The sequence below is a fragment of the Peromyscus maniculatus genome, chromosome X (assembly GCF_049852395.1).
Source record: "Peromyscus maniculatus bairdii isolate BWxNUB_F1_BW_parent chromosome X, HU_Pman_BW_mat_3.1, whole genome shotgun sequence".
NCBI lineage: Eukaryota > Metazoa > Chordata > Mammalia > Rodentia > Cricetidae > Peromyscus > Peromyscus maniculatus.
Genome location: NC_134875.1, coordinates 44,577,578 through 44,721,756, shown reverse-complemented (window position 1 = coordinate 44,721,756; position 144,179 = coordinate 44,577,578). Strand labels below are relative to the sequence as shown.

The 144,179-nt window shown below is 38.3% G+C and overlaps 1 protein-coding gene across 5 annotated transcripts; it reads right to left on the bottom strand.

Moving 5' to 3' along the window:
• Positions 1 to 77,928: 77,928 nt before the first annotated feature.
• Il13ra2 (interleukin 13 receptor subunit alpha 2) lies at positions 77,929 to 134,098 on the bottom strand. Of its 5 annotated transcripts, none has more exons than XM_076561507.1 (13): positions 133,965 to 134,098; positions 104,401 to 104,478; positions 102,663 to 102,776; positions 92,668 to 92,782; positions 91,154 to 91,305; positions 90,034 to 90,187; positions 89,395 to 89,515; positions 85,593 to 85,777; positions 84,170 to 84,315; positions 82,698 to 82,842; positions 79,045 to 79,160; positions 78,876 to 78,899; positions 77,929 to 78,075 (listed from the first exon to the last, which is right to left on the bottom strand). In XM_076561507.1, exons 4-13 carry the CDS (start codon positions 92,747 to 92,749, stop codon positions 78,019 to 78,021), a joined length of 1,182 nt encoding a protein of 393 aa, XP_076417622.1. In that variant the 5' UTR covers positions 92,750 to 92,782; positions 102,663 to 102,776; positions 104,401 to 104,478; positions 133,965 to 134,098; the 3' UTR covers positions 77,929 to 78,018. The 5 variants fall into 5 exon arrangements, with proteins under 5 accessions (XP_076417622.1, XP_076417625.1, XP_076417626.1 ...); XM_076561510.1 differs by having other exon boundaries at positions 78,876 to 78,896; XM_076561511.1 differs by lacking the exon at positions 78,876 to 78,899.
• Between the last annotated feature and the right edge of the window lie 10,081 nt (positions 134,099 to 144,179).

Sequence of the window (144,179 nt, the reverse complement as noted above, 5' to 3'; positions counted from 1 at the left end):
TCTTCTTGCCATAGTAGTGTATAATTATATATGACTATATACTGTATAAATTTTGCATATGATTGCATATATAGTTATCCTCAGTACTTCATTTTTCAATCCTAATACATTATTAGAGATCATGCTTTTTACATCAAAAGCTCATAAGGCCATCAAGTCCCTACTGCCTTTCTGTTCAGCCTCAGACTCTTCCACAGTGTTAACACAGTGATGTTTCTGTATTATTAATCAACTGATTCTAGTGCTGAAGCATTTTGAAGGCTTCCATTTTCATGATTCAGATTCATGAGTTCAGCCTTCATTTATATGCTTATTAACCCAAAATTATGAACCAAAATATTTGCACTGTATGGCAGGCCTGTAACCTTCCTACTATTGGGCATGTTCAGCTAGAAGAACTTCAAGATACTTTTATAAATCTTTAGAAGTAATCCCTGATTGTCCATCCAGCACACTGAACAATTTCACCATTTCAGACTGCATGCTTACATTTGCAAATGCTGTCAGTCTGGAAGAAGTTCCCAATCTATGGCTGTCTCCTCCTCATTCAGTTCCATTTTTATTATTTCTCACAGCAAACAGGATTAAATGATAACTTATTTAATACATAGTCAATATTCTGTGCCCACTGTTTCAAATTAGCTTGCTTCATTTTTAAAACAACACTGAAAGACAGATACTGTTTTTTATCATTATTGTTCAGGTAGAGAAATTAAGACTAAGTGAGGCTAAGTATTTTTGATATCATAGCAAGTAAAACCAGGGAGAAGAATCCAAAAGTAGCAAAGCAGACAGCAGGACTCCAAAGGAAGAGGACTTAATCTCAATACTACGCAGTTTCCCCTTTACAAAAGCTGTTTCATACACTGGATGCAGTTTCATGGGCCTGTTCTGTAGTCTGGCTACCCAGGATGGGAAGGCTGAAGGCGAACTTGCATTTATGGTGTGGATAGCAGTGCCACAGAAAAAGCTCAAACCACTAAAATTCACACACACACACACACACACACACACACACACACACAATGTATTTCCTGTAACTTCAGTTGTACTTATTGCCAGATAATTTCTGAACAGTTTGAAAGAAAACATGATATTTATCTTTATCCTCAATAAATAAACAATTCCTACAACAGAGTAAGCATTTCATAAATATACATTTAGTGTGTGAACATGGGGTTGGATCAATTTGTTTCTGAACAATCCTGCTATCCAGCATATAATTATTTAGAGGTATGAAAAATTACAGCAGCACTTAAGAGAACAATTTGATTATAGTTTTTGATTCTTGCCAATTACATAACAAATTATTACAAGTATCATTGATTATGTATTTTGCAATGTTGTGATCGCTATGGTGCATCCTTACCCAGAGAATAAAATGGTTACGTAGAAACAGATAAAGATTGGATTACTAATAAAATTTCCTCCAAAATATTAGCAAAATACAAGTCAGAGAACTGCCATACAACTGTGCTTGGTGAGTTGTATGGTAGTGAGCCAGGGGTTAAAAGGTATACATTGCTGACACCCAGTGGAAAGCAGATATAAAGCAAGTCATTCCAAACCTCAGAGAACTGTACTACTTTCTTTAATTTCATTTGGGTTCTTCCTATACTTTCTAATTATATGTTTTATATAGAATTAGATGCTCATCTAAAGAATTTTTGAGAGTTTAGAAATTTCTAAGAAAATATTACTCACTAAGCTTTCATCAAGCAGGAGCAGGGTTTGACTTCAAACATTGGAGGTGGTGGGGGGAGGCTAACAAACTTTTAGTGCAATTTTAAGCATAACTGAAGTCATAATAATAGTGCTTTTGAAGTAATATCACACGTACTGCAAGGTCATTTGTCTCCCATGTGAAAAGTTATATCCATGTAATTATTGAAAGAATGAAAGAGGCAAAAACGGGGGGGGGAGTGATTTTACTATGGAACCCAGTGTTTTGTGTTTTTGTAGTGCATTAATTTTCACAGGCACTTCAAATGCCTTAGGAAATTTGAATGCAGAGCAAGTTCTTGCATTCTCTTAATTCTTTTTTATTGCTAAGATTAGATTCCAAGAGTGTAAGACAGAATCAATATTCTTTTGCCTTAATTGTCTAACTACTAAAAGCACAGTAAGTCATAAAAACTCCTACAGTGATAACTGGAGGTCACCGGCACCATCACCATGAATTTCTTGTCAAAGATTTGAGCAAAATCTTTGCTCTGTTTAATGTCAAAGTGGCAGCTGCTCTGGGAAATTTGTCAACTGAAAGCCAAAACCATGCTACAGGACAGCTGGAGGAGACATGTATTTGTGATGGTAGTGAGCCAGCAGAAACAAGAAATGTGGCTTTGATGTTTCAGCTGCAAGTGAATGGCAGAGTGATCATAGCATGGTGATTCTTTAAATGCTCAATTTTCACAAGGCAGTAAAAATTAAAAAAAAAAAAAAACAACCAGTGTTCTTGAATAGGTGTGGCACAGTTCTTCCAAGTGCAAATTGTTCCTGAATCTTACGAATCATTGTGATTTTTCAATGAAAATGTACGATTCAAGTAATTCATTGAGAGAGTCAACATTTTATTAGGAAATAGGATTCTTTTGGCTCACTGTAGCCTATGAAGGTATTCTGAGAACACTTAAGGTAGGCTAGGTGAAGCTATAATGCTTGGTAAGTTGAGTGTACTAACATGAAATGTTTATTTTGGGGTTTATCAAGTATGCCCTCTATCCCTTTTTGTAAACAGAGGAGCACTTTTATGGGAAAACTCCAGAATCAAACAATAAACCATTACACCATGCCCTTTCATTCTGTTTTGGTTTTCTACTTTGTCGTTCCTCACTGGTTTCTAATATGTGTCCCTCCTGCCTCTACTTCTCCAGTGCTGGGATTACAGGTGTGTGCCACTGTCTCATGTTGTTCCTGAAAAGAGGAGATTTTAATTCAAAAATGAGGAAATATAATAATCTGTATGTAAAGTGAATTCCTTTATAAGAAATGACAATGACAATCATCCCATCTTATTTTTTCCCACTTTACACAGCCTGGGGGAAAATGCAATCAAGTAGCAGTAACTAGAGACCTTTCCTCTAGAACATATTGCCCACTATCACTATGTGGGAAATGTGGCTTCTATTTGAGAGACTCTTTAATTCACCAACTGTGTATTTCAAAGAATAGGAACAGAATTCTATGGAAATTGGAATATATTTATGTAGAATATTCTCTATTAATTACATGGGATATGTAATTTAACAGCACTTATTTGCCAAAAACCAGAAATTCATTAATTTGTACAACTGTATGAAATAAAAACTAATGTTAAGACCCCTATTATGTTTGGAAAAAACTGAGATACACAGGAGTCAGGCAAATTCTTTTTTTCTTTTTTTTTATTATTATTTTATTTTATTTTACAATACTATTCATTTCTACATAACAGCGACAGAATCCCTTGTTCTCCCCCTTCCTGCCCCCCTCCCCTTCCCCCCAGTCCACCCCCCATTCCCAACTCCTCCAGAGCAAGGCCACCCCCGAGGACTGAGATCAACCTGATAGACTCAGTCCAGGCAGGTCCAGTCCCCTCCTCCCAGATTGAGCCAAGCGTCTCTGCATAAGTCCCAGGTTTCAAACAGCTAACTCATGCAATGAGCCCAGGACCTGGTACTACTGCCTAGATGCCTCCCAAACAGATCAAGCCAATCAACTATCTCACCTATTCAGAGGGCCTGATCCAGATGGGGGCCCCTTAGCCTTTGGTTCATAGTTCATGTGTTTCCATTCGTTTGGCTATTTGTCCCTGTGCTTTATCCAACCTTGGTTTCAACAATTCTCGCTCATATAAACCCTCCTCTTTCTCGCTAATTGGACTCCCAGTGCTCCACCCGGGGCCTAGCCATGGATGTCTGCATCCAGATTCCTCAGTGCTTGGATGGGGTTTCTGGCACGACTATTAGGGTGTTTGGCCATCCCATCACCAGAGTAGGTCAGTCCCGGCTGTCTCTCGGCCATTTCCAGCAGTCTTTTGTGGGGGTATCTTTGTGGATTTCTGTGGGCCTCTTTAGCTCTTTGTTTCTTCCTTTTCTCATGTGGTCTTCATTTACCATGGTCTCCTATTCCTTGTTCTCCTTCTCTTTTCTTGATCCAGCTGGGATCTCCCACTCTCTTTCCCTCAACCCTCGACCTTCATTGCTCCCACTCATGTCCAGGTTGTTCATGCAGATCTCATCCATTTCTCCATCATTGGGCGATCCTTGTGTCTTTCTTGGGGTCCTGTTTTCCAGGTTGCCTCACTGGTGATGTGAGTAGCAGTCCAGTCATCCTTGTTCCACATCTAGAATCCTCCTGTGAGTGAGTACATACCATATTTGTCTTTCTGAGTCTGGGTTACCTCACTCAGGATGATTTTTTCTAGATCCATCCATTTGCCTGCAAACCTCATGATGTCATTGTTTTTCTCTGCTGAGTAGTATTCCATTGTGTATATGTGCCACAATTTATTTATCCATTCTTCAGTTGAAGGGCATCTAGGTTGTTTCCAGGTTTTGGCTATTACAAACAATGCTGATATAAACATAGCTGAGTAAGTGCTCTTGTGGTATGATTGAACATTTCTTGGGTATATGCCCAAGAGTGGTATAACTGGATCTTGGGGGAGATTGATTCCCAATTTTCTAAGAAAGCGTTCAGGCAAATTCTTTAAGTTACATATTCAGCAAGGAGTCATGAAAATATCTGAATATAAGAGATATGAGCTCATAGCTCACAAAGTTAAGGAAAATGCTATGACCTTGGTTTTAAGTAGTTCTTTTTTCGTGCATTCACAGATAAAAGGTACAAAAAAAAGAAGAAAAAGTTAAGCAGCTTTGGGCAGGTACTGTTAATCCATGTTGGTTACATTGGGATTCTGTCATCATCAAAGAGTATATACCGCATGTTTATAGCATAGGGCACTGTTCAATCCCCAGGGCCACCAGTAAAACCTATGGGACTTGTTTCTCAATGCATGATCACTTGTCTGACATGTGGGATATTTTTGGCCTAGGCTACAGTGTAGCAAAGCAAACAACACATACATCTGATAACTTACAGGCTTTTTCAAGGGATTCAGGAATAGAATATCCCATTGCCTTGCTTCTCATTAGTATGATATGATGACACCTTGTACTAACATATCATAGGACAGGGGAAGAGAGAGAGGGAGAAAGACAGAAGAGAAAGAGAGTGGGGAGGGAGGGAGGGAGAAAGGAAGGAAGGAAGGAAGGAAGGAAGGAAGGAAGGAAGGAAGGAAGGAGGAAGAAGAGAAAGAAGGAAGAGAAAGAAAGGAAGAAAGAGAGAAAGAAAGAGAGAAAGAAAGAAAGAAAGAAAGAAAGAGAGAGAGAGAGAGAGAGAGAGAGAGAGAGAGAGAGAAAGAAAGAAAGAAAGAAAGAAAGAAAGAAAGAAAGAAAGAAAGAAAGAAAGAAAGAGAAAGAAAAAAGGGAGAGAGGGAGGGAAGGAGGAAGAAAGAAGAATTGATTTTACAATTTTGTACCATATCTCAGCTTTGTTCTAATGAAAATGACAAGGATACTTGTATTTAGCAATTTCCTGGTGTTTGCGGGTATCCAGGGCTATAGAGCACTGACCCTCTTGGTAGCACCAGAATTTTGCCTGTCACTCACAACTCTTCGCTTTTCTATATCCTCTGAACTCCTACTAAACTTTGTTTCTAACATAATCTCCCCTGCCACAACAGAAAGTGGGAAATTTAAAGGCAAGATGGAATGAACCATGTAAAACCTTGCAAGCCGGGCGGTGGTGGTGCACGCCTTTAATCCCAGCACTCGGGAGGCAGAGCCAGGATCTCTGTGAGTTCAAGGCCAGCCTGGGCTACCAAGTGAGTTCCAGGAAAGGCGCAAAGCTACACAGAGAAACCCTGTCTCAAAAAATAAAAATAATAATAATAATAAAAAAAAACTTGCTAAGGTACATGAATATTGTTTTCTAAAGGAACCATTATGTCTGGGGCCATAGCTCAGTAGTAAAGGACTTAACATGTGCAAGACCATGGGTTCAATCCCCACAAGCACAGAAGCAAAATAAGCACATTGAAATTTTGAGTATAAATTACTTTTACCAAAAAAAGAAGGAATTTTTCAAAATCAAGTTCTAAAATGTGCTGAATCAGTTTCTCTAGGAACAGAGTTTGTTTGTTTGTTTGTTTATTTAGATACTGGGTCTTGTTATATTAGCCACACTGGCCTGAAACTCTCTATGAATCTGCCTGCCACAGCCTCTTGAAAAAATAGAAATATAAGTAATAAAGTGAAATAAAAATAAATAATTTTATTTATCTGATTTTACAATATCTGCATGGCTTCTGAAAAAAAGCCTCCACAGAACACAATTAGGGATCCACTACACTCCAAGATTTGGTGGATGTACTCCATCAATAAATTGCAAACTTGGTCATAATTCAACTTTAATGACTCTGCCCTGGTTTATAACAAAACAATGATGATAATTTAATAATAACAAGGGCTTGCAAGCACTACGCACTATGAATAAGGTACCACAAAGTAATTTACACTCATATTTACAACAAGCCAGTGAAATTCATACTATATTTATTATGTTCATGCCATTGAGATGCAGAGATGTTAACTCATTTTATTATGTTAGCAAAATTTGGAAGGGGCAGACTTAGAATTTAAATCCAAACTTAGTTTAGTGAAAAAATTCTTCATTTCTATTAGCATACTAGCTATTAATTAGAGATTCATGAAGACTTTTGGCAATCCGGGCTTTTGCCTTTCTTAGCATGGATTTCCCAAGCAAAAGGAGGCAGATCATTTCTGCCCGGAAGTTTCATAGACTGACTGAATGAGATGAAATAAGGATGAGGTAAAGTTAAATATTCATCACCAGCTATCCAGGTAACCATGGTTAAGGAAGAGGAGGACTAAAACATCTCTTATAGTTCACAATGGGAAAGAGGATACCCTATAGTAGACCCATTCGGTTGAATTTGAACTCCTTTTAAATCTTTAAAGGAGAATTTACTTTCTCTCATTTCTCAGTCTATTTTGTGTTATGCTGCATAATACCATAGGCAGGGTAATTGGCTATCAACAGATATTTATTGACTAAGTATTATAGGCTCAGAAGTCATCTGGCATCTGGCAACAGCCTTTTTAAGGTGCCGTCATATGATAGAAGGTGAGTAAAGAAGAGGAGGCTGAGACTACCACTTTATGTGGAACCAATCCCACATGTAAGTGTGGAGTCCTTGTTTCCTAACCAACTATTAAGGTTTCTAATTTTTCACACTGTTACACAGTGTTTAAAATTCACCATGAATTTTTGAGAACACAAAATTGAAACCTAAGTACCCTTCAAAGAATGTTACTCTCCCCTAAATAGCACCTATGAGGTATTTTAAGTTTTTATACTGTAGTGTAGTAGACCAGGGCAGAAGTCTGGTAGCAGAATGTTGGATTCTTAATTATGTAATCACCATGTAACCATGATTTAGTCTTAGTGTGCCTTGATTTTCTTTTCTTTTTTTCTTTTTTCTTTTCTTTTTTTTTTTTTTTTTGGTTTTTCAAGACAGGGTTTCTCTGTGTAGCTTTGGAGCCTTTCCTGGATCTTGCTCTGTAGACCAGGCTGGCCTCGAACTCACAAAGATCCGCCTGCTTCTGCCTCCCGAGTGCTGGGATTAAAGGTGTGTGCCACCACCGCCCGGCTCGGTTTTCTTATTTTTTTTTTAAATATACATAACAATAGTTGGTCTGGGGGAATTGCTCAGAGGGTGTGAGGACCTGAGTTTGAATCTTCGGAGCCTGCATAAAAGCCAAATGCAGGAAAATGTGTCTGTAATCCCAGTGGTGCTGTGCTGAGATAAGGGGTGGAGACAGGGGAATATAGCCGAGCATGTAGCAGAGAACATCAAAGAAATAGTCATCAAACAAGATGAAAGGCTTAGGCCAACAGCTGAAGTTGTCCTTTCATATCCACATGTGTCCTGTGGCTCCCACATGCCCATATTCACACATGAACATATCTGGGGACAGGAGAAGAAGAAAGAAAATGAAATAAAAAGAAATAACAGTTACTTCTTTTAATAACAAGCATTCTATAAAGTAATAAAAATAAAATTATTAGAAAAGTTCCGCCAGGCGATGGTGGCACACACCTTTAATCCAAGCACTCGGGAGGCAGAGGGAGGCAGAGGCAGGCGGATCTCTGTGAGTTCGAGGCCAGCCTGGGCTACCAAGTGAGTTCCAGGAAAGGCACAAAGCTACACAGAGAAACCCTGTCTCAAAAAACCAAAAAAACAAAAAAAAAAAAAAAAAGAAAAGAAAAGTTCCTAGCAAACAGTAAATGCTATATATGAAACACTACCAATCTTTTGTATCTTTTTAATATCTATGTCTGTATTACTTATATTTTGGAAGAAAGTTTCACAGTAAAGGGCAATAAATTTATAGCTAGTTCCTTGTAGTCACCATATAAAATGATTTAATTAAAACCATTAGTGAAATAATTCTAACATTTTTCCCTAGTGAAGTCATTGTGAATCGGTGCACTATAATTGATATTAGTTTCAGGTATAGTGTTATTATATTTTCATCCAGTCTCAATTTACATGACCTTAAATGGTACTTTGTGTCATTTATACATTTGTTATATCTTTATTTCTTAAAAATAAAATAGACCCAGCACTCGGGAGGCAGAGCCAGGTGGATCTCTGTGAGTTCGAGGCCAGCCTGGACTACCAAGTGAGTCCCAGGAAAGGCGCAAAGCTACACAGAGAAACCCTGTCTCGAAAAACCAAAAAATAAAATAAAATAAAATAAAATAAAATAAAATAAAATAAAATAGAGAACAGCATTTAACATATAATTTCTACTCATTTTAGGACTTTTAATTTTTGTAATAAATTTTCTAGTCACATGCATAAATATATGTAGCACATTTGAATATACATTATACTATCTGCATATTAAAAATCCACAAAGCCTTCAAAGTGAAGAAACAAATAACTGTTCAACTGTACTACAATAAGATTTTGTTCCCTTTTTTGGGGTGTTGGGTTTCGAGACTGTGTTTCTCTGTGTAGCCTTGGCTGTCCTGGAACTCGCTCTGTACACCAAGCTGGATTCAAATTCACAGAGATCAGCTTACCTCTTCCTCCTGTGTACTGGGATTAAAAGCATGCACCACCACACCCAACATACAATAGAATTTTCAGCAGGAGGAACAATAAGGATAAGTTTTTTTTTTTCCATGTGGAGGATACACTTAAATTTCTCTTCCTTGGAGTTCTATCTTTCAAAATATTTGAAAATTTTTTTTTCACAAAAGTGGTGTAAAAGTGGTATAACAAGTCCACCACCCCACATTATCAAAATGAGCCTATCCACAAGAAAGCTGAAATCATCAAGGGGGCAGCCAAGAAAAAAATTTAGAATGAATAGCTTAAGCAAATTATATTTTAGGTTTTCAGGGGAAGCACTTGTATTTAACAGGAGCATATTCCTTGGGGTTATTTTCTGACATGTTTAAAGATCAAGAATTAATAGTCTAATACAAAACACTATCACTTAATAAATAGTATGACCAGACCTCAAACAGGCCACTGAAATTTTCCAGTATTTGAGCTTCTTATACTTAAAAGTTTAAAAATAAAAGTACATTTTTCACAAGGTTGTGGTAAACATTAAATAATTTAGTTACTTTGTACATATCAATCATATATGAAATGCTCAAAAAAGCATAGCTACAGTTCTCCTTAACAGAAATAGTAAGATCATAAGGACCATAATCAGGGAATCATGTTAGTAGAAAAGAGATGTAGATGAAAAGTCCAGACTCAACATAGTATCAAAACAAAGGAACACAGGTTGTCAGAGTTAGACATACATACCCTAATTTCATACATAGAATACATACCCTAATTTCAGATATGCTATTACTGAAGATGTGATTGAAACTGAACTTTTAGATTTTTCCTTAGAGCCTGTAAACTAAAACACAAAGATATTGTTAAGAACTACAAATTTATTTTGCTATCAAGCAGCCTGAACACTTACTTACAATCCAGTTTTGGCTACACATTCTTTCTGGAAGTTTTCCCAACTCAGAGGACAATATTTTCCCACCTGGAGATTATTAAAACTTCGCATGACTCTGAGCAAACTGCCACTCCTCTTTACTGCATTTCTCTGCCAAAGTGCAAGGCCCTGTTAGGTGACATCCCTTTCAAAGTAGTGGCACAATTCAGTTTGACCTGATTTTAAGGATAAATGATTTGGTGGATGAAAAACAAAAGAGCACATGATGTGATCTGCCTTGGAACCAGGATATCTTGCATATCCCTAAGGATAGTTGTTATTCTGCTAATGTAGAACATACAATTTGCTATCTGATGCTCTTGTGACTGAAAGTGGAAATCCCCAAACAAAATACCAAGAAGGAAATAAAGTATGGAACATGTATAGAGAATGGCAGTTGATTCAATTTGAAGCAAATGTCTTTGCTGGGCATGGTATGGAATAAATAGGGAGATTGGCCAATCTCTAAATGTGGAAGGCTTTTAATGGAAGATCAAGAAATATGGCACTCACTAAGCATTTTAAGTAGATAATGTTATTTAATGCATCTTTAGGAACTTGAACCTGGTACTGTGCTTTGGAGGGGAAGGATGCAGAGGACAAAACCTATGCCCCCATTGCAATTTATGCATACACTCTACCACTGAAACAAATCCATAGCCACAAAATAATCTTGCTTGGTATACAAGAATGGAAAAGAGAACATTTGGAGAAAGTCTAGGTCAAAACCTGCTAAAATATTTCAGGAGAAGAAAGCCAATATTTCATTGATAATAGAGACATAAAGAGATAATCTGAGAAGAACTCAAGAGGTCTTACAATTTATCAGGTGTTGGGCTCAAGAAAGAGGAAAGAATTAAAGTTAGTACTACTCAACAGAGAAAAACAGTGACATGAGGTTTGCAGGCAAATGGATGGAACTAGAAAATATCATCCTGAGTGAGGTAACCCAGACTCAGAAAGACAAACTTGGTATGTACTCACTCATAAGTGGATACTAGATGTAAAGCAAAGGATAACCAGACTGCAATTCACTGCTCCAGGGAGGCTAGCTGGTAAAATGGACCCTAGGAAAGACACAGGGATCACCCAGCGACAGAGAAATGGATGAGATCTACATGAGCAAACTGAGGGTGAGGGGGGGGGGGAATGGAGGGCAAGGGTTGGGGAAAGAGAGCTTAAAGGAGTGGGAGGTCCCAGCTGGACCAGGAACAAGGAAAGAGACACCATGATAAATGAAGACACCATGGGAATAAGAAGCAGAGTGCTAGAGAGGTCCCCAGGAATCAACAAAGATGACTCCACTATAGACTACTGGCAATGGTCGATAGAGTGCTTGAGCTGACCTCTGGTGATCAGATGGCTGAACACCCTAACTGTCATGATAGAGCCTTCATCTAGTGACTGATGGAAGCAGATGCAGAGGTCTATGGCCAAGCCCCAGGCAGAGCTCCAGGAATCCAATCGGCAAAGAGAGGAGGGATTATATGAGCAAGAGATATCGAGACCATGATTGCAAAAAGTACAGAGACAACTAGCCAAACTAGTGGAAACGCATGAACTATGGACCAATAGCTGAGGAGCCCCCATGGAACTGGACTAGGCCCTCTGGATAAGTGAGAAAGTTGTTTAGCTTAAACTGTTTAGGGGGCCCCCAGGCAGTGAGACCAGGACCTGTCCTTAGGGCATGAGCTGGCTTTTTGGAACCTAGTGCCTGTGCTGAGACACTTTGTTCGGCCTTGGTGCAGGGAGGAGGGGACTGGACCTACTTCAACAGAATCTACCAGGCTGGGCTGACTCCCCAGGGGAGACCTTGCCTTGGAGGAGATGGGAATGGGGGTGGATTGGGGGGAAGGCTGGGGGGTGTGAGGAGGGAGAACAGGTAAATTCATGGCTGATATGTAACACAAATAGAAAATCTCTTAATATAAATAAATAAATAAATAAATAAATAATAAATAAATAAATAAATAAATAAATAAATAAATAAATAAATAAATAAATAAAATATGTAGGCCTGAGTATGTATGCTGGGACCACATCAAGAGAAACTGAAATCTAAAGATAGAACTAAAGTGTGGCAGAAAAAAAGACTTGTTTTAAGGTATAGATAGTCATGTTTGTACCTATTACTGTTTGAATCCCGAAATGACCTCTCTCTTAGGCTCTTATTTTGAATGTTCAGTCTCTAGTTTTTTGTTCTACTTTCAAGGCTGTGAAGCTTTTTGAGGGTGGATGCTGGTTGCCAAACTTAGAACATAGGAGGCCAGATATTGAAGATTGAAGTCAATTCATAAAAAAGCAATACATTTCCTACTGGGACACTAAAGAAGAGACCTTCATGGAAGGACCCCAACCCTCAAAGTTTCCAAAACAAACTCACTGCAAAATTTTTCATCTAAAAGGATAGTGCTGGAAAATATAGAGCAACAAATAAAATATCACCACATTTCCCCTTTTCTTGTCTAATAAAAATAAAAAAATGTTGTAACTAATATAAGAAAAACTATATACAATAAGTACACTAACTATATACAATATATACAAGCAATAAATACATCAACAATGTCTAGTCCATTTGCATTTTACAAATTCAGAGAAAATATTCCATTATCTATTCTATTTTGGTGAGCCCAAAATGTACCTAATTCACTTTCTATCTTAACTTGTATTACCAACAGAAAACTATCTTATGATGTCTTTCAAACTTATACATTTTACACCTCTTAGTGAGTTTCTTTTCTGAAATTCTTAAAAAGAAAACTATAACTGTCTAATCTTCATCTCTCTCAGAAATCCGAGAAGGAAATAATATTACCCAGTAAAACAGGAAGTGCAAACAAGTGACTTCCAAAAACTGTAAGTTGACAGAAACAGACAGCAGCCTGGGCAGTCACCTGAGGTTTCTCCGCAATGTTGGGACATCATCTTCAGCCTATAGGCTTAGTGTATCTGACAGACTCATTTGTGAAGCAGGATGTACACAAGGTCTACAGCTTGACCCCACATTTGATGGGAGTACTCCATATACCAGATAAACCTGAATTCTGCCAGTGTCCAGGATTTTAAATTCTGGAAATTGCTGGTGTTTTTGGAACTCAGCTGCCTATACTTTTTGGTTTGTGGATGACTTCATTTCCTTTATTAAATGCCTGTCTACCATTGAGAGGGTAGACTCCATCAGCCTAGTTACTCTTTCAAGAATAACTGTTTCAATTACTGTTCCACTGCACACGAGAAGCCAAGGTTCCATTGCCTGTTCACCCTTTGAAGAAAGGGATACTGTACCTTTTCCAGATTGCAAAACCACTTCAGCAATGGTGCCATATTGTCCTGGCCTCAGAGGACACCTATTGCCAAAGATGCAACCACACTTGTCTTGGCAAGGATCAGTAGTCCTTTGTTTATGTCCTGTTTATCCATTTTGGATAGCATACTGTCAGCAGTAGATTCGAGGGCACTTTGTTGCCCAGTGGCTAACTTTTGCCACAGTGAAAGTTAACTCCATATAGAGTTTCTTCAAAGCCTATATCTTCTCTGAAGTAGATTGGTACTGCCAGGAGCAAACATTTCTCATAGTCATAAAAACAGGAAATAATCTAAGTTTAAAACATTTTAAATGCCATATTCTATAGATCTCTGAAGGGTTTGAAGATTACCTGTCTATCTAAAATATATCTGCTCAGTCTTGAAAACATACCTAATATGGCTACAAGTTCTATTATAATGTCTAACTACTAACTTTCATTTCTTTATATCCTAATAGTTGGTAACAATAACATTCAAGGATCAGAAAATTGCATTACATTGTTAAATGAATGTTATAAGTATAATTACAAATATACATGTAGCATTTTCAAACAATATCAATTTCAATATATATAATTTGTATATAATATAAAACAATCCAATCCAATGTAAAGTATTTAAAACTAGTAATTGTCTTTTTCTTTTTCTTTAAACAAGAACCTTAAATCTAATCTCCCTTGCTTAGCCCTTTTCCTAACCCTTGACAACAACTTGTAACCAACCCCTCTAAACAATGAAAATTATCCCAGACCCAAAACCCATTAAAAGACAAAAAAAAAAACACCTGCCCCACACCACCTTTTGTGGGCATAGTGTTCTTAAAATTGCTTCCTGCTGTTTGTGGATGAAGGCATCTTTAGAGGATCCTGAAAAGAAAATGTTTGGGTCCATTGTCAAGTTCTGGGAGAGGAAGCTATATCATTTGTTGTCCAGACTCTACATAATGCCAAAGTGCAGGGCTTATCTCAAGTCCTTGTTTGAGTAGTCTGTGAGGCTGGATCATCTCAGCTAGCCATCTTGAAATTGTTCTGAGTAGCTTTGTAGTTCAAAGTTGATCTTTGTGTGATGTTTGTCAGCTTAGTGGTATTATTATTGAACACATGAAATCGTCATTGTGGGGCCCCATCATTTTTCTGGAAATTCCAAATTCACTGTTAGGCCTGGTCAGCTAAATGAAGCCCTTTTTCTAGATTTAGTTAGTACTGTATATGACCATTAATATCATAACAAAAGTTATATATATATATATATATACATACATATATATATGTATATGTATATATATATATTACAAATTTTGATATAAAATTCATACCTTAAGAAAAGTTTAAAGAATCAAAATAGAGCCAAAGAATTGAGATTAGTGGCAATAGAACAATACCTTAATTTTTTGGTTTTCTTATGTCCCATATCAGAAGATGGCTCTTTCTTCTGACGTGATACAGAGATTTTACATTTTCCTTTTAACAACATGCTTGGGTTTAGAGAAGGAGAGAGCCATTCTCCAATTCCAAAGCCAGCTTTAAATCTAATTGAACTGGGAGTACAAAAATACAATTTGTGTTAAGTGTCTGTAGAGAAGATCAGAAATAGACATTTAGGAAGACTTTTGAAATTTTATATGTGATATACTAATAGGCCAATTTGCTCTTTTTCTTGGGACATTTTTTCTAGATGATTTGTACTTTTTCTTCAGATGTCTCATTTGTCCAGTGTTCTTCAGATTTACCTTAGCCTTCATTCTCTTGAAAGACAAAAACAAAAACCTTTCCCCAAAGCCTAAGTTTGGGGAGGTTCCCTTTTAGCAAGTTATATCTGATTAAATGAAAAGCATTTGTGAGTGGTATAAATTAGTGTTAAATAGGATGATCATGCTGGTTGATGAACTAACACCTCTTCCAACTAAGAGGTCTCTCTTGTTCAAATTAAACCTTTATCAATTTTGATGGTACCCACAGCTTATCTTCTCCTGTAGAAACAAAAGCAAAACCTCATCTCCAATGTAACATATATCCTGGTTTCCATTCTGAGGTTAGCACATCCTTAAAGTATATAGGCTGATTTAATTCTGTAGTTTTTTTCTATTATCCAATGTCTCTCTGCAGCTGTTGTTCCTTTCTCATTAGCATTGGGAAAATTCAGAGTTAATAGAACATTATGTGATCTATTTCTGGGGAGTTTTGTTACCCCTTTCTGTTTATTTAGCATATCCTTCAGTTTGGTTTGATCTTTTTATGACTGCTTGGCCTGTAGGATTATGTGGTATACATGTAATATGCTTTATATTGTAATGAGCAAAAAATTTTTCATTTTACCAGAGACATATACGGGAGCATTGTCAGTTTTAACTTGTACAGGTATACGCATGATGGCCATAAATTCTTGGAAAATTCATGATTACAAAACGAGCTTTTTTCAGAACTCAGAGCTGTTGCCCATTGAAATCCTGAATAACTATCAATGGTATGGTGTACATATTTCAGTTTTGCAATTTCTGCAAAGTGAAACACATCCATCTGCCAGATTTCATTCCTCTGAGTACCCTTTGGGTTACATCCTGCTGGTAATGGAGTCTGATTGTAAAAAGAACAAGTAGGACATTTACTTACAATTTCCTTGGCATGTTGCCAGGTTATGGAAAAACCCTTTTTTAAACCTTTACTACTGACATGATGTTATTTTTTTTATGAAATTCTGAGGACTCCATCACATATCCTATCAATAATTTATCAATCTCATCATTACCTTGTGCTAGAGTGCCTGGTAGACACATATGGGATTGGATGTGAGTTATATATAAGGGATGCTTCCTATTCCTGATTATAGCTTGTAACTGAATAAATAGTGAAGTTAATTCTGACTCATCAGGGATAAATTCTGCCGTCTCAATATATAAGACCACTCTTTCAGCTTACTGAGGTCAGTAACTATGTTGAGAGGTTCCAAAAAAATCCATTAATACCAACAGAATAACATACAATTCCTATTTTTGAACCAAATTATAAGGACTTTGAACCACTTTACTTAAATTTCCAAATTTGTAACCTGCCTTTCCTTGTGTGTTTGCATCTGTATAAAATGTACAGGCTGCAGGTATGGGTATTTCACATACAATGTGAGACAGAATCCAATCAGCTCTCTTTATAAGTTAAATTCTATCACTTTTTGGATATATACTGTTAATCTCTCCCAAAAAATTACTGCAAACTCTTTGCCAAGGTTCACTTTCCACCCATAATTTGTCAATGTCCTCCTTAGTTAAAGGTATGACAATTTCTGCTGGTTCTATTCCTGCTAATTGACAAAGTCTCAATTTTCCTTTTAAAATCAAGTCAGAGATCTTTTCCACATAAGTTTTCAATTTTTTACTCTGTTTATTTGGTAGAAATATCCAATCCAATATCATTTCTTCCCTCTGCATTAAAATTCCTGTAGGAGAATTCTTAGAGGGTAAAATAACCAAAATGCAATCAAGCTTTGGAATCTCACAATCCACATGTCCTTCTTGTACTTACTTTTCCACCAAGGCCAATTCTCTCTCAGCTTCAGCTGATAATTCTTTTGGCCTATTTAAGTCCTTGTCACCTTCTAAGGTTTTGAACAAATTACTCAGTTCATCATTTTTCTCCCCAACAACAGTTCATAGATGGGAAATGTCTCCGAATAGTCTTTGAAAGTCATTAAGAGTCCATAATCAATTTCTCCTCATTTGCACCTTTTGGCATCTAACTTTTTGTAGACCTATTTTATGTCCTAAATAATTAATAGAATCTCCTCTTTGTATCTTGTCAGCAGCAATTTGTAATCTCCAACAAATAATTTTTTCTTTACTTCCGGGAATCTGTCAGGAAGAGGGGGACTGACCTTCCCCACTTCCAACAGTGGCTAACTCAGGCACCTATTAGTTTTCCGAAAAGGTGTCATATGCCATATGCCATATGCCACATGCCGAATATTGTTTTAAACACTGCTTGAATATTTGTGTATTTACTTTCAATCTAACAGAAGTAGGGACTGCATCAACATCCTCAGTGATAAGAACTGAGGTAAATATTACATTTGGAATTTAACAGAGATTATAAAATTATTATAATCTGAGGTAATTATTTCTTAAGCAGTTCATTTTTCTTTTGAGGGGAGGGAGTCTCTTTTGTTTGGTTTACAACAGTGCCATTAACTAGAATTATATTCAAACCCAGTCCCAAGATCTTGAAGTTTAGCTTGAAGAACAATGGCTAGCTAGCAATCAGCATACTAAAAGGCACTCTTGAACTAGCATTCACTAAGCTGAATATGTCCACTTAGTTCTAATCCCATTCTCTGAGCAGCAGTAGTAGGTGGAGGGTGAGGTCCACAGAAATTTTCTACATGCTCACACAAAGTTCCTGTGGTCAGTGTGCATTCCTACGTTACTCCCATACTCTATTCTCCAATTATCTTGCAATGCTACACAATTCACCCTTCAGTGTCATCTCTACAACCTAGGAGGAACAGGCAGCATGCGCATGCGCACAGACACAAGCTAAAACTCATTCTGCATGCATGCCCTGGAAGCAAGGTTTAACTTCACATGACCTTTCACAACCCTGTTCACAGTGGCTCCCTCAGATCCTCATCTTTTGGGCCACACCCACCATTTGTGCACCAAAGCAAATACCCCCTACCTCAGCAAGAGGTCATAAAGCCCAGAGCAGTCAGTTAGGGAGGGAAAAGCTATAGAGCCCATCTGGAGAGGAGCGTGTGGATGTCAACCATGAGGAATGTGGAGTGTGGAGCATGTGCAGAAGGACACATTGACGTCACCCATTCCTTGACACAGTAGTAGAGACTGACCGAACAATAGGCCTCGAGTGTGGGCATTCCTGGGGCCCCACTTCTCTCTGTGGCTTCGGCCCACTACTAGTCATGGCCCATAAGCTCTATTGGCGATATATATATATATATATACGTTGTAAGGAATGATAATGGTGAGGAGATAGCTGAGGTCTCCACTTTAGAGGCTGCCTTGGCGATGGTGGGTGGCAACCCTAGTGGAGGTGACATGGGCTCGTAATGGAACTAAATAACGAGGCCTGCCAGGTCCCTGAGAGCCAAAACGACTCTGAGGAGAGCAGTAGGGACCCGAACTCCTCTTCCTTGAAGCCTCACCAGGAGGAGCCAAGGCCTTCAGCCGCACCTGTGACTCGAATTCCAAGGTGCAGCGAATCACATTCCAGTTCACACTGTGGCAGGTGGAGGAAATGGAAAAATTGTTCAAAGAAACCCAGTACCCAGATGCGCTGGCCAGGTATGTGTCTGGCACCAGGAGCTATCCCCAACCTCCCTGTTGTCTCAGGTTGAGATGTCCTTTTGTTCTTCCAGGCCATGGTTTCCTATCATCCCTCCCTAAGCCACTGCTGTCTTCTCCCTGTGTGGTGGGTACAGGAGGGTGCCTTGTGTAGGGGTCAAGGTCAGTATTAGCCTGTAGTATTGATCTGAAACAAGTGTACATAGTTAACACCTCTTGTTTCAAGTCATATTTTAATTTCTGTACAATATAGAGACATGAGTGTAGTGTGCCAAAATATTCACTAGTGTTAAAGTTCACCAGTGTTAAGGATTTACACTTTGTTGGGTGACCTCCTCACCAGTAGTCTCGTCATCTTTTCAGGGACTGTGTACATATCCATCAACTCCTTTCGGTTTCCATTTCCCTTCCCCTGGTGTTGGTTTTTAAAGTTTTAAATACCAAGGTGGGGCTCCCAAATTTCCATATAGGGCCTGAGAAAGTTGAGGGGGGATTATATGGTTCCTTTAAGAGTTTCTGCCTGCAGGTTAGCCACTGGGCAAAGAAACTGTTCTTGCCTTTGACTGCTGACAATATACTATGCAGACTGGACATGCAGGACACCCAGGAAAAAGACTGTTGAACTTCGCCAAAAACAAATTAGGACAGTCATTCAAATTTCCTGCTTCACTGAAAAGTTTGCCAGATATTTTTGGCCTGTAAGCTGAAGATGGATGCTCCAACATTGCAGAGGAACTTTGGGTGACTGTCCAGGCAGCCAAATGTCTCTGTTGTTAGATAATATTACATCCTTCTGGGTCTTTGATGAAGTTCAAGACTTGATAGTTATAGTTGTAGTTTTCCTTAGTTATGACAGAAAGTAAGTTAGGTATAAAACTTTGGATTCACTAAGATAGGATAGATAATGCATTATTTTCTCTGAATATGCTAACTACAAATGGACATAATACTGTAAAATTAATTCTTACTTGACAACTGTTTTTATTATATGTAGTTTACTATGTTAAAGTTAAAACCTTTTTATTTAGACTAAAAAGGGGAAATGTAGAATTTTATTTTAAGGTGTGTTACTTTTGCTTATGTTACATTTGTTTAACTCTGTGAAGCTGTGTTGCTTTGGCTGTATAAAACACATGATGGTCTAATAATGACCAATAGCAAGGCAGGAGAAAAGACAGGCAGGTTTGGCAGGGAGAGAGGATAAATAGGAGAAATCTGAGAGGAGAAGAAAGAAGCCAGAGAAGGAGGAAGACTCCAGGGGCCAGCCAGCCACCCAGCTACACAGCAAGCCATGGAGTAAGAGTAAGATTTACAGAAGTAAGAGAACAGAAAAAGCCCAGAAGCAAAAGACAGATGGGATAATTTAAAGTTAAGAAAAGCTGGCAAGAAACAAGCCAAGCTAAGACCAGGCATTTATAAGTAAGAATAAGCCTCCATGTGTGACTTACTTGGGAGCTGGGTCACAGCCCCCCACCCACCCAAAAGAACGAAAATAAAATCAAACAACAGATTGCTTCATAAAATTGATTCACCCAGAGCGTTTTTTCCCCATGTTGTTAACTGTGAATAAGGTGTCTGGGTCTACCTCAACCCAGTGGCAGAGTTGTAGGCTCCATACTCTTTAGGTACTCACCTCATGGATACTAAACAACATGCTAACAGAGGATTTGTGACAAACATTTGGCTTTGATTGTTCTCTGGTGCCAAGACAATGACAACAGACCGGGAATATACTCCTGGCAAACTTAGGTCCACACTTAATACTGAAATAGCAGAAGTGATGACTTTCACTTCCAAATAGTTTATCAACAGTAAAAAAAAATTTCTAGGTCCAGTAAGCTGGTTCAGTAGGAAGAGGCACTTGCATACAGATGTGATGACTTGAGTTAAGTCCCTGGATCACAAAGGTACAAGGAGAGAACTGACACCCAAGAAATGTTCTATGATTTCTCTATTGAACCATGGCCCATATACACCTGCACTCACACACATACATGCATATGCAAACACACGCAGACTCCTTCAAACAACAAAAACTAAAGTAAAATTTAAAATTAAAGGTTTTTTCCTAAGTCATATAAGAAACACAATGCAAAAGTCAACAAATGTAGCAAAAATGATGGATAAAAACACACAGAAACAGACAGAGTCTATTATAAGAGCAACAGAAATTGAAACGCTAATAAAGCTAGAAAGCAAGGGAATAAAAGTCACAATGCAGGAATAAGGAGATACCTCACTTGGTAAAATAAAGTACATGCAATGCAAGTCTGAGGACCTGTTTTCAATCACCAGCCCACATATACATAAGTTGGACATAGCAGTATGTGCCTGTAATAAATTTAAATTAAATCAAATTAAACTGTATTCTGCCCTTACAGAGCCAGATAGATAGAAGTAGGAGGATCTCTAGGGTTGGCTGCCTGGGGCATCTAGCTAGATCAGCAAGTTTTAAATTGAGGAACAGAGCCTGTCTTTCAAAATAAGGTGGAAAGGAAATTAGGAAGAAACTCAGCACTGCCCTTTGGTCTCCACATACACTGGAACACATACAAATGTGCATCTGAATACACATGTGTACACACACTCAAACCCACAATGCAATATCACTTAATGCCAGTGAGGACTGCTATTATTACAAAGACAAATAGTGTGGATGCATAGAAAAGGGAACTGTTTGCACATGGCTGAGGAATGTGAATTTGATAGTAATTGTAAAAAACAGTATTGATGTTCCTAAAAATATAAAAACACCACATGATGCAACAAAATACTACTAGGTATGTATCCAAAGGAAATGAAATTAGCCTATGAATATGTGTTCATACTCTCTGGTTACTGTAGCACTATTCAAAATAGTCAAGAATATTGAAACAACTTATGTGTCCAATACATTAGTAGATAAGGAAAATAAGACAAATATACAAAATAGGCCTATTCAACCATAATGAAAAATGAAATCATCCTATTTGCAATAATACAGGCAGAACTGGAGATCTTTAGGTAAAATGAATTAAGTCTGACACAGAAAGACAAATGCTGTGTAATATCACTCATAGGTCAAATGTAAAATAGTTGACCTCATAGAAGCTTAGATAGACTAGTGGTTACAAGGGGGTGGGGAGAGGAGACATAGAAGTTTTGGTGTGTGTTTGCGCAGTACAGCCACTATAAATGGTAATAATGTACCACACATTTAGAAAACATCTAGATAAAAGGACTTTGAATGTATCTACGACAAATGAAAGATCAATGTTTGAGGCCATAGATATAATTATTTTGATTTGAACATCACACTGAACACTGACTTGAGTTTGGTGCCTAGAATTCGTAAGGTAAAAGAGGAATTATTACAGAGTACTTCAGGAATGTACTTTTTATGTGTGATACTCCCAAAAGTATATTTGGCTGGGTATGTGGCAGACATCAATAGTCCCAGTACTTCAGCTGCAGAGAAAGAAGATGATTTCAAGTTCAAGGTCAGCCTGGTCTAGATAGTGAGTTCCAGGCCAATCAGTGCTACAAAATGAGACTTTGCCTCAAAAAGTCAGACTACAAATTAATTTCATTTAAATTTATAAAATAATAAGACCAACACTGCCCAGCTAGATGAGGGTGTTTTAGTGGCTCTTTTGCACTGTGTTTGTAAAGAAAATTCTCACTTCAAAGCATGTATATTTATTAACAGATAGTTGCCATTCTATGCAGGTGAGATCCACAGCAAGCTATTGGTTACTCAAAGTCCAAAGGAGGAAAGCGCTACATGCACATAAGACCATTTGAAGTTTATGGTCACAGACATAGTAAATGTAACGTGCTGTAGAACCAAGCTTTATGGTATCAAGAGGATGAGGTGACTCCTGGTTCCTGTAATGGAAATGACTGACCTGCTTTGATTCTGTGGGCAGGAAGGAAACAAAACTGCACTCATGCAGGTTCAGCAGGATCTGTGCTTGGTTCTTTTGTCCATGGAAATTTAACTCATGACAGAAGAAAATGAGGAGGGGGATGCACAATCAGGCTAGTAAAGGCTTTTCTGGTTCTATCAGAAGTCAAAACATCAAATATTAGATCATAATTTTAGGCTTTTGTACTACAACCGGACACAAGATTTAGCTTTGAAAAAATATACATTTACCTGCAGAAATCAAACGATGAAGTTTGAAAATACATATCATTTGCAGTGACATCGAAAATAAGACATTTGGGCAAGCAAGATGGCTCAGCAAGTAATGGTGCTTGCTCCTAAGCTCAGTGACCTGAATTCAATTCCAGGAACCATCATGATAGAAGGAGAAACTGTCTTTCTTAAAGTCATCCTCTCACCTCCACAAGTATGTCACAGCACACGCACACACACTCACACACATCCCAAATTTTTAAAATATAAAAATGTCAGCAAGCACTTACTAATAAGCATAATGAACAATATGCAAAATCTTACACATAAAACTATAAAATATTATGAAAGACAGACCAAGACTGAGCATAGTAGTGCATCCTTATATTTGCAGCATTAAAAAATGAAAAAGACAGGAAGAAGGTGTTTTGGAGGTCAGGAAGGCATGCACAGCATGTTCAAGTCTAGGGTAAATGATGAATATTTTTTCTCAAAAAATCCAAAATTAATTATTATTGGAGTGTTACTCTGTTAATGAATAAAGTTTTACTATGTTTCACTTGTTTCCCCCAAAGTAATCCCAATAAAAGTCCTAGTAAATATTTTTGTGGAATTGGCAAACGAGTACTCAAGAAGAAACAGAACAAAGCTGGACTTCATACAATCAGATATCCAAACTCATAAAACTATAGTTATTAAGACAGTGTGCAGCTGAGTGGTGGTAGCACATGCCTTTAATCCCAGCTCTCAGGAGGCAGAGGCAGGTGGATCTCTATGAGTTTGAGGCCAGCCTGGGCTACAGAGTGAGTTCCAGGATAGGCTCCAAAGCAGCACAGAGAAACCCTGTCTTAAAAAAACAAAACAAAACAAAACAGTGTGCTATTGTTAAGAATGCCAAAATACCCCAATGTAATTGAATGGAATCCAAAGCAAATACTCATTCTAATTTCTTAATTGTAACAATGATTACAATGAAGAGAAATAGAGCTTTGCCCAAACCCATACACACAGAGAGAAACAGAGAAACATGAAAATCAAGGGGGAAACAAGTGGCTTTACCAAGTCAATTCTAGTTGTACTCTAGGTCTAAATATAAAAGCATAAAAATATATAGAGGAAGTACATTAAATAAATCTACATGACCTGGAATAAGAAAAGATATTCTGTTAATCATTTTTTTCATCATATTACAAATAAAAAATACTTGAGAAAATCAACTTAAAGGATGATTATTTCAGCCCAAGATTTAAAGTTTACTACCATAGTTATTTCATTTCATTATGTCTGGTCCTGAGGTGAGGCAAAAGTTCACAGTAAAGAACATGTAGTGAATGAAAGTTTCTAACTGCATAGTAACCAGAAAGCAGAGAAAAAGGGGAACAGGAGAGCCCTCAATCATGTCTGTAAAGCCAGGAGTCCCAATCTACCAAGATTTCCATCATCTTCCAATAGTACATTAAGTTGTGATTTCATCAATAGACTAACCCATTGATGAGGTCAGCACTTCATGACTTCCCAGTGACTTCAGCTCTGAATACTACTACAGTGGTGTTTTAGTTACTGTTTCTATTGCTATGAAGAGACACCATGACCAAGACCACTCTTATAAAAGAAAGCATTCAGTTAGGGGCTTCTACAGTTTTAGTCCATGATCATCATATAGAGAAACAGACAGAAATGGTGCTGCAGCATGCCTGAGAGCTTTCCATCCTGATCTGAAGGTAAGTAAAGAAAGAGACACTGGGCTCAGCATACACTTTTGAAACCTCAAAGCCCACCCCCATGGGCGCACCTCCTCCAACAAGAATGCATCTACTCCAACAAGGCCACATCTCCTAATCCTTCTCAAATATCAAAATTATAAAGATATCAGAAAGGGAAAAGCTGAAAAGACTAATAATACTAAATGCAAGCATCCATGCTGAGTAACTAGAACTCTTACAATGTGCTGATGGAAATGTTAAACGTTATAAATCTTTTTGAAAAAATTATTTGTATTTACACAAAGTTAAATATACATCTACCATGTGACTCTAAAATCTGCTCCAAGGTATTTACTTGAAAAACAAAAACATGTTTGCATTAAAATATTTGCATATGAATGTTTATTGCTGTTCTATTTTTACAGCCAAATGCACAATCAACTCAAAAGGCCTCTAGGCAATGCACAAATGAACAACTAATTGTGTGTCTGCTATATTTTCAAACTGAAATATTTCCCAGTTTAAAAACTTGCTTCCCAGCTTGGCACCATTAATAGTAGAAACTTTAGAAGGTGGAGTTTAGGCATGATGTTTGCTGGTTGGAGTCGGGGCATACTGTCAAAGGGCATTATGGGATTCAGTTTCTTAATTCTCTTTTTCTTTATTTTATGCCCAACCATTAGGTGGATGGATTCTTTTCTCTCATGTGTTATTGTCATGAGGTACTACCACAAGTCGATATCAAGGTGCCAGTCATGGATGGAAACCTCAAAATAGTGAACCCACATCAACCTTTATAAGTAGAACGTCTCCAGGATTTTCTTACAACAAAGAAAACTGACTAACAGCATGCGAGCAATGGAAGACTAATTAAAAGCAAAAAAGAAAATTGCTTATACATGTGACAATGTAGATGAATCTCTAAATCAGTAAGAAAGCTTATAGTGACCAGATCTAAAAGACTGTGTGGCCAAACAGTGAATTATAACAACTTTTGGAAAAGGAAGAAATAAAAGGATTGGTATATAGATTCATGAATGCCATTGATTAGCGAGGGTATAAGAATTTGAGTGCAACCATTCATAAGGAAACCTTTGAAATTATGAAAATAAATGTATCCTGATTGTGATGGCATTTATATGACTGGAAAAAATTGGAAGGGAGGGTTTTAAGACTGTGGATCCAAGGCTGCTGGCCAAAGACTCAAGGTCACCTTCCTGCCTCAGTCTCCCAAGTGCCAAGATTACAAGAATGCACTAATTTGCCTAGCAATGGGTGGAAGTATTTTAAGCCTTAACTAAATGTACTTTGTTTGCAAAGGGATGAGGGATAAATTTTATGAAGCTGATTTTTAAAGACAAATGACAAAGCATTAAGGAAGATTAAAATCACTAATGAAAATTAATTATTAAATGCTCTATAATTAACAGTAGAATGTTCAATGCAAGAGAATGAAATATATTTCAATAATAAAAATATAATCATGACTGACAAAGACACTGTTAAGTACAAAAGGTGCACACCTGCCCCACAGCTGCTCAGAAGACTAACACCCAGGAGTTCAAAACTAGCTTCTGAAATATTGTAAAACTCAGCCCTTTAAATAGACATAATTAAGGAACTAAAAAGGTCAAAGACACATCATAGAAAAAAATTATTATAAAACATAACTAGATGGGAAGGAACAGCATGAAAAAAAATATTTTCTCTTTAAAGGAAACTGTCAAACATAAGAATCAGCATTTTCAGAACTTTTGCAAAATAAGACTTGCAGCCATCCAGGAAAGATTTTTCAAGTTGGTTCTTGTGAAAAGTATTTTCCCTTACAGTGTTCCTATCCTTTTCTTTCTAGTTCAGATATCCTTGAAGATTAATAGCTAGCTGTCATGTGGGAAAGCAGCAGCCTGGCAAGCATTGGAAAGACAGCATAGAATGTAAACTACTTCAAAGCCCCATTCCCAGAGAAATGCCATGGCTTTACATGACAGCTAGTTCTCCAGAACACTCAATTGAAAACTTTATTTTTTGGACGAGATTCAGGGCTTGCTCAAAGCTAAAAAAGACTTTTCCCCCAAGGAAGTCTAATGAAAGCATCCAGGGGTAGTTTGAATTTTAGCCTGTCTGAGGAGGTTGAGAAATGTTGGCAAGAACGTTAAGCTGAAAAACCAAAAACTTAAAAAGGACAATCTGAGGAATTATATATATATATATATATATATATATATATATATATATATATATATATATATATATATATTCTTCGGAGTTGAGAAAGCCACTAGCAAGACTCAAGCAGTGGTGCCTGTTGTCTGCCTGAGTATTTCAGTTTCCCACAAAATGCATACAGAGATTCTCAGTAATAACTGGCAGAATAATTGGTTTCAGAAACTTAAGAAAATTTCTTCATTTTGTCAGTTTATAGCTCAGTGAGAGGAGACATCAGAAATTACACACAGCAAAGAATACATACTCTACATCAATAATCAACAACAACATTAAAAATAAAAAACAAGCAAATGTTAGAGCAGGGCAACCATCTAACTTCTGGTGCTGACACATTAATTAATATTATTTAAAATGTCCAGTCTGGGACTGATAATATGTGAGATATTCAAAGAAACAACAACAAAAGATGCATAGCACATACACAAGATAAAAGAAACTATGGAAACTATTCCTAGAAAAGCTCAATGTTAGGCATACTGGATAAAAAATTTACAATAACCTATGTTTGGGAGGCATCTAGGCAGTGGTACCAACCAGGTCCTGGGCTCGTTGCATGAGTTGGCTGTTTGACACCTGGGACTTATGCAGGGACGCTTGGCTCAATCTGGGAGGAGGGGACTGGACCTGCCTGGACTGAGTCTATCAGGTTGATCTCAGTCCTCAGGGGAGACCTTGATCTGGAGGAAGTGGGAATGGGGGGTGGGATGGGGGGAAAGGGAGGGGGCAGGAAGGGAGAGAACAAGGGAATCTGTGGCTGTTATGTAGAACTGAATAGTTTTGTAAAATAAAATAAAAAAAGAAAAAAATTTAAAAAATAAAAAAAAATTACAATAACCATTTCAAATACGGTCAAAGAACTCAAGGATATTGTGGTCCAAAAATTAGATATAAATTATCTTAAGGAAATTAAGAAAAAGAGATCTTAAATGCCGGACAGCGGTGGCACATGTCTTTCATCCCAGCACTCAGGAGGCAGAGGCAGGCAGAACTCTGTGAGTTCAAGGCCAGCCTGGTATACACAGCAAGATCCAGGACAGGCACCAAAACTACACTGAGAAACACTGTCTCGAATAAACCAGAAAAAAAGAAGAGAGAGAGAGAGAGAGAGAGAGAGAGAGAGAGAGAGAGAGAGAGAGAGAGATCTTAAAGAAATTAAGCAATAGGAAAATTCAATTCTCCAGATGAAAAAACTACAAAAGTTAGCACAACAGCAGATGTAAGCTACCAAAGAGTAAACAAAAATGTAAGATAACACAGGAAGACACACGTTTCTGATTTCAAAACTTGCTCCAAACCAACACAAATTAACACAATGTGGTACTAGTACAGCCTTTTATTCCATAGGATACGGTTGTCAAAACAGAAAAAAAAATCTAACATTAAGATCTGCTAATTTTCCACAAAAATTCAAGATAATTCAATGGTGGAAAGAATAGTCTTATCAACAAATGGTGCTGTGAAAATTGTTTCAACAAGGAAAAGAAGAAAATTCTACCTTCATACACAAAAAACTAAGTCAAAATCAGTTAATGACCTCACACCAGAGCAAGCAAATAAGTCTCTTAAAAAAAGTATTAAATTCAAACTCTGTGATCATAAATTTGACACTAAATTCTCAAGTAATACATGATTAATGATGAATTTAATGATTAATGATTTTATCAGCATTGAAGATGTTTCTGCTCCAGAAGACACTATTGAGGAAGTGAAATGAAAACCCATAGAGAAAGAAAGTTTTTATCAATACTATGTATTTTGTTTGAACATCAATTTTCAGTGCCCGTGGGTATATAATTAGAAACATGTAAACAAGGCTTACAGCTTTATAACAAAATGAAATTTCTCTTAATTTAAAAATGGGCAAAGAACTCAATTAGACATTTTACAAAGAAAATATAGAATATTCTAACAAGAACATGAGGAAATGTGCAACATTATTAAACATTGGAAAATGCAAATTAAAACACAAATAATTCCATACTCACTAAGGCCATCTCCATTTACAAGGCAACATACAGCAATTACTAATAATGATTTGATACAGTTAAATCTTTGGGGAGATTTTATATATGAGTACTATGTTTATATCATTTATATTTATCACATATATATTTATATATATATATATTTATATTTATATATATACTCACTAAGGCCATCTCCATTTAAAAGGCAACATACAGCAATTACTAATAATGATTTGATACAGTTAAAACTTTAGGGAGATTTTATATATGAGTACTATGTTTATATCATTTATATTTCTCATATATATATATTTATATATAATATATATATTTATCATGTATACTATGTTTATATCATTTGTTGTGATGCAAATATTATACAATTGTATTGTAATGGTTGAATATTGAGGACATATACTAAAAGCTATTGAAAGATCCACTTTAAATTAGTAATCTTTATCTGTGATATTTCAATAAATTTTTTGAGATTTTTATATTATGTTCCTGAGTATTTGCCTAAATGTATGTCTGTACATCGTGTACATACAGTACTCATCAAATCATGATCCATGGCACTGGAGTTAAAATTTATTAGTATAATTTCAATGTTTAAAATTATTTAAAAATTGTTTTAAAATAAAGTAACTTAAAAAATACTAAAATAAATCATCTTATCCAGTAATGTTGATGACTGAGTTGTTAATTGCACTACATACAAAGTTACACCTTACCAAACCAATTAAATATTATACAGAAAGCCTGAAATTTGAAACACTATTTTAAGTTCTTCATATAAAGTGAACACTGGACTTAGATTACTTTTCATATCTAATGTTCCATTAACCAAGGAAAGATTATTAAAATACTATTTGATATTTTCAGAGACCAGAAGAGAGCAAATGACTAATTTATGTCTGACCTTAAAACAAGACAGTTGACTAAGACACTTTGTAGACAAGTGTCATGAATGCACACAGATAAAGTAGTAAATAGCAGGTGTGACAGAGACCTCAGTACCTAAGAGCACAAGCTGCTATTCCAGAGGACCAGACTTTGATTCCCAGCACCCACATGGAGGTTCACAGTCATCAGTATCTCCAGTCTCAGGGATATAACAACCTCTTTTGTCCTCCAAGAACACAAGACACCCATTTAGTGCACAGATACACATGCAGACAAAATGCCTCTTCACATAGTACAAACAAATACATAAAATTTGTAAAAGAAAAAAAACAAAAACCAAAAACAGAAACTACTGACACATAAATGCAAAAATACATTACTAGAGTCAGATTTATCTTAGCAAAACAAAGCTGGCTTAATATGAGAAAACCCATAAATATAATTTATCCTTTTGATACATTAAAGACAAAATACCCATCATAATCATTTCATCAGATATATCTTATTTAAAATCTTACTGAGGAAAGAGGATGCTCAGGAGACTTCAACCCTGCATAAAAAAAAAAAAAAAAACTACAGCAACCAAGGAATGCTGAAATCAGGAGAAATAGTCTTCCCCAGGGAAGAGCATGCCATTTATCTCTCTTATACCAAATGACCAGCCCTGAAAACATACACACTAGTAACTTCATACAGACTGAAAAGGTTGTATTTAGAAATATATATGTATAAACATGTATGTATATAGATATGCATGTAAACAAGGCTATGAACTTGAGAGAGAGAAAGGAGGGGTATATGGGGATTTGGAAGAAGGATGAGAAGGAGAAATGATGTAATTATATACCAATATCCCCAAAAAATTAAGAAATAATTTTTAAAATTTTAACAAATGAGGAAATTTTATTATTATTATTATTATTATTATTATTATTATTATTATTAAGAAATGTTCTATTAATTTTACATACCAACCACAGATCCCCCCTTCTCCCTTGTAGCTGAAAGTTTTCCTGTTCAGAGCCAAGTAAACACACAGAGGCTTATATTAATTAAAACTGCTCAGCCATTAGCTCAGGCTTACTACCCACTAGCTCTTACATTTAAACTCAGTCCATTTCTGTTAATCTATATGTTGCAATGTGTTCTGTGGCTTTACCTGTGTGCCATTACATGCTGCTCCCTGGACAACAGGCTGGTGATTTCTGACTCAGCCTTCCTCTTCCCAGAAATCTCCTTGTCTGCTTATCCCACACATACTTCTTGCCTGGCTACTGGCCAATCAGAGTTTTATTAAACCAGTGTACAAAAGCATTATCCTACAGCATTGCCCCTTTTCTGACTAAACAAAAAGGAAGGTTTTAACTTTAACACAGTAAAATTATATATAATAGAACAGTTATCAAGCAAGAATTACAGTAATAATATCTAGTCTATTTGTATTTGGCAAAATTAAAGAAAATATTCTATCTATCCAATATTTATGAGTCTAAAATCATTTACCAAAAACAAGGAAAATTATAACTATCTAGTCTTCCACTATATCAAAGACCCCAGAAGAATATAATATTACCTAAGTAAACAGAAAGAACATTGTAAACAACTTCTAAAAATCAAGACTGACCAAGACAGCTGGCAGAATGGACAGTCATTAAAAGTTTCTCTGCAATGTTGGGGAATCCATCTTTATCCCACAGGCCTAAAGTCTCTCAGTAAATTCTCTTGGTGTCCTGTAGAATGTCTGGCAGTTTCTTCTACAAAACAGGAACCTGAAGGTCCATCTCTCCTTGCAAAGTTCAGTGGTCACCTTCCTATGTGTACTGCATGTCTAGTTGATACAACATTTTGTCAAGCAGTCCAGGCAATAAAAGTTTCTTGCCCAAATGGCTATTTTTACCAAGAAGAAGATAAACTCCATAAACTTCAATGCCCATCTAACAAAATAGGCTTCAAACCAAAATCAATCAAAAGAGATCAAGAAGGGCATTACATATTCACCACAGGGAAAACCACCAAGATGAAGTCTCAATTCTGAACATTTGTGCTCCAAACACAAGGGCACCCACATATGTAAAAGAAACATTACTAAAGCTTAAATAACACATCAAACCCCATACATCAGTAGTGGGAGACTTCAACAACTACTCTCACCACTGGACTGATATGCCAGACTGAAACTTAACAGAGAAATAAGGAATCTAACAGATCTTATGACTTAAATGTACTAAATAGATATCTACAGAACATTCCAAACTAACAAATGAGAATATAACTTCTCAGCACCCCATGGAACCTTCTCTAAAACTGACCACAAGCTGGGTCACAAAGCAAATCTCAACAGATACAAAAAAGTTGGAATAACGTCCTGTATTCTATTGGACCACCATGGCTTAAAGTTAGATTTCAACAACAAAAAATACAGAAAGCTTACAATCTCATGGAAACTGAATGATACCCAAATGAATCACCAATGGGTCAAGGAAGAAATAAAGAAAAAATTTAAATACTTCCTATAATTCAATGAAAATTAATGTACAACACACCCAAAGTTATGGGACACTATGAAAGCAATTCAAAGAGGAACGTTCATGGCACTAAATGCCCACATAAAGAAGTTGGAGAAATCTCACACTAGTGACTTAACAGCACACTTAAAAGCTCTATAACAAAAAGAAGCAAAGTCACCCAGGAGGAATAGACACTAGGAAGTAATCAAATTGAGAGTTGAAATCAATAAAATAGAAACAAAGAAAAGGATACAAAGAATTAATGAAAACCAAAGAGTTGGTTCTTTGAGAAAATCAACAAGTTAGATAAGTCCTTATCAAGACTAACCAAAGGACAGAAAGAGAAACCTGCATTGGACCAAACTAGGCCCTCTGATTGTGGGTGACAGTTGTGTGGCTTGAACTGCTTATAAGGCCCCTAGCAGTAGGACCAGAATATATTCCTGGTACATGAACAGGCTATTTGGAGCCCATTCCTTGTGGTGGGACACCTTGCTTGGCCTTGATGCAGGGGGGAAAGGCTTGGGCCTGCCTAAGCTTGGTATGCCAGATAATGTTGACTCCCCAAGGGAGGCTTTACCCTCTCAGAGGAGTACATTGAGTGTGGGGTGGAGGAAATGTGGGGAGGGAGAAGTGGAGGGATAGAGAACTCAGGGTGGTATATAAAATGAAAAAAAATTAAAATTAAATAAAAAATACCATTCTGAATATTTTAAACTTAAAATGTTTCCTTTAAAATCAGGAAGAAAACAGTGATACAATTGTTGTTGCTTTCATTCAAACATACAGTGAAGAAGTCATAGAAATAAAACGAAAATAGAAGTCACAAGGACAAAAGGAAAAAGAAAGAAAAAATGATACTGCTAGTACTCACAATAACATACAGTTTGCTAGTTTGCTGTTGAGAAAGAACTATACTTTTTTTCCAGAGTGCAGCAATTTAGCAGTAACCTCACAATTGGGGGGAATCATTAAACTAAGTCTCAGTAAGAAAATGTGAGTGTAAGTGGTACCTGTCATTTTAGTCACAGTCGTTAAATGGACGTGCTTGCACACTCATTTCGATGGAAGCCAAGCCCCAGGCCATGCTTGGACTATAAGAAGAAAAGTTCCCCGTGTCCTCAGCTCAGCAGGTCACAGGCTAGTCCCTCACAATATGTATATTGCACTTTCCATTTAATGACAAACTACTATTGAAACTTGACACTCAGATTTATTTGGTATTTCTATCAGAAAACAACTCTAAATTTAAATATTCATAAACTATATAATTACCAATAAAGGAAATGCAAAGTATAGGCCAGAGAAATGCCTCATGTCTCAGTGGATAAGAGCATTTTTACTCTTGCAGTAGACCAAGCTTCAATTCCCATAACGTACCTAGAGGCTGACAACATTCTTTAACTCCAGTTCCAGAAGATCTGATACCTCTTCTGATCTCCATGGGCATTACATTCATGTAGTGTGAACACACATGCAGGCAAACACATACCTTATGAGCAAACCATGCAGTTCTTTGGCATGTGTCCAAAGTTCTTGACATCCTACTTCAGATACTTGCTCAGTCTTGTTCATTGTCACTCTGTTCACATAGACTAGGAAAGGGAAATAACCTAGATAGCTTTCAGCTAATGAATGGGTAATGAGAATGCAGTACATATACACTGTGGGATACTATTCATCTGTAAAGGAAATGATATCTAGAGGCAAAGAGATGGAACTAGAAAATAATATATTAAGTGAACTAACCCAGACACAGAAAGTCAAATGGCACATTTGTTCTCATTATTCTGTGACTCCTACCTCCAAGATTTCAGGTGTGACTATGAAACCTGGAGTAAATGCAGAAACTATGAAAGTCAAGTGGTAGCTTAGAGGGGAGGGGGCGAGGGAAGGATCCATGGAGTGAGGAATAACAATATACAAATGATTCGAGGGGAAATAGTGAAAACAGGGGAGGTTTTCATTGAAATGGAAGAGGGTGGTCAATACAAATGGGGATAGAGGGGAATTGATGGAAATAACAGTAAGGATGCTTGAAAAAAGCCATAGTGATTGTGCTGGCTACTTTTCTGTCAACTTTACACAAAGTAGCCTCATCTGAGTGGAGGGACCCTCAACTGAGAAAATGCCTCCATAAGATTGGGCTGTAGGCAAGCCTGTAGGGCATTTTCTTAGTTAGTGATTGCTGGGTATGGCCCAGGAAACTGTGGGTGGTGCAATCCCTGGGCTGGTGGTCCTGGGTTCTTTAAGAAAGCATCCTGAGTAAGCCATGGGGAGCAATCGAGCAAGTAGTATTCCTTCATGGCCTTTCCATCAGCTCCTGCCTCCAGATTCCTGTTCTGACTTCCTTTGATGATGAACAGTGATATGGAAGTGTAAGCCAAATAAACACTTTCCTCCTCAACTTGTTTTGGGGTCGTGGTGCTTCATCACAACAACAGAAACCCTAACTAAGACAATGATTATTTACCTAAAATTACTTGTGTGTGTGTGTGTGTGTGTCTGTCTGTCTGTATGTCTGTGTGTGTCTGTGTCTGTGTGTGTTTACATCTGTACTTTAAATAAAAATTTCCCCAGCTGAGCTGTCAATGTTTATGCAAAAATCCATAGACTGTCTAGCAAAATCCTCAGTACCAGGATTGAAACACTCCCTTTTGAGTTGTTGGTAAGGGAAGTTTGAGAGTCCCAAAACTAATGGGATATTGACATTGCCCTTGGCTGTCTCACAGAAGTTGGAGGTAAGTGTCTGTCTTGCTGAAAATACCATGTATTTCAGACACAGGACTGGAAGGATCCAAGCTGGATATGACCTGAAAGTCTGCGTCCTGAGGACCAGTTTTTATAGTACTCAGTGCTGTACAAGCAGCCAAGGGAAGGAAACAACAAATACGCCTACCCAGCTGTGACACCAAAGTACCACAATGAAGAGCTTCGCAAAATACTGCTAAGCATGTATTGTGGAATAATTGTTTTGTACACTGTGAAGATGTGTCTTTGCCAAGGTGCCTACTGATTGCTTTAATAAAGATCTGAATGGCCAATTGCTAGGCAGAAAGAGGTTAGACAGGACTTCTGGGCAGAAAGAGAGGAAGAGAGATGCATCTAGGCATGTGACAGACACCAGGGGACATGGAGAGGAAACAGGAGGTGCAAGATGGAAGAGAGGTAAAAAGCCATGAGGCAAAACACAGATTGAAATAAATGGGTTAATTTAAGTTATAAGAGCTAGTGGGACAAGCCTAAGATATAGGCTGAGCTTTTCATAATTAATAATATGGCTCCATGTCATTTTTTCATTGTGAGCTGAAGGCTCAAAGGAAAAAAATCTGCCTACAAGTATGCATCATCAGCTCTTACATCTTGGCCATAATCAATTGAGGATGGTGGCACATGGGTTTAATCCCAGCATGCATAAGGCAAAGGCAGGGGGATCTCTGTGAGTTTAAGGCCAGCCTGGTCTACACAATGGTTTTCAGTCTAGCTAGGTCTAGGCTGTAAAACCCTGACTCAAAAAAAGGAGATAATGAAATTGGGCAGTAATTAAAGCTGTGATTTTTAAGGTATCTAATGTTATAAATTGTGTATTGTGGCTCAGTGCTATGCTGGGATGGATCAAGAAGTGAGTGGGATGTCCTAATTGTCTCCTCACTTGTTCACTGACTCACTTACAAGGTGAGGGGAGCTCTGCAGGCCTTGCTATCTTCTGCCACGTTTCTTTTTTATTTTAATTTTATATTTACAATTTTTTACATTTAATTTTACACACCAACCTCTGCTCCCCCTCCCTCCCCTTCTCCTGCTTCCCCGCTATGTCCCCATCCCATTACCTGGCAATGGGACCAGGACTTATTCCAGGTATATGAACTGGCTTTATTTTTTGAGTTTTAAATATATTTTACATACCAACCACAGATCCCCCTCTCATACCTTCTCTATCTTCCTCCAACCTTCCCACCCCAATCCTCCCCCCACCTCCTCCAAAAGGGTTAGTACTTCCATGGGGGGACTGCAAAGTCTGGTATATTCGGTTGAGGCAGGACCAAGCCCCTCCTCTATGCATCAAGGCTGAGCAAGGTGTCCCACCATAGGTAGTGGGCTCCAGAAAGCCAGCTCATGAGCCAGGGATAGATCCTGATACCACTGCCAGGGGCGCCTCAAAGAGACCAAGCTACACAACTTTCTCCGGCATGCAGAGGATAGTACAGTCTCATGCAGGCTCCGAAGCTGTTGGTCTAAAGTTCATGAGTTTCCACAAATTTAGTTCAGTTGTCTCTGTAGATTTCCCCATCATGATCTTGACCCCCACACACACCTTGCTCAATTAATTCCTATTCCTTGTCTTTGACTAGCTCCTGAAGCTCAGCCTGGTGCTTGGTTGTGGATCTCTGCACCTGCTTCCACCAGTTACTGGATGAAGGCTCGATGATGACAGGGTATTCACCTATCTGATTACAAGGGTAGACCAGATCAGGCACTCTCTCCACTACTGCTAGTAGTCTAATCTAGGGTCATCCTTGAGGATTCCTGGGTATTTCCCTAGCACCAGGTTTCTCCCTGGCCCCATAATGTCTCCTATCAAGATATAGCTTTCATTGCTTTCCCATTCCATCCATCCAAAAGCTTGACCATGTTCTCATCCCCCATCCCCTTCCCCCGATTGGCCCCCTCAACCCCAGTTTACTCATATAGATATCCTCTGTTTCCCCTTCCCAAGGTGATCCATTAGTTCCTCTTAGTGTCCTCTTTGTTTGCTAGCTCATGAACTGCCTTTTTAGAGCCCATTCTCTATGGTGCAATGCCCTATTCTGCCTCATTTCTATAACACTTGTGAAGAGGGAGATTCTCTAAGTCTACAGAACTTAGATCATGGAAATTAACAGAGAAATCTGTCATTTTATCACAAGCACGAGCAGGTCCCTCTTTGATAAAGAACAGGCCTAAAACAAATCTCCAGGTTGTTGTATAGTCTAATTTTTTATAGCTACCAGAAGGGTTTCTGAGAAATTTCAAGTTAAAATGCATCTTGCATCTCAGGTTACCCCTCCTGTCAGTCTTATCTAAAATGTTGTTCGGAGAGAGCAGTTAGGAGCCTCACTTCATAGAAGAGACACACTAAGTTCAATGACCAGAGAAGAAGGTTTTGTTCTAAGGTGTCCTTTAGAGATTTTTTTAAGTGCTTCTTAAAATAAGAATTATTCTCAAAGTAAATATTGCAAGACAGCTAAGTTCTACTTCCTTAAGACAGCATGTTGTGATATCACCAAAAGTTGCAAAGCAGAAGAAAAGCAAGCAGCAACTCAAACTCAACTCAAAATGCTAACAATGCAACCTGGAATGATCTCTAACTAAAAATTATACTCCTGAGACCAGCACACCATGGAAGACTATTGAATGTGAGTTAAGTACAGAAAGCTGCTCTCCAGAACTGCTACATTAAAAAATTAATTGAACATTATTTTTGGAAGGGAGGAAATGTATGAAGATGGATTGAACGATTCTACACATAGGAAAAATATTCTAATTAAGAGAGTTTAAAAGCTACTGTAGATGTTTATTTGATACTAGCAACGTGGTCAGTTATAAAATATTTCTCTTCATTACAAAATAGTAAGGATTTAAACAATCCAAAGGGAAAAATCTAGAAGCTTTTAAAATCAGTTTTTTGAACCGAGCCCTAATTCTCCTAAAAAGGGTCTCCAAAATCTGGAGTAGAATTATCATACTCCATAATGAAATGCTTGAGTTCTTCAACATGTTGCTCACCTATTTCATGCAAACTCTGCTTCATTGCAAACTGTATAGATTTTTCTAACGAATGATCCTTTTCAACCAGCCTTTCCACCACCATCCTAAAAGTTTCACAGACTTGTCTGTAAACCTTCTTAATCTCTGTAATTTTTGATGCAATCGCTTCTGGTAGAATGCTAGGCTGGCTGTCTTCACACAATTCTGGGCCAGCTGTTGTGTTTGACTCGGGTTCTTCTGTCTGGTTGATACATAATGGTTCCTTGGATCCCGTCTCAAACTCGGAAATTTCAGCCAAATTATTTACTTCTGACTGCTTGGGATTTTCATTAGCCCTCTTGCATGCGGCATCAGCCTGTTCCTTCTCAGTCAGCCGGCTGGGGCTTTTTAACACCTTGGATGAAGAACTTGAGGGCACAGTATCTCTTGATGTTTTCAAAACCTGGATGGCTCTCTCTTTACATCTACATCGAGACTGATGGAAGGAGCGCATCCTGCTTCTACTGCTGAGACTGGATCCAAATCTGCTGTGTAGGGAGTCCTTCCCGCCCACACGTGATTCTCTCAAAAAAGGAGCGCCACGTTTATGGGGAGAGCGTTGTCTTGAATAATGGGAAGAATAGAAACGTTTTCTTCTAAAGCCATTTCTCATGGCCCTGTATTCATTCTGTTGGCTTGTGGAATACTCATCTCTTGACCATCGGTAGCCATAATGGCCTCTTTTGTAGGGTGGGGCTCTTCTTGGATCCTGAGTAAAACAGCGGCCCTTGTCCCATTCTTGGTAATCAACATGACAGTAGTATCTACTGTAGCCTGCTTCGTTGGGTCTGGCTAGCCGAGATGATCTCTTGTCTCCCAGAGGCGGTCTCTTTGGCACAACATTGATTAATCTTTGGTTGCCATCACTGGGATGGTTCCAAGGAGGCGCTTGTTTTCCTGGAAGTCGATTGTAGTGATACCATCCCTGTGCTTGTTTTCCTGGAAGTTGCTTGTAGTCACACCATCCCTCAGACCACATTTCATCTGTTTTGGAAGCCACTGGACTTCTGCGAACAGAAATGCCTACTTCCCTTCTTGTTCCCTTTCAATTACCAACCACACTCATGGCTCAGCTCAAGAATCTGTTATTGTCTAAAAATTCGTCATCAGAACTCTCCAACGCGTATGTTCCACCGATGCTGCTGAAACCGCACCAACAGCTCTCTAATTAGACTTAGGCCTACTCAACAGCACGGAAATCATGCCCGGTCCTTGAAAGCTAGGAAATTAGCTGGGGCTAGTGAGGGCATGTGTCATACAGGAGAATACAGTACCACCACTTGACTAAATCAGTACAATTCCTAAGTGAATTCCACTTACTACAAAAAAGTGTAGCTCTCACCCCTCACCAAAAAAAGCTTCTCTTTGCAACAGAGAGAGACCATTGCAGAAAATCACAACCACTCAAAATCAGAGAACAAGTGATTGTGGGGTGTCTAGCCCCAGTATACACACACACACACACACACACACACACACACACACACACACGCACAACTCCTGTGCCTAAGGCTCAGGGAGCATCATTAAGAGGAGGAGGAACGATTATAGGAACCAGAAATGAAAGGGAAGCTTCACCCATGATATTTCAACAATATGACTGCCTAAACAAGACCTGAATAAGGACAATACCAATCAATATGCTAACTCGAAAGGGGGAAATCTCATAGGGTTCCACCTCTAAACAAAGAACTACAGACTGCTAAAGAATTAGTCTTCCCCAGGGATCACCCTTTTAACAGGTTACCAGTATCAAGTGGTCAGCTCTGAAATCATATACATATACAAGCAACATGAAATAGACTGGGCACATTGTATTTATATATGTGTGTGTGTGTGTGTGTGTGTGTGTGTGTGTGTGTGTGTGTGTAATGATTAAGGAAAAGAGATCACAAATTTGAGAGGCATCCAGGAGAGGATATGGAAGGGAAGGAAAGGGAAAAGGAAAGGATATGATTGCGTTTTCATTTCTAAAAATTTAAAAATTAAATAAGATATAAATAAATATTTAAAACATATAATGCAAAGAATACAAGCTTATAAAATATTTAACATATTTAACCAATGTAAAATGAATTTTTAAAATTAATTTATATAATAGCAAAAATCAAAATCTAATAAATTTCACTAGTGAAAAAATTAAAGTACCTTAAAATAAAATTAATAATGTGGGACAGCATTTTTATAGGCCATTATAAAGTTTTATGGGAAGATAATCAACAAGATACACATAAATGGAGACAAATATCTATGGAGAGAATTCTTGTATCAATTTATCATTTTAACAAATCTCATATTCAGATTTAATGATTCTAATAAAAATCCCAACAGAGACTTTTAAAAAATTTGACAAGTTGAATCTGAACTTCACAGGTTACAGTGAAGATTCAAGAATAGGTAAGAAATGCCTGAAGAATGAGAAAGAGGAAAAGGGAAACGGCAGGGAAAAGATAAATATGAAAACTTGCTCTTTCAGATCTTAGGACTGAAAAATGCATAGACATGGAAGCTGTGTGGCTTTACTATAAAACAAAAACAATGATCAATGGAACAGAATTGAGGTACCCGTCATGTATTCATATACTTCAGAGTACAGATACCAGATATGACCCGAAATATCATAACATTATGGCCTATTATTTTCATTGACCCCATTGTTGAAGATACCCATACTTGAGTCATAGAACATGGCAGAATCAAGTAGGTAATGACCTAAATATTTCATCCCTGCTGGCTACTTTTCATGTGCTGGAAGATGCTATGCAGTCTACCAAAGGAGAACAGTAATCATCAGTCATAATAATCTATGAAACCTTTGAACTACAACAATGATCAGCATAAAACATGGCCATTGGTGTATTAGCAGCTCAAATAGTATTGGTGTAACCAACAAATTTTTGATTGGATTTGAGTTCCTCTCCACAAGAGGAAACCCATACTAGCACCATTATCAGACCAAGAACATACAGCTAGCAGTCATAGGCCCTAGGGGAGAACTTACTACTGTTATGTTATACTGTAAATGCACATAGTATTAAACTGACTTATCATTACAGCCGTAGCTCAATGTATCTCTTATTCCTCATCTAAGGAGCTTTGAAATGGAGTAAACGGTGGTTAACATAGTGGCCCACAACTGGCCAAGGTGCAGAGAATAAGAGACAGAAGAATGCTCAGCCTTAAAGGGAACCTAGGTACCTCACCCTCCCCTCACAGGCTTCAGAGATCATTGAAGAAGAGGACAAAGAAAGAGTATAATAATCTGAGGTGGTGGAGGAATACAAGGAACTTCTGGATACAGTAGGGCAGTAGCACATATGAACTCACACAAACTGCAACACCATGAAACAGGAAACAAACCTGTGCAAGCCCAAGGCAGACCAAATCCCAGCATGGAAGTGGGAGCTGGGCACACAATCCCCCTCTATGCCTAGGAGCTATTGACAAGTGTTATCTGCTGGGAAAGGAAGGGCAATTTCCTTTTAAGAGTGTAGGTCTGGGAAGTTGACATCTCTCGAGTTGAAGAATACACACCCAAGGATATCTGGCACTACACTTTGGTCTTAAAGAAACGTTTTGTTGTTGTTGTTTTAAGAAGACACAAAATTAAGTGGGTAGGAATGTGGGGGAATGAGTTGAGAAATAGTTGACAGGGATAAATATGATCAAAAAACGTAGTATGAAAATTCAAAAAACTAATAAAAACAATTAAAGAAAAATCAATAAGTCACTTTCCCCAGTGTTGTTAGATTGTTTTTTTCAACGAGACCTGTAGGTAATTACAGTTCAGAATGAATGGACTGCATCACTACAGGCTTTTCTTAGACCTCCAGTCCCCCCACCCTGAACCCCAGGCAAGCCAGTCTGATTCTTCTTCTCATGTGAAGTATTCTGTTATCCCACTCTTGACATTTACTAGGCCTCCTCAGCTGTCACCACTAAACCCAGCACTTCTGGTGATAAGGTGCTTGGTGTTTCAGAAGAAAGCCTGCTCTGTTTGTTTTTCTGTGCCTAATCTTTTTAATCTAGAAGAAGAAACATAAGCCCTCAGGCAATCAGAGTTCATGTGCATTGTCAAAATTTCCATATTCCTGTAGGTGATTTCCCAGAGTATTTTCTCCAGAAAGCTTTTCAACATGACCTCCTAGATTGCATAACTAATTACAAACACAGAAACAACTAGTCAAAGCTAGTCACTCTCCTCCAAATGCTGCATTCCAAAACTATAGAGTCACTTGGAAAGACACAAAGAGTTCAATTGTGAAAATCATATACCACAGCTTTATAGGGTGTGTCAGTAACATAATCATCAATGAATCAGTGACAAATGCTCAGGGCTGCTTTAGAAAAGTGTCAAAACAATGCATAGGGACAGAATGTCACCAATTTCATGAAAATATGTTAGAATTGGAAAGTGATCTCACAGTTAACTTAGTTCAGCTACATTAAAGAGGACAAATAGGGTCCAGGGTAGAGCTCAGTGCCAGAGCATGTGCTCAGCATAAAAAAAGGCTCTGGGTTTAATCCTCGGAACCCAAACTACCAGCCAAACAAACAAAAGACCAGTTCCACAGGAAAATTTAACCAGAGGGATGTCAAGAATAATACAAGTTAAAGAAAAACATACTAAATTCCCTGCTTGAGGACTGTTCATGCCATTTAAATGTTACAGGATGAGTGTAAGAAGCCCATGGAATACTACTTGAGCTAAGGCATCCCAAGTACATCAAGCCATGGTCCATACTTTTGTAGTAACGTGTGGCCAATATTAGTGTACATCAAACACACTTCAAGAAACATGAAACTGGTTGAATATTTGCATGTATCAATTAGTAGGAAAGAGTAATGATCATGGGTGAAAGGCTCCATAGTAGCAGAGTAGGACTTTGGCAGTTCAAATACCACAGCAGTTTGTGAAGTGTGGAGCCTTCTCTTCTGCACTTGGTTTCTCTGAATCCCTGGGGAGAAATGCCATTACAAACAACCACAAAACTGTTTCCTAGAATTCTTCTTCACTCCTTCTTTAACGAAAATTTACCTTCCTAGAGCAGTGATTGCAAACAGACAAGGGTGATGGTAAGGAACATCTTTGGGAAGGGATGCTGATGGGAATTCAAGGGTGAGCAGGCGATGTTGTGGAAACACATTATATGTTACAGTACAATTGGAAAGGCAAAGGTTTTAAATTGCCAAGAGAAAATGACACTGCTCACCTAAAGGGCATATTGACTTTAAAAGGTTGGACACACCACTAATGACAAAAACATGCACAAAGAGAAAATAACTTAGCCTTGCATAAGGCTGTCTGAAGGAAATTACATTTTATTCTACAAAGAACAGATGATAGCCAGCCAAGGCAAAGCAAGAATAGTTGAAAAACGCTCCAGGAAAAGGTAGTAGTGAAATTTAAGGACTGTAGCATGAGAGGCTATATCATGATTGATGAACTACAGCTTGTTCTGTGTGATAGAAAGATGGGAGAAGATAAAGACAGATAGGAGGGGAGAAAGTGAGATTGAACAGACATGAAGAGACCGAGAAAAGGGAGTGGAGTAAAAGCATATGAAAACAACACAGTGAAACCCTACAGAGGGTCCACATCAATTTTAGTCTATACAACAAAATTGAACATTACTGTAATAGCAATAATGACACACTAAAAGATTTAAACCAGGAATTTACAGAATAAGATATCACTGCAGAGCCGAGTGGTGGTGGCACACCTTTAATCCCAGCACTAGGAGGCAGAGGCAGGCGGATCTCTGTGAGTTCGAGGCCAGCCTGGGCTACCAAGTGAGTTCCAGGAAAGGCGCAAAGCTACACAGAGAAACCCTGTCTCAAAAAAAAAAAAAAAAAAAAAAAGATATCACTGCAGAAAAAATACTCAGTGGGGGAAATCCACACTTCTTTGCAGGGAGAAGTCATTGTGCTTAAAGTTTTCTAATAATTTCTGCTATCTTAACCATTGTGATCTATTCTGATTGCTGACTGATTAACCTACAGTGTCTAAAGAGAGCTGCTGACAATCTAAATCACATAGGAATTAAGACACAAGAGTCAGTTCCCCCAAATGGAACAGTGATTCACGAGAGTCACATAAACTCCTGATGTCAGTTGAGTGCATAACAGGTCACAAAGAATCTTCAACTTGTTATTTCTGTAAGAAAATCATGTTCTTGTTGATACTTTATTTTTAAAACATCTTGAAGTTTGTAGTTCGCCAATTAGGGTGGGGTTTCTTTATTCAACTTTATTCAATTTGTCGTAATTCATCACTGTTCTGGAATTAGTTATTTACCAAAAAATTGAAGAATTTCACCTCTTACTGTAAGGCATATGTGAAAGAAACTCATCATTACAACTTTTTAGAAGATCTGTACACAACTACAATGTAACAACTCTAGTGACTCTCATGGGAAATCCACCAGGATATTATTTACTACATAAGGAATTATGTCAGTGAAGGCACCCTATAATATTAGAGTCCCATTCCAGGTAATTTCCCTGGGACCTACATTAATTCAACACCCTAGAGTGATCTTTTTGGTGCCACAAATTATCACACAGTCTGTATAGAAATATAGCAATTAATTATAATGGGGAAATGCAAATAGTTCCATATCCTCTATGTGGTAGACACAGTATGCATTATCTCACAAATGTACAAAATTCTTTACAAAATTCTATTAGCATACTAGAAATTTCCTCTAGGCTATCTAGCTCCCATAATGTTAGAAGGTGGTATGCGGGCTGCTGGAGGAGAAAAGGCATTATGAACTACAATACCAAAATGCTAGATGAGATGTGCCCACTTGTACTACAGTAACATCAAAGTTATGGGGGCAAACAACTATTCTCTGACAGAGTTTCAGGTCTGCTTTACAAGAGGGAATTCACACATAGTACTGTAAAACCAGGCAAAAATACATTTGAAGAAGTCTTATGTCCAAATAGGAACTTACAACTATTTCTGTAGCTAAATTGACATGGCACTAACCTGCTTTCTAAATACCTAAGTTCATATTCATACATTAATGCTGACCTCAGCCTTCGTCAAGAAGCTTCTGTTTGCATTGGAAACAGTTAAACCATAGACTCAAAGCTCATACAACAAATAATTGAATTCTTAGCTCTAAACAGAACATTCATATCACTTCTCTAAGACTCAGGAAACACCCCAAATGAGAGAATGGAAACAATGTGAGAGATGTAAAATGGGGAGAAAAGCTGAAAGATACAGTTTTCTGGGCATGATATAGGCATTGCAATCATGAACTCATAGCAGTTAAGACTGTTTGTACTAGTTGTATACCAGACTAGAGCTGCCAGTAGTAAATCATGGATATGGAAGGAGCTCACACCGCACTAACATGTCCTACTCACCTTTGGGCTACTGATAGGTTCTGGGGTAGGGGTAATCATTATCTTCAGTTGTACACCTACTGGTGAGGTCACTGAGCTCCAAGGGGTAATACCAAATCCATGGTCACACAGACAGGCTGATGAAACTCAGTGGATCATGAAAAAAAAGATATGAATGTGGAAAAGGGACTTCAGGTGAGGGTTAAGTGGGAAAGATGGGGCAGGAGTGCTCAAAGAAGTCAAGGGCTGAGAGTAATCAGAACACATTATCTACAAATACAAAATTTCAAAGAATAAGTTTAATATGTTATTTTAAATGGGAGGGAAAGGGAAGCGTACAATGAGAGAGGGAATATGGGAAGGTATAGTTAAAATGAAGGGACTATTTGAAGGTCGTATGGAACTCTGATACAGTAGAGACTTCTACAGATAGATACGTATATAAAGGGGATCAAAATAAACCCCCCAAAACAATGGGGGAGACAGAGCCTCAACTGAGTAATTCTCATTACCAAAATGAAGCCTCCAGTTCTGGAAAGGGTTACATCTAATTGAATTGTTGGCCAAAGGGGCTCTATGGCAACACTCACACAACCTAGGCTACTGCCAAGGCTATTGATTGCTCTCTACAAACTGATGGTGAGGCTCTATTGTGAAGACAACACCCATATAACTCACAGGGTTATAACATGGAGAAATTGAACTGGGGCCTCTCTAGAGCCTTCACCACTACTGACTAGTGCTCATGGTAGTGGCAGGTACTCTGCACACTAGAGGAAAACCCTAACCCAGCTACAAAACCTTTCATACACAATGATGACCTGGCTGCAAGATGTGCTAATGCAATAGTGGCATAAAACCTGTAAGAGTAACCAACCAATTACTGATTAGATTTAAGGCCCCACTCCATGAGATGGAACCTATCCCCAACACTGTTCAGAACACCAACATCCTGAGACCAGAAAGGACAGGAACCTATCAGAAGACCAAATACTACTGTTCTGCTAAAGGAATGTAGCAAAAAATAACTCCCAAAAACATTCTCTTATACCCATAGATCATTGTCTTGATCAGCCATCATCAGAGAAGCTTCCTCCTACAGCAAATGAAAATAAATACAGAAACTCACAGCTGTACAATGTGCAGAAAGTGAGAGACCATGGGACATTCAATCCTAAATGCGATGTGTCTCTCAAATCACTCCCCTCGGGGCTCAGGGAATCCTGTGCAAAAGGAGTTGGAAAGACTTTAGGAACCAGAGGGAAAGGGAGGACACTACCATTGCCTAGGGATGGGCCTCCAACAGGGCAGGGCTCAAAGGGAATCCAGAGTCAGTGCCTACTACATACTAAGACTTTATCTGAGGGGGTTAGGGAAAAAGACACTCACATACACTCTTGATGGTTTCCTTCAGACCTTTTCTTTATTCTTCTTTTGCAGTCTCTATTCTTTATTTACCTGATGATTTCCTACTCTCTTTCTGAGGTTTTCCTTGTAATGCATTTTAACTCTACCTTTATTCTTTCCCTTACAGCTTATATACCCCAGCAAAATCTTCCAGACAGTATAAAACTTACAGTGGGGTTACATTCTGTTAATGTGACAATCCACAGAGGTCTATTATTAATTTATTAAAGGTGCAATGGGGATACAGACTCACTAATACAGAACTAGGAAGACACAACGGCTGATCCTGCTGGTCCAGCTGCTGATGTCCTGTCCTTCTGACCCGAGGGGGATGGGGACCAACTGCAAGCTGCTCTATGCCACTTGACCTGGTCCTTAACACTAAGAGAAGAATGACTCCTCTCTCTCAGCTCTTAAGGGGTCACTTGCACAGACAAAGCAATGCTCTAGGGCTTGTACCCCAAAGCCATTGGCTGAAAAGAACAAATTCCCACAGCATTCTGTTTTTCAAGTGAATAATTACAATGAATACAAGTAAATAAGAGCATTTTTCTATACCCTTTACATGATTAAACTTTTTACACATTACAGGTGAAAAACAAATTATCCCAAAAAGCCATTTACATTCATATCCAAGCAACTTGTTATAGATTAACAGTGTGTAAGAAAACAAGATATCCTTTTACTGTCAGGCTGTGTTTGCAGTTACAAGGAAGGACCAATCATTTTATTACTTATCTTGATAGGCAATCTTATGAGGAATCTTAAAGGAATCACAAATCTAAATTTTTATATATGAAAAAGAATTAGTCAGCTCTACTTTAAAACTTTATGGTACATACCCACCCATCAATAGATTTTTTTTTGTATTGTTTTTTGTTTTTTGGGTTTTTTTTGGGGGGGGTGGTTTTTTGAGACAGGGATCCTCTGTGTAGCTTTGTGCCTTTCCTGGAACTCACTCTGTAGCCCAGGCTGGCCTTGAACTCACAGAGATCCGCCTGCCTCTGCCTCCTGAGTGCTGGGATTAAAGGCATGTGCCACCACCACCTGGCAAAGTAACTTTTTTAAAAAAGATTTATTATGTATACAGTATTCTGCCTGCATATGTCCCTGCAGGCCAGAAGAGGGCACCAGATCTCATTACAAGTGGCTGTGAGCCACCATGTGGTTGCTGGGAATTGAACTCAGGACCTCTAGAAGAGAAGGCAGTGCTCTTAACCACTGAGCCATCTCTCCAGCTTATCAATAGATTTTTATGTCAGGAGATTGAAGGCAGAAATGAGTATAAGGAATTCATCACCACCTTTGGTCATCATCCAATCCTAGCAAGAAAGGCACATCAGCTAATGATAATTGGGTTGCTTTGTTCTTGTTCTCATTCATCTATGTGCTTTTCTAAAATTTCAGACTGTCTTCTTGGGTTTTACACCTCAAAGCTATTTGACAAAAACATCTTAGTCTAACTAAGTTATTTTCAAAATTTTATTTCAGCTATGCTGGACTCCAAAACCTGTGAACACCTGGCTCCTGGGACTCAATTGTTTTCCTTTATCATTAACCTGATTCACAGTCTATACTGCTACTCAGTAGAAACTCAGGTGTTCTAGCTGTGTGACACTTGCTTGTTTTATTTTTTTATTAATCAAAACTTTGTATAAACTATCATTATTATTATCAGTTAGACAGTACAGCTTAAGAAAAAATTATCTTCATAATAATCCACAGGTAAAAATGCTCATTAGGATGGGATGTATCCATGAGATAAACACACTACATTACAGGCAGTGGGGGTCTCCCCACACCCATTCACATCATACCAGATACCAGAGAAAGATGGCAGCAGCCAACATGTAAAGGCACAGAAGAAGCAAAAGACATTCAGGATTCTGTGGTGTCTGGGCCTTGCCTGTCCAATATTCACCCATCAGGGATTTGCCTCCTGGTGGCCTGACATCCTGAACTTCAATTGCCATCTGCTGCTCCTTGGACATGGCTAATGGCAGGACAAGAAGGAAACAAGGCTACTAAACTCAAAAGGACTGAATCACATATGAATTCACAGATACTGAGGCAACATGCACCTGGCCTGGACCAGTTTGTGCCTGATGGGGTCCCAATGCAGAGAGGGGACATGGACACAAGCTCTTGTCCTGTCCCTAAGTCAGCAGTTATCTTCAATTGATAAAGCTTGGAAATGAAAAATTATTATTCTTTAACAGAGTCTCACTGGGGATACAAAACAATCTTTAAGGCAGGCCCATGCCCAGCAGTAGATGGTCAACACAAAACAAACTGAGTAACATTTTAGAAGGTTCTTTGTCCCATTATCAGGGCATTTTTTAAGATCATAGCTCATATGTGCATATATTATGGTTTCTTGTTTTGGGTTTTTATGGGATTCCTGTGTGTGAGAACATGTATGTCTCTGCATCTTTATGTGTTTCTTGTGCTTTTACTTTGGTTCTTTTTCTTTTGTTTGTTCATTTTCTCCTATTCTGGGCTTTTTTTAACTTATTTTATTTTGTTATTATTTCCAGATGTCTCTTTTTTCTAAGGAGAGACAGAAAGGGTAAGAGGAAACATCAAAATATATTGTATGAAAAAAAAAACATTTTCAAATAAAGAAGAAAAAAACAATCCATAAGTCTAATACTGATAATTTCTCAGCTTGTTAGAGAAGACTTAGTCTTTTACACATTAGGTAAATTGTTTATAGTCACACAGCTGTCACACTCACTGACTTTGTGATTGATGTGAACAATCTATTTACACAAGCCCTATGCCATTTGATTTCCAAACCTACTTACCAAAAGGCAACATTGAATGTGGTTTCCAGATGAGAAAAATGAAGCTCAAAAAATTTCCTCAGGATCCCAATAGTTAGGTAACTAGAAAGAAGCAGAAGTGGTCTGGGCATATCTCTGTCACCACAATGCTTTTCTGGCAGACATAAAGACCTGGGTTCAATCTCCAGTATCACATAAAAACAACCTTCATGGTACAAGCTTGAAATTGCAGCCTTTGGGAGGAAGATATAAGACTACCAGAAATTCCCAAGGACACAAATGAAAGAGAAGCATTCTAAAGCTCACAGCTCAAATATAAAGTTTCCACCCAATGGAAAGCCAAAAACGAACCCTGCAGCTTAACATGCTTGCAGAGCTGAGAAATACACCATCAGTCTCCTGGCCACTTTTGTGTACAAAAAATCTCAGACATAAGCAGTCTAAGGAGTTCAAAACTGTTCTCTAATGTTCTGTCCCTCTGTCCTCTGAGATGAAGTTGCTTTTCTCTATCTGCCCTGTTCCCTGGGGAAAGCAGCATTTTGCAGTCCCTCTGTTCTCTGAGAAAGACGCTTTCTGTTCTCTAGCAACAACCTAGATTTATCTATTTCTTCAAAAAGGGACTAAAAATAAATGGATTGTAAAACTTTCTAATCAGTAACTTGTCTTTAGATTTATAGAGACCATAACATTTCATGACCTACAGCTAACAGGAGCTCATACATCAGCAAAGCAAGATACCTACCATCTGTAGTTATCATGGAATTTATGACTACCCTGGTGCCTGTCTATGTGATATACCTTCCTACAACTCCCTATATAATTCTTGTGGCTACAAACCCAAACCAAGATTGTCTCTGTTGGTAATAACCACCATATTCTTTAGTTGGCTGGCTTTCCAAGTAAATCTTTCTCTTTGCCCCAAATCTTCCTTGAGTTGTTGACATTTTGAAGTAGCCTAGCTGATCACATAATCTATGTAGAACATCAACACATTGGAAGGGGGTTGGTGGTAAAGTTCTCTGTATAAGAACTTGGGATTGTGACAAGAACACTCCTCCCTGCTGGATGGCTTTCATAATGCCAGAAAGTACCATGCTGAGAGGAAATTTCCTGCTCAGGCTCAAGTTTTCATAGGAGCCCACATCTTCATCATATTTCCTGTCTAAGTTAGGGCTTCTACTGTGATCAAACACCACAACCAAAAGCAATTTGGGGAAGAAAGGTTTATTTCACTTTTTGCTTATAAGGCCCCACTGCATGAAAACAGGGCAGGAATGTAGAGGCAGGATCTGAAGCAGAAGCCATGGAAGATGGCTATGTCCTGGTTTACCCTTCATGGCTTGCTCAGTCTGCTTATACCATCTAGGAACACTTCCCAGGGATGGAACTGCCCATGGTGGGTAATGACCTTCCACATGAAACACTAATCAAGAAAATACCCACAGACTAGCCTACAGACCAATCTTATGAAGGCATTTTCTCAGTTGAGTGGCCCTCTTCCCAGATATGTCTAATGTTGTTTCAAGTTGACAAAAACCAACAGGCACACTCCCCAGGGCAAGGCTTAAGCACATTGTTGAAAGACTGTAAGTTGCAGATGGTGGGGAGGTGTTCTGGGAAACAAATGTCTTCAGGACACGATGTGGCTATTGCACCCATGAACTCATAGCAGCTGTGGTTATCTGAACAAGACCTTCACATGATGAAGGCAACCAAAATTCCAACATAATCCGGGGATGTGCTTTCCAGTCCCCCCTCCCCCTTACTGAGGAGCTACTGGTAGTTTATGGCTGTTTTAGGAGGAAGACTCAGTCTTGTTTGAGGGTGTTCAGCTGGTAGGTTTCCCATGTTCCAATGGAAGGTCTCACACTTATATACATATATCAGCATTAACTGGACTTAGTGGATTAACAACAAAGAAAAGGCATGAGGCTGGGAAGAGGCATACTAGGGGTATATAGGGGTATACATATACATGTATGTATTTCTTAAAAATTAAGAAAAGTAGTAACTTTTTTAAAAGAACCTGTATTGTATCCTTAACATGGCGGTAGATGCATACAGACACTGGCAAAAAAAAATATTCTTAGAAAATCAGAACTCATATCAGGTATTTCAACAGAGTCAAATGCAAAAAATTACTTTGGCCATCAATGGAAAAGCAAAATGAGAACAATAAACTACCACAGAGCTGGGCCTCAGACCTCCAAGAGGGACACGCTACCCAAAATATTTCTGGTGCAAGTAAGGAGCACAGCAAGGCTGGCACTGGAGGACTAAAGGCAGGTGAAAGCCACAGACAATTGTGTTGCTGGAGGGCTTCTCTCCAGGTTCCCCAAGCCCTGCAGCCCCACAATCCACTTATAAAATATTCACTCAGACACTTATAATACTTATAAACTGTATGGCCGTGGCAGGCTTCTTGTTAACTGTTCTTTTATCTTAAATTAACTCATTTCTATAAATCTATACCTTGCCACGTGGCTGGTGGCTTACCGGCGTCTTCACATGCTGCTTGTCCTGGCGGTGGCTGCAATCTCTCTCTTCAGCCTTCCGCTTCCCAGAATTCTCCTCTCTCCTTGTCCCACCTACTTCCTGCCTGGCAACCTACTTCCTGCCTGGTCACTGGCCATCAGTGTTTTATTTATATATAGAGCAATATCCACAGCACAATTGTACCAGGCTTTTTCTTTTAGGCACCAACCAGCTCCCAACTCAATCAAGACACTTGATTAATTTTGAATGCTCAGCATAGCTTAGGCAGGTTTCTGGCTAGCCCTTTAACATAAATTAACCTGTTTCTCTTTATCTACCTTTTGCCTCAGGACTTAGAACTTTTCTTCTGTATATCTTATTTTCACTGCTTCTTTGTGTCTGGCTGGTATCTGCCTGACTTCTTACCCCAGGCGTGTCCCTTATCCTCTCCTCCTTATTTTCTCATTCTTCCTTCACATGAGCTTAGAGTTCTCCTCCTCCTATTTATTCTCTCTGCCTGCCAGCCCTTCCTATCCTTTCTCCGGCCTAGCTATTGGCCATTCAGCTCTTTATTAGACCAATCAGGTGCCTAGGCAGGAAAGGTGAAACAGATGTAACTCAACTTTACATAATTAAATACAAATCCTTACGTCATTATACAAATGCAGCATAAACAAAAGTAGCACACCTTTACACAGTTATCTTTTCTTTTTCGATTTTTGAGACAGGGTTTCTCTGTGTAGCTTTGTGCCTTTCCTGGAACTCACTTTGGAGACCAGGCTGGCCTTGAACTCACAGAGATCTGCCTGCCTCTGCCTCCCAAGTGCTGGGATTAAAGGTGTGCGCCACCACCGCCAACACACCTTTACACAGTTAAAGCAAAATTCTACAGCATGTTTGCCTAGTGAAAATAATACTCCACAACACTCAAGTGCCATTGATTCATTAATGTTGAAAGGAGCAGCAGACAAAAGGGAAAGGAATAAGCCCCTTGCCACCTATCACTAGTTCCATTTTGGGGGCACTACCTACTAGAGAGCAAAAATGATAAGTGCTTTATATCTCTTAGGCCCACCATCACAAAAGATTGGACATGTAGCTCACATAGCTTAACAAATGACCTACATTTTATTTAAGGAGAATGGCGAGAGCTAGGTAAAAGTTATATTTATTCTTTATTTAGACTTCTAGCAGGAACCCAGGGAGGAAGCACGAAAGGTAGACTGAAGGAGCTGGAAAGATAGCTCAGCAGTTAAGTACACTGGCTTGTCTTCCAGAGGACCCAGGTTCAATTTCCTACACCCATATGGCAGCTCACAAGCAACGATCTGTAATTCCAGTCCTAGGAAATCCAATGACCTTTTCTGGCCTCCAGGGGTACTAGGTATGTATGTCAAACACAGACATGTAGGCAGAGCAAAGACCCATATTCAGACAATAAATAAAAAATATTTAAAGATGGCTGTAGAGATCCTGCCCCGGACTTCCCTTCTGGACAAGAGGTGAGTGCCTAGGCTCAGCCTAGACCCCATCCCTGGGCACCAGCCACTCCGGGGAAGACCTGCCCAACTTGGCCCCAGGTTCTGACCACCACAGGTTCCATTCTAGCCCTACCAAGAAGGCTCCCCTTCTCCAAGACCCCTGGCAGCCCCTGCAATCTCCACACCCTGCCCCCAAGCACATCCGCCAGAGACCCCAGCCACTTCCTGAGACTTAGAGACCAGCCCCCAGCTCCCATCCTGCACCGGACTTCTCTTCTGCACAAGAGCTCCCATCCTGCCCCGGACTTCCCATCTGGACAAGAGAGAGAGACTTCCTGAATCTGTCAGCTCTGTCTGGACCAAGTGCGCTGATAAGACCAAGAACAAACCACAAGGAGATGGGCAGACGTCAAGGTAGAAGTACATACTACAAAATGAAGAGCAATACAGCATCATCAGAAACCAGTCCTCCTCCAACATCTAGACATGAACATCAAAAATTGGAAAAAGCAGAAGAAAACAGCCTTACGAATAACATCATGAAGAAGGTAGAGACTTGTATAGAGGAAAAGACAAAAAAAAATGGGAAGAACGCTATAAAAAACTAGAGGAAAGGGCAAATAAACTAGAAGAAAACAATAAAGCCCTGGAAGAAAACAATAAAGCCCTGAAATAAAATCATGAAAAAAGAATGAAACAGAAGAAGGAAACAGTCAAAGACCTGAAAAGGAAATAGAAAAAAATGAAGAAGACACAGAGGGAATGCTGGAAATAGGAAACCTGAGTAAACGATCAGGAAGTTCAGATGCAAGTATAACCAACAGAATGCAAGAGATGGAAGAGGGGATCTCTGGTGTTAAAGATACGGTAGAAGAAATAGATTCATCAGTCAAAGAAAACACTAAAGCCAAAAAAGCCATGAACCAAAATGTCCAAGAAATTTGGGACACCATGAAAAGAACAAACCTTCGAATAATAGGGATAGAAGAAGGAGAAGAATACCAACTCAAAGGCACAGGAAATATATTCAACAAGATCATAGAAGAAAACTTTCCCAACTTAAAGAAGGAAATGCCTATGAAGATACAAGAAGACTATAAAACACCAGACTAGACCTCCCCAAAAAGTCCCCTCACTACATAATAATTAAACAACTAAACATACAGAATAAAGAAAGAATATTAAGAGCAGCTAAGGAAAAAGGCCAAGTGACTTATAGAGGCAAACCCAACAGAATAACAACCAATTTCTGAATGGAGAATTTGAAAGCCAGAAGGACCTGGACAGATGTAATGCAGACACTAAGAGACCATGGATGCCAACCTAGACTAATATACCCAGCAAAACTTTCAATCATCATGGAGTGAACAAAACATTCCAAGACAAAGCCAGATTGAAACAATACTTATCCACAAACCCAGCCCTATAGAAAGCACTAGAAGGAAAATTCCACCCTAAGGAAGTCAGAGACATCCTTGAAAACACAGGCAATAGATAAAGCCACAGCAGTAAACCCCAAATAAGAGAAGTACACACACACTACCACCAAAAAAATAACAGGGATGAACAATCACTGGTCATTAATATCCCTTAATATCAATGGACTTAATTCACCTATAAAAAGACATAGGCTTGCAGAATGGATATGAAAGAAGGACCCATCTTTCTGCTGCATACAAGAGACACACCTCAAATTCAAAGATAAACACTACCTAAGAATAAAAGGCTGGGAAAAGACTTTCCAATCAAACGGTCTTAAGAAACAAGCAGGTCTAGCCATCCTGATATCCAGCAAAATAGACTTCAAACTAAAATCAATCAAAAGAGATCAAGAAGGGCATTACATACTCATCACAGGAAAGATCCACCAAGATGAAGTTTCAATTCTGAACATTTATGCCCCAAACACAAGGGCACCCACATATGTAGAAGAAACATTACTAAAGCTTAAACCACATATAAAACCCCACACATTAATAGTGGGAGACTGCAACACCCCACTTTCACCACTGGACAGATCTCCCAAATCGAAACTTAACAGAGAAATAAAGGACTTAACTGATGTCATGAATCAAATGGACTTAATCGATTATCTACAGAACATTCCATCCTAACAAAAAAGAATATATCTTCTTCTCAGCACCCCATGGAACCTTCTCTAAAATCGACCACATACTTGGACACAAAGAAAATCTCAACAGATACAAAACAATTGGAATAACCTCCTGTGTTCTATCAGACCACCATAGTTTAAAGTTATATTTCAACAACAACAAAAACTACAGAAAACCTACAATCTCATGGAAACTGAATAATGCTCAACTGAATCACCAATGGGTTAAGGAAGAAAAAAAGAAAGAAATTAAAGACTCCCTAGAGATCAACAAAAATGAAGACACCACATACCCACACATATGGGACACTATGAAAGCAGTGCTAAGAGGGAAATTCTTAGCACTAAATGCCCACATAAAGAAGTTGGAGAAATCTCACACTAGTGACTTAACAGCACACCTGAAAGCTCTAGAACAAGAAGAAGCAAAGTCTCCCAGGAAGAATAGACACCAGGAAATTATCAAAGTAAGAGCTGAAATCAATAAAATAGAAACAAAGAGAACTGTACAAAAAAAATTAATGAAACTAAGAGTTGGTTCTATGAGAAAATCAACAAGATAGACAAGCCCTTATCCAAATTAACCAAAAGACAGAGAGAGAGCATCCAAATTAACAAAATCGGAAATAAAAAGGGGGACATAACAACAGACATTGAGGAAATCCAGAGAATCATCAGGTCATACTTCAAAAACCTCTACTCCAAAAAACTGGAAACTCTAAAAAGAAATGGATAATTTTCTGGATAGGTACCACATACCTAAGTTAAATCAAGACCAGGTAAACTATTTAAATAGTCCAATAACCCCTAAGGAAATAGAAACAGTCATTAAAAGTCTCCCAAGCAAAAAAAGCCCAGATCCAGATGGTTTCAGTGCAGAATTCTACCCGATATTCAAAGAAGAGTTAATACCAATACTCTCTAAATTGTTCCACACAATAGAAACAGAAGGAACATTACCAAACTCCTTCTATGAGGCTACAATTACCCTGATTCCTAAACCAAACAAGGATAAAACAAAGAAAGAAAGCTACAGACCAGTCTCCCTCATGAACATGGATGCAAAAATACTCAATAAAATACTGGCAAACAGAGTCCAAGAACACATCAAAACAATTATCCACCATGATCACCTTCATCCCAGGGATGCAAGGGTGGTTCAATATATGAAAGTCCATCAATGTAATACACCATATAAACAAACTCAAAGAGAAAAAGCACATGATCATCTCACTAGATACAGAAAAGGCATTTGACAAAATCCAACACCCCTTCATGATAAAGTCTTGGAGCGATCAGGATTACAGGGAACATACCTAAACATAATAAAGGCAATTTACAGCAAGCCAGCAGACAACATCAAATTAAATGGAGAGAAACTCAAAGCAATTCCACTAAAATCAGAAATGAAACAAGGCTGTCATCTCTCCCCATATTTATTCACTATAGTACTTGAAGTTCTAGCCAGAGCAATAAGACAAAATAAGGAGATTAGGGGATACAAATTTGAAAGGAAGAAGTCAAGCTTTCCCTATTTGCAGATGACATGATTGTATACTTGAGTGACCCCAAAGATTCAACAAAGGAACTGATACCACTTATCAACACCTTCAGCAACATAGCAGGATACAAGATCAACACACACACACACAAAAATCAGTAGCCCTCCTATATACAACTGACAAACAGGCTGAGAAGGAAATCAGAGATACATCATCCTTTACAATAGCCACAAATGATATAAAATACCTTGGGGTAACACTAACCAAGCAAGAGAAGGACCTATATGACAAGAATTTTAAGTTCCTGAAAAACGATATTGAAGAAGATGTCAGAACTTCACATGGAAAAACAAAAAACCCAGGATAGCCAAAAGAATCCTGTACAATAAAACAACCTCTGGAGGCATCATGATAGCTGACTTCAAGCTCTGCTATAGAGCTACAGTAATAAAAATAGTTTGGTACTGGCATAAAAACTGACATGTGGACCAATGGAATCGAATTGAAGACCCTGACATTAATCTGCACACCTAAGAACATATAATTTTTGACAAAGAAGCCAAAAGTGTACAATGGAAAAAAAAGAAAGCATCTTCAACAAATGGTGCTGGCATAACTGGATATCAACTTGTAGAAGGCTACAAATTGATCCATATCTATCACCGTGCACAAAACTTAAGTCCAAGTGGATCAAAGACCTCAACATAAATCCAGCTACTCTGAACCTGCTAGAAGAGAAAGTAGGAAGTAGTCTTGAACGCTTTGGCATAGGAGATCGCTTTCTAAATATAACACCAGTAGCTCAGACACTGAGAGAAACAATCAATCATTGGGACCTCTTGAAACTGAGAAGCTTTTGTAGAGCAAAGGATATGGTCAACAAGGCAAAGCGACAGCCTACAGAATGGGAAAAGGTCTTCACCAACCCCACATCTGACAGAGGAATGATATCCAGAATATATAAGGAACTCAAGAAAATAGACATCAAAATGCCCAACAGTCCAATTAAGAAATGGGCTATAGAACTAAACAGAGAATTCTCAACAAAGGAAACTCAAATGGCTGAAAGACATTTAAAGAATTGCTCAACATCCCTAATTATCAGGGAAATGCAAATCAAAACAACTCTGAGATACCACCGTACGCCTGTCAGAATGGCTAATGTCAAACACACTGAAGACACTTTATGCTGGAAAGGATGTCAAGCTAGGGGAACTCTCCTCCACTGCTGGTGGGAATGCAAGCTTGTACAACCACTTTAGAAATCAATATGGTGCTTTCTTAGAAAATTGGGAATCAATCTCCCCCAAGATCCAGCAATACCACTCTTGGGCATATACCCAAGGAATGCTCAATCATACCACAAGGGCACTTGCTCAGCTATGTTCATATCAGCATTGTTTGTAATAGCCAGAACCTGGAAACAACCTAGATGCCCTTCAACTGAAGAATGGATAAATAAATTGTGGCACATATACACAATGGAATACTACTCAGCAGGGAAAAACAATGACATCATGAGGTTTTCAGGCAAATGGATGGATCTAGAAAAAATCATCCTGAGTGAGGTAACCCAGACTCAGAAAGACAAACATGGTATGTACTCACTCATAGGAGGATACTACATATGGAACAAGATGACTGGACTGCTACTCACATCACCAGGGAGGCTACCTGGAAAACAGGACCCCAAGAAAGACACGGGGATCACCCAATGATGGAGAAATGGATAAGATCTATATGAACAGCCTGGACATGAGTGGGGGTAATGAAGGGTGAGTGTCTAGGGAAAGAGAGCTTGGGGAGCAGTAGATCCCAGCTGCATCAAGAACAGAGAGGGAGAATAAGGAATAGGAGATCATGGTAAATGAAGACCACATGAGAATAGGAAGAAGCAAAGTGCTAGAGAGGCCCACAGAAATCCACAAAGATACCCCCACAATAGACGGCTGGCAATGGTTGAGAGACAGCCCAAACTTACCTACTCTGGTGATGGGATGGCCAAACACCCTAATTGTCATGCTAGAAACCCCATCCAATGACTGAGGGATCTGGATGCAGAGATCCATGCCTAGGCCCCAGGTAGAGCTCTGGGAGTCCAATTAGCGAGAAAGAGGAGGGTTTATATGAATGAGAATTGTTGAGACCAAGGCTGGATAAAGCACAGGGACAAATAGCCAAACGAATGGAAACACATGAACTATGAACCAAAGGCTCAGGGGCCCCCAACTGGATCAGGCCCTCTGAATAGTTGAGACAGTTAATTGGCTTGATCTGTTTGGGAGGCATCTAGGCAGTTGGACCAGGTCCTGTACTCAGTGCATGAGTTAGCTGTTTGAAACCTAGGGCTTATGCAGGGACACTTGGCTCAGCCTGGGAGGAGGGGACTGGACCTGCCTAGACTGAGTCTACCATGTTTATGTCAATCCTCTGTGGAGTCTTTGATCTGGAGGAGGTAGGAATGGGGTGTGTGCTGGGGGGAAGGGGAAGGGGGCAGGAGGGGGGAGAACAAGGGAATCCGTGGCTGATATGTAGAACTAAATTATATTGTAAAATTAAATTAAATTAAATTAAAAAAGATGGCTGTATAGTGATGGCATGCATAATCTTAAAATCGATTATTTTATCTTCGATTTCTTCTTGTTATTCAATCCCAAATATCATCTGGCTCTAGGAAATTTTCCACAAGAAATGAACCTTAACTGAGCATGATGATTTCCAAAACTACACTTCAAAAATTTTTATCATGGAGACCAGTGTAGATTCACTTAGATTCTCTGGAATGTAAAGAAGCCAAACAGGAAGGAAAGTCAGTATCCTTGCATTTGTCTAGAAAATTTTAAAGGTGGGGTAACACTGAGAGGAGCGCTTAGGAGGGACATGGGGATGCCTTAATTCAGAAATCCCAGCCAAATGTAGGGATAGGTGGACTCAGAGAGCAACATAGAAAATATGGGCATTGACAATGGCACTTAATTTGTCATCACTACCCTCATGGGAATAAAATTGTAAAAGGCCAATGATCAACACCTTTGAGGTTATTAATCTTACCTCTCATAGCCAGCCATTTGCTGATGGTTTATGTTTGTCATGAGACCTTGTCATACGTATTAAATTATCAAAAGTAAATGTAAAAATGTATTTTCTTTTCTCATTGCCTTTTTTGAACCCCGATTTTTACAATCAGATAAAATGAGAGTTAAGGGACAGGGTCCTGTCCTGTCAAAGGTTTTAAGTTGTTAGTAAAAGCTAGATCTGTCACTTCTTTTCTCTCCACAACCATGCACATGACAAGAAGTCATCGGATCTTGGTCCCTGAATTACTTCTGGTCAATGACTTTCCATTCTCCACTTTCCTATTAGATAAGCATTTGGAACAAGGCCTCAGATGGTTGTGTTTATGCCATCTCTCAGACCATGTCCAATCCATGGATGTACATCCTTTTCACACCACTCTGAGCAGCAGTACACAGAGTGGGTTTGAACTATTGAAGGGAGTGATTAGACATCGGAAAGGGTGGATTAAGGAGTCTGTGGGACATCTGAGTGGAGACATACGTCTGAGACTGAAGTCAGAGCTCTACGCTGATGTCATAGCGATGGGAAATTATCACTAATCTGGAGAGAATTAGTGAAATTACACAAGAGGAGGATAAATGGAAGGGAGGGGAGGAGAAGAAGAGGAGGATGTGTTCAGAACACAGAACTGGGATCCATATATGTGCTAACAGCTGAGGCCAGGGGAAAAGGACTTGTTAGGGAAATTATCAGAGGACAAATTATCTATTTGTTTATCCACAATACTTTAAATAGTTGACAGGATAGTCTTGGAGGAAACAGGAAGATCAATTCCATACAAACGATGTTTTGTGTTGGCTCCGCTGTTCCGCTGTTGATGGAAGCTAGGTTCTTGTACATATTAGGCAAGTGCTCTACCACTGAGGTTCTTTTATACTGGCTGTCATCTTCTTTCTTAGTGTTTTTTGTCCTTGAGGACTCTGAATAAAGAAGGTATTCCTCAATGACAATCAGTTGGTATCACAGATGTTTGGTTAAGCTGATAGTAAGCAAAGATTAGCCCCCATGTTTCAAAGACATGGTGATGTTGTTTCAGAGGTAGTGTTACTTTGTTTTTTAGGTGAAAGCCTTTTGATGTCTCTAAAATACTGTATTGGAGATAAATGTAACTATAGTCTAAAAAACTGCTTCTTAAGTCAATTAAAATTGAAAACTGCTGGATGCTATATGAGAGTCAAAACACAGTATAACAAAGGCTATGCCAAATCCTCTGTCAAAAAGTTAAGATTTGAATTACATGAACATAGAATTATTAAATTTTTAAATTTTAAGTTAAATTATTTGATATCAGATTCCTCTTTCCTAGAACAGTACCATATAGAGGAACAGAGTTACACAGAACCCATGTTTGTCTATTAATCCAGACTCTTTCCTAATACTGTCAACAAAATCCAGTGTGATTTAGAATCACTTGAGAGATTGGAGAAACACACCTCTCAGTATATCTGTGAAGGTACTTGCACATAGGACTGTCTAAGGTAGGGAGGAGACTGGGAGAAAATATTTAGAAACACTGTAACTGAAAAAAAGTCATCCTGTGTAGAATAATAAGCAGTAACACCCAACCGTAAGAAAACCATCTCCCAACTAGCTGGGTGGTAGTGGCACATGCATTTAATCACAGCAATTGTGAGGCAGAGGCAGGTGGATCTCTGTAGATCAAGGCCAGCCTGGTCTACAGAATGAGTTTCAGGACAGGCTCCAAAGCTACACAGAGAAACTCTGTCTCAAAAAACCAAAAAAGAAAGAGAAAGAGAGAAAGAGAGAGAGAGAGAGAGAGAGAGAGAGAGAGAGAGAGAGAGAGAGAGAGAGAGAAGGAAAGGAAAGGAAAGGAAAGGAAAGGAAAGGAAAGGAAAGGAAAGGAAAGGAAAGGAAAGGAAAGGAAAGGAAAGGAAAGGAAAGGAAAGGAAAGGAAAGGAAAGGAAAGGAAAGGAAAGGAAAGGAAAGGAAAGGAAAGGAAAACCAACAAATTGAAAAAGACACCCAACATCCATCTCTGGCCTCCACACACACATACAGGTACACACTCAACACTCTGGCACACACATATATATGAATACACACACACACACACACACACACACACAAATAAATGTGCATATGACATACTGACAACTGCAATGAGGTAATTGTATCATCCATCATGTGACAGTAGATGCAAAAAGGCAGCTCTCCTTTGGATAAAACATTGTCATTGCTCACTTATGGAGCTGCCACAGTGTTGTGTGAAACTGATAGATGGAGACATAGGATCCTGGCCACAGCCTGACTGTTTTGATGACTTCGTGATTAACATGAGTAATCTTATACATTTTCTAGGTGTGTTAAGAGAAACAATTATAGATATATTTATACACATTCTGTGAAAAGCATAGAACAACCCAGCAACAGCACCATCACTGTTACACAGGATTCTTTTCACCAGAATCAACACAACCCGAGGTTCTTTATAGGACTTTAAATCTCTAGGCACGAAATAATCGCCTTCTGGTCTGGCAAGATTATAAAGCAGGTAATAGCACCTGCTGCCAAGCCTCATGACCTGAGTTCAATCCCTGGGACCCATATGGCAGAAGAACCAACTCCCACAGACTGCCTCTGATGCAGAGTAGTACAAAACGAAGGAATAGGAGTTCAGAGTTGAGGTCAAATACTTTGATTGATTAGAATTCAGACTGATTGTTCCAACATTGAAACCTTATTTTTTGTTTTGTTTTGGGTTTGGGTTTTTATAGGTGGTTTTTTGTTTTGTTTTGTTTTGTTTTGTTTTGTTTTACCTAGAAAAGACAGGAAGTAGTTTGGAACACAGTAACCAGAAAGCTTCTGAAAGCTGGTATTTGTCTTCTTTTGAGTCTAAAAACTTTTGCTAGTATGAGTTTATGATACTCCTCTTTGCTGGATAACAATGTCAGGTAATTTGATATTTAGCCAATAATCAATACTTATTAATGTACTTGTGTCTATTCAATTATTCTTCTCAGAAAACAGGATGAGTTAAATCAGTTAATCTCTGTTTAATGAGATCTTTCTTGATGAAAATATTAAGGGTGGATATTTCAGAGTGAGACTTCTAACAAGGTCAATCTTATGGTGATGCAGTCTAAAACCAACAGTTCCCTTATGGATTAAAAAAGAACAGTGGTCTTGGTAGAGAATCAGATGACCTGGATAAACCTTCAAATGCAAAACATAAAAATACTAAAAAATAACTTGTCTCCACAGATACCTGCTTACTGACAAAACAATTAATAGAATATTTAGGCTAAGCAATGAATGACGGTAAAATCTCTGAGAATTTCAATTGACTTGCTTCCAAGAGAATTGGATGCGACTGAGCTAACTCTCTCAGAATCATGGGGAAATTCAAGGGCTTAAAAGCCCAACAGAAGATCCCACATAGACTAGGACAGGAAATTTTCCCGCAGCATAAGGCAAACTAAGAATTAAACCCTCATGGGCAATCCAACCCCAAGAGAAAAGCCTGGTGAACTATAATTAAATTCGCTAGTATCAACTTTGTTAGTGAGTACAAAGATAAATCCTCAGAGAATTCATACCCACAACCAGCTACATGGGTAAGTCTAATTCACACTAACTGAATTGTGCCACAAAACCTCAAACCAAGAATTTAATTCATATGGATTCCAGACTCACAGAAGAAAACTAAAATCTTTTAGAGGAATGTCCTTTTTCTCAGGCCTCAAAAACATTCCACTGAAATTTTTCTGAGAAATTATCATGTTATCTATACAAAAATTCTTACTTAATTTAGGAAACAAGACTGAAAAAGACAACAGAAAATTTAGGCTAGTGGATAGTTATACATTAGAATTATTAGATATGAAACATAAAATGTAGTTAAATATAGCTTAATGAAAACCAAATGTTTAAATGTATGAGTAAAGACCATGCAAATAGGGAAAAGTATACACTTCCTGGAAAATTAAGATGATTTAAATAACCTCAACATTTTAAAGATAGTAGAATACATAGTGAGTACTTATGATATTTTGTTGAATGGATTATTAAAAAATGTATTACCCTAAGCACAAAAATCTTGAAAATGATAAGAGAATGTTGTGAAAACTTGAGAATCAGATATTGGGTCGAAACTTATAGATCAAAGAAGCACAGGAGGAGTGACCAGCTGACCTTCCCTTTCTTACCGGAGACCCAGCCAGCACACCTTCTATCCACAGGTCCCAGGTCAAAGAGAGCTCTTGATTTCCAAGTCCCTCCCTCCTCCTTCCTGTCCAACTTCCCTATCTGTATTCCTGGCTTCTCTGTGGCTAATTCCAGTCAGTTAGCTCCTGGTTCCACCCCCTCATTCAACATTAACATTATTACTATAGTCTGAGTGTCACAGTGTGATCAAATATCCTGCAACAAGAGAAAAAATGTAGATAGCCTATCTCTGGCTCCAGAGAACATGCATAGACAAAAGGACACATCCAGTGAAGACTTCCTAAGTTTAATAAATATCAGAGAGTAGCTGAAATTATGAAATAGTGAAGAGAGAATTTCTAAAGAGAAGGAAAGCTTAAAGCAGATGTCAGTATTCCCAAAGAGAGTGAGCAAGAGAGAGGGAGAGAGGGAGAGAGTTGTTTCAAATGGCTGATTCACTGAGTAGAAGAGTTATGTGAGAATTTGAATGTTGTCTCTCTAAAGGCTAAACACTAAGAAAAATTAACTACTTCTGCTTTCTGTTTACTCTGTATATCTCCTGTCTTATTAACAAAATGTCAACTAGAATGGAAATGCTTCTTCTCGAATATTATTAAGGACAAGCCCCTATTAATCTTCTTCCAAGGGGCCCAGAGGATAAGCTATGAATGGTGAGAATTATTTTTGGGCAAAGAATCTAAGTACACAGAGCTCTTTTGTCCGTCTACTTTATTCCTCTGGGATAAAATTCTGTGTACACAGCTTCAGGTCTGCTCTCATGCCTAGTTCCTTTCTTGACTGATTTCTCTCTACATTTACCTGCTGTCCTCTAAGCTCTATCTTAATTCTCTCATCTTAGTTCTGCCCCATCTAGGTTCTCATCCATGTAGTTCTTCCCCATTTCAGTTCCTCTTCCATCTCCTTTCTCATCTTGTTCCTCCTCATCTTGTTCCTCCCCCATCTGCTTCTTCCTCATCTTCCATCTCGTTCCTCTATTACTCTCTTCTAGCCCTTCAATCTAGTTCTTCCCCATCTCAGTTCATTCCTCTCCAGTTTTTACCCATCTAGTTCTTCCATTCTCTTTTCTCTTTTCCTTCTAGTCCTTCTCTGAAAATAAAACTTCCTTTTATCCCTTTGACCCATATCTCTTGAAGCTATCTCTGCTCCCACAGTTTCTGGCAAGTATGCTTGGTCACTAGGCAACTTGGCTAGGCAAATTTCATCATAGTTACAGGTACCTGTAAGTTGAAATCATTTAGTACTAAGTTAATTGTTAAGGGTGGATGTAAAACTAGAGATAAGATTTTGGAAAGGAGAAGGTTAAGCTTAATTAGCATATCTGCCAGGCCTTCTCAAACAGATAGTCTAGACACATAAGTCTGTTCTTAGAGAGTACAGAGGTATCTCTGATACGATACTTTTGTCCGTCCCCGGATGGTCCTGGCCAGATGCTGCTTATGACAATAATTACACAAAGACCTGAAATAAGGGATCTTAGCTGTGTTACTGCTCAGAAGATTATCTAAATATTCCTTTAGTAGATGGGAAATTGTGCCCAAAGAATGATGGAAAAGCTACAATAGCACACAAGAAATTCATAGTAGGAAACAGCTAATAATCAAAAGCCAATATCAATCACAAAGACTCCTTGAGCCTCAGCTTGACCTCTGGAAGGCCCTTGGCTTCTTTCAGGTACTAGCTTGTCATAATCAGCTGAAATCCCACTTCGTGTATTTTTGTGGCTTGCAGCAGCTCTTCCAACTTTCCAGTCTCTTCAATGTAGAAAGGCAAGAAATAGACAAGAAAGAGGAGAAAGATGCTGTGTACTATAAGGCAGTTAAGCACAGACCCTGACACAAAAAGCTGGTACTCTATAGGTCTCCACTCTGAGTCCAGAGAATTCTGCTGGCTTAGAGCTCTGTCCTGGTCTCTGTACCCTATATATTCACACAGACAAGTGTTCTAGGAAGAGCTACTCTAAAGAATTTAAAAGGAACCAATGCATATGTACACATGCTGCAAGTGGAAACAAAGGAAAGGGGAAATAAATAGCATGATGGATCAGACCTACTCAAAGAAACAAATTGCACTGCAATAGAGTCAAATAAAAACCGAACACATTGCTAATAATTTTTAAAAGTTAATGAGGAAAATGCATTTCCTTAAATCAAACACACACACACACACACACACACACACACACACACACATGCACACAAACACTCAGAACAAAATTAAATTGCTCAAGAAAGAAATGTTAAAACAACAGAAATTTTTGAAGTGACTTCAAAGACCTCAGGAAAAAATGAAAAGGGGAAAAACAGAAACTTCTAAATATATTAATGAAGATAGCATAAAGGAGAATAGACATTACAAAGATCATGAGAGGTAGATTCGATTATAGAAGGGGAGAAGGAGAAAAGGAGAGATTGGTTGGAAAAAAGCAATATAAAAGTGAAAGAAGAATATAAAAGAGCTAGAAACTTAATTTTGTAAGATACAAATAGGAGATCTAATACATATTGATTTTCCAGAAAAAGGGACAAGGACAAAATGAAACAAAAATTACTCAAATCTGTGGTAGACAATTTCCTGAGTTTCAACATATTTGATTATTTAAACCGAATATCAAATTGAATCAAAGGATATATGATTTATTTGACGTTTTGAAACATTTGATAAAAAACACATGGCACACTATGAAAATGATATTAAATAATAACTTTAATAATAATAAATAATAAAAATAAAATAAAATAATTAAAATAAATAATAAAAATATAATAAAAATAAAAATAAAATAAAATAAAAATAAAATAATAAATATAATATAAATATAAATAAATATATAAATTAAATATAAATATATAAATTATATATAAATATAATATAAATATAAATAAAAAATAAAAATAAAAATAAATAAAATAATAAAAAATAATAAAATAAAATAAAAAATAATAAAAAAATAAATAATAATAAATAATAAAAAATTTAATAATAAAAAATAAAAGGACATATATTGAAACCGACCAAAATCATACATGTAGAAGGAGATCATGTTGACTTCAAATCTTCGTCTAGAAGCACTAATCATTAAAAAACAAGGCAATCTTTAAAAGACAATATGTTGCAAATGTTGCTTAAGTAGAAAGTCAAATATTTTTAGATATACAGGAATCCAAAGAATATCCTTTTTCCCCATAAATATATGTATATATTTCCCAGTTATTGAAAATGGATCTTTTTCTCACATAATATATCCTGATTAAAGTTTCTCCTACCTCTAATCCTGTGGAGATATTTTATTTTTGCTGAAAAGTGGTGTTTTGTTTTGTTTTGTATGCTAACAAATAAAGTTTGCCTGGAGATCAGAGGAAATAGCAAGCCGGTTTAAGCAAACACAAAAGGCAAGCAGTGGTAGCACACGCCCTTAATCTGATCACTTGACAGGCAAGGTCTTTGTGTGTTCAAGATCATACTAGGGAACAGAGCCGAGCATGGTGACACATGCCTTTAATCCCAATACCAACCATAGAGACCCTGGAGGTCTGGACAGATAGTAACAAGGAAGTAAGGTAGCTGGGCTAAGAGTCAATGAGAAGGCATAACAGCAAGGCAATAAAAGCCTGGATAAACAGGAAGTCGTGGCATTTTGGAAGCTACACAGCTGGTGAGATAAGGTGGTTGGTGGCTCTCACTATTTCACTGATCTCTAAGGCTGTCACCCCTGTATTTTTCTCTGTGTTCTTTATTTAATAACACCACTTAGAAATTCATCTACATAATCCTCCCAGTTTCTTTCCACCTCTTTCTTACCCGATCTACCCCCTTTTTATCTCTCATTAGAAAACAAACAGACCTCTAAGAGATAATAAGACAAAATAAAACAACTAACACATCAGAAGAGGACTAACAAACAAAGGGGAAAGCATCCCCCCAAAGAACAAGAAACAGATAGACACACAGAAACCCACTAGAGCAGAAGCTTATTTGACCCATGGACTTGGAGGACAGGAGGCTGGACCTCGCCATCCGGTGCTGCTGTAGGGCTGCTGTGCTGCTCTGTAACATCCTGGGATACATCATGAGGACAGAAGGGCCAGGTGAGGGCCAAGAGCAGGAAGGGAGGAGCGAGGGAAGACTTCCCCTATCTCAGCAGTTCCACATGTCAGCGTCATCACAGTAGCAATCACTGTGAACTCAAGCTCCTAAGGGACCTTCAGTTTCAGATACTTGTGGAAATAATGATGATAAAATACAGCATAAATGTTAGAAAAAGTGGCGATCTAAAATTAATGTCTTCTCAAAAGAAAGCCATAAATTTGAAACCAAGTATAACTACATACTTTCTAAGAATTAGTTTTTGTTTGTTTGTTTGTTTGTTTTGAGAAAGAACTAAAGTTGGATGGATAGGGAAGGGTAGAGGATTTGGAAGGACTTGTGGGATAGGGAAATCATGATTAAAATATAAATTTAAATATTGTCTTAAATAATAAAATGTATAACAAGAAAATGAAATGCCTGTGCAGAGCCTGGAGATCAGTGACAAAATTGTTCCCTGGTGTCGTAGCTTGTTTCTCTACTGCTGTGACAAAGCACAGACCAAAACAATTCTGGGAAATGGTTTATTTGGCTTACAGGTTACAGTCCACTGTGGAGGGAAGTCAAGGCAGGAATTTGAAGACAGAAATCTGGAGGCAGAAGCTGAAGCAGAGATCATGAATGAATGTTGCTTGCTGGCTTCTTCTCTGCCTTACTATGCTACCTTTCTTATATAGACTATGGCCACCTACCTAGGCAAGGGACCACTCACATTGGGCTAGACCTTTCCTCTATCAACCAGCAGTCAAGAAAATGTCCCACACACCTGCCCAAAGACTATCTAACAAAGGCAGTTCTTAAGCAAATGTTCCTTCTTTCCAACTTGACAAACAAAACCAAAAATTAGACAGTATATCTTGCATATACAAGAGTCTGGTCTTGAATTCCAGTACTAGGAAACAAAAATGAAAAGAAATGGTCATCTTTTTTTAAAAAATTGTATCAGTTGCTTGTTAAGACACAGAGCAATAGGGACACACATCCATTTCTAATAGAAATGTAAAATAAGAATGCCACTTTAGAAATGGTGTGACAAATGGTGTTACCATGCCAAACATTGACATACCATTCTCCTAAGTATTGACCCCACACATACACACCTACAAGAATGGAGGTATGCCAAAGGAAGAAAAAAATAGTCACTATCAAAGTGCAGCACTATTGTGGCTACTCTTCTCTTGATTACTTGCCAGCAAATATACATTTTAATAGTGTCCTTGTATTTGTCTTCTCATTCTTGCTTCAGAATAAAGTTAGTCCCCTGAGGAAGCATTATAGAACTCTCTGTTCTAATAGCCTAACTCTCACCATTGGCAGGCATTGTTTATTACAGCTCTATGGATGGAGGCAGAAGTCTATTATTCTCTCACCTGTACCTTTTAGTGGCAGGACAAAGTCATCACTAGACTCCCTGGCTCTTCTTTACCTCTCAGTGTGAAGTCTTTTCCTTATAAACCAGCTTAGGTAAGGTTTAGGAGGACCATCATTCTTGACTAGTTATGTGTGGGGTAAGGTTTCCATCCTACCTATGTAGACAAAGAAGTCTCAGATGTCACTTCCTACAATACAGCATCTGCCATATAGAGTGAGTGAGGATGAGAAATATTTATCACCATGCCTCAAAGGAGAGAAACCTTAGTCCTCTACTGGCAGCTGGGATAAAGTAAAGCCCAGTGTTATAGGCTGCACTCACCCACTAAGAGATTCCATTTTTCTGTAGTAAAACTGGATAGAGAAGGCTCAAATAGGGGCTGTAGAGATGGCTTAGTGGTTAAGAGCACTGAATGCTCTTCCAGAGGACCCGGGTTCAATTCCCAACACCCATATGGCAGTTCACGACTGTCTGTAACTCCAGTTCCAGGGCACCCCACACCCTCACACAGACATACATATACTAATGAACATAAAGTAAAAATAAATAAATTCTTTTTTTAAAAAGGCTCAAATTCTACAAACTCTCAGTGTTCTACGATAGTTAGATTTTTATAAGTAAACATGTGTCAGCTTCATGTAAGCTTTTATCAAAGTTACCATAGGATTTAAGTTTTTTTAAATATTATATAAGAGACTTTCTAGTCTTGTTACATATCAGCCACGGGTTCCCCTGTCCTCCCTCCTCCAACCCCCCAGGCTTTCTCCCCAATCCACTCCCCATTCCCACCTCCTCCAAGGCAAGGTCTCCCCTGGGGAGTCAACAGAGCCTGGTAGATTCAGTTGAGGCAGGTCCAGTCTCCTTCTCCCTGCACCAAGGCTGAACAAAGTGTCTCAGTGTAGCTTGATTTTTCCGCCTCGCCCACAGTCAGGACAAACCTCTGTCACCCGCCAGTCCCACAGCCGCTCAGACCCAACCAAGTAAACACAGACACTTATATTGCTTTCAAACCGTATGGCCGTGGCAGGCTTCCTGTTAACTGTCCTTATCTTGCTAACTGTGCTTTTATCTTAAATTGATCCATTTCCATACATCTGTACCTTGCCATGTGGCTGGTGGCTTACTAGCATCTTCACATGCTGCTGGTCATGGCAGCGGCTGCAGTGTCTCTGGTCATGGCGGCGGCTGCTGCAGCGTCTCCTTCTGCCTTTCTGTCCTTTTATCCTGCCTAGCCACGGCCGATCAGGTTTTATTTATTAACCAATCAGAGCAACTTGACATACAGACCATCCCCCAGCACAGCCAAGTGCAGACCATCTCAAACACCTGCACTCAGGCCCATGGTCCTAATCATCCTCTATACGGACCTGCTGGGTAACGCCACAAAGAACCTGAGAATGGGCTCCCACAGGACATACAGAACATCCCACAGCATCTCAGCATAGGCCCTACGTTCCAAACAGCCAGCCCATGCACCAAGGACAGGTCCTGGCTCCACTGCCTGGGGGCCTCCTAAATAGTTCAAGCTAATCAATTGTCTCACTTATCCAGAGGGCCTGGTCCAGTTCCATGGGAGCTCCTCAGCCATTGGTTCACAGTTCATGTGTTTCCGCTAGTTTGGCGATTTGTCCCTGTGCATTTTCCAATCATGGTCTCAACATCTTTCGCTCATACAATCCCTCCTTTCTCTCGTTGATTGAACTCCTGGAGCTCCGCCTGGGGCTTGGCTGTGGGTTCTATCATGACAGTTAGGGTGTTCTGCCATCCAATCACCAGAGTAGGTCAGCTCAGGCACCCCCTCGACCATTGCCAGTAATCTAGAGCAGAGTCATTCTTGTATAATATTAGAGAAACCAGCCTCAATATTATACATCCCAAGGGCTCAGGAGAGAGAACTACTAATGGCGAGGACTATTTTCAGGAAATAGAATCTTAGCACACCGAATTCTATAGTCCATTTGCTTTAATTCCTCTGGCATAACATCCTTCATACACAGCTTCTCATGTCTAGCTCCTCCCTTGCCTGATTTCTCTATATTTGTCTACTGTCCCCTCTAGGTTCTATCTTAATTCCTTCATCTAGCTCTGTCCCTTCTAGGTTCTCATCTATCTAGTTCTTTCCCCTATCAGCTCCTCTCCTGTCTCCTTCTCTCTCATCTGGCTCTTCCTCATCTTGTTCTTCCCCATCTGGCTCTTCCTCATCTTCCATCTCGTTCCTCTAGTCCTCTCTTTTAGCCCTTCAATCTAGTTCTTCCCCATCTCAGTTTGTTCCTCTCAAGTTCTTACCCATCTAGTTCTTCCATTCTCTTTACTCTTCTCTGTCTCCTTGTGCCCTGGGAGTCCTGGTATATACACTTACAAGCAGTATTCCCTTAGAAGTGCAAAACCAGGCTTCCAGGGTCAAATGGAGGGATGATAAGAATCACATAGGGAGGCAATAACCATTAATTATCATTTGCAACCCCAAAGGGAAGTGACCAATGGGGAAATGAATTAACTAAAGGCTAGATTCAGGTAATATCTAAGAAGAGGGATCGTATGTGCTCATCTATAATCTTAAATGTGATTGGTAGAAACTGTTAAGAATCTATAAGTTGCTAGGTCAATGGGAGAAAATAAAAGTCTTCTTTTTTCCTGTGGCTCCTATCTGTCCAAGCTATCTGCCGTTTTTCTGCAGGGTGGGGGAAAGTGTGCTCAGTCGCTAGGCAACCAGCTAGATGCCTCTGGTGATAGTTAAAGGGAGATCTGGAACTGGAGATAAGGTTTGAGAAAGGAGGAAGTAAGGCTTAATTGGCACATCCACCAGGCCTTGTCAAACAGGTGGCCCGGATGCTTAAGTCTGTTCTTAGAGAGTACAGAGGTATCTCTGATAAAGTACTTTCCTCCATCTGGGGATGGACCTGGCCGGATGCTGCTAATGATAATTACAGGGAAGCTTGAACTGGAGTTCTGGCTGAGCATAGCTGTCAACGCAAAAGGTTATCTAAATATTCCTAGAAGTGGTTAGGTAAGGAGTTGGTCTATAAAGTTAGTAAAGCTATAACAAAAGGAGGGCCCTAGCTGAATTGTGTAAAGCTATTACTTAACGTCCACCTGACCTAGGTGGTGTCTCCTTGTGGAATTTACCTTAAATCAGGAGACTTGCATGTGGACTGTTATTACTGCTAGTCCTTGAAAGTAGCCATGGGAGATATCTGATTCCAGAGAAAGCCTTTCCTAAGGCAGTTCTCCAAATACCTGGAATGTGTATGTCCAGAGAGTGATCAGTCCACACTGTTAGCCCTTCTTAGGGAAAAGTCAACTGGGAAAGCTATGAAGGCACACATGATTTTCATAACAGAATACAGCTGATATATAACAAGCCAAGTAACACCAAAAACTCCTTGGGATTTGGCTTCCTCTGGAAGAATTCCCTGATTCCTCCAGGTAGTGACTTTTCCATAAACAGCTGAGTTCTTATGATATTCCTGCAGCCCGCAGCAAGTCATCTTTGTGGATTTTTGGGGACCTCTTTAGCACTCTGCTTCTTTCTATTCCCGTGGAGTCTTCATTTATCATAGTATCTCTTTCCTTGTTCTCCCACTCTGTTCCTGATTCAGCTAGGACCTCCCTAGTACTCAACTGAGTTTTGTTTGTTTGTTTGTTTTTGTGTTGTTGTTTTTGACAGCGTAGGTCAACAGAGATAATCCTGCCACCAATCTGGAAGTGTTTTTTCAAATGATCTGGAACCTCCTCTCTAAGATTAAGAATTTAAATTGATCTGTTATTTTATTTCCCCTTCCCAGGGAGATGGGAGCAGGTGGGGATGGAGGGGTGGAGGGAGAGAGTACTGGGAGAGAAGACTGGAATAGGTGGGAATTTAGGGCATGATGGGGAAACCAAGTGCAGTGGAAACTTCCTGGAATGTATGCGGGTAACCCTATCTAGTACTCCTAGTAAGGGAGGATACAAATCTTGAACTGGCCATTGTGATACCTCAGTAACCCCCCCCCCACTCTATCCCCTACAGACAAAAAGAAGCTTAAACCAGGATTCCTAAGTGTAGATAAGAACTTAGACCCCTTTTCCCCAGGTGGCTGTGTCTGCTACAGGGATTTTGGAAAACACAGTCAGGATATTGGACCAAAAGACTAAAAAGGGAGGCGGGTTAAAATAAATTATATGGTCTGTGCCTTTAAGAACTAGCCTCACAAAGAAAGGGGAGCACTCCTTCCAACCTCCCTGCTGTGAGTGAGAGATTTGGAAGAGCCTCCCTGGAGGCTTGTAAACTTAAAATACACCTTACTTTTGCATTCTGTACCTAAAGTCTCCAGTGGTGGCTTTGGGGACGTGAGCTAGACACAAGACCCTCACTCTATTATCTCAAAAAGGGGGCTTTAGACAAGATAGACCCAGGCCAGTTTCAAGTCCCCAGAAATGATGGTGCCAGCCCCAGGAACAAAAGAACAGAGTCAGGATGTCTGATGGTAACCAATTAACCATGAGATGCCCCTCTCCGGAGATAACATGACCAGACTCCGGAGAGGAGTTGTAAAACTCCTGGCAGGGCAAACAGATAAGCTAGAATAAGAGAAAGTCCAGGCCCGGGAAAAACTGGACCAATCAAGGATGGACCTGTACTAACCCCCTCCCCTCTAAGAAATTTTATGGGTTTTGCCTATAAAAACTAACTTCCCCAAGAAAAGTAACTCTTCTCTGCCTCACTTGAGATGAGTTCCCTGTCATGACTTGTAACAGATAAACCTTGCTTTTGCATTCTGGTATGCTCGTCCATGGTGGTCTCTCTGGGGGTTACGATCTGGGCACAACAGCCATCTTCTGTAAACAGCAAGGTATGACAGGGACACCAACCCAGCCACAAAAGTTTGACCTGTCATGCCTGCAAGATATGCTGGGGCAATGGTGATTCTGAGCTTGTGGGAGTGGACAACCAATGACTGGTCTAACTTGAAGCCCACACCACGAGAGGGAGCCCATACCCAACACTGCTGAGTTGGCCAGGAACCAAAAGCTGCATGGCCCAGAGACCTAAGGGTTGAACCAAACATAATGCGGGGGGGGGGGGGGGGAGCCAGTGAAATGATTCCTAAAGATGTTCTGTATACTTATAGATAGATCAGTGCCCAGCCTGGTCATCATCAGAGAGGCTTCCTCTGGCAGATGATAGGAGCAGATGCAGAGACCCAAAACCAAACATTAGGCAGAGCTTGGGTTATCCTGTGGAAGATGGGGGAGACAGGATTGAATGAACCAGAAGGGTCGAGGACACCAGGAGAACACAGCCCACAGATTCAACTAAGCAGGGCTCCCAGAGGCTGAGAGAGACTGAAGTGGCAATCACAGAGCCTGCATGGGCCTGCGCCAGGTCCTTTGCAAGTATGTTGTGGTTGTTTAGCTTGGGGTTCCTGTGGGATTCCTAACAGTGGGAGTCTGGGTGTCTCTGACTCCTTTGCCTGCTTTTTCAACCGTTTTCCTCCTACAGGGTTGCCTCCTCCAGCCTTAACACGAGGGTTTGTTTCTAGTCTTATTATAACTTATTAGGCCCTGTTTGGTGGCTATCCCTAGGAGGACTGCTCTTTTCTGAAGGGAAATGAAGGAGTGGATCTGGGGGGGAGGGGAGGTTGGAGCTGGGGGAGAAGAGACGGGAAGAAGTGGAAGGAGGGTGAACTGAGGCAGGGATGTATGGTATGACAGAAGAAGAAATACAAAGAGAAATGAATTTCAATTAATAGACTGGAACTTTGAGCCCTTCATCAACAGCAAACACAGTGAAGAATTTCCTACTGCAGAGTAACCTCCATTAATTAATGACTATTAGAATGAAGAAGAATTGGCATTTGTTTTGGAAGTTCTGAAAGTCAACCAATGTTTCAGACAAATGAACTGTTTATTACCTAAGTACCTGGACTCACTGAAGCAAAATATCTAGGCTATAGGTTCATTATACACTTTACTTCACATAACTAGACACTTTACTTATTCTGTAATCCAATTTGTATCAGCATTTGCATATGTGAGTTTGGGTTTTTAGTTTCTACACCACACCACTAACTTTAATGATCCCTGATTATATTTATATGCCTCCAAATTGACAACAGGAAGCCATCATCCACCTGCAACTACAAATCCCAGTAGTTTTTCTCTAGGTTATAGAATTACATAGAACAGTTATACAACTGAAAACTTTCTCACACGAGTACCTTTCCTCTCTCGTTACTAATTAGTACAACTAGCTTTACCTGAAATTATTATCGAATATTTTAATGAAGAAAATTTATATAATCCACATGACACCAATTTTCAACTAGGGTGTATGCTTTATGGAGAGAGTTGCCCAGTTGCAATGGGCCAAGCATCCCAACCATCAGCTCCCTTCGACATCACATTCATTCTCTTCCTGCTCTCTGCAGTTCCCAGAGCCCCCTAACCTCAAGGCCCTCAAGTCCCACCAACAGCCCTAGGCATTGCCCTGTGTTTTTACACAGAAACTCTTCCCCACACTTCCCGTCACCCTTCCATGGATCCTAGGAAACAATCTAATGATCAATTTACACTAAAAATGTGAACTTTTTATGGATTGTATAAATATTTTCTGTATAAAATAACAAAAACGAAAAGAATTTATACTAAATTATGGTGCCTTCTATCACCATTGACAATTATTCTAAATAATAGTATTTGGGCTTACAAGTCGGATTTAGCAGTTTTTCTCCTTTAAGAGAAGATCAGCCACAATAAGAGTCAAAATTATGGTAACCCTCCTCTCCATTAAATGACTTCAGCAACTATCATTCTATAACACTTAGATATCAGTACTTTAATATTGAGTATGTAAATGAATCCCTGAAGAATGCTGTTCAAATAAACTGCTAGGTAGGTCTGGAGTAGAGAATTCTATTATGCTCCCAGAGGACACTTTACTTAGTGTAACATTGCATAAATATTAATCTAAAGGAGATTTGATTCTTGACTGAAAATTGGAGTCTATTATTCCATACATATTTTTTAAACTGTCTACTACACCAAGGAGGCTAAGTTATTTACCTTTGGGATGTACTTTTAAAATATTCCTGAATTCTGATATGATCATTGATGTTCTGCCCCCTCTTGCACCACCACACCCCTGTCCCCCACAAGCCATAACACTGACAAAAATGAAGAAACACAAGGCAACAAAAAGCTTAGCAAGTAAAGGAGTTTGCTATGCTAGCCCGACGACCTTAGTGTGAGAGCCAAGTCCCAGGGTGGAAGGAAAGAACTGACTCTTGAAAGTTGTCCTTGAACCTCCACATGAGGTCCTGGACATGTGTGTGCATGCACACGCACACACACACTCACGAGCAATAATATTTTTAAATGAAATGTTACTTATAACTAACACAGGGGATTCCCATGTTTTTACTGTGTTGTGCATAAGTTCTGAACTTTTCAAGTATAGTCCCTGGGCAGTTCTTAATTTTCAGTCTTATAGCATCTTTTTCTTTTGTGAAATGGGATACTCACAGAACTGGGGATGTATTTAAAGCTTCCTTCATTCTTATTTGTGGTGAATACTTTCACCCAGAATTCAATTTAAAACAACAATCCACAAAACCATGAAATCTCATCTTCCTAGATTTGGCAGTATCTCCTTAGGTTAGTTCAAGTTGCAAGATGATGTTATTTTATATTCCCCATAGGCTCAGTTATCTGAGCACTTAGTTACCAGTGTTGATGCTGAGTAGGGAGGTTGTGGAACCTTTGGGAGGCTGAACATTGCTGGAGGAAGTATGTTACTGGGACAGACTTTTCGAGTTTATATTCTCACTGTACTTCTTGTTTGCTCTCTTGATTCCCACATGCCAATAAAGGTGTTATCAGGCAGAAAAAAATCTGATGATGTTATTTTATCAGTGCAACACTGAATAAAATCTGACCCATCTCTTGATTTCTCTACATACAGAATTCTCACCATATATTTATGTGAAAACAAAATGATTACTAGAGTATAGTAAGTTTACTATCTGCTAAGGGTTGGTGCACCATAAAGTGTACCTAAATGCAATAATGAAGATGAGCATGTTTCACACATGTGTAATGCCAGTACTTGAAAGGCTGAGTCAGGACTATCACATGCTAAGCCTATGATTTGCCAACTTGAGATACATAACCAGTCCCTGATCAAAACCCCAATAATATCAGGACAAACACTGTTTTTGCAATAGGTTGTATTTCAAATTTGAAGAGAAAATGAGTTTAATATGGCTCATTCTGGGTGACTCTATGCCTGGAAAAGGTATCTTAACAGAGGGTCTCTTCATAAGAATAAGCTTCCTTGTTCACATCCATATGGAGGTTCTGAAATAGAAAAAGAGCTCCATCACTAACAAATCATTAAGAATACAATTTCACTAATATTAACAACTCAGAATATAACCAGCAGAGAACTGAAACATATCACCTGCTTATCCCAAGTTCTATCTTTACAACACACAGTATTAAGATCTTTTTCTCCAAACACAGTTTTTCCTTAAAGTCTACATCACAGTTGGTTTTAAGCACCAACTTGACACAACTTTAAATCATCTGGGAAGGGGATCTCAATGAGAGATTTTCCAGGTCAGGTTGACCTGTGCTCACATTTGTGAGAGATTATCTTAATTCCATTAACTGACATGGGAAGAAGACCCATCCCATTGTGAGTGGCACGGTTACTTTGACTTGTGTCCTGAGCTGTGTAAGAATGGAGAAGGTAAGCTGAACAGTAAGCACGACTACATTTATTCCTCCTTGTTTTGGCTGGAAATGTGTGTGGCCAGCTGTTTCAAGTTCCTGTCACCTATCTCACCTTCCTCCTCCCGATCCTGTTTGTCTCCTGGAGTTCAAGCCCTGGACTGTTTTCTAATCTACAGATCTGTAACATTTCATGTTTTAGATTTTCCTTCCATTTTGACAAAATTCACCACCACTCCCCCAAATGTGGCTTTCTAGTATCAAATTTGGATGACTATCTTCTGATGATATTATCATAATGTGTATAGAATCAATTGTACCTCATAGTGAGCAGGCTAAAGTATAAAATGCAGGTCCATGAGTTTTGAATGCATTATTTTTGTGTGTCTGCTGTTTAAGACATGATAAAACCTTAAAAAACTTACCAGTGTCGGTTCAGGTTCTTCCTTCTCCACAATCAGGCAAAGAAATAATAAAAGGAATACAAAGAAAAGATAAACTGGTACTTTGAAAATAATGTAAGTCTATGAATTCTGAATGCATTACGTTTATGTGTCTACTGTTTAAGACATGATATAACCTTTAACAACTTACCAATGGTAGTTCAGGTTCTTCCTTCTCCATAATCAGGCAGAGAAGTAATAAAAGGAATACAAAGAAAAGACAAATTGGTACTAAGAAAATAATCTTTGAGTCTGGCCCTTCGAAACCTAGGATTAAAAAAATCATAATAAAAGGAGAAATGTTAAAGGTTTATAAAGACCTTTGAAATTTAATTATTTCATAAATCCACTGTCAGTATTGCATAAACAGAGTTCAGCTGACATACTTACCACTGCACCAACACCACGGTTGGGTCTGATGTTAGCATTCCTTTTGTTTGTGAACTTTTCATACAGAAGAAACTACTTTGCTGAACTGTGACATCTATCCCATTTAGAGTAGAAAAATAATTCCCAAAGCACATATGATTTTGCTTATGTTGTGACATTTTTCATTAAAAACACACAAGAGCGAAGTGATTAAACAAATAAGTCCTATTATCTCCTAACTCAGGAACAAGTTCTGATCTTTAATAAAGATACACATGAGGGTAATGACGCTAACTTAACAAGGTCACCTCTTAAAATTTGTCTCATACTTTAGAGGCTGAACTGAAGAACAAAAGGTGACTTGGCTGTTTGGCATTTAGATGTGACATTTCCTTTTTTCTCTCTCTTTTGTGGTTTTTCTTTTGTTTTAGCAGCACTAGTTGGTCGAATGTTAGGCAAGCATTTTAGTACCAAGAGATCACCAGACCCAGGAGTGAAGCGTTAATGTTGCTTCTGCATCTTGAGAACTGTCAGTAGTGATACTTTAAACAAATCTGTCCTTTCAAGTCTGGTTTCTCTGACTTGTTTTGGAATAACATACAGCATGTCACCTTTTAGAGCCAGACCTATAAATCTACCCCATCTCAATTTGTCTTTGTCTTTTTCCTTTCAGAACTTAGTTGTTTCTATAAAATTGTGAGTCAAATTCTAATGCTTAGGATAGTAAAGATTTACAGGGGTAATTTCCAGAGAAGTAACGAACAAGAAAATTCTCCCGACATGGAAAATTAACAAGGTCAGGGCAGACAGTTCTTTTCATGAGGCTCTGTTTGTGTTCTCTAGTCAAGACAATTCCTAAGGAAGTTATTTTATTGCCAAATTATTGTACTACTCACCCCCCCCATCAAATCCAGTGTGTGTTGCCCAACTGTTGGTGGGAATGGGACATGGAGGGTCAAATGATCAGGGCTCATGTTATTAAAGAAAGCTGACACTCCCTCTCCCAGCAGGTATAAAATGGCAACTCAAAGATGGGAGGATAGAAAGGTGAGGGCGGATACGGGAGGAGTTGAAGGGTTTAATATGATCAAAATGTATCACATAAAATCCTCAAAAAATAACAAAAATAGTATTAAAAATGTAATTTTCCTTTAAAAAAACCTTCTGAGGGCATGGATGTGGTCAGTGATGTGAGCTCAAATTTTCACTCTCCAGAATTATAGGGGAATAAATATATTCTTTTAAACTAAATATATGTATATATGTATAGTATATATACAAATATATGGATGCTTATAATTGTCCTATTTTTCTATTATTTGAAGTGCCCAACAAGAAATGTATCCTAAAAACATAAAACTACAAGCAACTCCAAAAATAATTTGTTCCTAACTTGTAAGTCTAAATTAAGACTCTACCAAGAGATACCTGTCAGGACAAAACAAATCTCAGTCATCAAATTCCTAGTGAGATTATATTTAATGAAAAAAGATGTACATTTTGATAATGTGGTAAAGAAAAATCACCAAATCCACTTTATACAATTTATGGACTAATGACAAAATATAATTCACAACAACAACACACACACACACACACACACACACACACACACACACACACACACACACACATTTTCCAGATTTCTGATAGTGGAAACGAAAATGAAAACTGTAGAATCAGTAAGTGTTCTCTCTGATCACACACATCTCTTACTTGAACTCCTCCTACCCTGACTATTTTCCTCCATATTCCCTAGTTGTTGTACAATATGTATTTTTTAAAGATTTATTTATTTAATGTATATGGTGCTCTATCTGCATGTACAACTTTATGCCAGAAGAGGGCATTAGATCCCACTATAGATGGTTGTGAGCCACCATGTGGTTGCTGGGAATTGAACTCAGGACCTCTAGAAGAGTAGCCAGTGCTCTTAACTGCTAAGCCATCTCTTCAGCAGCATACAATATATTTTGCTTGGTTATTATTTCTTCCCAGCTTGGGAATAACATAGACTTGACAAGAGTAATAATTACTTCTGGATATCCAGCCCTTGGAATCTGATATATAGTAGGTACTCTAAAAATATTTAATGAACAAAATTGAACAGTAATCCTGCTGTATTTGTAGGTAGGTAGAATCAAAGATTCCAGTCTAGTCAAATTATATGAAGGAGTAACAATTGATAAAAGATTATTGTCTACATTTGTAAATTTATTACAGCTGCATCCATATATGAATACCTAAATAAGCAATGCTGAAGTGATTTTCTTCAACTTTAAATAATTATCAGTAATTTTGTTTGTTTGTTTGGTTGGTTGGTATTTTTTTTTGTTGTTGTATTGTTTTGTTTTTCAAGACAGGGTTTCTCTGTGTAGTCTTAGCTGTCCTGGAACTCACTCTATAGACCAGGTTGGACTCAAACAGAGATCCACTTGCCTCCGCCTCTCAAGTCCTGGGATTAAAGGTGTGTGCTACCAGGCCCTGGCCTCAGTAATTTGTAATGATGTTAATATATTCTAAAACATATTATGTGTCACCTTCTAGGCTTTTAAGTTTACATCGCTATGAAATTTGAATATCTCTTTATTATCATAAATCACTTTCATACTAAAGGGATTGTTTTCCCTAATTACAGAATCTTTGATGGTAGGTTATAACAGTCAGCTTGCTGTGCTCTACAATCATCTGGGAAGAGAGCCTCATGAGAGGTTGTTTGGAGCAGGTTGGCCTATTGGCATGCCTGTGAGCATTTTCTTATTTGTGCTAACTGAGGTGAGACTACCCACCCTGGATATGGCAGCATCATTTCCTGGGACAGGCCCTTGACTGAATAAAAATGAGAGAGTTGTCTGAACAGTAGTCAGATGCACACTCATTGCTTTCTTCTCTTGACTGTTGCTGTGAGGGGTGGATTTAAATTTCTGCCAACTAGACTTCTCTGCCTTGATGGACTGTGTAACTAGGAACCATGAGCTGAAGAAGCCCTTCTTTCCCAAGCTGCTATTGGGCAGGATGTTCTAATCACAGCAACAGACATGAAACCAAACGCCTCAATTAGAAAAACTACCAGTAGTTAGTATTAGATGCTTGGAGTCAGCTGCACCCCTTACTTTTAAAGTTCTGTTCTTGTGAAAATTGAAAGCACAAAAAATGTTGACTAAAATGGACTCTGGACCTTCCCCCAAGAAGGACTATGAAATGTTCATTGCAGACAAACAAAAAATACTCCTTTTATAGCATAATAAGACTCCTACTTCCAAATGAATATTAGATTTTCAGTAAGCCTTTCATCTATTGAGATACTTGCTCTCTCCTCATTGATAAATGATGCACAAGACCCTTTAAGCTCCAATTTACAAGCACACTGAGCAGAAATAAATTTTGCTAGCACACAGCCCCAAGATACTTGGTTCCTATCCTTTTAGTGCATACCTTCCCAGCATTCCTCTTCACTCCATTCACTCCAAATTCCATCATCTGCGCAATATATATTGACTTTACTTCTTACAAAAAAGCACAGTTCTTCACTATCATTTGCTCTCTTTTTCAGCTTCATGTCATTTTTATCTGTGGCAGACTGAAAGCCAAGAAAAAATACGGTGTGTTTATTTGACCTAAGTACAACTGCAGTGATTTCATCTCTCAGCTTCAAAATGGTTTGGGACATAAAACACCTGCATTGAGATACTAGAAAGGTATAATCCTAGGTCATCGCTGTACACTGATTTTTGAAGTCATTTTTCTTCCACTTCGTATCTGTATTTAATTTTATCTTTTGTCCTATCACAATAATTGGTTACTTGTAATAAAAAACAGTATATGTAATATGTCACAACCGTACATAGTTTGATGTCCATAATGTTGTCCATAATATATCCATTTTAGTGTCTGATATTCCAGGTTGTATAAGGGGAAAAAGTAAGGTTACATAAGATGAGTTACTGAAAGAAAAAAAAAATTTCATGTGAAGGCAGATTTTCGGAAAACTGGAATGTCCATATTCAAACTGTATCCACTACTCTTTTTGTTCTGATTTACTTTTGAATACTTTTGAAGGCCCACGTAGAAGTGAATTGGCACAAGACTGCCACTTCAGATATGAGATTACCACAAAATATGCAAAAGCTCTCATAAGAATCACATGGGAGAAAAAAAAACGAAAGAAATTATTTCAGATTTCCTCTTCAAAGTGCTACAGAGTTCGTCTCATAAGCTATGATTGCTTTTCATTTACTTAACTTATCTTCAGAGCCTAGAGAATATGTAGTATAGACTTAAGTGGACTGGGACTCAGGTTTTGAGTATACATCTATTTGACTGTGAATTCAATTCCTCTTCCTGGAACAAGGATACTAACTCATTACCATTCTTCTCTTCTGTATATGAATTGAATCATTGAGAACCAGTAGTTCACCTTCTTGTCTCTACCAGTCTCTAAATTGGAAACAAATAAATCAAAGCAACATACACCAAAGTGGGCTTAAAGAAGTCACCAAATCCTTGATGTTTGGAAGCAATTAATTTCACAACCATCATCCCTGTTACAAGCCCCACTTCTCTAGGAAATCTCTTGCACTCCTGAGGACTCTTAATTTTGACCTCATGGTTGTGTCTCAAGAAGTGATTTCTGTGTTCGTGTGTGGTTTTGTAATTTAATTTATTAAGACAAAATTGGAAACAAGTAACTAGACTGTCTCCAGGGTCTTCTGCAACTTTAAAATTGGCATGATTTAGTTGTACTTTTTAAAAATATTTCCTTTGTCCACTGGATTTGGCCTTCTGGAAAGTAAACAGAAATACTTGTCATGGTCCATTGCTCTTTTGAGCAGCAACAGATTTGGATTCTCCAGTACCCTGTTGTAATTCAATGTTAGTTTTGATTTCAGCAGGTAAGTACAGCATACCTCCCGGGAAATCCCGTCTTCTCGGACCACCAGTTCATAAGTGTAACACCTCGGTGGAATGGGCCCTTCAGGTATGCTCCATTTCATTCTCATCTCAGTGGGATTCTCCACGCTGATATGAAGGAATTCTGGTGGCAATGGTTTAACTAAAAAGCAGAAGGCAACCGTTTCAACATGAAAGTCGCTAAGTTAGCAGCAGCCCTCACCCAAAGCTGGGGACACTCCAACACAAACTTTCAGGGACAAATTAAGTGGCTCAAGAGTATTCTCATGTCACTGAAAACCAACATTGCTTGCCAATCAAGATGAACTTCTTGAGAAATTTGGTTATTTGGGAAACTACAATTCTACAGTGATTAATATTTAAGGCCAATAAGAAAAATAAGAAGACCCAAATTATTGCAATCATTTCCCCATTTTGCAACTTTTTAAACTGCAACCAAACCACCACTACTATTATTATTGTGAATACTTTCTAACTAATCTTATGATCCATACATCTGACAAATTGCCCCAGGGTGTTGTGTGGTCTTCACTGTCTTCATGTGCATGACAAGGACACTGAAACAGAGAGACCTTAAGTCAATCACCCAAACTCATACAATTAGAAAATGGTAGACCCCAGGGTGTGGAGGCACACACCTTTAGTCCCAGCACTTGAGAGGCAGAGGCAGGCAAATCTCTGAGTTCAAGGCCAGCATGGTCTACAGAGTGAGTTGCAGGAAAGCCTGTGCCACACAGTGAGACCCTGTCTTAAAGAGAAAGAAAGAGAGAGAAAAAGAAATAAAGAGAGAAAGGGAAAGAAAGGAAGAAAGGAAGAAGGAAAGAAAAGACAGACAGAAAGAAAAGACAGACAGAGAGAAAGAAAGAAAGAAAGAAAGAAAGAAAGAAAGAAAGAAAGAAAGAAAGAAAGAAAGAAAGAAAGAAAGAAAGAAAGAAAGAAGAAAGAAAGAAGGAAAAGAAAAGAAAAGAAAGAAAGAAGAAAGGAAAGGGAAGGAAAAAAGAAAAAGAAAATGGTAGACCCAGAGTTCAAAGCTAGGTCTGTCCAGTTCTAGAACCTCTCACTCGTACAACTGTTAGAATGAAGAATACAAATTCAGAAGGCATAAAAATGTTTTGGTTTTCAATGGCTTGTCATTTGAAACCAAGGTTAATAGAGTCTACAATTAGTAATTCACTGACACTAAATAGCAGAGACTCTTTCAAGGGGAAAATGAATTATGATCTCTAAAAATAACGCTGTTTTATATTTCACTCAATAACATCTCTACTTCCTCGTCTACTCTACAGCCTTTATGTTTCCAGCTTTGTACTTCAATCACTGTTGTAAATCTCATTCTCTCCTCATGCCTCTCCTGCTCCCTTAGAAACAGCCAAAACTAGGATGAATGGATTTGTAGTTCACATTATTTGTTCATATCACCTATATTTTGAAGTTGAAAAACGGTATAGCTGGATCTGATAGGTTCCATGTTTGAGGATCCATTAACACAGATAAAAAAGTCTTTATAGTCTGATGACACCAAGTTGGAAAGTTTGCATCCAACATTTTTTTCATTATCTCGGAGATAATTGGAACACTGCAAGGCATGATCCAAGCCCTCATACCTATAACAAAAGAAACATTTCAGGAATTGTTTAGTAGCATCTTTTTTTTTTTTATCCCAGTGATCAGTTTTAAATCATCTTATGATATTACCTTAAATGTACATATGAGCACAATATATTGATTCAGTAGATTATATATATTTGTATATAGATAAATAAAATAAACACACACACACACACACACACACACACACACACATATATATATACATACATGTGTAACAATACCAATTTTTAAAAGAGGTCATGAATTTGAGAGGTCATAAGAGCAGTTGTAGGGAGGAGAGGGAAAGGTAGAAACAATGTAAATATGGTACTTATGTACAAATTCTCAAAACAAAGTTGTTATAAAAAGGATACAATATGGAGAAAAATGCTATTTGCTACATGCAATGATAAGTACTGTATATTCACCAGCAAGAAAAACAGACATAGTTGATTTCATGGAGCTTCAGTTCAATATGAATCTTTGTAAGATCTCAAAGAAACTCAAGTATTATTATTCATGAATTTAGTTTTTGTCAACTCATCAAAGATTTTGCATCAAAGATTTGCAATAGTAAGGTAGTCTTGATAATATTTGACTGAGAAAATGATTTGAAGTGAAAGCAGATTTAAAAGCAGATATAAAACATTCCTACGTTTTAGGAAATAAAAAGAAATCTTCTGATGTTATAATACACTACGCTACAAGCCTGAGAAAAACCAGCTAGAGAAGGGGGTGAAACGAACAAGGTAAAGTAGTTTGTCAAGTACAGTGTAATTTTCCCTTTGTCTTAAGAAATTTTACCATGTCATTCAAGGTTAGCTTTGTTCCAGCAATGCAGCTGATGGAAATGGAAGGAGTTGTTAGCAACTGATTCATAAAGCAATAATTCCTGATATATTTTTCTAAAGACTAGTTTGTAGTGAAAAATGTGACTTTGGCTTAAAAAAAAACAGCCAGAAATCCCTTCTGAAATGAGACCAACACAGCAGCTGTTAAGGAGCTACTGAACATATCTAGACACATTTAAGTGAACTTTATACCAAGTGTCCTACTTTAGGAAATGTTTATAATTTGTATTCTCTTGGTTAAATTGCCTGCTTACAGCCTGGGAGACTTTTTATCTATGACTGACTTTGTTTATTTATTGGGCTTTGACACAGGATTTCACTATACACTAACCTGGAACTTAGTATGTAGCCCAAGGACCTAGTGTTAAACTCATGATTGTTATAAGTTACCCTCCCAAACTCTGGGATGACAGGTATACATCACTATGTCCAGTTGATGCTCCAGTTTACAAAGACTGACTAGTGACTTTTTGTCAGTGAAAATGATTCACAATCTGTAAAATGTTAAGGTTTATTCCTCCCCATTCCACTAAGTAAGAATAAGGTTATGTTAAGCATGAGTGACAACGTGAAATGTGTCTTCCTCTTTTGTTTGTTGTGTCTTTTAAAATCAAGGGCAATGTCTTTCATTTAATAAATGTTTAATGTTTATTGATTTAGTGACCAAAAAATTAGAAATGTATCCATCCAATTCAAGATATGGAAAGTCAAATATTTCCCCAGAGGAATTGTCTACCCAAATCTACCCAGATACCTGCTGCCAGAGCAGGGTTTAGAACCCAATTCTCAAAAGCATTGATCCTTTATACCCGATCATTTATATATCATGTCTTTCTTTCATAAGACACAATCACAGTTTGAGCTTAAAGATGACAAATACTACAATTTTGTCTTCTCTTGCTCTGTCTTTCTTTAGTAAATGCATAATTTCTGATGTTTTTCCATTTATCAATGTTATCATTGTTTTCATTCATTTAGTTAACATTTAGTATTAATCTATTGTGAGTGTGGCCTTCTGTAGTTAGGTAAGAATTGGATCACATCCACCAATCTTTAAATAACTTGAGGAAAAGGCATCTTTGGTGACGCACATCTTTAATCCCAGCACTCAGGAGGCAGAGTCAGGCGGACCTCTGTGAGTTCAAGGCCAGCCTGGTCTACAGAGTGAGATCCAGGACAGGCACCAAAACTACACACAGAAACTCTGTCTCTTGAAAAACAAAAACAAAAAAGGCATCTTTAAAAATGAGTGGGGGTGCTGGAGAGATGGCTCATAGGTTAAGAGCACTGGCTGCTCTTCCAGAGGACCTGAGTTCAATCCCCAGCAATCACATGGTGGCTCACAACCATCAATAATGAGATCTGGTGCCCTTCCCTGGCCTGTATATACATAATAAATAAATCTTTAAAAAAAAAGAACTTGAGGAGACAAACTATACATAGAGATATGTTTAAGTGCCACCTGAACAACAAAGAAAGAGCTGTAAGAAGCAATAGTTCAGCAGCAAAGGTGAACAGAAAATGGCATGATCAGCCAAGGGTCAGTGAATTTAGCCATCACATAGGCCTGGAAGGATGAAAAAGAACTGGTAAAGGGGTGAACCAGAGGCCATTCCAGATTGCAGGATACACAAAAGTCATGAAAAAGAATATAGAGATGAATCAATACTGAACAGAGTACTGATACTGGCCATAGCAGACTACAGTTTTGAAAGGTAGTGATGCAGTAAGGTAAAAACTTGAAAGGCAACCTAGATTTGATCCTGGGCATAATGTGTAGCCACTGGGGTTATACGGTCTAGGAGGTGGTGTACAAAAATCACAAGGAAGAAAAAAGGTATCTACAGTGTGCAAAACAAGCAGGAAGGAAAAATGTTGCAATCAGCTGGGCTGTGATGGCTCACGCCTTCAATCCCAGCACTAGGGAGGCAGAGGCAGGTGGAATTCTGTGAGTTCGAGGACAGCTTGGTCTACAGAGGGAGTTCCAAGACAGCCAGGGCTGTTACACAGAGAAACCCTGTCTCGAAAAAAATGAAAAAAAAATCTGCAATCAGAGCAACCACCATTTGGGAGGTCATGGCAGTCATCCAGGTAAGGAATGGGAGGAGTCTAAAGAAAGGTTCTTACAGTATATGTGGGAAATGAAAAACAGATGTACATCTTAGCAAAAGAATGTCAGAATTGTCTTACCACAATCTTAAGGAACTGGCTGCTGGCAGAGCAGAACTGTGTTTTCACTGATCAGTCACCCACGCTGATGATCACTTATGCCCACACAGGTGGCCCTAGTTAAACTCTGATGACCCCAACATGAGAATTAAAACAAAGACACAATAGCAGGAGGCGGCTTGTTGAGAGGGAGGGAAGGAAACAAAGGGGGAGGGGGAGTGTGACCAGAATGTATTAAATAATAAACATGCACAGGAAATGAAATCTTTAAATGGCTCTATGTGTAAAAGCTTCAAGCACAGACACAAAACAAACAGCAAGAAGATTCAGTTTAACAGATAACTGCTTTTAAAAGCTAAGTGTATAAAATATATGCAAACTTTTAAATTACAAACCCAGCTATGTGTAGGATATAATATTTCATCCTGTATAGAAAAAGTCACAGGATGGATGCCTTGTAGTTATCTTCAGCCTGAAATTCTCACATAATTATGAATAATTATCATCATAAATATAAATCTGGTGAAGAAAGTGGTGGTAATTCAGTTGGAATATAGTTGATTGTACTGTGAGCTAATCTTGACAGGGATTCTAAGTATAAAACTACTTACCAGAAAAACATAGTATAGTTGGTATCAGAATGTGCTACCTTGCCAGGCTTCCAAGAGCAAACCAAATACTGCCAGTTATAATATATACACTTCATATCCTGAATTTTCGTTTCCAGGCTTCCTAGGAAATGAACAAACTATGAATACTTGAGAGACGTGGTGACAAATCTTCTGTGTAATCACTATGCAATTTTATTTCCTTTGGCCCTGCTACTCCATTTAGCAATCAGCATAATGAGAAACAGTGCAAAAGGAAGCTATCAGAGATCACTTCACTGTAAGGAGGATATTGCAAAGTTGAAAACATTTGAGGGCTTATTTACTGACGCTAGTTTATGTCTAAGTATTAAATTATTACAAGATGTTCTCAGCGATTGAGCAAATTCCCATTCATGTTTACTAATATGGCTCCATGCTGAAGACTCTACTGATAAGATGTAAATTTACTAAAAAACAAAGTTTGTTGGTTTAATGAGTTCAGAAACCCAAGACACTTAGGCTAAGAAAGATTCTATTTTGTGTCTTATCATCACATGATTTACTATGTATACAATCATCTAAATAAGGGTTAGGGAACTTATTCTCTACATGGATTTTTTCTGAGAGTATGAAATGTGAATAAAGAGACTTCATTTTAACCTGCATCTGATATCCCATAGGAAGCTTCCATCCATGAACTTTGAACTTCTGATCCATTTGTACACTGCTCTGACAAATGCGTACGTATCTTTCCTTCGATGCCTTTGTTAAGATCAAACCCATCCTTGTAAATTAGATTCCTGGTAATGATGGTCTATTTGATAAAAAGATGAAACACAGTCCATTTTAGAAATATATGGAAAGGTGATCCACATTAGTAAGACTCAAAAATTATTAAAATCTAAGATAATTATTTGCTGTAGTACCCCAGATGTATTTCTGGCAGAGATCCACCTCTGTAGATGATATTATTTGATAAGGTCATTTGAAACAAACAAAACAGAAAACATTTAGTAAGGGGAAAGACTCTGTGATGGGGCATGAGCTGTTAACAACTTGGAGTTAAATAGATAATTTTCAACAATATGTGTATTGCATGGCCAATGATTTTCACTTTCAGGAAACTTTCAGGAATCCCATAAAATAAAAAAGTCTCAGGGGTATCTAAAGAAAACTGGACAATTGGTAAGTTTTTAAAGGATGAATTCATCTACGATAGAGTCTTATGTTTCTGAAACTTACCAAGTATTTTGTCTAAAACTTTGTTCAATAAATATTGAACTTGAATTGCTCATTGAAACTACCTATCTGTATTACAGAGCCAATGGAATACCCTCTGCAACAGGGCTCTGAATGAACACAATAGTTGCTGTATAAATAGTTGACAATTCAATAAACGTTCAATGAAATCTTGCCATACATGTAAAGAACAATGCCGTGTTCTGTGATGTGCATGTGAAGATTTAACTCAACATCAGATATTTTGTTAGAATTGTAGAAATGAACTGATATAACAAGAAACTGTAAATGTACAGCAAAATACACAAATGTTCTTCAAGTTATATGAGACCTAGTTTTCTTTCTTGAACTTCCAAGGGTTGTCTTACTAATGGACAAGGTGCAAATATATTCATGAAGATGCACAGAAACTCACATGACAGCTTTCATATATGGATAGAACAGTTACGGCACATAAAGTAGTGGTTAATAGAGTCAGGATTAGAAAAGAAAAGATCTAATGATCAGCTCACTCTGATGTTGCAAGCCATGTTTCACTTACCTTCCAATTGTCACTGTCAACATTTCGGTATTTTAACTCATATTCCAATGTGCATTCCTTAAAGTTTTCCATAAGTACAGGAGGTTTCCATTGCAAATAGAGATAACCTAGTAATCCGGGATCCATTATTTCAAAATCCTGAGGAGGATTAACTGAAATGAAATTAAGAAAATATTTATATTTGTCTTGTATTTTATGATAAATATTGTTGAATGTAAGTAATTTTCAAATGCCCATCACCTGATTACTGGATAAAAATTCAAGCATTTCTATGGTGTGATATTATTTAACCATAAAAAGAATAAAGCACTGATAAAAGGCTATAATTAGAAAAACCCTGAAACATTATGATAAGTGAAGGGAACCGGTCTCATAAAACCACATATCCAGTGATTTCATTTAAATACCATAGGTGAAGACAGTAGATTAGTGGTCACCAGAGGCACAGGGCTTCTCTGGAAGAGAGTGAAGGAATTCTGGAAATTGATGGCAGTAGTGATTCCATAACTTTGTGGATATGCTAAAATAATCTTCAAATGGTACATTAGAAAAGGGAGAAGTTTCTGTTATACAAATAAATCTGTTGAAGTCCATAATTTTTCTGTGTAGCTGTCCTTTGTAAAGAAACTACATAAGCAAAATGTGATTTTTGCCTCTCTAGGAGCTATGGCTGCACAGAAATACACTTGCTTTGGAACCTTCTTGGTAAACATATACACCAGAATTTGTATAATATTATATAAATGATAGATATATAAATGTTTCTAGTAGTGAGAACCAATCAATAATAATTCAGTATCTTGTTATGATCTGCATAAAACATTGTGGTAGATGTGAAAAAGGGTGGGAAAACATATTTACTATGCCCAAGCACCTTAAAGCATGTCTTGTGAGTAGTCCGTGGAGTTAACTGAATATATAGCTCCCTGAGTTTGGCAAACCAAGCCTTCCTATCAACTTTCTAAGTAACAAGTCGAGTAGCACTATAGTATTGCCTTCATGTTATCATTTGGCTAATTCTCTCTGTTGAATGCTATTTGATTCAGTACTTCACCTTGACTAGGGATTCTGATCAAACTCTCCATTGAGAATGACACAACATCCTTGTGGTTTTCATCCTTAAGGTTAGAAATCTGTGTCAAATTCAATGTTCCATTAGATGCTGAGAAATTCAGATTATTTGTATACTTTAAACTTCCATTTTCTGTTTTATCCAATTACCATAAGACTCAAGATGTGCTAGAAGAACATAATTTTCAAATACTTATTCATTTCCTCAAAGAATTCTATAAAGAGGTCTGGAAATTATTTTATAATTTGACATTTTACCTAAGAGAACATGATCAATAGTTACCTTATACATGTGAGGAACTACCAAGAACATATTTTTTTATATCATGGAAATATTACTAATAACGTTATCTACTAGTTTTACACTTCCATGATACAAAGTGAAAACACTATTTGTATTTTTAAGACTACTCCATTAAAAGGAATTTAATTTATTCATTTACCTTTTATCTCCAAAGAATGTCCAATTATTGTGCAAAGAAGAAAGAGACCCAGGCATCTGGTATCCACATCCATAAAAGTCATTTCTCCAGGATTTAGTGTGATGAAGCCTCCACTCTAAGAAGGAAGAAGATAACAGGTTGACTTTATCATACTTAAATAATCGTGTGGGTGAGTGTAACTAATAATATTTCTGGGAGTTCTCTGTGTACTTTCTACCGAGACAAGAAACTGTGCCCCTTGATCCGTGGAAATGGAAATCAACCTCGGACTCAATGCAGTTGCAACAAGAGGATTCTTGTCCCCTAAGAATCCAAACTAACCCAAATAAAGAAAACTGTAAAACCTCAACCATACACACTTATTGATACTCTGATTAAGATATAGGGGCTGCCAGAAGCCTTCCTACTGAAATCAAACCCAGCAGAATGTCCCTACTACTGCATAGGAGAAACTTGGACACCCATGTAGTCATAGTAACCATTTCTCCTAGATGTAAACAAAACATGCTGAGTTATGCTGTTTTCTAAGAAAAATAACAGTATTTGAAATAATCTGACTCCTTCACAAATTCAAAAATCTACATGAAGACCTCAGAAAACTAAGAACTTTGTTCTAGTTCTTCATAACTATGAAATCATCACTGTCTGCTCTCCACTATCCCAGATTTGCCCATTTTTCCCATCAGTACATATCATTGCCACCTCTCAGCCTTTAAGCCTTCCTCATCTCTTCCCTCTTCCATTCTGTCTCCTCATCACAACTCTTAACTCTAACTGATCTTGTCATCAAGGATCTTATCCAGCTATTCCTGTCTCCAACACATTGTCCACACCACTCACAAGAGGAGTGATACATCTAAATGGAAAATCGGGACTTCTCTTTTTCTCTTCTAAATTCTAACAGCATTTCTTTGCCACAAGATGCAAGGTGAGCTTTTCTATATCTGAAGAAGACTGTTTTTATGATCAAAATTTAAAGGATTAACACACATACAAATAGCTACTTTATTTTAAAAATCTTTTTTTTCATTTTTAACTTATTTGAGAATTCTATACATGTACATAATGAAATTTAGTAATTTTTGGACCTCCATTTCCCTCTCCTAGTCTCCCTCCCTCCTGCTCAAACATGTCTCAACAATTCTTCCGTCTACACTTGTGTCTTCTTTCTGCTTATGACAAACTGAGTTTAGTTAGTGCTGTATACATGAGCATAGCCGGGAGATTATTTAGTGGAGCAGGGGCTACATTACCAACAAAAATGATACAGTCTTCCCCAACCACCATTAACTGTTGTGAGTTGCTCAAGAGCCCATTTCCCCGTCTTTGTGGGTCTTATTCAAATAGCCACATCTTCAGTGAGTCCAATGGCTCTGTCATATCCAGATGACATTTTATTGTGTGTCCTGTCATATTCAGGCTCCTACATCCTTTCCACTGTGTCTCCTGAGCTTTGGAAAGAGCTATACAGATATGGTTGTAACAATTAATGAAAAAGAGGATATGAACTAAAAGAGAACAAGGAGGGGTGTATGGGAGATTTTGTATGTAAGAAAGAGAAGGGGGAGATGGAATTGTTATAATCTCAAAAATAGAAGAAAATTAAATTATAATTTAGGAAAAATTACCATGCTTAATTACACATTTCTCTTTGAATATGTATTCTTGGGACTAACTATTTTCATGGAAATTTGAGAATTAAAGCTTATGCATCTAATGATTAGTGAATCACCTTTCTGCTCTCCTTCACAGTTTAAGTGGAACGTATAGCTCTTCTCTTATTCTACCCTCTTCAATCAGCTCACCTAAAACATTCCAATATTGACAGACTTCAATTGCGACCTATTAGAGTCTTGGGATCAAATTATTGGATCTTAGTAGAAAGTTTTAAAATCATCTGTCTCATTTTTACCCACAGGCTACTGAAATTCGACTCCAGCTATTACATATCATTTTCTATATCAGTCCAAAACACTTAAGCATACAAATTAGGACAGATGGCTCTTGGAGCCATTTGTGAATAAGTTTTTTACATAAGTTCCTGAGTTACACCTTGGAGCCAGCCTAGGCCTTCCCAAAAGAACAGAAAGACAATCCTATTGTTGGCTTCCTGCTTGCAGGACTATCACTAACACACTGAGATTGGCACTCATGCACTGGCTCCAGAAACTCTGCACAAGGTAGATGGAAACCTGAAGACAAAAGGAAGGGGAAGTAATAAATGCACACATACACAATCTGAAATGTCTCTGACACACTGGACACACATCAAACAACTCATCTGGACAGAAATCCAATTATTTTTTTAATCAAGAACTAACAGCCAAAGAGTAAGACTAGTTGTCCTGATTCCCACAACTTGTCAGTGGCAGATGTAGGACTAAAAACGAGGTCTTTGGACATCTTTACAATAACTAGCCACTTCATTTTCTTGACCTAAGAAGTCAGTCTGCATCTATTGTATCAAAAATCCTCACCACAACCAATTTTCCGTAACCTACTGTCCCTACTCAAGCCAGATACCATACCATTTACTTTTTAGATCATATTTCTCATATAGGAAAACTTCTACAAATATGCATTGAGTATAGGGGATTTTGTTTGTTTTTATTGTTTTGCCTGGTAATATTCAAATAAATCTTTTATTTTGCATAAGAACCAAATAGCAAGTCACAACGTGTATAATAATAGTATCTCCTACAATGCATCCTGAGTACTATGCACTTTACAGGTATTTTTTCACACAATTCTTAAAATCATGCTTGGCCATTCATTCTATTTTATGACATCTTAGAAACTAGAAGCTGAGACACACAGAAGTTGTGCCTCAGGTCACACAGACTGTAAATGCTGAAACAAGGATTTAAATCTAAATAATGTAGAACCAGAGACATGAACAAAAGTCACTGCTAGGTATTTTCCATGCCTAAGAGCAATAAGAAAGGCAACTTCCTGTTTCTACCCACTTGGTTTTATGTAACACTATTGCTGACACAGGTTCTCGTTGGCAGTCTTCTTTGGAATGTCAAACCTACAGTGATTTCCTCTTTTCAGCCTTCCTTCCCCACCTCTTCAAAATATTACAACAAATCTCCTTTGCTCTAAGGTTTGGCTGAGACTGAGGCTGAAGACTGAACTTAGTGGTAGAAAGTCTCCCTGGCCTGAGCAAGGCTCTGAGTTCCATCACCAGCAACCACATGCGCGCGCACACACACACACATACACACACACACACACACACACACACACACACACACACACACACACACACACACGGAGAGAGAGAGAGAGAGAGAGAGAGAGAGAGAGAGAGAGAGAGAGAGAGAGACAGACAGACAGACAGACAGACAGACAGACAGACAGACAGAGACAGACAGACAGAGAGAGACAGAGACAGAGACAGAGAGACAGAGAGAGACACACAGAGAGGAGAGTCATTCATGCATTCACATGCACACACATCAAGAATTGGCTGGATAATCCTTGCATTACTGGAAAAGCTCCAGGTACTTACCAATAATATGGTTTCTCAAGAAATGTATTATCACAGGCAGTTATCACAAGCCCTCTTTGTCCGCTCCTCTCCACATTAGACACTAAATTGAATCTCTACTGTTTTCCTTTCTGCCAGATAATAAAGAACACTGAAAAACTTAAGATAGGTGTTCCTGAAATAGCTAGAGGGCCAGGACAAAGATTCCACAAATCACAAGCAAGAAAATCTTCTGGGTGGTGCTAAATGCCATCTAGGGCAAATTTCTAATTACGACAAAGTATTTTAACAGCTCACAATTATTATTTTGGGGAAAGTAATAAGTTTATAGCTGAGAAATTTACTAGTATAAATAACCACCTATTTATAGTGGGCTTAGAAGTAAATTATATCTTCCACCTATAAAATAGAGGTAATAAATACAAGCCTGGCTGGGGTTTCTCGCCGATCAAATCAGATTATGTATATCCAAGTACTCTGAAAATAATAAATTGCTCTATAAACATGAAAGAGGCTTACTTGCAAGGATCTTGTCACTAGTCAGAACTTGAAAATAACTTGCTTCTGTCTTGCCCCCTGTTAGATTTTATACCCCAGTGTTGATAACTAGGCACTTATAATTAATCTCCAGTTTCAAGTACCTTTGCTGATGCCTTATTCTGCCTTTATTGATATTTAATGACAATAGTTCTTTGTATTTGTTGAGATTCCTTGAGTTTAAAAGTAGTTTTTTTAAAATTGGTTTAGCCAGTAGATTTGAGAATCAGTGTTGCAAACAGTAAGAAAGAAGTGATGTGGTTGGCACAAGGTCCCACAGTTGACAAAAGCCATAAAGTTGACAACAGGAGGTGAATGGAGGAAGAGACAGAAAATAATCTAAGGCAGTTCTTCTCAACCTTCCTAATGCTGCTACCCTTTAATACAGTTCCTCATGTTGTGGTGACCTCCAACCACAAAATTTCTTCATTGCTACTTCATTCTATAATTTTGCTACTGTCATGAATTGTAATGTAAGTATCTGAGTTTTCCAATGGTCTTAGGCAATCCATGTGAAAGGGCCATTCAACCACCCTCCACCCTGAGGGGTCACGACCCACAAACTGAGAACCATTGTTCTAGTTCAATAATATATAATGTGGTGCTTTGTTGACCCTTTCCCATGTGGGCATAAAGTAGATAATACCTTTATTCTAAACTACCTAAATCACTATAGTTTTTTTTCATTGTAGTTGCTTTAAAAGGAAATTCCAGAGACAAATAATTATTTATTTATTATAAGCAGACTAATAGAATTTTATAGTGTCAATAAGTGCTTTTTTAAGAATACTTCAGGGTTAAAAAATTAGTGTTACAAAATTTGATATTTTTCTATTCACATTTCATTGTATCTAAAAATATAAAAGCAATTTATAACAGGACATGGGAAGTAGTAAAATGTTAATATAAGAAAAGGAAAGAGAGAGGGGGAATTGGATTCCTTGATTAATTGTGATCTGCAGGTGAAATGAGAAACCAATTTGAGGCTCTAATAGCAATTTTGCCATATGACCTTACAAAACATCATAGGGTCTGTAGTTTACTTAGCCCATACCAAGGGTCATTAAATTCTCAAGTGTTGATAGCTGGTTTTATCACCTCAATATTAAAAAGGAAGCATTTGAAATTTAGAAAAAAAACATTTCTGAAGGTCATAAAAGCTAAACAAGCAAAGATGTTTATCTTTTTCGAAATCCCATGCACCTTTTAAACAGAGAACACAGTCTTACAACCGGTCTTAGAGATGGTCCATTGTCTTTCATACAAGTTATGCCTAGGATGCTGTACTCAATTGCATCAGTTAGTCTGAAGTGCTTCTAGTGCTTCTAGTCATGGTTTTAGGACGTGACTCAAGAGTATGGCATTGCTGGATCACTAATCTTTCAAGTACATCATCCAACAACTGTAAATTATTCATAGTGCCTGGAGTATGGCCATGACTCAGCATCAGAATCAAAATGTCGGGAAGTTGCCAGGTTTTGAGACCTAATAGCATGCTGAGATTGACTCATGCATCACTAATACTGCAATCAGCCTATGAACTAGTGGTGAGTCAAATATTATGGTGATGTTTTATTTGTGCTGAAATGTGATTTTATTTCTATGTTAATAAATAAAGTTGCCTGGAGATCAGAGGTCATAATCTTTAAGCAGAAGTCTGATAGTGGTGGCACATGCCCTTAATCTGATCACATGGCAGCCAGAGTCTCTGTGTGTTCATGGACACAGCCAAGAGGTGACCTGAACCTTTAATCCCAGTATGAACCATAAAGACCTGGAGGTCTGTATAGACAGGCAGTGACGAGGAAATCATGTGGTTGGGTTTAGAGCCAATGAGAAGGTAGAAAAGAAAGGCAATAAAAAGACAGACACACAGGAGAAGGTCTCCCTCTCAGGGGAAGAGAAGGCAGCGACTGGTAAGCTAAGGGAGTCATGGCTCTTGCTCTGATCTCTTAGGCTTTAACTCCGTATCTGACTCTGTGTTTCTTATTTACAAAGACCTTTTAGAATTTCATCTACAAAACATAATTTTGATAATTACATGTAAATAACATCCCCCACAATAGATAAGCAGGTAAGGAATTCTGAATATGATTTCACATATATTAAAACAAATAACTTTGAACCACACAAATTTATCATGGCTTACACCAATCAAATAATGCAAATAATTTCATGCAAAAGTAAGACATAAGGAATATAGGTTCATACTGAATGATTAAGGTATAGTATGGAAATTAAACACTGGTGGGATCTCTATTTTAACATATCATTTAAGCACTCTGTTAGATACAACATTATTATATTTACATCCCTGCTAAGATGGCATGCTGATATCAGTGTTTACTAATATTTACAGAATATGTTCAACAAATCTTATTAAAGCATAAGAGTCATCTTATTCTTTATTCCCACTTTAGATTGTTTCTGATACGGTATCCTGAGTTCATCTGGCAAGCAAGTTTCCTGAAGTGCTATCCAAGCTACAAAATTTGCCCTAGAGATTCCATGCTAATATCTATATTCAAATCATACATTCAAAAATCACCTCACACATTTCAGCATCTGTGCACAGTTGACACAATTCAAAATTTGTCTCTAATTTGAGAAGATCAAATCTTTATTATTTTATAATCCCACCCAACAAAGCAACAAAATGCTTTTCATATAACCCACTAAAGATCAAGGCTTTACATTTTTATGTAGGGCATCAATTAGAAAATAATTCTTAAAAATCAGTAAATTGTTATTTTTTTAATATACCTTATAGCTGAAGAGCAAATCACTGTCTTGAGAGAGATCACTGTTCAGGATGTAACAAGCAATCTTCCTCTCCCTCTCTCTCCCTCTCTCTCCCTCTCTCTCTCTCTCTCTTTCTTTCCTCTTCTCCTCCTCCACACTCCTCTAATGCTTTCAAAGACTGATTTGTAAATAGTGTGTCCTGTACCCAAAACATTCACATCATGTAACTACTTCAAAGGCAAGGAATAGGCTGTCATCCAGAGCCTCAATATTCACTACAAACACAATGCACAATGTGCAACAGTAGATTTTAGAATCCTTGCTGATAATTCTACCAGTCTGTTCTTTCATGTCTACAAGGCACAGGCTGAAAAAAACATGGGACTGGTATTTACTAGATCATAATATATTGCATCATATTATGCCTTCAGTTATAGAAAAAGTGTTTGCAAATACAATGAAGTATTTATATCACATGTTTACTTTACAGAAATTAATGTTAGGAGCCTATTATCTCCTATGTACTGTTATAAGTACTGGAGATACAACATTGAACAATAAAAATAATTTGCCTTCATTTCTGGTGTTGGAGACAGATGTGTACTCATCAAATAATTATAAATTGTGCAAAAGAAAGCAAAGCAGGATATCAAGAATGAGAATGCTGGTGGTCATTTTTGATAGGATCATGAAGGAATGCCTCTCAGAGAAAATGATATTAAGATTCTCAGTGAGGGACTTAGCCAGGATTATATACAGGGAAGGAATTTTCCAAGGAGAAGAAATTGCACAATCTAAAGCCCTATAGCAGTAATAAGCTTAGTAGTTCCAGGAATAGCAAGACCAGTGAAACAGAAATAGGAAAGGCTGGTTTGGTATTGTGGTTTGATGTGAGGTGTGTGTGTGTGTGTGTGTGTGTGTGTGTGTGTGTGTGTGTGTGTGTGTGTCTGTGTGTGTGTGTGTGTGTCTGTGTGTGTCTGGGTCTGTGTATGTCTGTGTGTCTGTGTATCTGTGTCTGTGTATATGTGTTGTTAATGTTGTTTGCTTTTGTAAATATGGTTTCTGATCCTGGCCTTAAACTTGCTATATAGTGGAAGCTAGCCTTGAACTCCTGATACTCTCATTTCCATCTTCAAAGTGCTGTAATTAGAGAAGTTTGCCATCATACCAGGCTTGAGATTAGGAAAGATTGGAAGATAATTTCATCTACTTAGGTGTGCAAGGGGATGTTGCAGTAGTGAATATATCATTTATTTGTAGTGAAACGGGAAGCAGCTGGACACTATGAGCATATTGATGTGATATAAATTATATTTTGCTTTAATTAATTATGTGTTAGTGTATGCATGCATATGTGCATAGCTATATATGTATGTGTGCACACGTATTATGGAGGCCAGAGGATGACATCAGTTATCTTTTTAAGTCACTCTCCATTGTCCTTTTTCAGACATGGTCTCCCACTGGATCTGGATCTTGCCAATTTGTCTAGTCTGGTTGGCCAGCAAAACCCAGGAATCCTCCTCCATCTGCTTTCCCAGCACTGGGATTACAGAAGACCCATGGCCATCTGCCAAACATTTTACATAGGCTGGGATCTGAACACAGGTCTTCATGCCTGTACGGCAAGCATATCAATGCTGGAATCACCTCCCCAGCCTCATAAATTGTATTGTAGAAAACTAGTGCATGAAAGGAAATGGTAGAACAATGACTCAGACTAAAGCACTTAGTGAATTGGAACAGGTTGACAGCGGTGACGACGCAGGGATAATTGACTGGTGTATTGAGTATGGGTGACCAAAGTAAAATGCCTCTATTTCAAAATAGGCAACTGATACTTATTTCTAGGACCTGAAGATGATAATTAAGAGTTCAGTTTGTAATAGTTCCATTTAATCTGCCTGAATAATAATGGTAGAAATAGGTGGATACTTGACTTTACAGAGTACCAGAAGGTCATTGCTGTAAGTACAAGTTTGAGAGCCATGAAACACTCAAAGTACTTAGGCACAATGGAAGTTACTAAGAAGATGAGATAGAATTGACATGTATGGTAGAGGAGAATGGACATGTATGGACTAGAACCTTCAAATATAGAAAAGTCAGTGTATGAGGATGAAGGTACAAAGGAGACAAAGCAGAGGCCAGAACGTTAGTTGGTAGTGTTCTCCCAAGTGGAGAAACTTCTTCCAGGACCAGGACAATGACAGGCAGTGTCAGAAGCTCCTGCTAGATGAAGTAAGATGAAGCTTAAGAATAGTCTATTAGTCGGGCGGTGGTGGTGCACACCTTTAATCCCAGCACTCGGGAGGCAGAGGCAGGTGGATCTCTGTGAGTTCGAGGCCAGTCTGGTCTCCAAAGCAAATTCTAGGAAAGGCGCAAAGCTACACAGAGAAACCCTGTCTCGAAAGACCAAAAAAAATGTCTATTAGATTTAGCAGTAAAAAGGTGAATGGTACTGTCTATAATTGACCGCATACAGTAGAATGTCTGAATCACAACAAATTAGAGTTCAAAACACAATGGTGGGGCAAAATTTGAAGACAACAAGTACATGTAACTATTTAGAATAGAAAAGAGGGGACGGGGAGATAGGTGGGATCAGGATGCATGATGGAAAATCCACAGAGAATCAATAAAAGTTAAGAAAAAAGAATAGGAAACACAAACAACGGGTTTTCCCTATTTTTCACACAATTGGTACCATACAAAGTATTTCATCCCTGGTCATCCAAATATGTAAGCATTTATCTCTACCAGTAACCAACCAATTCCCTAACAGACAGCATCTGGGTGTCTAATTTATTTGAGAAAGCATGGCAGGTTGAGTGCTGATACAATTTAGCTACAAATCAGGCCTCTGATAACCTCCTTCTTGAGTTACATTTATTTCCCATGATAGCTCACAAAACTCGGGAAACATTGCCTAAATGTCTCCATTCCTTATAAATAATATTACAGAATATGCAGATGAATAATTCAGTGATTGGAATGGTATGTGAGACAGGTTACAGAGCTTCCATGCCTTCTCCAGGCACCTCTGTGTATTCAGCTACCCAGAACACCCTGAACCCAAATCTTTGGGGGTTATGAAGGCTTTATTGCAGAGGCAGGATTGATTATTAAATCGCTGGCCATTTTTAATCAACTTAGTCTTTAAGTTTGTCTTCTTTCCCTAAACATAAGACAATTGCATCTGTGTGGAGGAGATGAGACTTACCACTTAGGAGAGAGCAAGACTTGTGTCCAGGAAATTCAGTCTTTGAAACAAAGATCCTTTCCATCAAAATGACCACAAACGTCAGAAAGGGAAGATTTCTCTCATGTGTGAAATCTAGAACAGAAAGAAATTGACATGAAAGAGGAAAGGTACTATTGGTAAGTAGACAGGGATAAGAGGGAGAGAAAGGAGGATACGACAGGGTAAATGTGGAGTAAGTACGATCAAAGTACATTATATGCATGTATGGAAACAGCACAGTGAAACCCACAATTACATACAACATACACTAATAAAACTTTGAAGACAAACATATAGTGTCATTCTATGACAGTCCCATTCAGTCACTAATAATGAGTCCAAGCCATCTTCCTATCATGACCAAATATCAGGGCAAGGTCACTCAAATTTGCTGATTTTCAACCAGCACAATGTCTTCTTTGACACGTTTTCTATGCATTGCAGGATTTACATATACGATGAGATCTCTCATTTATTCTCTTTAAAATATGGACACAAAACATCCCATGTAAAGGCTTGCTCCCATCCTGCCCTTCCTTAGATTGTTGCCACGAACATTTAGTAACAGGATAGTGTTATTTGAGAGATACATGTCAAGGTAATTTAGGATTATTTATCAAAGGGTATCATGTGAAGTACGAGCATTTGTCTGAGGAAATTAGAATCTTCTGAAGTTTAAGTTGGATGGCTGGCCCAGTGTGTAATTGCTTGCCATATAAGGGTGAGGACTTGAATTTCAAATCCCCAGAACCCATGTAAAAGTTGATTTTGCAGTTCGCTGCTCCCAGTGCTGATATTGAAAGATAAGTAATAAAGACAAGAGAATCCTTGGGTGCTCTTGGGCTAGCTAGCCTGGTGTCTGTAGAGGAAAATGACTAAAGAGTGACCCTGATCTAAAACAGAGTAGAAGGCAAAGCCTGAAACCCAAGGTTGTCCTCTGACCTCCACATGTGTACCATGGCAAATATGCATCCACACTCACAAACATGAATGTACATACATTATACATATTTATATATCACGCAAACTCATATACATACATGTATTAGCATAGATAGACATGCACACACACAGGAACTACCAAAGTTTAGTTTCACCAACAACAACTGTTTCCCATTTGTTCAAATTATTTTGTTAACCTGTGTTCCAACTTATTGCATTTTCAATAAAGAGTATTAATTTTGAAAACCTGGGACCAACGTGATAGCTCATGAGTAAAGGTGCTCACTCCCAAACCTGATGACCAGAGTTCAATTCCCAGAACCCATATAGAGGAACTAGAGAAACAATTACCACAAGTTGTCCTCTGACCCCTATAGGAGTGTCATGGTACATGTGGCAACACACAACACCTATACACATACACAATACAGATATATAGATAGATTGATTGATAGATAGATAGATAGATAGATAGATAGATAGATAGATAGAAAGATGATAGATTGATAGCAGATAGATAGATAGATAGATAGATAGATAGATAGATAGATAGATAGATAGATAGATAGATAGACAGACAGACAGGACTATAGGGATGGCTCAGCACTTAAGAATGCTAGCTGTCAGTCATAAAGATTGGAGTTTGGCTCTCAGCACCCATGTTAAAAGCTAAGCATTCTTTCAATAGACTCTAACACTAACTTGGAATCATGAAGGCATATATTCACACAGACACAGAAAGACAAATAACAAAGGAATAAATAAATAAACCTACCATTTCTCCACAATATTGAATATCTCTATTTTCTGGATGCAGTCTGAATTTTCATTTGTTTTCTTCTATGTATGTTTTCTGTAGAAAGCGATGAGAAACCATTTTAAATATATTTTTACACAAATGCTTTAAAAATGTTTGCTGGCTGAAATATAATTGAAGGTCTGAACCAGTGGAGCACCGAGATAAATTCTGAATTAAAAATGAAGAACAAGAATGAAGAGTACCTGTGTGCTACTAGCCTTTCCCACCTTGTTCTTTTCTGTTTTGGTGTCTTGAAAATGATCAGGGATGAAACAATATAGCAGAACACAGTCCCAAAGAGTTAGAGTTAAGTGCATTCCTCTAGGTGGGATTGTGTTTGCTTTGCTTTGGCCCAGAAGGCAAAACGGAGAATCACGCCACTTCAGCTCCTTGCCATTGACTTCTACCTCCTTCACTGTGATCTTCAGGCTGATTCCTCTTGCCTTCTCCTTTCTAACTTTCTTTCCCACTTTTCTCCCTTTTTCCCTCATTTTCTATGGAGTATATAAATCAGACACTTGTCCTGAGTCACTCCTTTTTCAGTGTCTTGACTTGAGTTATTCCATTTAGGGTGACTTGGCACCTTGTTTGCAGAAGTTGGATGCTACAGATAACCAGACCCACCTTTGCTTAGCACATTTATCAAGATACATAACATGATGAGATACAGTAGGAAGATAACCCCCAGATACTGGACATATCAAATATATGGAAACTCCCAGTGCAGACACACAGGCCCAGTCAAGAAAAAGCACTGTAGACTGGAGTATAGCACACCAACCCATCCATTTTCCATAGGTAACTCAATGTACTTGAGGCATTCTGGTTGGGAGATTGTCAAGAGACAAATTCAACTATCCTCAGATTCAGCTAAATGTATTCCTGCCTGCTGCCCACTTCCACACTATCTGGACCCACATCTAACCTTTGTGATCTGTTCATTAACCCAGTAGTTGGCTACCTGCATTGACTCTTAACAATGATACTCTAATTTGCCTCTGACTCCTATAGTTTCTTTAAATATTTTAAAGCTTTTGTGTGTGTGTGTGTGTGTGTGTGTGTGTGTGTGTGTGTGTGTGTGTGTGTGTGGTTTGAATGTTATGTATACTAACAAATTGAAATGGAATGAAAAGTTTGCAATTTCTGTTGTCATGAATCCAAGTAAAACTAAGAGTATTCTGATAAGCAAAGCTGGTGGAATCAATGTAGCTTCTGAATCTACTGGCATTCAATAAATTCCGACATCGTGGAAAGACACTGGCCTGTGTTATTGGTAGAACTTACTTACAAATCTCATGTTTCTCTTTTGGAAGCTGATATATGTTTGGATAATTTGTTGTCCTTATTTTTCAAAAACTAAAGATGCCTTTTTTTATTTTTCAAATTTTGGTCTTACAAGGTTTTACTTTTAAAGTCAGGCAAACTTGCTATACAGCCCACAGCAGCCTCCAATTTGCTACATACTCCAGCCTCGCTTCAGATTCATGATCCTCCTGCCTAGGGTGGGCGAGGCTGAGGTTACAGAAATAGACCTGCATACCCAGTACAATGTTTCTTTTCAATATAGTTTTTCTTAGTACTTTGGCTTCAGAGGAATTGTTTCCACATTTAATTTGCAGATTAAAGTCATATTTCAACCGCAAGTTTTCTCTTTTAAAGTTACTTTTATTCATTTGTAGGCAGAGCTTCCTCATTTTTCGGTAGACTGAACATCTTCATTGCAATGAATCCCATGATTTAAAAGTCCTGGTGCATTGCACCCCGCCCCCTCTCAAAACTTAAGAGTTCTAAATGCACATCTTAATCCTAAGAAATAGGTCTACTTGTATGTATTGTTTTTGACAGCTGTTTTGAGCCTAGGCCTGACACTTTCCTAAGTGACAGAGTTTTCTCATCAAAACAAACCCCAGGGTTTCTGCTTGTATAATCTGTGCATAAGTCCACCTTGCTTACTATATTAGTGCTGACATGGTCATGGGTGTCTATCCAAATCATCCTTTCTCAGGCATTTCTTGAGCTCCCATTTTGTACTCAATGCTGAAAACAGACAAGGCACAATATTTCCTTCCCTTGGTTCTATCGATGGAGCAGAGGAAAATAAATAACTATTATAAAGGATGTTTTTCACTTAATACCAGTAGAAGGGTGAATTGATACAATCATCTTTGGAAGTAATGTGGCTGAGATCACCAGCCATCAGCTTCAGATATTGTGGAAATCAAGTTTTAGCTGGCACATAGCCAGGTGAAAAGAAGATCCATATTTGAAGATGATGTTTCAGAGTGTCCTTTCAGCTCCACGAAGCGTGTTATTAAAGTTCTTGACTAGGAGATGCAAATGGCAGGGTTGTCTCTTATCTTTGAATCTAGCCATCAAGGAGAATCAACATTTCCTGCCCTTCTCATCTTTTTCCATCCTACATAGCAGAGTATGGTCTTGGTACAGAGCTTCCTTTGATCAAGCAAATGAGTGAAACACCTCAAGCGTGAGAGAACAACTAGCTTCGTGAGGCCCAGGGCCACTGTTGACCTATGGCAATGAGGTTGAGAACTCTTCGTGCAGCTCTGGACTCACTAGTCCCAGGTAGTCATGAAATCAAAGCAAGATTTCTTATTTCAGCAGAACCTGTAACTTAAAATTCAAATTAGATGGCAACTTGGCAAGGTATATAAAGATGTTTCGAAGTCTGAATCAATTTATCCTCAAATGTCCAAGAAACACATTAAACAGTGCCACCATTAAATTTCTATATAATCTTAGTGTCTGAAACCTTGCATAGCATTCTTTTGGAGAGCCTCATATAATTAGCCTTGGTTGAAGGTCTCATACATACTCTTTACATGGATAAACTAAATGGAACCATCAACCTACTTTCAAGCATTATAGCCACAACATTCGGAAGTGATAAAATACATCATGACAACACTCCAACGCTCCAGTGTTTCTCTTTGAGGTTTTCAAGAGGCTTTCCAAGTTCTTGAAGTTGTTAAACTAGAGGCAGTGTCTACTGAAGGAGCTTCTCTGGCTTGCTGGCAGTGTGGCTATTATGATGGCACTCACATAGCTTTATTCCTGTTTGGCATCCACAGAGCCCAGTGATTCCAGCTTATCCAATATCCTTTGTGTAGTACAACAATGTCCTGGAGTCCATTTCCTCTTGGTGAAACAATGTTCGTTCTATCAACAGTATGCATTATTCTTCCTGCAAAATTTCTAGATAAAGATAAATAGTTTGTTCGGTAACTACAGTTTAATCACTGCTGGGTAACTAAAGCCAAGCAGACCTTGGGGGATAAAAGGAATTACTGTAAGCCTGAGCCAAACTTCTTCCAATCATCTGTGCCTAGTTGCAAAAGTCCATTACAATTGGGTCTGTGGGCTGTCCATGTTCCCTTTAGAAGGAGAATCATTGGAGGGTCCTTGGACCCTTGCCTGAGTATCTGATGTATGTATGTCCCAGCCACTTTTATGTGATATTGTTCTAATTGAAGTGGTATTGGGAAGAATCAAGAGTTTATAGTCTATGGAAGACTACATGATTGGGGCTCCATCTATGTATTTATAGAGAAATGATTATCTGTGCTGTGTGAAGACTTTCCAGTGTGGCTATTTTGGGGTTACCAGTATTCCTGTCAATAAACCATCACCCATGATCTGTAAGTAAGCTGGATAAACTCACTGGTTCCCCAGAACAAACTTTGGTGAACTCACACTTTGGTTTCTCATTGGAACTTTAGGAGGAGGGGGTAGACATTGTTCACAACACTGGTAGTTGAATGACATCCCCAGAGGGTATGGCCACATCTTTCTTTGACTGAGTACCAATGAGGTGTTTAGAATGACTGGTACCTCCTATTCCCCCAAAACACTTCACACCTTGAGAGAAAGTGGGATACTCACTATTCAGGGTCTCCTTAGTACTCTTTATTTGCTTGAAACTTACTGTATGAAGACAGTGAGGCAAATATACACAATTACAAACACATACTTACCTTCTACCAATATATTTTAACTCCAGCTTATGTTTTTAATGCCAGTGATTATTTTCCAGCTGGGGAAAACTTTCAGTTCACAGACCTATATTTCTTTCCCCAGTCCATGGGCAAGATATTTCCTTATTTCTGTCTTTATTCCATTTAGACCACCTTACATTCCCCCCAAATCGGGTGCCCCCTGTCTGTTTAATCATTACTTTTAAAAATATGGAGGCCTGTTCTTTTCTAAAGAGGAAACAGAGGGGCAGTAGATCTGGGGGAAAGGGGAGTTTGGGGGAGCTGGAAGGAATGGAGGGAGGGTAAATTGTGGCCAGGCTGTATTTTATGAGAGAAGAATCTATTTTCAATAAAAATCTACCTCTCATATTTTCTCTGTGCCTGCACTGGAGCAGGTAATTGTTGATGAAAGGATGAGTTCTATGGTAAATTTATATCATTCAAGGTTCAATTAGCCCATAGTGGTAATCAAAAGCCTTACTATATGTCTCTGTCTAAATTTATTTAATTCTTTGTAAGTACAAAGCTTTTCTACTCTCTTCAATTCTTTCCCCTTTGTCCCCCACTGAGCACATGCCCTTGATTTTACATTAAGAGCAAAATTGAAGGTGGGGGCAATGGCTCAGTAAAGTGCCTGCTGTGAACCTGAGTCTGGATCTCTGGCACTCATGCGAGAGCTGGACATGGTCATGTGTGTCTATAACCTTAGTATATGAGATGGGGAGCAGAGACGGGCAGATCCATGAAGCCCATTGTGTAGCCACTTTTGCCCAACTGGTGAGCTCTGGGTTCAGTGAAAGTTCATGTCTCAAAAGATAAGGTGAAAGCAATTGTGGAAGACATCTGCCATCAACCTCTCACCAACGCATACATATGCAAAGCACACATGTCCATACATTTTTATGAACACATACACTACCCACACCAAACCTTGAAATTATCAAGATGGATAGTTTCTGCATCTTTCCAATTTGTAATAAGAACCTTCTTTTATTGTTTTCCCAGCCTCTTCTATTATTATATAGGAGATTTATTTTCACCTTCTAATGTAAAAGTCCTCATATATGCTCACATTTGTTAACACTACCTGAAATAATATAATAGTTTCTTTCATTATTTCTGGGTGATGCTGGACGTGGAAGCTTAATAGTCTCTTAATGTCAGTCCAAATCTCTTCTGTGTGTCATGCCATCTCTTTTCATATTGTAAGCCAAGTGTATATAGTTGGTTTGAAAATGTGACTCTAGTTATATAACTTCCAAGATAAGAATTATCCATAGTTCCCTTCTTATTTTAGAATTTACAAATAAGTATGAGAATTCTTGGTTTTGTACTTAAGGCTCTAAATATTATATCACCTGGTTAGTTCTTCAGCTACTTTTTAGCAACTGGTGTACATGTGTTCTGTATTCAGACTACAATGACTATACATGTTTTCCCCTAAAGATTCTTTGGCAAGTCATCAGACTTCCAGTATAAGGCAAAGTTACCAAAGAACTATTATAATATCTTGATACTTCCACAATATCTGTCCCTAAAGTATTTGTCTCCATAAGAGCCTTTAACTTGTATAAATACTAGATTTATCCAAGGAAGATAGAAAGGTAAAAGCACATATTTCCTGCAGCAGGGCTAAGTTCTTCTTGCGGAGGTATTCTTTAAATACGTTTTAAAAAATACATATAGTTGAGGTCATTCAGCTTTCTCTGCTTCAATGAAAATGAACCACCTGAAGATCATGAATATTCAAAACATGAGAGCAATTCATCTTCATTTCCTTTGCATAATCTATGATACGGTAACTTCACAAGCCACAATTCTACAAGTTGGTCTACATTCCTTCCACTTACTTACCCCCAACACAATTTCATCAGTGTGTATCATATGCTAAAGATTCTCTTAAGTACTTTTGTGATCCATCTGTATCATCACATACTCCCTGCAATGCTCATAGTACTAGCCTTCAGAGTCTATTGACTGTTTAACTACTAGAAACTCCAGATACACTTTCCAATTAATCAAGTTCAGATCATTCTCCCTATAGTAGTTGATTCGATCTTTGAAAACCTCAGATATGTAAAAACTGCCCCCAAAGACTTCCTACTGCTTTATTGAATGATTTATGATAAATCCCCTTTGGATGTGCTTCTCTAAGAATTGCACATCAGCAACTCTCTTAACCTACAGCACAGCATTGTGGGATACATGCTGATGTAATCACATTTGACTAATAAAGTAACTTGAAGCACAAACATGCTGCATGAATATCGTAGAGTCGCATTAGTTAGCAAGTGATGACAATGAGATGGAAAGTCAGGTTGTTCCTCAGGACTTTGTGCCTTTAAGCTCTAGGATGCTATTGTCTCTCATAAAATATGCTATGTACATGTATATGTACATAACTATGATGATTAAAGAAGAAAAGACTTTGAATTTGAGAGGGAATGATTGGAGCATGGGAGGAGTTTGTAGGGGAGAAAGAGAGGTATAAATTATGTAAATTTAATACCTATGTATGCAATTCTCAAAAAAAAAAACCCACAATTTTAACAAGGAACATAATACAAAACCTTCAGCGTGGCAATCAATGCTTTCCACCCTCTGGGCCTCACTAACCAGTTCAGTCTCATCTCCTGTATTGAGGTTTTAAAGAGTAGGACCTTGTTTTATCCCTAAGCCTTTGTCCAAGCAGTATCATTAAGATCAATTATGGACTGCAACCCACAGCTCTAGGGAGACTATCTAGCAAGGAGGATCCTAGGAGGCATCAGGCTGAGCTCCAGCAGTCCAATCGAGGAAAGAGAGGAGGGATTCTATGAGCAAGGACATCGTGATCATGATGGAAAAATGTACAGAGATGGCTAGCCAAACTAGTGGAAATGCAAGAACTGTGGACCAATAGCTGTGGAGTCCCCACGTTACTTGACTAGGTAGGCCCTCTGGATAGGCCAGATAGTTGTTTAGCTTGAACTGTTTAGGGGGTCCCCCAGGCAGTGGGATCAGGACCCATCCCTGGTGCATGAGCCAGCTTTTTGGAGCCCAGTGCCTATGGTGGGACACCTTGAGCAGCCTTGGTGCAGGGAGGAGGGGCTTGGACCTGCCTCAACTGAATGCACCAGACTGTGCTGACTCCCCATGGGAGACCTTGCCTTGGAGGAGGTGGGAATGGAGGTGGGTTGCGGGGAAAGGATGGGACGGCAGGAGGAGGGAGGAGAGGGGGATTTGTGGTTGTTGTGTAAAATGAATAGAAAATTTAATAAAATAAATTAAAAAAGATCAATTATAGTTTACCAAACTTCATCATGACTAATGACATTTAGCTGAGGTAGTAAATAGAGCCTTCTGTATGATTTTGGGCTGGTGTCAATTATTCAGTGGTAATAATGATATTCTAATAAGACACTAGTACCCTCCCTTTGGATATCAAACTATCCAAACAATTGTCTCCATGGGACTGGAATTTCCCCAGAAATTTCATGTTGGGAAAGGAAAAGGCTCCAGCCTAGTGTCAGCCAGAGGAGGAACTCTTCTCCCAGAAAGACATTTTACATACTTCTGACAACCTGTCAGATCATCCTGCAGGCGACACTGGAGCCCAAATAAGGATGGGTCAATAATTGGTAAAACCACAGCTTACCCATGATAAGTTATGCATACCTTTGCTTTCTGTTTAAAACTAAATTCTCCTGTCAGGACCCTGAAGATAGACTGAAAAGGGAAAGGAAACAGGAAATTTTTGTTCTCCTTGCAAAGGTAGCCGTAATTGAAGAAAAGTTTTTCTGTTCTTCATTATTTCTGTAATTGGCCTATTGAGGACAGGTGGCCAACCTAGCTTGTGGTGCTGCTAGGGACAAGGCTCTGATCCTAACACTGCTAAGATTTGGCCTTCCAGACTAAAGTACGTACATCTCCTCTGTACTCTGTACTGAACCATAGAAAAATGAAATTCTACAGCATTTTTAAAGGTACTCTTCATTTAGTAAACACTTTCTCACATGCTAAGTATGTCGGCCAGAAGAGCTGGCTCCGCAGTTAAGAGTACTGACTGCTCTTACAGAGGACCCTGGTTTGATTCCCAGTACATACACGGTGGATAATGGTCAGTAAATCCATTTCTAGGGGCTTCAACTCCCTCTTCTGACCACCATGAGCAAGGCATGTGGGCAAAATACCCACATACATAAAATAAATACATCTAAAATACAACTAAGTATGTGGACAAAGAAGAAAATTCTTTTTGTTTATTTAATTGTCATTCTCCCCTATTTCAAGATGGTAGCTGGGGTCATCATTCCTCACCCAACATTGCTGGAACCCAAATTGGCAATTTGAAAACCCAAGATCACAAGAAAAATAGCATGCTCAGTAATGTCACTAAGGGTCTTAAGGGAAGAGGTGAAATTCTTTTTAGACTACTAAGAGGAAAGAAAGTGGCCTATGCTTAATTCAAAAAAAAATCTGCTAAGAGTAAAAGGCCACAGGGAAAAGGGACCAGTCAGTATTAGATGGCAACAGGCGAGTAGGAGATGTAAAATCCAGATGCATTTGCTTGAGTGTACTTGATCCTAGACACAAGGGACACGATCTCAGGAATGATTCAATCTCCTAAGCAGAAAATAGGACTGGTAGCAGAAAATATAAAACAGGCAATTCCGGCATGAGACAAAATGGTAGATTAGAGAGTATATCAAGAAAATAATGGAAGTTTAGTGCTCAATAATCAAAAGGGACTTACGAGAACTTGAGGGCTATCTAAGTTTTCAAATATCTGTATAACCCAGCAGTCAATTCAACTACTAACTAAACTTGTATATTTTACTTTCCTGGGAGACTATTGAATATAAAATGGCTTGATAAACATTTTAAAGTGGAAACTTATAGTCATCCTTTGTTTTACATCTAGTATCCTCCTATGAGTGAGTACATACCATGTTTGTCTTTCTGAGTCTGAGTTACCTCATTCAGGATGATTTTTTTCTAGATCCATCCATTTGCCTGCAAACCTCATGATGTCATTGTTTTTCTCTGCTGAGTAATACTCTATTGTGTATATGTGCCACATTTATTCCAGGCGCTCTGGATAAGTGAGACAGTTGATTAGCTTGAACTGTTTGGGAGGCACCCAGGCAGTGGGACAGGGACCTGTCCTTAGTGCATGAGCTGGCTGTTTGGAACCTGGGGCCTATGCAGGGACACTTTGCTCAGCCTGGGTGAAGGGAGGAGGGGACTGGACCTACCAGGTTGAGCTGAATCCCCAGGGGAGTCCTGCCCTGGAGGAGATGGGAATGGAGGGTGGGCTGGGGAAAGGGTGGGGGGCGGGAGGAGGGAGTACAGGGGAATCTGTGGCTGATATGTAAAATTAAATTAAATTATAAAATAAAAAAAGTTACCCCAAAAATATAAATAAAAATAAAGTGGAAACTTCTTACATACCCACATTTGTTTGTGCCCTAGATTCACCTAGTGACTAATTATCAAATGGCATGGTAAATTCCAGGGAAGAAGTAAGCAGTTAGAAGCCCAGAGGACAGGTAAGTACTCAGTCTGATCTTGGGAGTAGTGGTCCAGGGAGAGGCATTTAAGAAACTGAGATGCAAGCTCTCTCACAGATGAAAAGGAAGTATTTGCCAGAGAGATGATGACATATTAGGGGGAATAGTGTGTCCTAAGTGTGAACTGCTTATGCAAATGAAAAGAACAGATAAAATGTAACACATTCGGGGATCTGCAGGTGATTTGTTTTGGTTATGGTTAAGATAAGATGTACATTGGCATGCCTTTTGGGACATGTTCTAAGACTTGGATTTCATCCTGAGCATTATAAGTAAGAACTGAAAGGAGTTTATACCTGAAGGTTGTGTGGTGTTGTGAGATCTAAAACACAAGTGAAAAGTTTACATTTGAATAAATAAGAAGGCTACTTTTTTCCTTTAAGACAGGACAAAAAGCATGAGTGAAGATGAAAATGAATGGCTTTCTAAAACAAAAAAAAAGATGAGTGCATTAAAAATGCAGGCACACCTGAAAACTTTTAGTTTCTAGGTGAAATAGAAGGTAAGATGATCTCATGAAAGTAATGTGTATCAGCAGAAAAAGATTTTTAAAAAGAGAGATAGGCTGGGGGGTGTGGTTCAGTGATATAACAATTGTCTGAGGCATAGAGAGAGTAGGAGGGAAAGGGATCATAAGAGAGAAAACCAAAGGAAAGTAGGGAAGGAGAGAAGGACAGAGGGTGGAAGGGAAGGATGGATGGGTAGAGAGAGGGAGGGAGAGAGGGAGGGAGGGAATTTGTCATAGCCACCAAAAAGGATGTAAAGGAGCTGAAGAAACCAGATGGATCATAGATAGATGTGCCCTAGTTAGTATCAATTCACTCTTCAGATTTCAGATGAGGTGTCATCTTCAAAAGCTACAATGAGGCCTATTTCATGCTTTTGAAGTACAGATTATATTTCCTGTAGAGGCTTATCATAATGTTAATCTTATATGATTAAGATCTACTCTATACCTGTTCGGTCACCACTGTATAGATTAACCTTTAGTTTCCCATCTCTAATATATGAAAAGCAATAATTTCTGCCTCTATTGCTAATTGTTCCACATCTTATGGGTCTTGTACTAAGTGACTATGCACATACATTATACTAAAGAGGAAAGGGAAGCCCTGAAATGTCAATCATGTACAAGTTCAAGAGCTGGTACAACTAGAATTCAATCCAGGTCTGCATCAATCCAAAAGCCAAACTCCCTTTTCTTGTCTACAATGCTTGATTAGGCACTAGGCAACTAAAGATTTCATACATGAACCATCCTGGGGTTATATATTTTTCAAAGTTCCTTTCTTAACTTCCCTGCTTATAAGGAAACCAAAATGAACAAATGTCTTACATCCAAATGAATGACTTTAGAAATAAATTCTCTTGGCAAGTTATATTTACAATTAATTGAAGATAATACTCACAGCAGGAATCTGTCTTCTATCTCCCAAATAATCATGTATACTCACTCAGCAGTAAAAAACAATGACATCATGAAATTTGCAGGCAAATGGATGGAACTAGAAAATATCATCCCGAGTGAGGTAACACAGACTCAGAAGGACAAACAAGGTATGTACTCACTTATAAGTGTATACTAGATATAAAAAAGGAGAGGCCAGGGGTTGGTGGCACATGCCTTTAATCCCAGCACTTGGGAGGCAGAGGCAGGTGGATCTCTGTGAGTTTGAGGCCAACCTGGTCTACAAGGCGAATTCCAGGAAAGGCACAAAGCTACACAGAGAAACCCTGTCTCGAAAAACCAAAAAAAGAAAAAAAAACCCAAAGGATAACCAGACTACAACCTAACCTACAGCTCCAGAGAAGCTAGCTAAAAGGAGGACCCAAAGGGGGACACATGGATCACCCTGGAAAGGGGAAATAGATGAGATCTCTATGAGGAAACTTGGAATGAGTGTTGGGCAATGGAGGGGAGAGGAGGGAGGACAAGAACATGAGGGAACAGGATGGTCAAGCTGGAACAGGGATGAAGTGAGAGACCAATGAAAGAGATACCATGATACTGGGAGACTTCATCGGGATATAGAGAAACTGGGTGCTAGGGAAGTTCCCAGGAGTCCACAAGGATGACCCCAGCTTACACTACTAGAAATAGTAGAGAGGGTGCCTGAATTGGCTTTACTCCAATAATCAAATCAGTGAATACCCTGTCATCATAGAGTATACTTTCTCCAGTATGTGATGGAAGCAGATGCAGAGATCCACAGCCAAGCACCAGGCTGAGCTCCAGGTGTCCAGATGAAGAGAATAAAGAGGAATTCTATGAGCAGGGGACATCAAGATCATGATGGAGAAACCTACAGAGACAACTGAACCAAACTAGTGGGATCTGCTGTGAGATGTTCTCTATGCTGTGAATGTGTTGCTCTGATTGGTTAACTAATAAAGTGCTGATTGGCCAGTAACCAGGCAGTAAGTATAGATAGGACAAAGAGAGAGGAGAATGCTAGAAAGTGGAAGGTTGAGTCAAGAGTTGCTGCCAGCTGTGGCCATGAAAAACAAGATGTAATGTACCGGTAAGCCACAAGCCATGTGGCAACTTATACATTAATAGAAATGGGTTAATTTAAGATGTAAGAACTAGATAACAAGAAGCCTGCCACAGCCATACAGTTTATAAGTAATATAAGTCTCAGTGTGTTTAATTGGGTCTGAGCAGCTGCAGGAGCCGGGTGGACACAGGAATACTTCAGCTACAGGGAATTCATGAAATTTAGACCAACAGCTTTGGAGCCTGCCTGGGACTCTGAACTAGGCCCTCTGCATAAGTGAGACAGTTGCATAGCTTGATCTGCTTAAGAGGTCCCCTAGCAGTAGGATCAGGTCCCATCCCTGGTGCATGAGCAGGCTTTTTGGAGCCCATTACCTATAGGGGGACACATTGCACAGCCTTGAGGCAGGGAGAGGGGCTTGGACCTGCCTCAACTGAATGTACCGGGCTCTGCCGACTCCCCTTGGGAGGCCTTACCTGCTTGTAGGAGGAAATGGGGCTTGGGTTGTGGGGGAAACTGGAGGGCTGGGAGGAGGGAAGAGGGGGATCTGTGATTGGCATGTAAAATAAATAAAAAAATCTTTTAGTAAAAATAATAATTGTGTATAGTCATCTATAAGCTCATTCTATGTGATACTGTACATTATCCATCTCCCCAACATAGGTTTTAGTCTCACTGACAAAATATAAAGTTTAAGTCTGAAGAACTTATGTCTCCTGCAGTGCATTAGAATGACCATGGAAGCAGTTTTCAATAATAGAAAGAGCCACATAAATCTGAGCAAGATTCTTCAGCTCATGCATCTGTATTTTCTTATGAAGACAGAAAAAAAATAACACTTGCTACAGTTTGTGAAATGATTAGTGGGACAACGCATACAAAACATCTTTGATACAGTTAATATAATTTCTTTTTCTTCTGATTCTTCTATATCCAAAGGTTACTTCCTATGAATTCCTTGAAAAGTACTTCAGAAGCAACCAATTCCACTTTAACTCCTACCAAGTAGTAACAAGAAAAACAAAATATCCTGAAAGCAGTTTTCATTTACTGGTAGAGTATTGGCATTATAAGAATTTCTGTCTCTACTTTGATTTCTCCCAATGTTTAAGCAATCAAATGTAAATATTATATCACCACACAGTTGGGTTGAATATCTGGGTTACTTTACAGATGAAGAAATCAAGATAAGGAAAGCTAGGTAATAGGCATACACAAGGAAAATCTAAATAAAAACCTACATTGTTGTTTATTAGTTTAGTGTTATCCACAATAAAAACATCAGCAATACCAGTACTAATACATTAATATGATTCCTGAATCTGAAACTCACTACAATAGTCTATTATCACAGTATATTATATACATGTATAAATATCACAATGAAGTCCACTCTATTGTACAATTAATAGATGCTAATAAAATTTGGAGAAAATAGCAGATAAGCTCTTGGTGTTGGTGGCCTGGTTTTATGTGCTCTCTTATACAAAAAAAAAATTAACCTGGAAATAAACCTAGTTGGAAGCACTGACAGTGTATAAAGTGACTGACATATTTCAGTGTTGACTATTAATATTTTTTTCTTGCAGGGAAAGATAGTAGACGCTAGCACATTTTAGAGCAAATGTGGTGAAGCTGGAACTTTTCTTTTCATAACCCTGTTATCCGTGTAATCAGAATATATGAGTAAATGAAGCTACACATACACAGAATATGCATGTTCTCTGAAATGAATCAAAACATCAAAAATAAATGAAATCATTTCTCATGGAGAGTCTCTATGTTTGTCTCCAGGCTTAAGAGGGAAAAGTTTCAGAAAAGTCGAACCTTCTCCTTTATAGTAGAATAATCATATAGAAAATTGTCTCAGAGAACTCTAAAAAGCAAGTATTTCCAAAGGATCATTGTTGCTTGAAAGAGGTAAGATTTTATAGGAAATATAGGCCAATAAAAATTAATCAATTGTGTTATTCATGTCATACTAATAGTACATCATATACTAATTAGATTCATTCAAAACATCTAGTATTTTCCCCAACTATTTCCACTAAATCAAACGGTAGCCACACACGCAAAAAATGATTCATGTGCCCTTTAAACAAAGATGATTAAAACAAAATAAGCAATTACTCCAAACAAGTTACTTCACATGACCAAATTTCATACCCAAATGAAAATATGAGACTTACTCTGTGTGAATAATGTGCCCAGTTGCAATCAAATTCTTCTGAAATACCACTGAAATCTGCCTCAAGGAACAACTTCAAAGCTTAATGGGTTTTAAATGACCTTAGAACTAAAGCTTCTATTTAAGTAGGAGGAGCTCCAGCATTAGCTGCAAAAAGCACCAACTATCATGAGAAAATTTGCATTCAAAGCCAATCAGCACTCAAAGTTATATTTGCTTTAAAAATTTCAGAGGAAATTATATCTGAGTGATTTTCCCTTTTAATTACTTCCTGATATAGCCTCTTAGTACTGCCAGTGTTATTCTACTACATGACTTACCACACTACAAATCAAATGATAATCTAAAGACAAGCATATGATTAATAGGTTTCTGTTTTATCAGCATATAGTGTGCAAAGGCATCATGGTTTTGAGTGTTAAATACCTTTAAGTAGAAAGAGAGGAAAACCCAAACCTGATTTCTATTCTAGGACCTGGTTTCATAGTCAGCTCTTGAATCTTGTATAATTTCCTCAGCACTCTTGGCACTATTTGGAAAAAAAATTATTTCAGGGGCTGATGATGTAGCTCAGTGGCCCAATGTATGTTCATTTTCAAGCACCAAGAAAAAGAATGAGGGAAAATATTACTGAATGGGGCCACAGGCATCATTCATTTTATGGTTGCCCTGGACAGATAGAGACATTTTTTTTTTTTAGTTTCAATTTCAATAGCTCAGGTTTTTTATTTATTTATTTATTTATTTATTTTACAATACTATTCAGTTCTACATATCAGCCACAGATTCCCTTGTTCTCCTCCTTCCTGCCCCCCTCCCCTTCCCCCCAGCCCACCCCCCATCCCCCCCTCCTCCAGATCAAGGTCTCCCCTGAGGACTGGGATCGACCTGATAGACTCAGTCCAGGCAGGTCCAGTCCCCTCCTCCCAGACTGAGCCAAGTGTCCCTGTATAAGTCCCAGGTTTCAAACAGCTATCTCATGCAGCGAGCCCAGGACCTGGTACCACTGCCTAGATGTCTCCCAAACAGATCAAGCCAATCAACTGTCTCACCTATTCAGAGGGCCTGATCCAGTTGGGGGCCCCTCAGCCTTTGGTTCATAGTTCATGTGTTTCCATTCGTTTGGCTATTTGTCCCTGTGCTTTATCCAACCTTGGTTTCAACAATTCTCGCTCATATAAACCCTCCTCTTTCTCGCTAATTAGACTCCCAGCGCTCCACCCGGGGGCCTAGCTGTGGATGTCTGCATCCAGATTCCTCAGTCCTTGGATGGGGTTTCTGGCACAACTATTAGGGTGTTTGGCCATCCCATCACCAGAGTAGGTCAGTTCCGGCTGTCTCTCGACCATTGCCAGCAGTCTTTTGTGGGGTTATCTTGGGTTTTTTTTTGGGGGGGGGGGTTGTTGTTGTTTGTTTTTTGTTTTTCGAGACAGGGTTTCTCTGTGTAGCTTTGCCCCTTTCCTGGAGCTCACTTGGTAGCCCAGGTTGGCCTCAAACTCACAGAGATCCTCCTGGCTCTGCCTCCCGAGTGCTGGGATTAAAGGCGTGTGCCACCAATGCCCGGCGTGGGGGTATCTTTGTGGATTTCTGTGGGCCTCTTTAGCACTTTGTTTCTTCCTTTTCTCACTTGCTCAGCTATGTTTATATCAGCATTGTTTGTAATAGCCAAAACCTGGAAACAACCTAGATGCCCTTCAACTGAAGAATGGATAAATAAATTGTGGCACATATACACAATGGAATAATACTCAGCAGAGAAAAACAATGACATCATGAGATTTGCAGGCAAATGGATGGATCTAGAAAAAAATCATCCTGAGTGAGGTAACCCAGACTCAGAAAGACAAATATAGTATGTACTCACTCATAGGAGGATACTACATATGGAAAAAGGATGACTGGACTGCTACATCACCAGTGAGGCTACCTGGAAAACAGGACCCCAAGAAAGACATGGGGATCACCCAATGACGGAGAAATGGATGAGATCTACATGGACAGCCTGGACATGAGTGGGAGCAATGAACGGCGAGGTTCGAGGGAAAGAGAGCAGGAGATCCCACCTGGATCAAGAACAGAGAGGGAGAACAAGGAATAGGAGACCATGGTAAATGAAGAGCACATCAGATAGAGACATTTTATTTCATCGCCAAGGAGTCAGTACATAACTACTCATCCATGATCCTATAAAAACCATAACTAAACTCAGTAGGGTCTGAGACAAAAGGAATAGAGAGGCAGGGAGGAAGAGGGAAGGGAAGGATGGAGGGAAAGAAGGAGGGAGGAAAGGGAAGAAGGAAGGAAGGAAGAAGAGGGAGAGAGGGAGGGAGTGTGGAAGGGAAGGAAGGATGGAAAAGATTGGAAGGAGAGAGGGGAGAAGGATCAAGGGAGGGAAGAAAGAAGAAAAGAAGAAGGGGAGGAGGGAAGGAGGAAGGGAAGGAGAAAGGAGGGCAGAAGGTGGGAAGGAAGGAGGCAAGAAGAGAACGAGGGAAAGAGAGAGAGGTAAGGAGAGAGGAGGGATGGAGAGAAGGAGGGAGGAAAAGAAAAGAAGGAAAAGACAAGATATGACAAGGGAAGAGAGGACCACGTAGGAAGAGGAAGAGGATGGGAAGTGGAAAGGGAAGAAAGGGCCATGGGAGTAAGTATGCTCAAAATGCATACATGCATGAAAGTGTCCTAATGAAACATATTGTTGTGTATAATTAACATACAACAGCAAATACACTTTGGTGTTAAGTCATTTTAACCTTCTGTTTACACAAAAATCGCCTCTTCACTTGGCCTTTATGAGCTGAGGATGGAGCTCTCATTCATGTGTATGAACTTGAAAAAACCCTGGACTTGAAATCCAACATCACAAAACAAACAAACAAAGAAAAAATTTCCTATATCTTACATAATTTAAATTGATGGACAATAATTGGAGGATGTCTAAAATTCCTCTTGTTCCTAAAAGCCCTGATGTGATCCTTGGTACTAGAGTTAAACTCCATTAAGTGCCATGCAATTTTTTGCACTGAAAATATCAAATCTTTATTTCCACAATGGACTGAGATTTTTTCAGTCCAGATAAAATTAAGAAACTTGGGCTAACACTCACCTCTTCTTCACCTTATAAGTCTCCACACCGACTTTCTATGACCCTGTTTTGATCTCCATGTTCATACAAAGTTACATTTGAATCATACAAAGCCCTAAGAATCCAGAATAGATTTGATATTTTCCTAGGTAGAAGAGGTGCCCACAATGGTGAATTCCAAATGAGAATTAACTGAATTTGGACTGTGTCTCCAAACCACTAACACTCCAATGGATGAAAAACACACACTTTCCATTGGAATGCATGTTCAGAATTTAAAGATAAGCTGCACTCTGTATTAGAGGTAAACAAAGCTAATGCATCTAAACAGAGGGCTGTGTGTAATCTTCTCTCCATTACAAATTTGTTTTATCCCAAGATGGCTTCCTTCCTCCAAAGGTCTTTGTATTTGTATTCATTTCCAGTTAATGTTTCTCTGTAATACTTTTTTGAGACAGGATCTCAGCATGTAGTCCTTGGTGGCCTCAAACCCACGACCCCCAATCATTTCTTACACTTCAGATTCCAAGCACCACTTCCAGCCTAATGTTTCTCCAACTTTGAAGTTAAGAAGGCAGAAAGAAACTCCAACTTAAAGAATATGGCACTTGCTTTCCAGACATCAGCTGATTTGGCTGTTTCACAATCCTTTTGGTCAGAAATTACTTATCAAACCTCTGTGTGAGAATTTAGTGTCAGAATTTGCTGACATGAAAAATAAATAAAAAGAAATCTAGACTCAGACTTTCCTTTCTTTTTCTTGAGATTGCAATTTCAATGAGCTCCAGGAAGTGTTCCTCCAGCTTCCTGCTTCCTGTAAATCTTTTGGCAGCTACAGACACCTCACTGCACTCTAGCTCATGGTCAATACCATAGACGCAGCTTTGTGGTGTTCTATGCCTTGCCATAACTGATACAGTACTTGTAATAACAGATATGTAAAGGATAAGTTCTATTGAGTCAATGAGCTTCTGTTTTAAACAATAATACATTATTCTCTGTTGCTGAAGTCTTACTAGATAGTCCCTTTATCCTGATTAGACAGCTCAATTGGCAAAAGAATAGGCTAAGTTTTGCTGCTCCATGTGAAAAGAACTTCACCCAAAGACAATTCATCTAATTTTTCTAAAAGTTCTATTTCAACCTTTTCTAGTGACATGGATGCATATATAAATCAAAGATAGCTCTATGACTCTGCTTCAGATAAAAAATATATTGCAACTTCTGAGAAATACAAGACTGAGGAGTAAAGAGTAAGAGATTCTGTTTTGTTTTTGCTTTATTTTTAAGGTGAGGAGAATTAGAGAAAAGATACTGGACGGCAATCTCTGACCTCCACACATGCATGCATAGCACATGCTGCTGCATAAACACATGCATTAGGCATGTGCGAGCAGACACACACTTTTAAATATCAGGCTAATTAAAATCCACGTTTCTTATAATTGACACCTCTGTTTATGCTCTTCTGTCCTTACTGAACTGCTGCAGATTTTATATTAAATGGTTGACTGACAGGAATCAGTATATCTCTCTCCTTGTGTGACATTCTCTATATCCAGCCACTCTGTTGACCACCAAAACAGGAAACTGCTGCTCCAATGAGGCAGTGAGGAAAAGCTGCACAGTTGTTACTTTGTTGGTTCTAGGATCTTTGGGGATATCAAAGTCCACTGATGTCCCTACTCTTGCATAAAATGGTGTAATGCTTGCAGAAACTCTATGTACATCATCCAAAACCCTTTCAGGCATTACCAGATTAGTTCTATTACCTAATATAAATTAAATGCTATGTGCATAACTGCTATACTGTACCATGTAAGGGTTAATCACAAGAAAAACACTTCTGTATATGTTTAGTACAGGTTCAGTTGCTGTGTTTCATTAAATCCAAAGATATGGAGCCTCTAGAAAACAGGGCTTCACTGCATCTAATGTTTCAAAGTGTTATTTTGTTTTAAAGGTTAAGAGGTATTAAATAGAAAAAGAGAGGGGAGGGAAGAAAGAGGGAAACATGATTACATATACACACCAGATTTATAACAAAATTCTAAATTTAATAACAATGTCTAAACATTCCCGTAAGCCTACTCTGTGAGACAGAGGGTGGCAAGGCTGCTTACCTTTCCCACAAATCTAGTTTTATTTTCTGTCATAAATCTGTAATCTCCGCTGCCAATATTCAATAGCAGGAATCCAGAGCTGAGCAAAACCCATTTGAGCCAGAAAATACAGTTGGCAACAAGATAGGACCTGTCCCCATGTGGTTTCCAGAAGCAGGAAACCAACCAAGTGTGAATGCAGACAACAGAGGTCAGTGATGCCAGCTTGCTTCTCTACTCTCCTGCTCATTGCACAGCTACAGGACATCCAAGTTCTCAGCTTCTCTTCTCTCCCACCCATTGAACAGCTACAGGGCATCCAAGTTCTCAGCACCATAGAGAGATGTGTTCAATGCTACAGCATGTTGTTTAAAGTCTAGTTGAAGGGATGGAAACTAGAATATATGGAATGTTTACTCCATGGTGTGAGAATGTTAGATAACTAGTTAGATATTAGCAGGCCCGGAAGAAACTGGGGCTGGACTCCTGTCAGAACCAACAGTCTGAAAAAACAAGAATTGGCGCTGTAGGACTCGAATCACAGGTTGGCCCTGTGTGAAGATGTGACATCCTAAACTGCTCTGAAGATCATTAATAGGTTGCTATCTAAACTTGATTCCAGGAGCCCAAAATTTTATAAGATTACTATCTAGCAGGAGGCTTTCTGATAAAGAACCATCAGTTCCTCCTCCTGTAACTGTTAATGTAAATGTGTCTGTCAGTCATCCAGGGCAGAAAATGTCCCACAGGAAAGGTTTCTTGTTCTAAAGACTTTAGAACTATTAAAATGTCTTCCTAAACTGGGCTGGAGAGAAGGCTCAGAGGTTAAAAGAACTGGATGGTCTAGAGGACTCTTTGCCCTTTCCACATAATCAACAAGCTATGGTCTGGATGTAATGGTGGGAGCCATATTTGACCACATAAACAATGTCAATATACTACAAGATGGCAAGGTGACAATATAAAATTATACTGGGCATTTGAAGACCTATATTATTGTTGTCTATCCACATTTTGGTCTTATTTTGATGTCTCTGGATTATAGAGGTTTATTTTCCCTTAACTAATATTGAAATAAGCCTTTGTTAAGACACATGTTACTAATAAAGCATTGCTCTTCACAAGGATATCTGCACATGAAATCCAGAAATCAAAGAATGCACAAAATGGAAAAGAATATGGGGGTGATGTTTGAAACCTACTAAGCCTAAAGGCTTTTTTGGTTTTGCTTCTTGTCTTGATCTCCCATTAATTAATGATTGCCCACTGTGTTATTTCTTTAGAGTAGACCTGACTGAGCTTCCACGTGCCTCTTACCTTAGTATGTAATTTCCTTGTGGGCAGCAATAGTGTGTCTCTTGCCTCCATAAAACAAATTCCTAGATAGACTAGAGCAGATATTCAGTACGTGTTTAATGAATGCACCTGTATTCCCACTTCCCTTTTCTAAAAATTCTTGGACACATAATGTTTATTCCGATGGTGCCAATCATCACAAAGCAAAACTAATAATGACAGAATGGGCTGCGCTATTGATTTAAACAAGCATTCCCATTTAAGAAATTAAATTAGAGAAGCTAAACACTTTCTCAATGTTCTCATGTCGGAAATGGAACTCAAATTCAATGATTGGTCATGATCGTGGCCCCTCACAGCAAATTCTTGGTACAAATATTACTACAGTAGATTCTTCTTATTAGTAGAGAGGTCCCTCCTGTGAGTTTTAGTGGGTAACTGAATCCATGGACAGGATCAATACTCTGTGGAAACTATGGGAGTTTTCCTTATATATGCATATCCACAATAAGTTTTATTTATAAATTAGGTGCAATGACGTATAATAACACTAATGTTAAATACAATGAATTAACAATATACATACTAAATTTATATGAATGTGGTCTTTCCCTCTTAAAGACCTTGTATTACACTTTAATGACTTTTCTTTTTATCAGTAGCTGATGATAGGTTTGTGAATTTATGAGAAGTCACATCTCAGATAAGAGAATGAGGACTATCTTGGCATTCCCATTGTACAAAAGAGAAATTCAGGCTATCAAAAGTTCAGCATTTAGCAAATGGAACTCAAAATTGTTTATCATCAAAAGGTACTTTCCTTGCTCCAACAAAGTCAGCCACACTCTCTTCCCGAACTAGCCTGGCAAAAAGCTGAATGGCAACGGAATAAACAGAATCAGTGTCTTTAAAACAAATTAATTAGTTACAAATAACCAAACCAACCTAATTTATATGTTCAGACTTTCTAAGTAGACGCAAGTTATATCATGTTTACAAATACTTTTCCTATTTTTTATAAGGCTTCATGTGCAGCCTAGTCTGGCATTGAACTCAGTGTGTTGCTGATGATGACCCTGAAATTCTTATCCTCCCATCTCCACATTTCAACTGCTGGAGTTATACGCATGCACCACCAAACTCAGCTTATAGAATTCTTGGAGGTGTACCCAGGGCTTGGTGCATGCTAGGCAATCACTCTAAAAACTAAGCGACAACCCCATCCCTTTATGCTGTTTACTTAATCATTGAAAACTTTCACTTTAAAAATATTAGCACAGGGACATTTTAAATTTGGTCAGTGTGTGACACAGTTACTGAAAAGTGCCCTAGAATAAACAGGTGAAGCTGCTGAGGAATATAAATACTTCACAGCACAATATAAAAGTATCATAGCCTTGAAGTACATTTCATAGAATCAGTTACAATCTAGCAAATTATCTGTAAGGCACTTTATTGATTATATTTATAAACTTGTTGTTACAATAATATCAAAACATACATAAAAGTAAATTTATAAAATGACATTGGACAGGTCTGGGAACATATACAGCTCAACTGATAGAGTCCTGGATTCTGTTGTGTACATCCAAAACAACAAAAGAAAATACACTTACCACTATAAAATGAAATCTTAATGTTCATTACCTAGACTGAAAAATTTGAGATTACAAAGTATTTATTAATATGTCATAATGTGAGATCTGACCTACCTAGTCTCAAAAATCAAGAAGAAGCCATTCATAGAATCTTAACTGGACAAGACTGAACCAAGCCTAAAACCTTGTCTAGCTACTTTTTTCAATAGACAAACAAATCACTGTTCAGAAAGGAGAAACTGAATGGAGTTAGAGACAAAGCCTAATATAGATAAGAATTCATTATTCATTTGCACTGTATCATGCTTTCTGCTACCATTAAATACTCTTTAGTTTAGCTGACTCCTCTGAAAATAATGTCTGGAATATGGTATACCATTTACTCTATCAATTCATTGAACCAATCTGGGATTTTTTAATCATCAACAGATACAAATCTTTTTACAGGAAAATGCTCAAATAGTAGAAATTGCAACATAACCCATTTCCATTTATCTCTTTCAAATGTCTAAATTTTATTATAAAATGAAATTTATTAATCAAAAAAGCTTAGAGTAATAATCATATAGAACTTTACCATAACATCATGGTCATTCCTGGTTTCTCGTTGATAACATAGAGTCAGAAGCAAGCACATAATCAAATTTTTAATGAGCGATTAACAGGAAACCCGAGTTTGCACATGTGTTCTCTTGGATTGAGCGCTAATCAAATTATAAAATTAAGTCCCAGCTGGACACTGAGCAACCAATAGAAAATTTCTAACAGCCAGGGCACACCATCATTGTGAAGAAAAATAAAGATTAAAAAAATGAGCATTAGTCTTCTCAAGTTGTCATTTTACTAGTGGCATGTGGGTTTTAAGGATATTTAAATGTTACTAAATAGGATTTTGAAACCAATTAATTTATGAATCATTTCATTTAATTTGAAGAGAATCACAGATTTGTGGATCATATTCTCCATATATTAACACTGACTTACAAAGGGGTGAGATTGCCAGAAAATTCAGCAGCTGGATCATTTGATCATTTACAGTAACACTGGAATGAGTGTGTGAACAATTTTAGATTTGCCATTTATCTTTCTTTCTGCCTTGCCTGCTTTTTCTCTAGTTTTTCTGTTTTTTTAAGACAAGGTTTTACTCTGTAGCTTTGGAATTCTCAGTCCTCTTGCCCGCCCCTCCCAAGTGGCTGACACTACAGGCATGCCTCGCCACACCCAGCCATATTTTGGCAGGGCATCATTTAAAACATGTTTAATTGTTTTATTCAGACTAAGACATACTTTCTCCATTGGACATTACTACTTAGCTGTTCATTCATTCTGTCAGTAATTTATTCAATAAATAATTATGAAATGTTGTGCTAGACAACTGGAACCCAGTGATGGACAATTTCTGCTCTCATTGAACTTACCTGCCTGTAAAAAGGACAGACTGTAAACAAATAAAACCCTCAAGGATATATACTGTGATGATAATCCCATTTATTGCAAGTCCAGGTGAAGTCTAGATATGCAGCTCAGTGACAGAATGCTTGATTCGCATATTTGAAACCCTGGGTTCCACTCCCAGCATGAAGGGAGGGAGGAAGAGATACAGGAGCATGGGGGATTCCAGACCAGCTTTGGCTCTTACACAAAGAAACTGCCTAAAAAATGCAACGAAATAAAATTTTAAAAGGGGGACTAATCAGGATTACTTCAAGGTTTTAGTAGGAAATAAGTAAATTAATTTGCACAAAGCATCTATCATGTTCCTGGACTATAATAAGCCACGATGTGAATTATTTGATGGAAAGTTTTTATTAGAAGGTAGATAGCCTGATGCATGAATGAAAATTTATGTACCAATTTGTCAGGGATTATTCCTTGCCATATCTCTCCTCAAGCTATAATTACCAATATTGACATACTTAGCCGTCAAAACAGGAATTTTTTATTCTAATAAATCCAAATTACCAGGGGTGGTGATGAAGTACAGTTCATAGAGTGCTTGGCTATCGTGCATGAAGCCCTGGGTCCAATTCCAAGCACCATGTATACTTGGCATTATGATATATACCTGTAATATCAGCACTAGAAAGGACCAACAGGATGATCAGAAGTTCACGTGAAGTATTCAGGAAGAAGTACTACATGGAGAAGGTGTAGTTACATTTTAGTGTTTCAATTTGCATGTTTGTATAGTGTGATTAATTTTTTCTTGAATGTGATATAAGGTATAGAAACACTGATATATGTGTTCATGACGTGTGAGGAGCAATGTCTGAATACATGGATGCATGCAACACTGAAGGAACAATTCTCAGAAGAGAGAATAAAGTCATTCTGAAATATCGAATAAGAATGAGATAGGAAAGTAGGAACTGTTAAATGACCAATGACCTTACTGCTATAGTTGACTGTGCTGAAGCCTCCGCAATTGTCTTTATAAATAAAGGAACCAATTTCTGTAAATAGTTACCAGAAATTCTCCCACTTTCACTGCCAAAACATGAGGTTCCTCCTCTGGATAAAATAAATTAGGAAATATCTCAGGATGGATATCCACAGATCATTCAAACTCCTAAAGTATCAAATAATAAATAGTGAACAATCTCTTCTCTGGGATATCAAGTCTATATGCCAGATTGGATAGTAGAACCACAGATTTCCATAAAATAGAATAAGGAAGAAGCAGCCATCATTTTTTAAAACATTAGTATTATGTATGCTATGTGTTAAAGTATTTATATAGACTTCAGTATCCTTCCCACATATTAATGGGTATTAAATTGTCTTTTCTTATGGATAATTACTTTGAAGTAAGCTCTTCCTAAAAGTGCAGGAAGACAAGTAAGCTAACAGTAAGTCCAGTTAGGTAATACTTAAAACAATCAAGACAGGAGATAAAACAGGATCTTCCTGTTTATCACAGAGACATCATCCCATTTATGAGACTCATAGCTTAGATTTCCACAAATCTATTTTCAAAAAGAAAAAAAAATGTTGTCCTCTATCCAACAGATTGCATCACAATGTCTATTTACTGCTCTACCTCCTGAATTGGGCTGCAAGGCTTAGATTTTGACTTATCTTTGTGCTCTTGCAGTGCATATCTGCTGAAGACACAAAGGATGTGCTAGAGGAAGGAAAACTTACTGGTTTATCTTACTGGCTTTGTTCACATTTAGTAATCAGTGATGTTGACCTTTTACATTATCATAGGTCTTTCAGACTGCCACACTGCCTGACAATTCTCACTAGCTATGTTGTCAACAACAGGGCATCAATTTCAAGTGACATAAGTGTCACTTACTATGCTCATTTTAGAGAACTCAATACCTATAAACACTATTTTTACTAAGATTTAGTGGGATTTTCTTGCAGCCAATAATTATCTTACTTAATTTCTTAACTATGGTCTATGACATTTGAGGAAATTCCTCACTATACCAACCAACTGTTTATATTCTTAGGCATGGTGAATCAACACCCACACTAGTCCTAGAATTTCAGGAGGGAAAGACAGTCTTTAAAGTAATAAGAAATATTATGATACTATATAATATGGTGTCTTTCCTGCACCTTTCATTTGAAAAATCCTTATTAATTCTGTCTCATTTCATCACGTCTATTACAAATTAATAGACCAATAGATTATTAGGCTTAACAGACATGCACAAACTCCTGATAAACAACAAAACAGAACAAGATACATTGGTGTGTGTTGTGATTTATGGGACCTAAGTGCTACCACCACTGTAAGTCTGAACACATCTTTCTTTTCCTCAGCACATCAGTGGTCTAAATCCTGAAGAAACAGTGCTGAACGTCATAGTCAACTCTACCTATACCCAGAAAACCCCTTTAAGTAATCATTCCCTTTGTTACAAGGGTAGCTATCTTACACATTTTCTTACAATTTTAATAAAATATAAACCTACCTTTCAAAATGTGCGTGGGATCCAGAAACTTCTTGTGAAATGTCTCTAGAAGCCCTGTGTAAAGCTATTACTATTAACAAAGCTAACAAGAACAGAATTTTTAATCTGTTAACTTTCTGATATCTGTAAAAGGGTATTTACTCAAATAAGCATTGACTTCATTTACCAAAAAAAAAAAAAAAAGTTTAAGGAAACAGAATGTGTGTGACTGGCATAGCTCATATTGTATTATCTTCTTCCAAAACAGAATGGATTATACTAATACTATTAATCACTGATGAGACAGTAATTAAGGAAACACATGAAGCATATTAGTACTGGCTGCGATATTATTTTTTTTACAGAAAATATACTTAAAGAAATATATACATTATACAACCAGCCAATGAAATAGAAATCACGCTAGTGCAATGCAGCATTGTATGAAGACAGCACGATTCCCAAAGAGCTAGTACACAAAATCCAGTCCTCCAGAAGAAACCTCAGGGTCACTGGGTCTTGCAGCTATTCTCATACCATCAGCAGATAAGACTCCCCTATTTATAATCCCGTCTAGTGAAAAGATTCCGCAACTTTCCTCAGGAACCATTTCCAATGTTTCACAATAAAGATTCCTGCTTAAGTCTGCCCCAAATCTCTCATGGCTCTTCTTGAGTCTGTTGCATCATCTAAGAGTAAAAAGAGGACTGATTGACTGTCTTCTGTATCTGAGTCATCAGCACATTTTAAGGCAATGATTAGGTTAGCCATCGGGCTTCTCTTTTTCTGTATCAATGAATACAACCCTTCAACAATCTGCTTTGAAGACCCATGTTGTATTCTGTAATGGACCTTTGTATGTATAGCTATGCCTTACTTAAAGTATTCCAGTAAGATCTGCCTGGATTTGACTTAAGCATCTGGAGAAACGCTGATCACTTTAAACTCAGCATTTAGAACTTTGATGTAATCTACAGAACACATCCCTAGGATGTTTCTCTTTCAGGATAATATTCAGCACTGTTGCTGAGATGATCTGAAATGTAATTGCATTACCAGAGTGTAAGAAATACATATTAAAATATTAAAAATTCCTGGCTCCAGCTTACAAACAAAAACAAGAGCACTGCAATTTTAGCCTTGTGGTATCCTGTCCAGAGGCCAAGAAATTATTCAAGTGGTATTTCTCAGGAAACAAATGTTTAGACTCTTGGGAAGAAGCCAGAAAGCTGGAGTGGTGATGTGGTTCTTGGCTCCTGAATTATTATGTCACCAGAAAAATATTTTGGCTGAATATTAGATCCTCGTCCTCATTTCCAGTACACTGCAGCTTGTAAAGTTATAGTCTTTGGAGAATTTCACAGTGCACTCTAAGGTGCATTTGCATGGTTGGCTTGTCATGTGTTATACATTTGAAATTTGACCTTTTGGTATTTATGAAGGTACTGCCAGCATAAAAGCTGTCTTCTTAGATATTACTCCATAGAAGAGAATGAATGCCTTTCTAAGGCTTCTTTCATTGCTGAATCTGATTCAGCAAGAGAGAGGAATGGTACTTGCTGTATTTAACTATGACACGTCTTAAAATCAAAGAATAAACCCAAACACAAGCCAACTACCAACCCCATACTACCCCTCAGTACAACTACAATTTCTCATTAGATTTAATTTTTAAAATTGTATTACATATGTTATTTGTATGTGTGCATGTATGTGGTATGTGCATAAAGTCAGAGGACATCTTGTGGAACATGATTCTTTCCTTCTAGGGGGCCAGGGGATCAAACTCAGCATCAGGATTAATGTCAAATGCCTTTATCGACTGACCAATCTTGACCGATCAGATTTAATTTTTAATTGACAAATGAAAATTGTATTTATTGACTGTACACATTAGGTCTCTTCAAATATATATATATATATATATATATATATATATATATATACTGTATAATGGTTAAATGAAGTTAGGTAACATAATACATTACCTCACATACTTACAATTTTGTGTTAAGAAATGTACTCTCTTCATAATTTTTCAAGAACACATCATTAACTATAGTCATCATGTTACATGATAGATCTAGTTAGCTCATTCCTACTGTCTAACTGAGCCTTTGCATCTTTTGACCAACATCTCATTGTTCCCTAGATACCACCATTCTACTTTCTTTTCATTTTAGATTTCAAATACAAGTGAGGACATAAAGTATTTATCTTTCTATGTCTGGTTTATTTCATTTAACATAATACCCTTTAGGGCCACCCATGTTATAAATGACATGAATTCTTTCTTCTTTTGGGACTGAATAGTATTCCATGGTGAATATATCTCCCATTTTTGTTATATATGCATTAGTTGATGGACACTTAAATTACTTACATTTATTTTCAATTATGAATGTTGTCATAACAAATATTGGTATGCACATGCCTCTTTAGCATATCAAAAGTTTGTTGGAATAACCATCAAGTCAGGATGTTGGGTATGCCATCTTAGTCCTATCTGCAAATTTGGAGACATCTCCACACTGTTTTCTAAAATGGCTGTACTAGTTTCCACTCCCACCAAGAAAGCATCAGAGATCCAATTCTTCCAGCATCTATGCAGCAGTCATTATCCTTTCTATTTCTGTTAACAGCTGTTCTAACAAATTCCTTCTATTTATACTTTTTATAAAAATGGTTCTTCTTAATATCTGATATTTAGCTACTTATTGTTTGTTTGTAATTTATTTCCTGTCTCCCTCTTCAATATTCTCATCTCTATGAAACAGATAGTTGTACTCTCTAATTAAGTCTCAAATGCCTAAAATAGATCAACTGCTTCATAAATATGTTCTAAGTGAATTAATGAATGAAAAAAATCACTATGGAGGATACCAAGAATATTTGGTTGATACTGTAACATGTTTCATTTCTCTAAGCTAGTGAATCCAACCTTCACCACTAAAATTAGTAAGCTGACAATACATTCACAATTCATTCAGTTATATGTTACCACCGGGTAGCTTTTTCATTTATGAACTCATTTCAAAACAGTCACTCACTGTTACAAGCTACACATTGCCATCATTTATATAGATATACCCATTCATATACACGACCACACATGTCTTATTTACAAACAGGACATACATACAAGAGGCAAAGGTATAAAGCAAAGAGGAAAAGCATAGAAGGAAAGTGGGAAAAAAATGAAAAAGCTCTGAGCTGTTTTGTGGAGTGTTTGAAGTGCAAGTGGCTGATGGAGAACAGATGAGAGTATAAAGCAATCCAGGAAAAGAAATGAAAGTTGACATAAAAGGCTGCAGAGAAACATCTCACCTGCATCTCTCCATTGTCCCTTAACTTTGACCTGCTACACTTAAGTCACTTCACATTCCTTGGAATCCTGTTTCTCAGATCCCCTTCCACTAACACTGACATGTCTCCCAAAGCTCTACATGCCCTGGGCTTTATACAAACTGCTAGCGTGGATTTCCTGAAACTAAAAGGGGGAAAAGGTGTTCAGTTACTTTACTTAAAATAGAAATGAAGCAGGAGATTCAAGCTCTCCAGGGTATCAGCTTTGACTTCTTGGGAAATGAGCCACATGGAGACAAAGGAGCTACCCCATTGTGTTCCCAGCAAATGCTGTGCACGATCCTTTCTTATCAATTAGTGAGTTCCTTTTAAGTACAATTGACTGAAAGAACAAAGAGAATGCTGACACTTGGAATGTAAGAAACATTTAGAAATTTCTATGTCTCTCTCTCCCCCTTTCAAAAAACCATGTAACACAGCACATTTGTGGAAATAATTTATGTATTTCAACAATTGGAGGAAAGTGTCAGCAGGAAAGTGTCAGCAATCTATGGGCCAAACTTGCCAAAAGTCACTTATCTTAATATCCAGGACACACCTACTACTTTCTCCCCTGTCATTTTCTTTTCTTGCTTGTTTGTTCTTTTTAAGATAATTTATATAGGGAAATATTAAAGAGTGTTAATGTGTCATAAATATGCATGACACAAATTTTAAATTTTGTATTTATATTTGTATTTGTGAATTTCAAATAAATCAGTGAATCAACTCAAATTGTTCCACTATGATAAGGAAAATAAAGTGCATTGTTCTAAAGCACATAACCTAACTAGAGAGGGTAGAATAAAGCATTCCACTAAATTGTTCATTTTCTAGAATAATTCTGGATATCCTATTCCTTAGTATGATTTTAATATTGCCTATGAATTTGTACACCCACCTAGGATATACAAGAGGAGTAATTACTGCTCCAAAATCAAGAGCTACACTCTCTAAAAATAAAGGTAAGACAGTTTGTCTCATCTGGTGTGTGTGTGTGTGTGTGTGTGTGTGTGTGTGTGTGTGTGTGTGTGTGTGTGAAGAACAGAGAAGAAATAAGTAAATATAGATTGCATCACTACAAAGTACTCTCTTTAGTCAGTGGTATCCGAAGTTTTTCAATAATATATCTCATTATCTCACTATGTTTGTTATTTTAACATATTCTTGCAAAAGATCCATGCCAGTTTATAAATCATGTACATGCACTTTCTTCATGATAAAAACAAGTATCTTTAGCAATAAAAACTTATGGTGAAGCTACAGCTACTATACAGAGTGTGATGAGCAGATTCATGTAAAATTTACACAAGCTAAAGTTGTTTAAGAGATGGGAGCCTCAATTAAGAAAATACCTCCATAAGATCAGGTTGTATGTAGACCTGTAGAGCATTTTCTTAATTAATGGTTGCTGAGGGAAGTCCCAGCCCATTGTGGGTGGTGCCATCCCTGGTCTGGTGGTCCTGGATACTAAAAGCAAGCAGTCAGAGAAAGTCATGAGGATCAAGCCAGTAAGCAGAACCCCTCCATGGCCTCTACATCAGCTCCCACCTTCAAGATCCTGCCCTGTTTTGAGTTCCTGTCCTGACTTCCTTGATGATGAACAGCTACACGGAAGTGTAAGCCAAATAAACCCTTTTCTCCCTAAGTTGCTTTTGGTCATGGTGTTTCATTACAGTACTAGAAATAAGACACAGAGTATAAACATTAAACAATTCTTGGAAAGCTTTTAATTTGTAGGAAATATTAGCAGGTATGACTGAATCATTGTGGTTTGGGGATATGGTTTGTATTTACCTTAATAATGTAGCTGACCAAGAATGCTGCCATTTGTGCTTACATTATTGATAACACTGTCAATATTCTTTGTGGGTACTTTTTGAAGCAATTGTCTGAGGGTTTAATTCAAACTAAATAAAGACATTGAGAAACCTATCCAGGAAAATGTAAACCACAAGACACTTAAATGTGTTAAAGCCAAATTAGTAAATATGTCTATGTACACACCTCCACACATTGTATCAAGGTATTCCTTTATCCATGTTGAATTGTATCGCATGTGACCTTCTGGCAACTTACAGATTAAATGCTGGTAACATTGTTTTTAGATATGTATAAGAATACAGCTATTATGCAGATTTAATTATATATAAACCTTGGATTCATTATTTTCATAAAAACAATACAAGAATAAATGCTTTTATTCTACTTACAATGTCCATGCCCATCTTAAAATACCCTCAAGGGCACAAATGTCTAAGTTGGGACACCACTACATCAGTCTGCCCAATGGTCAGAATATAATTTTATGAATTTTTAAAGATTTTTCTTAAAAAGTAATAACTAAGTTAGGAGCGGAGAGCAGTTATAAATTCCTTGTTTAGCATATGTAAACCCTGTCTTCCATCTCCAACACCACAACCACCACTATAACATGATGTTGTAACTTGAGATCTCCAGCACCCATATAAGAAACAGGGTGGGGGCACATAGTTGTAACCTGAGCACTAGAGAGTCAGAAGCAAATCCCTGGGGATGAATAGACAGCTTAATCAAATCAGTAGTATCCAGATTCACCATGAGATCCCATTTCAGAAACTAAGGTAGAAATCAATAGAAGACCTTTAATAGTGTCCTCTTACACACACTCACACTAAATAAATAAATGAGTAAGAAAACAAATAAATAAGCAAAATAAAATAACAACATTGGTTTCTATTACTTTCTGGTCCTTAATCAGGAACCCAGGTAGCCATGGCATCTCAAATTCAATCACCAAGCTGTATAATTGAGCTTCATTGTGTTTCCTCTGTACAAATTAAAGGTCTCATCAAAAGAATGTAAGAGGAGTTCATGACTTGTGGTCAGACTAATGACATGGTTCCCAGTTGACTAAGATTGCACAGCTCCTGTGTAACATTATTGAGAGATTTACTCAGTTTCAAGTGACTGCACTTTGCTCTGATTCATAACCTCAAGCTTAGAAATCTGAACAACAAACATGACATATTAAAGGAAACAGTTTAATTTAATTTTTGTGAAAATATCATACATGAGTAATTTATTTACATAAGTTCACCAGTCTCTCTACTATTCAATTCCTCCCCTGTCTCCCTATGCTCTCTCAAATTCATAACCTTTTATTTAAATACACACACACACACACACACACACACACACAAAGAGGAGAGAGAGAGAGAGAGAGAGAGAGAGAGAGAGAGAGAGAGAGAGAGAGAGAGAGAGAGAGGAGGCTATACATGAATACATGCCGTTAAGTCCAGTTAGTGTTCTTTGTATGTGTATATGTTTCCGACTGACCACTTGGTACTGGATAATCTGTCAGGGGGCTCCTCCTTCAAGAAGACTGAGTATATCCCTTAGCAGTCATTAATTGCCTATAGCACTTCATGGTGGAGATCTGTGAGATTTCCCCATCCATGATGGTGTATCAATTGTTATTGCCATTTTTCAGGTCTTGCTTAGGCAATCATATCACTGAGACCTCATGGGTGGAGTTCCCTGCCATACGTAAGATAAACTATCTCACAACAGATGACCTGTTCTTCTTGCTCTTAAAATCTTTCTGCCCCAAGAGAATTAGGTAGAGGGGCTGTATTGCAGATGTATTAACTGGGGCTGGGCACACCATGGTCAGTCCTCTGTTATTTTAATTAGGGTGTCTCTCTGTGATGATCTCTGAATGGTGTAAGAAGAAGCTTCTTTGATGAAGGATGAGAGCTACACTAATCTATGGGTATTTAAAATACCATTCCTAATCATACTGATTTATTAAAGTGGCAGTAGTACATTTTCCTCAAGGATCCAGGGCTTCAATAGCCACAGGAAATTGACTGGGTTTACAGTACTAGAAATGAATTATCTCCTATTTAATGACCCTTAAGTACAACTAGGTGGCTGGTGTTTACCCCCAAGGTGTAAGTGCCACTGTTGTACCCTTGGGAACACCTTGCCACGGTGTTCCGTGATGACAGCTTATGTTGGAGAGAATACAGAGCAAGGGTAACACTCCTCCACTGTTGGTGAGAGTGCAAACTTGTATAGCCATTTTGGAAATCAGTATGGCAGTTTCTCAGAAAACTGAGAATCAATCTTCCTCAAGACCCAGCTATACCACTCTTGGAAATATACCCAAGGAATGCTCAATCATACCACAAGGACACATGCTTAACTATGTTCATAGCAGCATTATTCATAATAGCCAGAACCTGGAAACAACCTAGATGCCCATCAACCAAAGAATGGATAAAGAAAATGTGGTAAATATACACAATGGAGTACTACTTAGCAGTTAAATATAATGACATCATCAAAATTTGCAGGCAAATGGATGGAACTAGAAAATATCATCCTAATTGAGGTAACCCAGACTCAGAAGGACAAACATGGTTTGTATTCACTCATAAGTGGATACTAGATGTAAAGCAAAGGATAACCAGACTACAACCCACAGCTCCAGAGAAGCTACCTAACAAGGAGGACCCAAAGAGGGATGCATGGATCATGCTGGGAAGGGGAAATAGATGAGATCTCCATGAGTAAACTGGGGATGAGAAGTGGGCAATGGAGGGTAGCAGACGGAACATGAGAACCTAAGGGAACAGGATGGTCGAGCTGGAACAGGGATGAAGTGAGAGACCAATGAAAGAAATACCATGATAGAGGGAGACTTCATGGGGATATAGAGAAACTGGGTGTTAGGGAAGTTGCTAGGAATCCCCAAGGATTACCCAAGCTTGGACTACTAGCAATAGTGGAGAGGGTGCCTGAACTGTCTTACCCCAATAATCAGATCGATGAATACCCTAACTGTCATCATAGAGCCTTTCTCCAGTAACTGATGTAAGCAGATGCAGAAATCCACAGCCAAACACCAGGCTTAGCTACAAGAGTCCAGTCAAAGAGAGAGAAGGATTCTATGAGGAAGGGACATCAAGATTATGATGGAGAAACCTACAGAGACAACCGAACCAAACTAGTGGGAACTCATGAAATTTAGGCCAACAGCTGTGGAGCCTGCATGGGACTGGACTAGGACCTCTTTGTAGACTAGACAGTTGTGTAGCTTGATCTGCTTAAGGGGCCCCCTGACTATAGGAACAGGATCCATCCCTGGTGACATGAGTGGGCTTTTTGGAGCCCACTACCTATGGTGGGACACCTTGCATAGCCTTGATGCAGGGTGAGGGGCTTGGACCTACCTCTGCTGAATGTACCAGGCTCTGCTGACTCCCCATGGGAGGCCTTACCTTCTTGTAGGAGGGAATGGGGGATGGTTTGGGTAGGGGAGGCTGGAGGGCAGGAAGAGGGAAGAGGGGGATCTGTGATTGGTATATAAAATGAAAAATTCTTAATAAAAAAAAGATTGGGGGTCTGGAGAGATGGCTCAGAGGATAAGTGCACTGACTGCTCTTCCAGAGGTCCTGAGTTCAATTCCCAGCAACCACATGGTGGCTCACAACCATCTGTAATGAGATCTGGTGCCCTCTTCTGGCCTGCAGACATACATGCAGGCAGAACACTGTATACATAATATAATAAATAAATAAAAAAAAAGAGCAGGAATAAAAGAATGTCTTTCATCAATGATCTATTATAGTAATTCATTAAATAAATTTAATTATTTGATTATTGGTTAACTTTATTGTTTTTATTATTATTATTATTATTATTATTATTATTATTATTATTATTATTATATTGATTTATGCTGACCATTGTGCTGCATATTTGGGGGAATATACTCCTGCACCAAATGGACTTAATTGTTCAGGATGACGTTCAGGTGTGTGCTGAGGTCAACAGGTAGCCACTTAGTTTCCAGTGTTGCTTCAGTCCTCACCAGGGCTTCCCAGTGGGTGGCAACTGAAGCTTTGATGCATGTTTGGGAGTTCTATCAGCAAGTCAATAACAAATGTGACTTCTACAACCTTCAACTAGATCAAGGTCAGTCAACTAGCAAGGGAAGCTGGGAAATGCTGTTTAGTTGCATGTCAGGAAAGGGAAAAGCCGATGGGTAGAGGTTATCAATCTGCAACTGATTTTAAATTCAAGGGCCACAATAAGGTACACATAGGAAAATGGATTATAAAAGGCTGAAGAGGATTTTCACACACCCACTGCTGAAGGAAAGTCTCACAAAATAAATCACATTACTATGCTTGCATGCCTTTGCATTTTTTAGAACCCCATCTATTCCTTTATTCACTTAAACTTTTCTTTCCCAAAGGTATCAGAGAAGAACTTCAGACTAAAACATGTGCTTTCTTTCCTCATAGCCTGCCAAAGTCTCTCACTTTCTCACCGCTCCCTTCCACCTCCTCTTCTCCCTTCCCTTCTCCCCCTCTCCCAATAGGCTCTCTTCCAATATTAGGTTGGTGATGCTAAAATTCCTTACAAAGGGCAAATTTATGCAACACCTACCCCTTCCAAAGTAACATCAACAAAGAGAGGCACAATTCCTACCAAAGTTCTCTCTGGAAAATCAAGGAGTTGATTGTGTTTCCTTACAGAGCATAGGTGAGGGGTTATTTACAGGGATGTGGACACTCCTCTGCTAACCAGCTATGGTGAAAAGCCTTACCCAGCAGGGATGAAGACCTGCCTGTAGCAGCATAGTTGAATGATGCCTGGCCTGTAAAGATATGCTCTACTCCCTACCCCAAGTCACCTGCAGAGCTGCCAGTTGATAATGCACAGTTGTATATTGGAAGGGAAAGGATATAGAGGCATAAATATCAAACAATGCCAACTGGGGTGATCTTTTCCAAAGCTGGAAGAGCTAAATGTTCCAAGATGACAGGTTCTCGGCTCAGAGGACAGTCACTCACAAGCACACTTGGAAAGCCTTTACTTAGCAGGTGCTAGGGCTTTATTATAGCCACAAAATGGATCGCCCTGCTGCTAGCATTTCTAGAATCTAGACCAGTGGTTCTCAACCTGTGGCTTGCAACCCTTTGGGGGTCAAACAACCCTTTCACAGCAGTCACCTAAGACCATCTTCATATCAGATATTTATATTACGATTAATAAAAGTAACAAAATTACAATGATGATGTAGCAATGAAAGTAATTTTATGGTTGTGGGTCACCACAACATGAGGAACTGTATTAACTGGTCCCAGCATAAGATAGGTTGAGAACCACTGATCGAGACCCTCCCCAAGACCATGAGAAACAAGGTGGGGTTGCACACAACAGATGATAGGGAGCCAGTGGTAGCTTAGGCGTGGGTTTCAGGTCTCTACCTGTACCTTCATTCAGGGGTGTAAACAGTCAACAAACCCAGCCAGGATTATCCTCTGCAAGGGAACACAGCTGAACTCCCCAAGATAGTGTTTGCTTGGTTTGGAGGGCAGTCCCACACACCAAGTCGCCTTAAAAAAAAAAAGCCTCTATGCTCTCTCTCTGCTCTCATGTTTTCCAAAGTTATCTTGGTGCTGCCCATAGTCCATATAGCAACAGGACAGAGGAGGCTCCATCAGAAATACACACTATTTCCTTTCAAAGTTGAGAAGAGCTGTTTCTTAGAGAAAATACACGAGGTCGTGCGTGGGCACATGCACACTCAAATAGGGGGATGATTTGCTGAATATTTTGTAGAGCTCTTTTTTGGAAAATAAAAGCCTATTTTCAAGTTTGTTTCCTAGATCTGATTATCATATTTCTCTGAAAAACATTTGAAGGTATGCTACCAATCAGATGATCACAGATACGGAAAGAACTTCCACAAACAGAAAGAAAAATCATCTTACTCTAGCAGCAGAGTTCCCCTGTGAGAGGGATATTTTGTATGGATTAGAAGAGTCTCTATTCCTCTAGCATTGGAGTTATGGCCCTCAAGGCTCTCCACCTTCCCATGTGCACATATGTACATTTGAACATTCCCCTCACTGGACATAACCACCACCCTTTACTTGGCTGTCCTGGTGAAAGCAGGGCATCTTCTACAAAGGGACGCAAAAAAACGAGGCCTGGTCAGCCTGGGGTTGCTGGGAGAATAACATTTGAGGGAGAAGCGGATATGAAAGTGAGAAGTACAGAGGTATGCACAAAATGACCTTTATGAACTTGGGGAAGCACATTCCAGTAAACGATTAATTAGGAGTTCATTTCTCAGGCCTAAAAAGCATTCCAATCTCTGATAGATTTTCGGAAAACTGCAAATGCCCTCTTTGGCGAGGACAGAAATTTTTAGATAAGCCATCTATTTAGTCTGCTAGAGAAAATAGTTAAGAAAACCATTGAGAAAATAGTTAAGAAAGAGAAGACCACTTAAGGGGAAAAAAATGCTTGGCCTGAAACTAAGAGAAAAGACCTTCAACTTCAGTGGGATGGCACAGGTAGGAGGAGGCTAAAGATCAAAAGGTCAAAGGGCAAGATCTGGAGTAGGCTTTGGTGTCCTATGTCTGTCTTCCCAGCTCACGGGAGACTGGAAGGCAGGAGTGCAGTTTACTTACTAGCCTGGACAGTTTAGCAAGACTCTGGGTTTTTTGTTTTAGTGTGTGTGTGTGTGTGTGTGTGTGTGTGTGTGTGTGTGTGTGTGTGTGTGTGTTTAAAGAGGTTATCATTGGTATCTCCTTGAATTTGATGGGTTCTGCATCCAGATCTGAGTATCTACCTTTTTTCTTTTTCTTCCTTCCTTCCTACCTTTCATTCATTCTTTCTTTCTTGTCTTTCATTCATTCGTTCTGCTTTTTTTTTGCAGCTTCCTCTTGTTATGCTTGCTACACGTATAATATATTCCTTGACTCCTGATGACCCTGCATATTTAAAAGAACTGACTCTAACTAAGATAGTAAATTAGCATGACATATCTGGACATTAATAGAAGAGGTATAGGAGTGTGGCAAGGCAAATATGAGAAAGGAAAGAAAATACAGATAAAGAAATGCTGTGTCTCTTCCTGTTTGCACACTTGTTTTATAACTAAAATAAGTGTTCAAAATCAACATTACACTGGACATGCTGTAGAACAGGGAAAACAGGGAGATAGTCTACGGAAGAACACAAAGTGATAGCATGTAGGGCATTTGTGCTACGTACCAACCATGTCTATTCCACAATCTAAACAATGCAACTAGACATTGCAAAGTCTAAAAGAAGGAACTTGCTTTAAACTCCCAAATATCCTAAAACTCTGGAAGTTTTAAAGTTTCATGACCTTATCATCTATAAAAAAATAATAATAATAAAAGCTCAAAATGATCAACACTTTGTAGCTTAAAATTTTCCCCACTTTCCTGGGAATCCGCAAGATAGACAGTTTTATTTATGTATCGTGACTTGAAGAGCCTTAATGAAAATACAGAGCTTGCTACTGGAGTCTGCTCTAGCCTTGTTAAAATGCTGCACATATTGTATTATTCTTGGAAGGCCCAGATCGTGACCATAATTGAGGAAATGTTCCTCAGAACCCAGAGTGTCCTTGGGTGTTGTTTATTTGTGTGTAGCCAGGCGTACACGCTGCTCCTTGTCATATTGTTCCTTATTATGTTTTTCTCCAACAGAGGATTTATTTTTAGAATCAATTGAAATTAGAGAGTTCGGTGGAATCAGATATAATAAATAAAAACGGCTTTGACATGGAAACAAAGAAACTCGAGAAAAAAATTATTTATTGTTATTGGAACTACTTTAAGAAAATGTTGCTTTCTACAGAAAGACAAACATCCTACCTAATTAGCCCTTGCAAATCATTATAATTTTGGAGGTTAACTGGTGGGTAGACTATTTATTTGATTGAGAAATTAAGTAAACTAAGTCAACTCATAACATTTATAAAAGAATAGATATACAAGTTAAACAAGAACAGAACATCGTTTGAATTTTAGCACAATTTTACTCATATTTTAAAGACAGACTGTCAAACTGTAGCCCAGGAAGTTACTATTATTGGTAGTTGTTAGGTTCTAATATTTTGCTCTCACCTCCAGCCTGGTGCTTGTGTGTTGGTCATATCATTCTATTATCTTTGATATAAATACACAAGAAAATGGTACGTGGGATGTTTCCTTATGTTACTAACTGTCATCACCATTAATGCAGTTCAAGTAAAAAAATCACAGAATATTCTTTTTCCCTTTTATTGAAAAGAGATTTTTCTCTTACATAATGTATTCTGATCATAGTTTCTCCTCCCTCTACTCCTTCCACTTCTCCTCATCACACCCCACCCAA

Excerpts from the sequence above, each read along its gene's own strand:
- Il13ra2 (XM_076561507.1), bottom strand. The coding sequence starts at position 92,749 with ATGACTTTTATGGATGTGGATACCAGATGCCTGGGTCTCTTTCTTCTT. Across the intron at positions 90,188-91,153 it reads TTGACAGTGACAATTGGAAG|ACCATCATTACCAGGAATCT; the intron begins GTAAGTGAAACA and ends TTTATCAAATAG. Across the intron at positions 85,778-89,394 it reads AACTATACTATGTTTTTCTG|GTATGAGGGCTTGGATCATG; the intron begins GTAAGTAGTTTT and ends CTTTTGTTATAG.